The sequence below is a fragment of the Centropristis striata genome, chromosome 14, assembly GCF_030273125.1.
Source record: "Centropristis striata isolate RG_2023a ecotype Rhode Island chromosome 14, C.striata_1.0, whole genome shotgun sequence".
NCBI lineage: Eukaryota > Metazoa > Chordata > Actinopteri > Perciformes > Serranidae > Centropristis > Centropristis striata.
Genome location: NC_081530.1, coordinates 6,921,467 through 7,065,645, shown reverse-complemented (window position 1 = coordinate 7,065,645; position 144,179 = coordinate 6,921,467). Strand labels below are relative to the sequence as shown.

The window sequence follows — 144,179 nt, the reverse complement described above, 5'->3', positions numbered from 1 at the left end:
CACTGCTCATTCTCATTCTCATAAAAGGCCTAAATATAGATAAATATAGATAGATACATTTTTCAACCTGATTATTTACAGTTTGTTAAAGTAGGTTGGTTCCATTTTCCATGGGCAAATATACTCCATCAGAACTGCTTGTTGGAAAGTCAAATAGTTTTGGAAACCCTTTCCCTGACATCTTTTTGGCATAGGATTTTTGTGGGGGTTCTGTTTCACCATTTTTCCCCCGAAACCAACGATCTTCACACCCATGCTGTGCTTGGCTAGCTGTGACTGGCCAGCTGTGTGAAGTTTGAAAAAAGAGCCAGGGTTTGACCTTCTCTCTCTAACTCCTCTTTTTTTTCCACTGACATCTATTTCTGTCACTTGTCATATAAATAACCAAGTGCAACACTGTGAATGTCTTCCAGGAGAGACTCACTCCGCCTTTGTGAAGTGAAGCCTTTCAGAACAACTCTAAACACTTTTGATTTCTGACATGATCAGACAATATCAAAACTTATTTGAGTGTACCCCAGCCCTTACTCTAATGTTTATTCTTGGTGGAGAACATCATACTAATTAGTTAATTAATTCATTCATTCATTCATTAATTAAGTAAATCAATTAAGATTAATCATTAAATCTGAAAATTCCTCGGGGCACTATACTGTCAGAATACAGTTCTAATAGTTAAACTTGACGGATGTTTAACCGACTGAAAAGTTAAAACATTAAAATGTTTGATATTAAAAATTATTGTTTAATTATTAAATTTATGTCTCATAAACTAAAGATTCGTTTGCCCTTTTCTTAACGGTGACCAATTATATCTGCAGGAAAATTGAATCTCGTGATTTTATACATTTATTTATTAAACTAGAATAGAAGAGAGAAAGAAAGAATAAAAGAAATACAAAGACAGAATATTTCTCATCATCACTTGTCACTCAGGAATGAACTGAATCATAGGTTTGATTCTGGAGGAGATGACAATGTGTTTTGCTGTTAATAACACAGTGAATAACAATCCTCTGAGAATATAAACTTACAGATCTTTCTCTCTCCAATTTCATCAATTATTTAGAATTACTTAGTTCTCTCCTGTGATTGATCAAAGGATACATGCTGTTAATCATCTTGCTTCACACATGACAAGGTGAACTTTTCAAAATTTCTCATTAAACTAGATGCATGGGGGTTCATACTGTCTGTATCATTGAACGTTAATCTGATAGAGTGATGTACCAACTTGCTTAATAACCATAATACTATTGAACCTGAAGTGGTAATTTTCCTATATCGTTCTATTCCAAGCGCGCGCACACAGCAACACACACACTCTTAAACACTCACTCATGCACCAAGTCCATTCTCCGGCTGGATGCGGTCCAAACTGACACATTGGGGGAAACAGCAGAAGGCAGGCCTGGCCCAGACAGCTCTGTCTCTGTCTCTCTGAGGCTGCAGGAGGCCACTCGACAGCTGCTCAAGGTGAACATCCAATGAGGCATGTGCGAATATGGAGCCTGAGAGCGTGAGAGAGACCTAAAGACAGACAGAGAGACAGAAAGATGAGTCAGAGAATCACGGGGAATAAAATTGGAAGTGACAGACACACAGAAAGAGAGAAGAGATCATTACACCCAGTAGGGTTTGGAGTGGCAAAGCTTCAAGTTCAGTCCAGTAGGATGAGGTGTTTCAATGTTAACCCTTAATAGAGCACTCATTGAAATACTTGCAAATTCCAAATTTCAACCCTAGAGAATATTGGAGGATATTACATACTGCCAGAATGTATAAATGTGAAAAAAGTTGCTTTTTTCTCGTGAATCTGTGACTTTTTTCCACGCAGATTTGCCACTTTAAATCTCTTAAATCTGCAACTTTTTTTCTTGTAGATCTGCCACTTTAATCTAGTAAATTTGCAACTTTTTTCCCGAAATTTTTTATTTTTTTATTTTGGATATCGGCTGAAGTTACCAAATACGGTTCTTCGCCCGATAAAGGGTTAACAGAGGTGTGAGGGAGTTGTGCAAAAATATGGATACAAAGTTGTCATTTTCATTGCATGCTCCCATAGCATACAGACTGCAGACGCATTGAGGGAAGGCTGGTGGGACGGAGGGGAGGTGAATGGCACAAAACCAAGAATTTGACCCAGCTGACAGATGTTCGTGTCCCGTTGGAACCTATTAACGTATGTTCTATGCCACAGATTTAACTGCATCCAGTGTTTTTGAAAGCCGAACCCTGTTCTTACCCTTAAACAAGTGGTTTTGTTGCCAAGCCTTTTAAAACAGCAACCAATATTTCGGAGGATATATAAGTGTTCATAAGAAATCATACAAACCTGTTTATGAGAATGCATTGTTTGGCTAAACTCAACTTGACTGTGCTCTTTTTCACTATTTCCAGTCTGCACCTCGACAATTACACTGCATAGTTTTGCAGGTTACCCTTAAAAAAAACATTGCAAGTTAATAAGATATTGTGGTTGCTTTTGATGATAGCTTTGATTTAAAAGAAATGTGTGTATGTGCAGGATGTCGCTAGTCAGCAAGTGAAGATTGTAGATATGATTCATTCTGACCAATCAGCTGTCTGGTTTTTAATGCTTCCTTTTATTGGCTCAGCTTACTTGGAGTCTCAACCGAGGTGGTACCAAAAACAAGACCAGATACCAGGCATTATTGACAACTTTTGCAAATGGAAAACTGAAAGAAAAAAAGCCAGTCAAGTTGAGTAGAGCCGTGCCCTACCATGCAGTGATAATGGGGTAAATGTGAGTCCAAATCTGACCATTAGAGTTCATCATTGAAGCAAATATGAAAGGAATATTGAAAACTAATAAATAATTATAACTGGTATAATTGCATATACCAAATGTATCAAATACTATCTCATCAATCTTTACTTTGCACCCACTATGCAAGTTCCGCAGGCAACTTTCCCATCATTTATAAGATTTAGTGAATTTACACCCCTGGATTTTTGGTAATATTTGCCAAAACATTCCCTCCAATGTAATTTTTAATTTTTTTTTCTTTTATATTAAGTTTTTTAGGCCCTCAGTAGTTCTAAAACTGTAAGACTTAAAATAATAATCTTGAAGATTGTAATATAAACAGCTACTAAGTAACTAAATCTGAACAAGGTAACAAAATGATAATTGGTAATGTGGCTCACTGGGGAAAGCCCTTGCAATTGCAGTATTACGGACTGGATGTCTGGCGACATTCCCGGGAAAAATCACAGGCAGCAACGCTGTTTGGATCTCTGGAAAGTGACGAAAACAAAAACACACCTGCAATTACAACATATCAACAAAATGTGCCACAAAAGAGAACCAACCGGAAATCTTTGAGATTGTAACTTTAAGATATGTTAACATAAATAATCCATTAGTGCAATTTAACCTACTACCACACCAAGAACTTCTTATTAACCCCAGCCTTAAACCAAATTCATCTATCCCTAATCGTCATGTGCCAATGGAAGGCTACAAAGATGGTTAAAGTCATCCCATTCACCCTGGTTTGCCTGTACTGTAGATGACTGGATAAGTGACTATTGAGAACCTTGAATTCTCACCCTAAGGTCCTACACATAGTAAAGAATAGGGCCGTTTACTTATGGCATATATTTGTACTTGATGTCGAAGCAAATAACCAAGAAGCATGGATTTACAGCAGAATAATGGAGTCAGTGTTTTATGTACGATCATGATGTCTGTGTTTGAACCATTTTGATGTTCATGGGATAAAACCTGTTCATGAGGGCTAGCATGACTCTGCTATCGTTCACACCCATGGTATATATGCTATTTCTATGAAAATATAAATGTATAATTATGTATTAACACAGGAAAGAAATAAAATATTTTCAATGCACCATTTTTGTGTCTTGGTGTTTATTGTTGATTGGTAGACCTTTTGTTTTGAAATTCCTGAAACAGCATGTAAACCATACTGAGACATTAAGTCCTTACCAAAGTTACACTGACAATCTTATGTTAGATGCGTGTGTCATGCAATTAAGTTTTTTTTATTTTATAAATCTGTTTATTGAAACACATCACATCATGTTACATGACCTTTACAAATAGATGCATGATTTTTTCCCCCCTCAAATAAACAAACAAGTAGAAAACATACAAAACATTATCCCACTCCCGACCCCAGTTGATATTCCCTTTTCAAACAGAATATCTCCTCAACCACCTTACATTTGTACATTCATGTTGATGTAAGAGCACAGCTGGACAAAGAAACAGAAAGTGTTGTTCACTCCTACACCGTAGTTGTAGCTACATTATCGAAATATGACATAAGAGGCTACCATGTAGTATAGAATTTCTCAGTTGACCCTCGGAGTGAAAATTTGATTTTTTTCTAATTTAAGAAATTACATTAGGTCAGTCTGCCAAGATTGTTCTACTGGAGGTTTAGGCAACTTCCAGTGTAGAAGTAGCCTGGCTAACACCAGACTATTCTCAAGTGAGGTCTAGTCTGGCAACGAGCAATGCATTTCTCCGTAGAGGAGGTGTGGTTTACGATCCTCCAGAGCCGTTTATTGGGCGCTTAGAATGTCTATCAAAAGCGTCTGTAGGTAGCTCTTAGCCAATCAGATCAGTTATACCAGATGACGTAGTAGAGCAACAGAAATGGATGTTTGTTGTGTGTGTGTCTGTGAGAGAGTGTTGTTTGCTGCTTTGCTTCTCCAGTTCTCGCTTTCTGCAAGATTATTTATTTTCACGCTTTATTCCCCCTCATGTCATTCAGCCACACACATCCACTGATTTTATGGGCAATAAACAAGCTGCTGCGGGTCTCTCGGCGGCTCCGCTGTCCCCTGGCTCGTAGCCAGATCACCGTCGGTCTCGCCGGCTCGGCGCTACGAGCCAGCGAGACCGACGGTGCGGCGCTACGAGCCGGCGCTACCGGTGATCTCGCTACGAGCCGGCGAGACCGACGGTGCAGCGCTACGAGCCGGCGCTACCGGTGATCTCGCTACGAGCCGGGGGACAGCGGAGCCGCCGAGAGACCTTTCGCCTTTCAACTTTCGCTCTAAACTATTTAAAACACCATCTACAGCTAAAGAGAGTCTCGCGTCTGCAGCAGCCATGTTGGATCCGGAAAACTACAAGCTTCCAAGTGCCGAGTACTATGCGTCATCGTCTTGCCGTCCCTCCCCGCTCTGTGATTGGATCCCTAAAACAGGGCTAAGAATGCTTCCTGGTTTCCAAACTGGATGGAGATTTGAAATTAAACTGAGCGTGCAAGGCAGTCTGGGTATACCCAGGCTAGTGTAGAAGGATACGCCTGCAGACAATCAGAGAGGCAAAAGCTAAAACATTTAATATGTGCTTACTGTGTTACGACCCGGCTCGATTTTGAGAGCTGTAACATGTAAAAGGAATAGAAATGAGGTGGAACGCAACACTGGGCAGTTCTGGTTAAAATCAGGTGTTTATTTTTAACCAGTAAGAGAGTGGCTGAGTGCCACTCGACCTCAGTCAGCCTGAGACAGAGCTACACTTCCTCACCAAGTGTAAAAAATATAAACTAATTACAGAAACATATTTCCAAAAATTTTAATCCGTCAAAAAAGTTTTTTTTTTAAATGGTCAGATGAGGAAAAACTGCCGCTCCTCCTCACGGAAGAGTCACAGAGCTGTAGATTAGATTAGCAGCACTCTATGTTTCTGTCTGTCACACACTGAGAGACAGCAAGTGACACACAGCTGTTGTTTGTTTTGTTTTTATTTTTTATTTTTATTTATTTTTGCTGGGACAGTTAGATTGTATGAATGATAGATTGATTGTAATTCAATGATTGTAAATATTGCTTTATTTTATTAATTTTTCTTTTCTTTTAAAATGAATAATAGAATTATAATAATTTATTGTAAATATTACTTTCCTTACTGTTATCTTTTTTTTTCTGACGCTTGCTTTGGCAATATCTACAGTGTTACGTCATGCCAATAAAGCCAATTGAATTGAATTGAATTTAGTGCTCTTGTACAACAAAATATAACAAAAGGAGACTATATGGGGGCTGACAATTAAGCAATACACTATACAAAGTTGAATAAATGAATTACCATGCTCTTGGCTTAAAAGAAAAGCTCTAAAGTACAAAAAGAGGTCAGCACCCATAAGCTTTCAAAAGCAACAGACAAAACAAACGAAAATTTAAACAAAGAGTGCCCAACTCTTGGTTCTCTTTATCTAACGAATTTACAAACTAACAGAACTTAAAAAGATTCCCAAAAAACACTGTCTGAACCACTCAGACAGGCAAGCAATACTGCTGCAACACTCAATAATACAATACAAAACTTCAAATTACATAAATTGATGTGCAACCAACAGTAAAGGCGGACTGCTCACTGTCTCACAGCCACAAGCCTTTTTATGGTGCAGTCGGTTGATTGGAGACTCCTGATTGGCAGGACAGGGAGTGACAGCTACACCTAGAACCTCTGACATGGTCTTGAAAAAGCTCTTCCAGAACCCTGTTAGCTTCGAGCATGACCAGAAACTATGGTGCTAAGTTAGATGGGACAAAGGCACATCTATTGCAAGCTTCAATACTGCCAGGAAAAATCTTTGCTAGTTTTGCTTTCATGCAATTAAACCTCTGAAGTCCAGGAGATTTTGGTTCAAATCTGTCAACTTCCTATGCATTCATTTCTGTCTCTCCCATCCTTCAGTCTGTCCTTACATCACATGCATGGCTCCTTTTTCTCCACACAAACTTGGCTATCAGTCAGATTTTTATTTTTTATTTTCATTAACAAAGGATAAAGCTGCCAGGAACCCAAAATACAAACAAAAGACACAGGTTTCTATGGAAATGTATCATTTTTAAAAATCATTAATACACACAAAAACAGAAGAAAAAAAAAATAATAATAAAACTACAAAACAGTCTATTTGCATGTAAATTAATGTTTCATTGTAGAAAGAAAATTCACATTTTAAAAATGGTCTAGAAACATAAATGGCACACTGTGAAAGCTCCTATGATTGCACTTTTAACTGGCTTTCTCAGCTTGTCTACATATCATACATCAATTAAGTTATTACTGTAAATAAAACATGTGTATTGTCAATAAATAGATGGACTCCAGAGGGTTTAGTTGCATCAAGTAGGCCTTTCATTCTTGCCTGGATCTAATCTCAATGATGGACAAGTCTAGGCCTAATATATGTTATCACTTGAGTGTTGTGTAGGAGCGGATGTTTTGAATGCTAATGAAGGGTGTGGGTGGCCAAAGTTGGCCTCCAGCATATGGGGCGTGACAAGGTTAGATTGCGATGGATGTGGCCCAGGCCTTCAAACTCAAGACTGGTTTATGAGGCTGGATCAGCAGCCACTGTGCATCAATATAACAACCCCCTAACACACACACACACACACACACACACACACCCTCCCACCCATCCTGGGCATCCTGTGGAACCGAAAACATAAATTAGACAGCGGCTCCAGAGTGTTCAACTGCAGGTGTTCACACACTTAGGCCCACATGCACACGCAAGCTAATGGTGTTGTGTCAAGTAAAATTGTGATATTTACTTTATAATGAATGGGGTAGTGGCAGATGATGACTCAGTAGATTGTCAGAGGAGGCCTAATGATGCAAACACTACTGTTTCTTGGAACCTGGTCTCACAGAAATCCGTGAAATAGCCACGGATTTCGCTTAACTCCAAATCCGTGGAATAGACACGGAATCGCTCAAATTTCCGCGAAACTGACGCGGATTTCGCTACAATGCAAGTTAATGACAGTCATATACCGTGGCTATTGGTTTGTTCCAAGTCACGTGACTTTCAAGGTCCCAGCGGTCAGAACAAAAAACATGGCGGACAGTTCTCTCATTTTTAGTGAAAAATCAATATTTTGACTTAGTTTCTGCATAAAAATGAATTTTGATCACATTTCTAGCGAGAAATATATGTTTTATTTTCTAAATATTCACTCAGTGAATGTACATAATCACTTTGTATGTTGGAATAGCCACGGGATATGACTGTCATTAACTTGCATTGTAGCGAAATCCGTGTCAGTTTCACGGAAATTTGAGCGATTCCGTGGCTATTCCACGGATTTTGAGTTAAACGAAATCCATGGCTATTTCACGGATTTCTGTGAGACCATGTTTGTTTCTGGCCTTGGATGGCAGGGAGTGCTGGTGTCTGTCGGATGTGACATGGACATCAAAAATGAACACAAGGACACATATACAAACCCACAGCACATACAGACACACAAATCCTTCTCAACTCAGCCCTGTTCCCTATCCAAGTTTTTATAGTCCCCTTGATCTTTGCTTCTCTCACCCAGCTGTTATCTGAATATCTACATGGAGGAACAATGCTAAATTAATGTCACCATTTCTCCATCTAACTGCTCCAATACATTACCACTGGCAGACCACATTACGCACAGAATTTATTAGATGTGTGAATTAAGAATGGCATCGATTGCAGCCACTATAGATTAATCTTCTTCGAAGCTAAAGCTATGGATTAGTTTGCTTAAATGTTTACTTGATGCTGAGCCAGTTTTACCGCAGTGCTTGTCTCAGCTAAACAATAACTCTGAGCACACGCCAGTGAAGTTGTTTGTGTGCATGACATAACCACTGTATACCCTCTTTGACCACTCTGTCTGTTTACCCATGAGATTTTTCTGTGGAGTGAAAGCTAGAAACTCCATGGCACTGTCTGCCTGAACACTTTTGCTTGTAGTGAACAGTTTTCTTCATGAGGCCTATATGTGTTGTTGGCTCTGACATCATTTTTGTCCTTTTTATGTTTGCCTTAACCCTCTGGGGTCCGAGCTAATTTTCGCCATTTTTGAATACTCTTGATTTTTCCCTCCGTGTACTACTTAAAAAATGTTTACTATACCCATATTTGGTACCCATTTTTTCTTCACCTATATGATCTGACAATTATTTTTTCACATATTACAGTTTTTTTCAGTCGCTAAGAAGCGCTCACCCATACTTCAGATACTTTTTCTGAACTCTTCACACAATTAGCACAGCATGGTATTTTGTTGCCATACCATTCACACATTTCATGTCGTTTCCACACAATATGCAGTCAAACACATTTCCTTAACAGACAAGCTATACCTCACAACAAAATGATGGATTGTTTTTGTAATATTTAAGAATGTTAACACACAACATCCCACAATAGCAAAAACAATATTCCAAACCTTAGATACAGTATAAAAACCTCTGCTTCTGCAATGATATCAGTTCAAAAACAATATCAGATGCGATGTTGATGAAAACATGTGGCCTAACCCTGAAGATCGCAGAGATTAGATACAGTAATTTTGTGCTTTTTTTTAGTCCCCCCCTTGTTATCTGGGCTCATGTGTGTTTCATGGATATTTTGTTCACTGTAAGCAATAGTGTAAAACTTTTTCTGTTCTATCATATTGTAAACAGTATTTCTAATGTACCTCCTGTAATACAGTTTTTCTCAATTGCTAAAACACATTTTTCGAATCCTCCTGTCCTTTTCTCAGAATTCTTATTGCAAGAGAATTGTGTTTAGAGTTTTGCAAAAGGAATGACTGAGATCTGCAAATACTGTTTTACTAGAAAATAGTTTATGGTTTTGTCAAAAGGATGTTTGATTCGGGGAATGAGTTTAGACAACCCGTTCTCATTCCCAAAGCGTAATATACCGATGATTTGTCACACCCCTAGACGTATCATACTGGCGCAAAGGGTACCCTTCCACGTCTGTGTGAAACGCTCTGGGTTCTCAATTGACTCCAATATAAACCCGCTCGCGGCGCTGAGAAGCGCTTAGAGCAGAGGCTTACAGCCGTCTATTCACTCAAATATGCCCCAGGGCATTTGCCCTAAACCAAATACATCACCGGAAAGGTCTTGGCCTGGAGAGTAACATATATCAATTTCAAGGTTCTATAATATTCTTGCTTTGAGATATTGACCTTTGAACCTTAACCCTGGGGCATATTTAAATGATTATAACTAAGAGACAAAAAGGGTTACAGACATGAGACCTACTGTTATAGAAAGGTGTTGACATGGACTATAATGTGAGCATAGTCACTAAGGGGTGGGAGTGGGGGGGCTTTAGGATATGCTGAAAAAACAACAAATCCCCCATTGAACAAGACAATATTTAAATTCTGATGCCAAAAATGTGATTGACATCCCCTCAAACCCCTGGAAAGCCACTAATTAAGTATTTCCAACTTCCAATTTTAGGTAAAAACCTGTTTTATTAAAAAAACTACAACTCCCTAGACCTCTCGTTTTGTAGTTCTTCCCTATTAGGGCTGTGAAAACCTATTTCTACCCAATATATCGAATATCACACACTGTCTAATAAATAATTACACTGTATGTATATTATCTATGCTAAAAAAAGACAACAATGTTTGTTTAATGAAGATATTTTAACTAAAACAGGAGAGCAGAGTCGGGGCCATTTACAGTGAAGCGCGATTCAATGAGATCGCACAGCACATCCGCGAGGATAGGACCACATCCGCTATGATCACGGTAGATTACAAAATAAAACAGATTTCAAAATTAAACACAGCGGATCGTCTTTTTCTGGCGAGATCTTCGCCACAAAGTGATTATGTACATTCACTGAGTGAATATTAAGAACATAAAACATATATTTCTCGCTAGAAATGTAATCAAAATCCATTTTTATGCAGAAACAAAGTCAAAATATTTTTTTTTTTCACTAAAAATGAGAGAAATGTCCGCCAGTGGAATGCCGTAAAACAAACGAATAAAAGTTTATTTCTCAGAATCGAAGGAGAAAAAAATGATACTGAGAGCCACAACATGAAGCTATTTTATTGTTGAATTATCAGTGAGACTTTGATGTGTTTGTGTTGAGAAATGTTGACGATGTCATTAAAAGAAATCCTTAAAATAGGGAGAAAAATACTTCCGTGCACAGGGTCCTCGGTTCTCCATTCAGATTGTCGCTGGCAGCGTAATGGAGGGCCGTGGTCGGGATATTATTGGAGTGAATAGACGGCTGTAAGCCTCTGCTCTAAGCGCTTCTCAGCGCCGCGAGCGGGTTTATATTGGAGTCAATTGAGAACCCAGAGCGTTTCACACAGACGTGGAAGGGTACCCTTTGCGCCAGTATGATACGTCTAGGGGTGTGACAAATCATCGGTATATTACGCTTTGGGAATGAGAACGGGTTGCTTTAGACAACTGAGCAATCGATTCACACAACAGGAACTATTGTTTTAGCAATTGAGAAAAACTGTAAACAGTGAAGGAAAAACAAACTGATTTGCTTTTTACTGGAATGCTTTTGAATGTGAACATTACACGTGGACATACAGTTCCCAACCAAGAAAGTTGGTGTAAAAACGGTGGATTGCATGTTTTGCATGCAAATACCTGTAAAACTGAAACATAAAAGTCTATGCACTTTTTGTAATGTCAACAAAAGCCAGTATTTTGAAACCTGGTGTACTTTGATTGACTGCATGTACCTTGTGAAGTGAAAACAAGTGTTGACAGAATAATTTCATATTGAGTCTGATTTCCAGTGTTTTGGTAAAGTTAGTTTGGCAGAGAAAGATGTGTTCTATTTTGAAGTGAAGAGTTAGTATATATTTAACAAAATGTGTTTTTGAGAAGAAAATGATCAATTTGGTCAATTGTGTTTTGTAGGTGTGAGTCTGTGTTAGATGTATGGAGTTTAGAAAAAGTATCTGGGTAAGCGCCTGTTAGCGATTGAAAAAAACTGTAAGCCCAAAAATCATGAAATCCAATTTGAAAATGTATACTTTTTACTAGAATAAAAAACACAAATATGCTCAATTAACTGTTCTGGAACTTGAAAATGTACACATAGGATGCAAATATGAACATACAAAAAGGTAAAAATGTATATATAATAAAACTATATACAAAAACGTCCCATGAAAACATTTTTTTTCCTTGATAGCTGCAACTCTTCAAAATAAACAGAGAGCTACTAGCCTGGCTAACACCAGACTAATCACAAATGAGATTAGTCTGGAAACCAGACGTTCATTTCTCTGTAGAGGAGGCGTGGTTTACGATCCTCCGGAGCCGTTTATTGGGCGCTTAGAATATCTATCAAAAGCGTCTGTAGGTAGCTCTTAGCCAATCGTATCAGTTATACCAGATGACGTAGTAGAGCGACAGAAATGGATGTTTGTTGTGTGGGTGTCTGTGAGAGAGTGTTGCTTGCTGCTTTGCTTCTCCAGTTCTCGCTTTCTGCAAGATTATTTATTTTCACGCTTTATTCCCCCTCATGTCATTCAGCCACACACATCCACTGATTTTAAGGGCAATAAACAAGCTGCTGCGGGCCTCTCAGCGGCTCCGCTGTCCCCCGGCTCGTAGCCAGATCACCGGCGTTACGGTAGCGGGGCTAATAACGCCGCTAATAGCCCCGCTACCGTAACGCCGTGATCTCGATACGAGCCAAAAAATCAATTTGGCAAACTGACCAACATGCTGTATTGAAAAGGGTGAATGAAGAAGTTAATTGAAACCATGAACTCTTTATTTATTTATTTATTTTTATTTTTTGGGGGGCATTTTGTAGCTTTATTTAGGAGAGATATTGAGAGTGAAACGGGGAGACAGAGGGGAAGACATGCGGGAAAGGGCTCCGAGCCGGATTCGAACCCGGGCCGCCCGCTTACGAGAACTGGGCCTCTGTGGTATGCGCTCTACCAGGTGTGCCACCGGGGAACGCCCCCTATGTACTCTTTATAAAAATGTTTTCTAAGGTTTCAAAACAAGTGAGAATATAATGCATTCCATGGGAGGCAGCATGGTATAGAAGATTGTTACCATTCCTGTGAAACTTGGGCCAGGAGACAGTTAGCCTCGCTTTGCATTGATTGGAAAGCTTTTTTTTTTTCAGCCTCTTAATGGCTCTGCCCTTCCAGAAATCTCAAGCACTAAAGTTAGCCTAGTTATGATGCACACCAGCGCTAGAAACTAATGTGAGAAGGAAGAGGTATTGATGTTTGTCAGAATTTTCTCAGTTGAATATTTTGACGATCATAACTATGCTTGCTATGTGGTAGACTAAAAAGATTACTTTGAAATGGTTAGCATTAATGACCTTGCAGATGTCAGACTATTAAGCCATTTATGTTTACAACGAGATGGAATTTACTTGAATCTCAGGTACAATTTTTTTTTAAATGTATTGAAAATGTATTGTTGTAATGTATCCATCCATAAATGTTAAGCCTTTTGTATATAATTTTATACCAAAAAAGTATTTGATGTGTTAAGACATGTTATGGGAACATGTATTAATGTTATGTACTGTATGTATGTTAACCCATAAGAACCCAGACCCATTTATCCTTGAAAGAAAATTATGGGGGCTGTACCACAGACCAAGTGGACCACATAGAACACATTTATGATGATTTATTTAAATTCTGCCCCTCAATATCAAAGATCTGTGATGTGATATATGTCATATTGTGTGTTTATGGTATTTATTTTTTATGATATTTCTTATTTTAATATAAATAAACTCAACACCTTTTCTGCTTACAGAAACACAAATTTGCCTTTTTCTCGGCATCTCCACAATATTTATTAAAATTGTGACATTAATTATTTTTCAGATTTGTTTTTAAGTAACAAAATAATAATAAATCAATAATAAATACAAAATAAATAGCAAACCCTAATAGAGTTAAATGCAAAAAAGGACACCTTATTAACGGATTAGAATTGTTAAATGGGTTTAAACTTAGCCTAGTAAGTTAGCCACCTTTTTAGATTTCTGTTTCCAGTCACACCCATAGACTGTATATAAATAAGGTCACACCCACATTTTGGAGAAGTTACTTCTCGTCACAGTCACATGACTGTCACATGACCACCACACCATGGTGTTGAGTATGTGTCGCTTAGGGACTTCAAAAGTTAGGGTTTTACCTTAACCTAAAGTGTTTGTTACACCCGTGTCACCATGGGTTATTATGTAAACATAATGAACTATAGACGTGATGAAATTTTGAAAGATAATATAATTTGTTCAATAAATAGCGACTTTTCTTCTACAGTTGGGCTCCTGCTTATTTGAATTCAAATCCTTAGCAATAGAATTAACACATTATTAACACAGCAATGTGTCTATATAAGGACAACACATATTGTGTTATATTTGACACAGTTACTGTGCTTAAAAATCACTAAAATGACTAAAAAGACACAAAATAACTTACAAAGACATGAAAAACATTTTTAAATTTATTTTTTGACAATTTCTTCTCTCCCTCAACACTCTGGTGATGATGTCACACACTGTGACACGAACATTCCGTGCAATACACACCCATTATAATCTCAGAATTTCTCCAAAAATGATCATGGTCATTGAACAGGTATTGATAAAAAACTATATGACCTATCGAAACGTGGATTAATACACCGATACACAAGACTTGTGTCTACTGTTTAAAGTTCAAATGGAGTCTCTAGGTGAAATTATGCCGGAGAAGTAGACGTTTAAAAATCCAATCCAAATCCAATTATTGTTCTTTTTCGCTAATTTTTTTCTGGCCGTCCCATTCATTTCAATGCAAAATTTTGGGGGGTTCCCAAAGAGAAAAGTAATAGTACACCGATCCCGATACAACAACACCTATTCCCAGCAGCACAAATGTATTGAATTGATAGAGCCATCACAGAGGAAGACAAGACACAAACAAAAAAATCAAGAATCATTTTGATCCTCAGCTCATTTTAAACAGATATCACCCTGAAATCACCTCAAAATTCATTTTTAAGCAAGGGCTCAGATGGACAGTTTAACAGATAAGCTAGAGATAAGAAGATATTTTGCTTGTGCCCACAATGCCCTGGGCCCCTGGGCAATTGCCCAGTTGCCCATATGGTTAATCCCGCCTTGCCCGGGTCACAAGCCCGTTGTTTCAAGGCCCAATAGTAAAAATGACAAAAATGACTCCACTAGGGCTCCACTTTGTTTGAACTTCATCAAAACAAGACCCATCATAGCTTGGATTTCTAACAAACTATGTAAGGAAATGGCATCCAATCACACTGTTGTTTTGTTTCACAAGTCCTGGTGGCGGTCCCGTGAAAAAACGTTCTTTAAAGAGGGTAATGAACATGCTGACAAGTTTTCATACCCCAGTGTAGGGTTGTGAAAAGTATCGATACTCAAAAAAGTATCGATACTAAAACGTTGTATCCGGATACGATACTCATTTTCAAAAAGTATCGATACTTTTTCTCAGACCTGAAGCTTGTTATCATAGTTGCAGTTTCTTTTTGCACATGCACATTTAACATGTTGCATTTTTCTTGTTAATAAAAATATTTCTGTTAAATTTTGGGGTCTTTGTTTTTATCCTTGTGGTATCAAAAATGGTATCGAGTATTTTCCTGAGTATCATTATCGAGTTGAAAATTTTAGTATCGTGACAACCCTATTTCTTTTTTTTTTTTTTTTTTGGGGGGCATTTTACTGCTTTATTAGATAGAGACAGATAGAAAGGGGGAGACCTGGGTCCGCTGCAGCAAGCACACGGCCTTCATGGTAAGTGCTCTAGTGTGTGAGTGTGAGCCACCGGGACGGCCCGACAACCCTATTTCTAAGAAACAATTAAATTTAAAGCAAAAACCTTGTGCCCTTAAAAATAAAAACTGTTTTTTTATTTTAAAAATATACCTTATTAATATTATTTTGTTATTCAGTATTTTTAAATAAATAAATAAATAACAAAATAATTGTTATTTTATTTGTATTTATTTAGGATGAATAAATTCTGCTTCTGCCCCCACAGAACTGCTGCTGCTTACCTGTGTTGTGTGCTTTTTTAAAATTATTTTTTTTATATCAAACAGCAATACAATGCTCAGTTACAAAGAAGAAGAGACGAGTTACAGGAATATAAACAATGCTAAAAATAAAATAGAAGTAAATATTTAAAAAAAAGAAAAGAAAAGAATAATCAAAAAAGAATGAAACAAAAGATTACATGTTAAAGACATTGAACGCAGTGCATATGTTGGCAGTCTTCACAGCTTTTTTGTTTTGTAGACAGCAGAGAGTTGAGATATACTGTTCAAACTCTGACTTAAACAAAATGACATTTGTTTTTTTACTTGAAAAATTACATTTGTGTATGTGGTATTTGGCAAAATGGAAAATTAAATTTATAAGAAAATATGCATCATCATCCTTCTTTTTGTGATCAAAAAAGCCAAATATGACATCTTTATATTGCAAAGTAAAACCAGTGAAAATATTTGTGTTAACAAAGGAGGCAATGGCCTTCCAGAGTTTGTATGTAAATTCACAAGACCTAAATAAATGTGAGATAGTTTCAGGGTGCAAAAAACAAATTCCACCTCAATTTCAACTTTAAACTGTGTTGTGTGTTTTTTCCCTGTAATGTGTGTTAGATGTGTCAAAGGTAAGAGAGCACTAAAATTCTCAAACTAGTTTGACCAGATCTGTTACAACCACAGAGCAAGCACTCCTTACAAGCCTGTCCAACCACAACCACATACAAAATAATGCATGTTGTTTTGGACTAAAGTTTACCAAATTATTTTTCAGATTTGTTTTTAAGTAACAAAATAATAATAAATCAATAATAAATAACAAACCCTAATAGGGTTAAATAAAAAAAAGGACACCTTATTAACGGATTAGAATTGTTAAACGGGTTTAAATTTATTTTTACATTTTTATGCAACAAAAAAATATGCTTTTTGAAATTAGCTACCTTTTTAGATTTCTGTTTCCAGTCACACCCATAGACTGTATATAAATAAGGTCACACCCACATTTTGGAGAAGTTACTTCTTGTCACAGTCACATGACTGTCACATGACCACCACACCATGGTGTTGAGTATGTGTCGCTTAGGGACTTCAAAAGTTAGGGTTTTACCTTAACCTAAAGTGTTAAAGTGTTATATTTGACACAGTTACTGTGTTTACAAATCAAACACAAACCATGTGTTAAAATCTCAACACACGGAATTGTGTTAAAAGTAACACAAAATGTGTGGTCCTTATATAGACACATTAATGTGTTGTAAATTGACACAATTTGTGTTGATATTAACATCCATCCATCCATCCATTTTCTTCCGCTTATCCGGGGCCGGGTCGCGGGGGCAGCAGGCTAAGCAGGGCATTCCAGACGTCCCTCTCCCCAGCCACAACGTCCAGCTCCTCATGGGGGACCCCGAGGCGTTCCCAGGCCAGGAGAGAAATATAATCCCTCCACCGTGTTCTGGGTCTTCCCCGGGGGCTCCTACCAGTTGGACGTGCCCGGAACACCTCTAACGGGAGGCGCCCGGGAGGCATCCTTACCAGATGCCCAAACCACCTCAGCTGACTCCTTTCGACACGAAGGAGCAGCGACTCTACTCCGAGCTCCCTCCAGATGTCTGAGCTCCTCACCCTATCTCTAAGGCTGAGCCCAGCCACCCTACGGAGGAAGCTCATTTCAGCCGCTTGTATCCGCGATCTTGCTCTTTCGGTCACTACCCAAAGTTCATGACCATAGGTGAGGGTTGGAACGTAGATGGACCGGTAAATCGAGAGCTTTGCCTTCCGGCTCAGCTCCTTCTTCACCACGACGGTCCGGTACAACGCCCGCATCACTGCTGACGCTGCACCAAACCGCCTGTCCATCTCACGCTCCGTTCTACCCTCACTCGTGAACAAGACCCCGAGATACTTGAATACTCCTTCGCTTGAGACAGTACCTCTCTCCCCACCCAGAGGGGGCAGTCCACCGTTTTCCGGCAGAAAACCATGGCCTCAGACTTGGAGGTGCTAACTCTCATCCCAACCGCTTCGCACTCGGCTGCAAACCGCCCCAACGAGTGCTGGAGGTCCTTGATGAAGCCAAAAGAACCACATCATCTGCAAAAAGCAGAGATGCAATTCTTAGGTCACCAAACCGAATCCCTTCCTCCCCCCGGCTGCGCCTTGAGATCCTGTCCATGAAAACCACAAACAGAATCGGGGACAAGGGGCAACCCTGGCGGAGGCCAACACCCACTGGGAACGTGTTTGACGTTGTGCCGAGTATGCGGACACAGCTCTCACTTTGGTTATATAGGGACCGGATAGCTCGTAGCAACGAGCCCGGTGCCCCATATTCCCGCAGTACCCCCCACAAGACTCCCCGAGGGACACGGTCGAAGGCCTTCTCCAAGTCCACAAAACACATGTAGACTGGATGGGCAAACTCCCATGCCCCCTCCAGAAGTCTCGCAAGGGTAAAGAGCTGGTCCGTTGTTCCACGGCCAGGACGGAAGCCGCATTGTTCCTCCTGAATCCGAGGTTCGACAATCGTCCGGAGCCTCCTTTCCAGCACCCTGGAGTAGACTTTTCCGGGGAGGCTGAGGAGTGTGATTCCACGGTAATTGGAACACACCCTCCGGTCCCCCTTTTTGAAAATGGGAACCACCACCCCAGTCTGCCACTCCACTGGCACTGGCCCAGACCTCCACGCGACACTGAAGAGGCGTGTCAACCATGACAGCCCAACCGTGTCCAGAGCCTTCAGCATCTCAGGGCGAATCTCATCCAACCCTGGCACCTTGCCGCCGGGTAGCTTTTTGACTACCTCGGCGACCTCTGCCAGGGTTACTGGTGAGTCTTACCCTGAGTCTTCAGACACTGCCTCCTCTTTAGAGGACGTGTTGGCTGGATTAAGGAGTTCCTCAAAGTGTTCTTTCCACCGTCCGACGACATCCACAGGTCGGGTCAGCAGGTCTCCGCAGCCGCTGAACACAGCTTGGGCCAAGCCCTGCTTTCCCTTTCTGAGACGCCCGACGGTTTTCCAGAACCTCTTTGAGGCCGACCGAAAGTCCTCCTCCATGGCCTCCCCGAATTCCTCCCATACCCGAGTTTTTGCTTCAGCGACTGCCGCAGCTGCAGCCCTTCTGGCCGAACTGTCTGCTGATTCCAGAGACCCCTCGGCCAGCCAAGACCGAAAGGCCTCCTTCTTCAGCTTGACGGCCTCCCTCACCGCTGGTGTCCACCAGCGGGTTCTTGGGTTGCCGCCACGACAAGCACCGACGGCCTTCAGGCCACAGCTCCTACCAGCCGCATCAACAATTGAGGCTTTGAGCATGGCCCATTCGGACTCCATGTCCCCAACCTCACCCGGGATGTTGGAGAAATTCTTCCAGAGGTGTGAGTTGAAGACCCTGCGGACAGGGGCCTCCGCTAGACGTTCCCAGTTCACCCTCACTACACGTTTGGGTTTGCCAGGCCTGTCCAGCATCCTCCCCCGCCACCTGATCCAACTCACCACCAGGTGGTGATCAGTTGACAGCTCTGCTCCTCTCTTCACCCGAGTGTCCAGAACACGCGGCCGCAGATCTGACGATACGATAATGAAATCGATCATCGATCTTTGGCCTAGAGTGCTCTGGTACCAGGTACACTTATGAGCAACTCTACGTTCGAACATGGTGTTTGTTATGGACAATCCATGACTAGCACAGAAGTCCAATAACAAAACACCACTCGGGTTCAGATCGGGCAGGCCGTTCCTCCCAATCACCCCCCTCCAGGTACCGTCATCGCTGCACACGTGAGCGTTGAAGTCTCCCAGAAGAACTACAGAGACTCCAGGCGGTACCCCTTCCAGGACACCACCCAGAGACTCCAAGAAGGCCGGGTACTCCGAACTGCTGTTCGGTGCATAGGCACAAACAACAGTCAGAGACCTTCTCCTCGCGACTTGCAGCCGCAAGGAGACGACCCTCTCGTTCCTCGGGGAGAACTCCAACACAGCGGCGCTCAGCCGGGGGCTTGTGAGTATCCCCACACCCGCCCGGCGCCTCTCACCCTGGGCAACTCCGGAAAAGGAGAGAGTCCAGCCTCTCTCCAGGAGTTTGGTTCCAGAGCCCACGCTATGTGTGGAGGTGAGCCCAACTATTTCTAGCTGGTAACGCTCCACCTCCCGCACAAGCTCGGGCTCCTTCCCCGTTAGCGAGGTGATGTTCCACGTCCCCAGAGCTAGCCGCTGGAGCCGGGGGTCAGCACGCCCAGGTACCCGCCTTCGCCTGCTGCCCGACTCCCACTGCACCCGACCCCTATGCCCTACTCTGCGGGGGGTGGGCCCACAGGTCGGCGTATCCACGTCGCTTCTTCGGGCTGAGCACGGCCGGGCCCCATGGACAAAAGCCCGGCCACCAGACGCTCGCCTACGTGCTCCCCTCCCGGGTCTGGCTCCAGGAGGGGGCCCCGGATTACCCGTGCCGGGCGAGGTACACTGGTCTGTCGTGATCCGCTTCATAGAGGTCTTTTGAATCGCTCTTAGTCTGGCCCCTCCCCTGGGACCACTTTGCCATGGGAAACCCTACCAGGAGCTATTGCTCCCGACAACACAGCTCCCAGGATCCCTGGAGCACACAAACCCCTCCACCACGATAAGGTGGCGATTCTTTGGAGGAGATATTAACACATTTGTTTTAAAAGTGTATGATATATATGTCAGACAGTGAGAAAAAAAGCATATGTGTCTTTTTATATAGTGTATGTAAACTTCTGGTTTCAACTGTATATGACCTATCGAAACGTGGATTAATACACCGATACACAAGACTTGTTTTTCGCTCATTTTTTCCTGGCTGTCCCATTTACTTCAATTCAAAATTTTCGGCTTCTTTTTAAAAAAAAATTTTTTTATTAAGATGCTGAATTCGGGAGGAAACCGAAGCACTCGGAGTAAACCAGTATGTTCCTTATCAAGTGATTAGCCTGTGTCTACATTGAGCTTCAAAGGTGTGATGGTGGCATCAGGGAGAGATCAAGAATTATCCAGTGATTGGTCCGCTTTTTTTTTAATTTTTATTTTTTTAATTAAGATGCAAAATTCGGGAGGAAACCGAAGCACTCGGAGTAAACCCGTATGTTCCTTATCAAGTGATTAGCCTGTGTCTACATTGAGCTTCACAGGTATGATGGTGGCATCAGGGAGAGATCAAGAATTAACCAGTGATTGGTCCGCTTTTTTTTTTTTTTTTTTTTAATTAAGATGGTAAATTCGGGAGGAAACCGAAGCACTCGGAGTAAACCCATACATTCCTTATCAAGTGATTAGCCTGTGTCTACATTGAGCTTCACAGGTATGATGGTGGCATCAGGGAGAGATCAAGAATTATCCAGTGATTGGTCCGCTTTTTTTTAATTTATTTTTTTTTAATTAAGATGCAAAATTCGGGAGGAAACCGAAGCACTCGGAGTAAACCCGTACGTTCCTTATCAAGTGATTAGCCTGTGTCTACATTGAGCTTCACAGGTATGATGGTGGCATCAGGGAGAGATCAAGAATTACCCAGTGATTGGTCCGCTTTTTTAAAATTTTTTTAATGAAGATGCAAAATTCGGGAGGAAACCGAAGCACTCGGAGTAAACCCGTACAAACCTTTACTAAACTAGTACTTACCCTAATCAACAATCAACTTCAACCATCGGCGATATATTTAAGCCTGGGGGAACGTAGGGCTTCACATGTATGATATTTGCGTCAGAAAACTGTGGCTGTGGGGATGATGGCATCTCCTCTGTACAGGGAGTGATATCGTCATCTGGTTCGTCTGGTAGGTCTAGTTGGTCTGGTAGCTGGACCTTTGGCGTGGCCTCCCTTCCTCCCAGAAGATTTTTACCCATCCATGACATCGCTTTTTTGTGTAGAGGCTTTTTTAACTTTTCATTCTCCATCTTAAGTTTAACGATTTCTTTATTCTTGTCACACACAGTTTGCCTCAGCGTATTGGCTTCGTAAATAGCCCAACTGGAATCGGCGTCTTTCTGCATTAATGTCTCCTCACATTGTTGCGCTATGCGTTCCTTATCCCTGCGTAAGCTGTTGTTGACTCTTTCAATTTGCTGGAGTCTCTTATCACGAATGACAACCTCATTTGTAAGCCCTGTTTTTGTCGCTTCATCCATCACAAATTCTTCAGAATCCTTTACATGTTGCTGAAAATATTGCGTCACGCCCCTTTTGAATTTTTTGGTGTCGCTGATATTAGACATGACTGCCGTTATTTGCTCCTGGGAACGCCTGTGCTTTAGTTTAAGTCTATTGTGGAATTCCGTCACCTTAACACATTCCTTCTGTCTGAAGGCAGCGTTTCTTGCGTGACGTCTTGACTCTTCAGCCAGCATATCCTTCTCACGTCCCAAAACTATATTGTCACGCATTGCTTGCTGTAGCTGGTCCTGCTGTGTGCTTCTAATTTTTGCTGATCTCTCTAATTCTTCCTTCTGTTCATTAATTATGGCAGCTTGAATAGCAGACTTGTCCTTTTCGTTCACCAATTCTTTTTTTGTCTCAGTTAATTCCTCTTGTGCTTTACGTTTATATTCTCTAAATTTACTCTTCGTTGTTTTAAGTAAATTTTCTAAATTGGCCACTTTTGGGGCGAGATCAGGTATTCCTTTTAAAATGGCATTTTCCTGCTCCAGTTCTGTCTTCTGTTTCTCGTGGAAAAAGTCCTTCTTCATGCTGTTACTTTTTTCAGTTTGAAGGAGGTTTGTTAATTTAACAATTTTTGCCTCCTTAACCTGTAATTCTTTTGACACCTCTGCGTGCAGTTGCTCGAAGGGGTTCTCTTTGTTCTCTACACTGAGCAGTTTAGCTCTAAGTGTGGTTATCTCAGCTTTCAGTGCGTCTTGCTTCTTTTGAGAGTCTTGTCTTTCCCGTTCTCGTTTTAAACATTCCACCTCCAGTCTCTTCTCACTCTCCTTTTCGATGATGGAAAGGTGAGATGCATGCTTCTCTGTGAGGGTTGAAACAATTCTTATATGTTCTTCCTTTGTCTGTGCTAACTCAACTACTGCCTCTCTGGCATAACTAATATAATCAGTAAACTTTTTTTCCCAATATTGAGCTGCACTCGACAGTTTATGATTTTGATCGTCTTTGCTGTTTAATTCCCTTTCCAGTTCCAGCGATCTCTCCTCAGATTTTCGCAAGTTTTGCTCGATAGTACTTTTTTCCTCCTCTAGAGAATCAATTCGGAGGCTGTCTTCACTTGATTTTTTTTCATAATATTCAAATTCATTTTTTTCACGTTCCTTTCTCAGTCTATCAATCATGGCTGTCATTTTGGTAACGCTGCCATTCTCTTCTGGTTTGGATTCCATGGCTAATCTGCACAAATTATTAAATCAATTAATAAAGGTAACAAATTAATGCTGGAACTCAATTTAAACCAGACATTCACAAACTTCTGCTTAAAGGAAATAGAATGAGTTGTGACATCATCATTTACATAATAGAACATCAAAGCAATGAGTTGTGACATCATTTAGATAATAGAACATCAAAGCAATGACTTGTGACATCATGATTCGTGACATCATGAGTTCTGAGGTCCTGTCTCCAAAAAAAAAATTCAAGAAACTTTATTTGTTTACAGTTTTTTACAACGCTATGACCCGTTTGTCAGAACAGATCTACCAAAGCACTGACACACGTTGTCTTCCAACAGAAACATTTAGTTAGTCACAGCACAGTGTCATAAAAAATACTGACAACTGATGGAATAACACAAAATGAATCACTTTGCATGAGTCAAATCTACTTTTTTTACTTTTTCTTTTACAATCAATAGATTATTGCAGTGGTTTTCAAAGTGGGGGCCGCGGCCCCCTGGGGGGCCGCCAGGGGGCGCTAGGGGGGCCTCAGAAAATTGGAGGGAAGATGAGAAAAAAAAAAAAAAAATTTCAAATTTTTTTTTTTTTTTTTTTTTTTTTTTTTTATAACCATTTGTCCTGAACCGTACAATACGTAAACTGCCGTAATCGTCGGATTCTCAAGTTCAGCTGCAAATTCGGCATGACGACGTCATAATCTGTGTAGACGGTTGTTATCAAGCTGCTCTGCTCCTCAAGCTAGCGTGTAGCTAGCAAGCGCAAAATGGACAGGTTTTTGACAACAAAAAGACCAAAGGAGAAGACCAACAGCCCTGCCGTGGAGGACTCTGCTGCAAAAAACCCTAAGAACTCATGGCCAACTAAAAACCGAAAATATGAGGCAGCATACATTAAGTATGGCTTTACAGCCATACAGAAAAATGGCCATGATTGCCCGAAATGCGTCCTCTGTCTGGAGACCCTCTCAAACGAGTGTTTAAAACCATCGAAACTTCAGCGTCACTTGACACAAAAACATCCGGCAGAGGCCGATAAAACAGTAGACTTCTTCAGACGTAAAGAAGAGCATTTGGTCAGGCAATCTGCTGCATTCACACAGCAAGCCACCGTGCCCGAGCGGGCCCTGAAGGCATCATTTTTAGCCTCGTACCACATTGCTCGTGCTAAAAAACCTCACACAATTGGAGAGGATTTGATTCTGCCAGCTACCAAAGACATTGTCCGAGAATTGCTTGGTGAGGATGCTGCCAAAAAAATCGACGCTGTCCCACTCTCTGATAACACCGTGAGCCGACGGATTGGTGACATGGCTCAGGACGTATCTGCTCAGCTTTTGGAGCAGGTGAGAGCCAGCGAATACTTTGCACTTCAGCTTGATGAGAGCACAGATTTATCCAATGAGGCCCAACTGCTTGTGTACATTAGATTTATTTCCCAGGAAAGATTTGTGGAGGAAATACTATTTTGTAAAGCACTTGAAAGAAGAACCACTGGGAAAGACATTTTTCAAGTTTTGGACAATTACATTGAGTCTAACGGATTAGACTGGACCCGTTGTGTGGGGGTGTGTTCGGACGGAGCCGCGGCAATGACCGGGAAGATCAATGGAGTGACCGCTCTCATCAAGCAGAAAGCCCCGCATGTAGTGACCACACACTGCATGCTCCATCGCGAGGCACTTGTTGCAAAAAGGATGGATAACGAGTTGAATCAGGTACTACAGGAGGTCATACAAGTAGTGAATTTTATTAAAGCTCGCCCCATGAAACACAGACTGTTTACAGTGCTATGTAATGAGATGGGCGCCCGTTTTGAGGGGCTGCTGCTTCACTCGAACGTGCGCTGGCTGTCACGGGGCGCAGTTTTAAACCGTGTCTATGAGCTGCGGAGGGAGATTGCAGAGTTCCTCTCATCTGAAAAGCATCAGCTGGCAGATCGGTTCACCGATGCAACCTGGATCCGCAAACTTGCATACATGTCAGACATTTTCCAGCATCTAAATGTACTGAATCAAAGCATGCAAGGGCGTGACACGTACATACTGCAGGTGCAAGACAAAGTGCGTGCTTTTTCCAAAAAGATTATGCTGTGGTCAAACAAGCTCCAGGAGGGAGTTACAGAAATGTTCCCACTACTTCACCAGGAGCTGCTGTCATGTGATGACTTGGGCTCCATCTCTCCATTGATCCAGTCCCACCTGGAGCACCTCCAAGGATATTTCAAAGACTATTTCCCTGACCTTGAAAACACACATTTAAACTGGGTTAGGAACCCCTTTGCCCCCGGTGTTGGTTCTAGTTTGGATTTAAAGTCACAGGAGGAGCTGATTGAGATGACAAACTCAGGGGATTTCAAACTGACCTTTGAGGCTGTTCCCCTGTCTAACTACTGGCTACATGTAAGAAAGGAGTATCCCACCTTGGCTGACAGGGCACTGAAATGCCTTCTCCCTTTTGCAACAACCTACTTGTGTGAGTCTGGCTTTTCCACTTTAAAAGTGCTTAAAACAAAACATAGAGCACGTCTACACATGGACAATGACATGCGTATGGCACTGACAGACATTAAGCCCAGGCTGGACAAACTGTGTAGGAGCCACCAAGCCCATCCCTCCCACTAGTGTAATCTCTGTCTGTCATTCCCAGACACACACACACACACACACACACACACACACACACACGAGAGGTTTGATTTCTTTTGTTCTGTTCTTATCTGTCAACAGTTTGTTGAAAAGTTTATTATTCATTGGGAATATACAGTGTTGAAAAGATGTGTGTTAATAATTTTCTTATGCAAAACAAATGTAATAATTATTGAATGGTAAATAAAAGTAAGAAAATACATTCTAAAAGTTGATGTTTATTTAGATATTTTGTAGCATTGTCGGTGGGTTTGGGGGTCCCCGGCCAGAAGCTAATGCTATTTGGGGGGCCTTGGCATGGAAAAGTTTGGGAACCCCTGGATTATTGTATTGATCATACATTTAAATGAATGTTTGTGATGATGTTTTTCATTTGTTGGCCATGAATTTTGTTCCTTTTTTTGTACAACACTCAGTACAAAAAGGGAACGAGCCATGTCAGAGCAGCTTTGCAGAATGTTTATGAAAGAAGAAGACAGTAAATGACTTTGATGTGCAGTAAACACTTTACTGTATTGCAAATGAAAATGACTTATAGTAGGGTAAAGAGGAAAAAAAATAGCTGTCATTCATTACTATATTGTCAAATTCACAAAAAGGATCAGAAGCTGTGATCAATGTAATCTTCAATCAATTAGTTTTGAACATGAGGTTTTCTGTTTTGACAAACCGTGTGAAAACAATTGAAAATTCATCAGTTAACATCTACTGTTTTGGTCTTGATTGAGCTTGTATGTAAAGGGAGTTCAAACTAATTTTAAATGTGTATTTTGTGCCAAAAGAAGAAGAATTGTGTTAATTGTAAAGCCCACACAAGCTGATGTTGTGGTAACTGTGAGAAGAGTTTTGAAAAAGCGTAACAAAAGCCAAGTAACAAAAAAATAAGCTTTTTGAAATTAGCTACCTTTTTAGATTTCTGTTTCCAGTCACACCCATAGACTGTATATAAATAAGGTCACACCAATTTGTGTTGATATTAACACATTTGTTTTAAAAGTGTATGATATATATGTCAGACAGTGAGAAATGTTCAATGCAAAATTTTGGGCAGTTTCCAAAGAGAAAAGTAATAGCACACCGATCCCGATAAAACAACACCTATTCCCAGCAGCAAAAATGTATTGAATTGATAGAGCTATCACAGAGGAAGACAAGACACAAACAAAAAATCAAGAATCATTTTGATCCTCAGCTCATTTTAAACAGATATCACCCTGAAATCACCTCAAAATTCATTTTTAAGCAAGGGCTCAGATGGACAGTTTAACAGATAAGCTAGAGATAAGAAGATATTTTGCTTGTGCACACAATGCCCTGGGCCCCTGGGCAATTGCCCAGTTGCCCATATGGTTAATCCCGCCTTGCCCGGGTCACAAACCTGTTGTTTCAAGGCCCAATAGTAAAAATGACAAAAATGACTCCACTAGGGCTCCACTTTGTTTGAACTTCATCAAAACAAGACCCATCATAGCTTGGATTTCTAACAAACTATGTAAGGAAATGGGATCTAATCACACTGTTGTTTTGTTTCACAAGTCCTGGTGGTGGTCCCGTGAAAAAACGTTCTTTAAAGAGGGTAATGAACATGCTGACAAGTTTTCATACCCCAGTGTAGGGTTGTCAAAAGTATCGATACTCAAAAAAGTATCGATACTAAAACGTTGTGTCCGGATACGATATTCATTTTCAAAAAGTATCGATATTTTCTCTTCTTTGTCTTTGTTTTTGTTTTTATCCTTGTGGTATCAAAAATGGTATTGAGTATTTTCCTGAGTATCATTATCGAGTTGAAAATTTTAGTATCGTGACAACCCTATTTCTTTTTTTTTTTTTTTGGGGGGGGGCATTTTACTGCTTTATTAGATAGAGACAGATAGAAAGGGGGAGACCTGGGTCCGCTGCAGCAAGCACACGGCCTTCATGGTAAGTGCTCTACCAGTGTGAGCCACCGGGATGGCCCGACAACCCTATTTCTAAGAAACAATTAAATTTAAAGCAAAAACCTTGTGCCCTTAAAAATAAAAACTGTTTTTTTATTTTAAAAATATACCTTATTAATATTATTTTGTTATTCAGTATTTTTAAATAAATAAATAACAAAATAATTGTTATTTTATTTGTATTTATTTAGGATGAATAAATTCTGCTTCTGCCCCCACAGAACTGCTGCTGCTTACCTGTGTTGTGTGCTTTTTTAAAATTATTTTTTTAATATCAAACAGCAATACAATGCTCAGTTACAAAGAAGAAGAGACGAGTTACAAGAATATAAACAATGCTAAAAATAAAATAGAAGTAAATATTAAAAGAAAAGAAAAGAATAATCAAAAAAGAATGAAAAGCATGAAACAAAAGATTACATGTTAAAGACATTGAACGCAGTGCATATGTTGGCAGTCTTCACAGCTTTTTTGTTTTGTAGACAGGAGAGAGTTGAGATATACTGTTCAAACTCTGACTTAAACAAAATGACATTTGTTTTTTTACTTGAAAAATTACATTTGTGTATGTGGTATTTGGCAAAATGGAAAATTAAATTTATAAGAAATTATGCAACATCATCCTTCTTTTTGTGATCAAAAAAGCCAAATATGACATCTTTATAATTCAAAGTAAAACCAGTGAAAATATTTGTGTTAACAAAGGAGGCAATGGCCTTCCAGAGTTTGTATGTAAATTCACAAGACCTAAATAAATGTGAGATAGTTTCAGGGTGCAGATCACAAAAAACAAATTCCACCTCAATTTCAACTTTAAACTGTGTTGTGTGTTTTTTCCCTGTAATGTGTGTTAGATGTGATCTGTGAGATCTGTGATGTGATATATGTCACATTGTGTGTTTATGGTATTTATTTTTATGATATTTCTTATTTTAATATAAATAAACTCAACACCTTTTCTGCTTACAGAAACACAAATTTGCCTTTTTCTCGGCATCTCCACAATATTTATTAAAATTGTGACATTAATTATTTTTCAGATTTGTTTTTAAGTAACAAAATAATAATAGTTCAATAATAAATAAAAAATAAATAGCAAACCCTAATAGAGTTAAATGCAAAAAAGGACACCTTATTAACGGATTAGAATTGTTAAATGGGTTTAAACTTAGCCTAGTAAGTTAGCCACCTTTTTAGATTTCTGTTTCCAGTCACACCCATAGACTGTATATAAATAAGGTCACACCCACATTTTGGAGAAGTTACTTCTCGTCACAGTCACATGACTGTCACATGACCACCACACCATGGTGTTGAGTATGTGTCGCTTAGGGACTTCAAAAGTTAGGGTTTTACCTTAACCTAAAGTGTTTGTTACACCCGTGTCACCATGGGTTCTTATGTAAACATAATGAACTATAGACGTGATGAAATTTTGAAAGATAATATAATTTGTTCTATAAATAGTAACTTTTCTTCTACAGTTGGGCTCCTGCTTATTTGAATTCAAAGCAATATAATTAACACATTATTAACACAGCAATGTGTCTATATAAGGACAACACATATTGTGTTATATTTGACACAGTTACTGTGCTTAAAAATCAAACACAAACCATGTGTTAAAATCTCAACACACGGAATTGTGTTAAAAGTAACACAAAATGTGTGGTCCTTATATAGTGTTAGAGATTAATAAAATTAGCAATGGTCTGCATTATGACATTTAGTAAAATGCTGCTTAGAGGTGTATCTGGCGGGCATGGAACACACATTTTATGTGCCAGGCACAGCACACAGAACTACGGAGTATCAAAAGAAAGGACATACTGATAATGCTTTGCACATCGCCACATAATTTGAGGGCAAGCAGATAAAAAACTGAAGCACCCTTTGTGCTCCAATTCAAGGCCACGGGCCCAGGTGGAGATAGATACCGACGAACACTCGACAAGATACAAAAAAAATTACAAAAAAGACACAAAATGACTAAAAAAAGACACAAATTGACCAAAATGTAAGGTAAAGGTAAAGAGTCTGGGTGTCATCCTTGACAGCACACTCTCATACACCTCACACATCAGTCACATAACCCGCTCAGCCTACCTCCATCTCCGTAACATCAACCGCCTCCGCCCCTCTCTTACACCCCACACAGCTGCCATCCTGTAAAAATAAAAACTGTTTTTTTATTTTAAAAATATACCTTATTAATATTATTTTGTTATTCAGTATTTTTAAATAAATAAATAACAAAATAATTGTTATTTTATTTGTATTTATTTAGGATGAATAAATTCTGCTTCTGCCCCCACAGAACTGCTGCTGCTTACCTGTGTTGTGTGCTTTTTTAAAATTATTTTTTTAATATCAAACAGCAATACAATGCTCAGTTACAAAGAAGAAGAGACGAGTTACAGGAATAAAAACAATGCTAAAAATAAAATAGAAGTAAATATTTAAAAAAAAGAAAAGAAAAGAATAATCAAAAAAGAATGAAACAAAAGATTACATGTTAAAGACATTGAACGCAGTGCATATGTTGGCAGTCTTCACAGCTTTTTTGTTTTGTAGACAGCAGAGAGTTGAGATATACTGTTCAAACTCTGACTTAAACAAAATGACATTTGTTTTTTTACTTGAAAAATTACATTTGTGTATGTGGTATTTGGCAAAATGGAAAATTAAATTTATAAGAAAATATGCATCATCATCCTTCTTTTTGTGATCAAAAAAGCCAAATATGACATCTTTATATTGCAAAGTAAAACCAGTGAAAATATTTGTGTTAACAAAGGAGGCAATGGCCTTCCAGAGTTTGTATGTAAATTCACAAGACCTAAATAAATGTGAGATAGTTTCAGGGTGCAAAAAACAAATTCCACCTCAATTTCAACTTTAAACTGTGTTGTGTGTTTTTTCCCTGTAATGTGTGTTAGATGTGTCAAAGGTAAGAGAGCACTAAAATTCTCAAACTAGTTTGACCAGATCTGTTACAACCACAGAGCAAGCACTCCTTACAAGCCTGTCCAACCACAACCACATACAAAATAATGCATGTTGTTTTGGACTAAAGTTTACCAAATTATTTTTCAGATTTGTTTTTAAGTAACAAAATAATAATAAATCAATAATAAATAACAAACCCTAATAGGGTTAAATAAAAAAAAGGACACCTTATTAACGGATTAGAATTGTTAAACGGGTTTAAATTTATTTTTACATTTTTATGCAACAAAAAAATATGCTTTTTGAAATTAGCTACCTTTTTAGATTTCTGTTTCCAGTCACACCCATAGACTGTATATAAATAAGGTCACACCCACATTTTGGAGAAGTTACTTCTTGTCACAGTCACATGACTGTCACATGACCACCACACCATGGTGTTGAGTATGTGTCGCTTAGGGACTTCAAAAGTTAGGGTTTTACCTTAACCTAAAGTGTTAAAGTGTTATATTTGACACAGTTACTGTGTTTACAAATCAAACACAAACCATGTGTTAAAATCTCAACACACGGAATTGTGTTAAAAGTAACACAAAATGTGTGGTCCTTATATAGACACATTAATGTGTTGTAAATTGACACAATTTGTGTTGATATTAACATCCATCCATCCATCCATTTTCTTCCGCTTATCCGGGGCCGGGTCGCGGGGGCAGCAGGCTAAGCAGGGCATTCCAGACGTCCCTCTCCCCAGCCACAACGTCCAGCTCCTCATGGGGGACCCCGAGGCGTTCCCAGGCCAGGAGAGAAATATAATCCCTCCACCGTGTTCTGGGTCTTCCCCGGGGGCTCCTACCAGTTGGACGTGCCCGGAACACCTCTAACGGGAGGCGCCCGGGAGGCATCCTTACCAGATGCCCAAACCACCTCAGCTGACTCCTTTCGACGCGAAGGAGCAGCGACTCTACTCCGAGCTCCCTCCGGATGTCTGAGCTCCTCACCCTATCTCTAAGGCTGAGCCCAGCCACCCTACGGAGGAAGCTCATTTCAGCCGCTTGTATCCGCGATCTTGCTCTTTCGGTCACTACCCAAAGTTCATGACCATAGGTGAGGGTTGGAACGTAGATGGACCGGTAAATCGAGAGCTTTGCCTTCCGGCTCAGCTCCTTCTTCACCACGACGGTCCGGTACAACGCCCGCATCACTGCTGACGCTGCACCAAACCGCCTGTCCATCTCACGCTCCGTTCTACCCTCACTCGTGAACAAGACCCCGAGATACTTGAATACTCCTTCGCTTGAGGCAGTACCTCTCTCCCCACCAAGAGGGGGCAGTCCACCGTTTTCCGGCAGAAAACCATGGCTTCAGACTTGGAGGTGCTAACTCTCATCCCAACCGCTTCGCACTCGGCTGCAAACCGCCCCAACGAGTGCTGGAGGTCCTTGATGAAGCCAAAAGAACCACATCATCTGCAAAAAGCAGAGATGCAATTCTTAGGTCACCAAACCGAATCCCTTCCTCCCCCCGGCTGCGCCTTGAGATCCTGTCCATGAAAACCACAAACAGAATCGGGGACAAGGGGCAACCCTGGCGGAGGCCAACACCCACTGGGAACGTGTTTGACGTTGTGCCGAGTATGCGGACACAGCTCTCACTTTGGTTATATAGGGACCGGATAGCTCGTAGCAACGAGCCCGGTGCCCCATATTCCCGCAGTACCCCCCACAAGACTCCCCGAGGGACACGGTCGAAGGCCTTCTCCAAGTCCACAAAACACATGTAGACTGGATGGGCAAACTCCCATGCCCCCTCCAGAAGTCTCGCAAGGGTAAAGAGCTGGTCCGTTGTTCCACGGCCAGGACGGAAGCCGCATTGTTCCTCCTGAATCCGAGGTTCGACAATCGTCCGGAGCCTCCTTTCCAGCACCCTGGAGTAGACTTTTCCGGGGAGGCTGAGGAGTGTGATTCCACGGTAATTGGAACACACCCTCCGGTGCCCCTTTTTGAAAATGGGAACCACCACCCCAGTCTGCCACTCCACTGGCACTGGCACTGTCCCAGACCTCCACGCGACACTGAAGAGGCGTGTCAACCATGACAGCCCAACCGTGTCCAGAGCCTTCAGCATCTCAGGGCGAATCTCATCCAACCCTGGCACCTTGCCGCCGGGTAGCTTTTTGACTACCTCGGCGACCTCTGCCAGGGTTACTGGTGAGTCTTACCCTGAGTCTTCAGACACTGCCTCCTCTTTAGAGGACGTGTTGGCTGGATTAAGGAGTTCCTCAAAGTGTTCTTTCCACCGTCCGACGACATCCACAGGTCGGGTCAGCAGGTCTCCGCAGCCGCTGAACACAGCTTGGGCCAAGCCCTGCTTTCCCTTTCTGAGACGCCCGACGGTTTTCCAGAACCTCTTTGAGGCCGACCGAAAGTCCTCCTCCATGGCCTCCCCGAATTCCTCCCATACCCGAGTTTTTGCTTCAGCGACTGCCGCAGCTGCAGCCCTTCTGGCCGAACTGTCTGCTGATTCCAGAGACCCCTCGGCCAGCCAAGACCGAAAGGCCTCCTTCTTCAGCTTGACGGCCTCCCTCACCGCTGGTGTCCACCAGCGGGTTCTTGGGTTGCCGCCACGACAAGCACCGACGGCCTTCAGGCCACAGCTCCTACCAGCCGCATCAACAATTGAGGCTTTGAGCATGGCCCATTCGGACTCCATGTCCCCAACCTCACCCGGGATGTTGGAGAAATTCTTCCAGAGGTGTGAGTTGAAGACCCTGCGGACAGGGGCCTCCGCTAGACGTTCCCAGTTCACCCTCACTACACGTTTGGGTTTGCCAGGTCTGTCCAGCATCCTCCCCCGCCACCTGATCCAACTCACCACCAGGTGGTGATCAGTTGACAGCTCTGCTCCTCTCTTCACCCGAGTGTCCAGAACACGCGGCCGCAGATCTGACGATACGATAATGAAATCGATCATCGATCTTTGGCCTAGAGTGCTCTGGTACCAGGTACACTTATGAGCAACTCTACGTTCGAACATGGTGTTTGTTATGGACAATCCATGACTAGCACAGAAGTCCAATAACAAAACACCACTCGGGTTCAGATCGGGCAGGCCGTTCCTCCCAATCACCCCCCTCCAGGTACCGTCATCGCTGCCCACGCGAGCGTTGAAGTCTCCCAGAAGAACTACAGAGACTCCAGGCGGTACCCTTTCCAGGACACCACCCAGAGACTCCAAGAAGGCCGGGTACTCCGAACTGCTGTTCGGTGCATAGGCACAAACAACAGTCAGAGACCTTCTCCTCGCGACTTGCAGCCGCAAGGAGACGACCCTCTCGTTCCTCGGGGAGAACTCCAACACAGCGGCGCTCAGCCGGGGGCTTGTGAGTATCCCGACACCCGCCCGGCGCCTCTCACCCTGGGCAACTCCGGAAAAGGAGAGAGTCCAGCCTCTCTCCAGGAGTTTGGTTCCAGAGCCCACGCTATGTGTGGAGGTGAGCCCAACTATTTCTAGCTGGTAACGCTCCACCTCCCGCACAAGCTCGGGCTCCTTCCCCGTTAGCGAGGTGATGTTCCACGTCCCCAGAGCTAGCCGCTGGAGCCGGGGGTCAGCACGCCCAGGTACCCGCCTTCGCCTGCTGCCCGACTCCCACTGCACCCGACCCCTATGCCCTACTCTGCGGGGGGTGGGCCCACAGGTCGGCGTATCCACGTCGCTTCTTCGGGCTGAGCACGGCCGGGCCCCATGGACAAAAGCCCGGCCACCAGACGCTCGCCTACGTGCTCCCCTCCCGGGTCTGGCTCCAGGAGGGGGCCCCGGATTACCCGTGCCGGGCGAGGTACACTGGTCTGTCGTGATCCGCTTCATAGAGGTCTTTTGAATCGCTCTTAGTCTGGCCCCTCCCCTGGGACCACTTTGCCATGGGAAACCCTACCAGGAGCTATTGCTCCCGACAACACAGCTCCCAGGATCCCTGGAGCACACAAACCCCTCCACCACGATAAGGTGGCGATTCTTTGGAGGAGATATTAACACATTTGTTTTAAAAGTGTATGATATATATGTCAGACAGTGAGAAAAAAAGCATATGTGTCTTTTTATATAGTGTATGTAAACTTCTGGTTTCAACTGTATATGACCTATCGAAACGTGGATTAATACACCGATACACAAGACTTGTTTTTCGCTCATTTTTTCCTGGCTGTCCCATTTACTTCAATTCAAAATTTTCGGCTTCTTTTTAAAAAAAAAATTTTTTATTAAGATGCTGAATTCGGGAGGAAACCGAAGCACTCGGAGTAAACCAGTATGTTCCTTATCAAGTGATTAGCCTGTGTCTACATTGAGCTTCAAAGGTGTGATGGTGGCATCAGGGAGAGATCAAGAATTATCCAGTGATTGGTCCGCTTTTTTTTTTATTTTTATTTTTTTAATTAAGATGCAAAATTCGGGAGGAAACCGAAGCACTCGGAGTAAACCCGTATGTTCCTTATCAAGTGATTAGCCTGTGTCTACATTGAGCTTCACAGGTATGATGGTGGCATCAGGGAGAGATCAAGAATTAACCAGTGATTGGTCCGCTTTTTTAAAATTTTTTTAATGAAGATGCAAAATTCGGGAGGAAACCGAAGCACTCGGAGTAAACCCGTACAAACCTTTACTAAACTAGTACTTACCCTAATCAACAATCAACTTCAACCATCGGCGATATATTTAAGCCTGGGGGAACGTAGGGCTTCACATGTATGATATTTGCGTCAGAAAACTGTGGCTGTGGGGATGATGGCATCTCCTCTGTACAGGGAGTGATATCGTCATCTGGTTCGTCTGGTAGGTCTAGTTGGTCTGGTAGCTGGACCTTTGGCGTGGCCTCCCTTCCTCCCAGAAGATTTTTACCCATCCATGACATCGCTTTTTTGTGTAGAGGCTTTTTTAACTTTTCATTCTCCATCTTAAGTTTAACGATTTCTTTATTCTTGTCGCACACAGTTTGCCTCAGCGTATTGGCTTCGTAAATAGCCCAACTGGAATCGGCGTCTTTCTGCATTAATGTCTCCTCACATTGTTGCGCTATGCGTTCCTTATCCCTGCGTAAGCTGTTGTTGACTCTTTCAATTTGCTGGAGTCTCTTATCACGAATGACAACCTCATTTGTAAGCCCTGTTTTTGTCGCTTTATCCATCACAAATTCTTCAGAATCCTTTACATGTTGCTGAAAATATTGCGTCACGCCCCTTTTGAATTTTTTGGTGTCGCTGATATTAGACATGACTGCCGTTATTTGCTCCTGGGAACGCCTGTGCTTTAGTTTAAGTCTATTGTGGAATTCCGTCACCTTAACACATTCCTTCTGTCTGAAGGCAGCGTTTCTTGCGTGACGTCTTGACTCTTCAGCCAGCATATCCTTCTCACGTCCCAAAACTATATTGTCACGCATTGCTTGCTGTAGCTGGTCCTGCTGTGTGCTTCTAATTTTTGCTGATCTCTCTAATTCTTCCTTCTGTTCATTAATTATGGCAGCTTGAATAGCAGACTTGTCCTTTTCGTTCACCAATTCTTTTTTTGTCTCAGTTAATTCCTCTTGTGCTTTACGTTTATATTCTCTAAATTTACTCTTCGTTGTTTTAAGTAAATTTTCTAAATTGGCCACTTTTGGGGCGAGATCAGGTATTCCTTTTAAAATGGCATTTTCCTGCTCCAGTTCTGTCTTCTGTTTCTCGTGGAAAAAGTCCTTCTTCATGCTGTTACTTTTTTCAGTTTGAAGGAGGTTTGTTAATTTAACAATTTTTGCCTCCTTAACCTGTAATTCTTTTGACACCTCTGCGTGCAGTTGCTCGAAGGGGTTCTCTTTGTTCTCTACACTGAGCAGTTTAGCTCTAAGTGTGGTTATCTCAGCTTTCAGTGCGTCTTGCTTCTTTTGAGAGTCTTGTCTTTCCCGTTCTCGTTTTAAACATTCCACCTCCAGTCTCTTCTCACTCTCCTTTTCGATGATGGAAAGGTGAGATGCATGCTTCTCTGTGAGGGTTGAAACAATTCTTATATGTTCTTCCTTTGTCTGTGCTAACTCAACTACTGCCTCTCTGGCATAACTAATATAATCAGTATGCTTTTTTTCCCAATATTGAGCTGCACTCGACAGTTTATCTATTTGATCGTCTTTGCTGTTTAATTCCCTTTTCAGTTCCAGCGATCTCTCCTCAGATTTTCGCAAGTTTTGCTCGATAGTACTTTTTTCCTCCTCTAGAGAATCAATTCGGAGGCTGTCTTCACTTGATTTTTTTTCATAATATTCAAATTCATTTTTTTCACGTTCCTTTCTCAGTCTATCAATCATGGCTGTCATTTTGGTAACGCTGCCATTCTCTTCTGGTTTGGATTCCATGGCTAATCTGCACAAATTATTAAATCAATTAATAAAGGTAACAAATTAATGCTGGAACTCAATTTAAACCAGACATTCACAAACTTCTGCTTAAAGGAAATAGAATGAGTTGTGACATCATCATTTACATAATAGAACATCAAAGCAATGAGTTGTGACATCATTTAGATAATAGAACATCAAAGCAATGACTTGTGACATCATGATTCGTGACATCATGAGTTCTGAGGTCCTGTCTCCAAAAAAAAAATTCAAGAAACTTTATTTGTTTACAGTTTTTTACAACGCTATGACCCGTTTGTCAGAACAGATCTACCAAAGCACTGACACACGTTGTCTTCCAACAGAAACATTTAGTTAGTCACAGCACAGTGTCATAAAAAATACTGACAACTGATGGAATAACACAAAATGAATCACTTTGCATGAGTCAAATCTACTTTTTTTACTTTTTCTTTTACAATCAATAGATTATTGTATTGATCATACATTTAAATGAATGTTTGTGATGATGTTTTTCATTTGTTGGCCATGAATTTTGTTCCTTTTTTTGTACAACACTCAGTACAAAAAGGGAACGAGCCATGTCAGAGCAGCTTTGCAGAATGTTTATGAAAGAAGAAGACAGTAAATGACTTTGATGTGCAGTAAACACTTTACTGTATTGCAAATGAAAATGACTTACAGTAGGGTAAAGAGGAAAAAAAATAGCTGTCATTCATTACTATATTGTCAAATTCACAAAAAGGATCAGAAGCTGTGATCAATGTAATCTTCAATCAATTAGTTTTGAACATGAGGTTTTCTGTTTTGACAAACCGTGTGAAAACAATTGAAAATTCATCAGTTAACATCTACTGTTTTGGTCTTGATTGAGCTTGTATGTAAAGGGAGTTCAAACTAATTTTAAATGTGTATTTTGTGCCAAAAGAAGAAGAATTGTGTTAATTGTAAAGCCCACACAAGCTGATGTTGTGGTAACTGTGAGAAGAGTTTTGAAAAAGCGTAACAAAAGCCAAGTAACAAAAAAATAAGCTTTTTGAAATTAGCTACCTTTTTAGATTTCTGTTTCCAGTCACACCCATAGACTGTATATAAATAAGGTCACACCAATTTGTGTTGATATTAACACATTTGTTTTAAAAGTGTATGATATATATGTCAGACAGTGAGAAATGTTCAATGCAAAATTTTGGGGGGTTCCCAAAGAGAAAAGTAATAGCACACCGATCCCGATAAAACAACACCTATTCCCAGCAGCACAAATGTATTGAATTGATAGAGCCATCACAGAGGAAGACAAGACACAAACAAAAAATCAAGAATCATTTTGATCCTCAGCTCATTTTAAACAGATATCACCCTGAAATCACCTCAAAAGTCAATTTTAAGCAAGGGCTCAGATGGACAGTTTAACAGATAAGCTAGAGATAAGAAGATATTTTGCTTGTGCCCACAATGCCCTGGGCCCCTGGGCAATTGCCCAGTTGCCCATATGGTTAATCCCGCCTTGCCCGGGTCACAAACCTGTTGTTTCAAGGCCCAATAGTAAAAATGACAAAAATGACTCCACTAGGGCTCCACTTTGTTTGAACTTCATCAAAACAAGACCCATCATAGCTTGGATTTCTAACAAACTATGTAAGGAAATGGGATCTAATCACACTGTTGTTTTGTTTCACAAGTCCTGGTGGTGGTCCCGTGAAAAAACGTTCTTTAAAGAGGGTAATGAACATGCTGACAAGTTTTCATACCCCAGTGTAGGGTTGTCAAAAGTATCGATACTCAAAAAAGTATCGATACTAAAACGTTGTGTCCGGATACGATATTCATTTTCAAAAAGTATCGATATTTTCTCTTCTTTGTCTTTGTTTTTGTTTTTATCCTTGTGGTATCAAAAATGGTATTGAGTATTTTCCTGAGTATCATTATCGAGTTGAAAATTTTAGTATCGTGACAACCCTATTTCTTTTTTTTTTTTTTTGGGGGGGGGCATTTTACTGCTTTATTAGATAGAGACAGATAGAAAGGGGGAGACCTGGGTCAGCTGCAGCAAGCACACGGCCTTCATGGTAAGTGCTCTACCAGTGTGAGCCACCGGGACGGCCCGACAACCCTATTTCTAAGAAACAATTAAATTTAAAGCAAAAACCTTGTGCCCTTAAAAATAAAAACTGTTTTTTTATTTTAAAAATATACCTTATTAATATTATTTTGTTATTCAGTATTTTTAAATAAATAAATAACAAAATAATTGTTATTTTATTTGTATTTATTTAGGATGAATAAATTCTGCTTCTGCCCCCACAGAACTGCTGCTGCTTACCTGTGTTGTGTGCTTTTTTAAAATTATTTTTTTAATATCAAACAGCAATACAATGCTCAGTTACAAAGAAGAAGAGACGAGTTACAGGAATATAAACAATGCTAAAAATAAAATAGAAGTAAATATTTAAAAAAAAGAAAAGAAAAGAATAATCAAAAAAGAATGAAACAAAAGTTTACATGTTAAAGACATTGAACGCAGTGCATATGTTGGCAGTCTTCACAGCTTTTTTGTTTTGTAGACAGCAGAGAGTTGAGATATACTGTTCAAACTCTGACTTAAACAAAATGACATTTGTTTTTTTACTTGAAAAATTACATTTGTGTATGTGGTATTTGGCAAAATGGAAAATTAAATTTATAAGAAAATATGCATCATCATCCTTCTTTTTGTGATCAAAAAAGCCAAATATGACATCTTTATATTGCAAAGTAAAACCAGTGAAAATATTTGTGTTAACAAAGGAGGCAATGGCCTTCCAGAGTTTGTATGTAAATTCACAAGACCTAAATAAATGTGAGATAGTTTCAGGGTGCAAAAAACAAATTCCACCTCAATTTCAACTTTAAACTGTGTTGTGTGTTTTTTCCCTGTAATGTGTGTTAGATGTGTCAAAGGTAAGAGAGCACTAAAATTCTCAAACTAGTTTGACCAGATCTGTTACAACCACAGAGCAAGCACTCCTTACAAGCCTGTCCAACCACAACCACATACAAAATAATGCATGTTGTTTTGGACTAAAGTTTACCAAATTATTTTTCAGATTTGTTTTTAAGTAACAAAATAATAATAAATCAATAATAAATAACAAACCCTAATAGGGTTAAATAAAAAAAAGGACACCTTATTAACGGATTAGAATTGTTAAACGGGTTTAAATTTATTTTTACATTTTTATGCAACAAAAAAATATGCTTTTTGAAATTAGCTACCTTTTTAGATTTCTGTTTCGTGTGGTCCTTATATAGACACATTAATGTGTTGTAAATTGACACAATTTGTGTTGATATTAACATCCATCCATCCATCCATTTTCTTCCGCTTATCCGGGGCCGGGTCGCGGGGGCAGCAGGCTAAGCAGGGCATTCCAGACGTCCCTCTCCCCAGCCACAACGTCCAGCTCCTCATGGGGGACCCCGAGGCGTTCCCAGGCCAGGAGAGAAATATAATCCCTCCACCGTGTTCTGGGTCTTCCCCGGGGGCTCCTACCAGTTGGACGTGCCCGGAACACCTCTAACGGGAGGCGCCCGGGAGGCATCCTTACCAGATGCCCAAACCACCTCAGCTGACTCCTTTCGACGCGAAGGAGCAGCGACTCTACTCCGAGCTCCCTCCGGATGTCTGAGCTCCTCACCCTATCTCTAAGGCTGAGCCCAGCCACCCTACGGAGGAAGCTCATTTCAGCCGCTTGTATCTGCGATCTTGCTCTTTCGGTCACTACCCAAAGTTCATGACCATAGGTGAGGGTTGGAACGTAGATGGACCGGTAAATCGAGAGCTTTGCCTTCCGGCTCAGCTCCTTCTTCACCACGACGGTCCGGTACAACGCCCGCATCACTGCTGACGCTGCACCAAACCGCCTGTCCATCTCACGCTCCGTTCTACCCTCACTCGTGAACAAGACCCCGAGATACTTGAATACTCCTTCGCTTGAGGCAGTACCTCTCTCCCCACCCAGAGGGGGCAGTCCACCGTTTTCCGGCAGAAAACCATGGCCTCAGACTTGGAGGTGCTAACTCTCATCCCAACCGCTTCGCACTCGGCTGCGAACCGCCCCAACGAGTGCTGGAGGTCCTTGATGAAGCCAAAAGAACCACATCATCTGCAAAAAGCAGAGATGCAATTCTTAGGTCACCAAACCGAATCCCTTCCTCCCCCTGGCTGCGCCTTGAGATCCTGTCCATGAAAACCACAAACAGAATCGGGGACAAGGGGCAACCCTGGCGGAGGCCAACACCCACTGGGAACGTGTTTGACGTAGTGCCGAGTATGCGGACACAGCTCTCACTTTGGTTATATAGGGACCGGATAGCTCGTAGCAACGAGCCCGGTGCCCCATATTCCCGCAGTACCCCCCACAAGACTCCCCGAGGGACACGGTCGAAGGCCTTCTCCAAGTCCACAAAACACATGTAGACTGGATGGGCAAACTCCCATGCCCCCTCCAGAAGTCTCGCAAGGGTAAAGAGCTGGTCCGTTGTTCCACGGCCAGGACGGAAGCCGCATTGTTCCTCCTGAATCCGAGGTTCGACAATCGTCCGGAGCCTCCTTTCCAGCACCCTGGAGTAGACTTTTCCGGGGAGGCTGAGGAGTGTGATTCCACGGTAATTGGAACACACCCTCCGGTGCCCCTTTTTGAAAATGGGAACCACCACCCCAGTCTGCCACTCCACTGGCACTGGCACTGTCCCAGACCTCCACGCGACACTGAAGAGGCGTGTCAACCTTGACAGCCCAACCGTGTCCAGAGCCTTCAGCAGCTCAGGGCGAATCTCATCCAACCCTGGCACCTTGCCGCCGGGTAGCTTTTTGACTACCTCGGCGACCTCTGCCAGGGTTACTGGTGAGTCTTACCCTGAGTCTTCAGACACTGCCTCCTCTTTAGAGGACGTGTTGGCTGGATTAAGGAGTTCCTCAAAGTGTTCTTTCCACCGTCCGACGACATCCACAGGTCGGGTCAGCAGGTCTCCGCAGCCGCTGAACACAGCTTGGGCCAAGCCCTGCTTTCCCTTTCTGAGACGCCCGACGGTTTTCCAGAACCTCTTTGAGGCCGACCGAAAGTCCTCCTCCATGGCCTCCCCGAATTCCTCCCATACCCGAGTTTTTGCTTCAGCGACTGCCGCAGCTGCAGCCCTTCTGGCCGAACTGTCTGCTGATTCCAGAGACCCCTCGGCCAGCCAAGACCGAAAGGCCTCCTTCTTCAGCTTGACGGCCTCCCTCACCGCTGGTGTCCACCAGCGGGTTCTTGGGTTGCCGCCACGACAAGCACCGACGGCCTTCAGGCCACAGGTCCTACCAGCCGCATCAACAATTGAGGCTTTGAGCATGGCCCATTCGGACTCCATGTCCCCAACCTCACCCGAGATGTTGGGGAAATTCTTCCAGAGGTGTGAGTTGAAGACCCTGCGGACAGGGGCCTCCGCTAGACGTTCCCAGTTCACCCTCACTACACGTTTGGGTTTGCCAGGTCTGTCCAGCATCCTCCCCCGCCACCTGATCCAACTCACCACCAGGTGGTGATCAGTTGACAGCTCTGCTCCTCTCTTCACCCGAGTGTCCAGAACACGCGGCCGCAGATCTGACGATACGATAATGAAATCGATCATCGATCTTTGGCCTAGAGTGCTCTGGTACCAGGTACACTTATGAGCAACTCTACGTTCGAACATGGTGTTTGTTATGGACAATCCATGACTAGCACAGAAGTCAAATAACAAAACACCACTCGGGTTCAGATCGGGCAGGCCGTTCCTCCCAATCACCCCCCTCCAGGTACCGTCATCGCTGCCCACGTGAGCGTTGAAGTCTCCCAGAAGAACTACAGAGACTCCAGGCGGTACCCTTTCCAGGACACCACCCAGAGACTCCAAGAAGGCCGGGTACTCCGAACTGCTGTTCGGTGCATAGGCACAAACAACAGTCAGAGACCTTCTCCTCGCGACTTGCAGCCGCAAGGAGACGACCCTCTCGTTCCTCGGGGAGAACTCCAACACAGCGGCGCTCAGCCGGGGGCTTGTGAGTATCCCCACACCCGCCCGGCGCCTCTCACCCTGGGCAACTCCGGAAAAGGAGAGAGTCCAGCCTCTCTCCAGGAGTTTGGTTCCAGAGCCCACGCTATGTGTGGAGGTGAGCCCAACTATTTCTAGCTGGTAACGATCCACCTCCCGCACAAGCTCGGGCTCCTTCCCCGTTAGCGAGGTGATGTTCCACGTCCCCAGAGCTAGCCGCTGGAGCCGGGGGTCAGCACGCCCAGGTACCCGCCTTCGCCTGCTGCCCGACTCCCACTGCACCCGACCCCTATGCCCTACTCTGCGGGGGGTGGGCCCACAGGTCGGCGTATCCACGTCGCTTCTTCGGGCTGAGCACGGCCGGGCCCCATGGACAAAAGCCCGGCCACCAGACGCTCGCCTACGTGCTCCCCTACGTGCTCCCCTCCCGGGTCTGGCTCCAGGAGGGGGCCCCGGATTACCCGTGCCGGGCGAGGTACACTGGTCTGTCGTGATCCGCTTCATAGAGGTCTTTTGAATCGCTCTTAGTCTGGCCCCTCCCCTGGGACCACTTTGCCATGGGAAACCCTACCAGGAGCTATTGCTCCCGACAACACAGCTCCCAGGATCCCTGGAGCACACAAACCCCTCCACCACGATAAGGTGGCGATTCTTTGGAGGAGATATTAACACATTTGTTTTAAAAGTGTATGATATATATGTCAGACAGTGAGAAAAAAAGCATATGTGTCTTTTTATATAGTGTATGTAAACTTCTGGTTTCAACTGTATATGACCTATCGAAATGTGGATTAATACACCGATACACAAGACTTGTTTTTCGCTCATTTTTTCCTGGCTGTCCCATTTACTTCAATTCAAAATTTTCGGCTTCTTTTTAAAAAAAAATTTTTTAATTAAGATGCTGAATTCGGGAGGAAACCGAAGCACTCGGAGTAAACCAGTATGTTCCTTATCAAGTGATTAGCCTGTGTCTACATTGAGCTTCACAGGTGTGATGGTGGCATCAGGGAGAGATCAAGAATTATCCAGTGATTGGTCCGCTTTTTTTTTAATTTTTATTTTTTTAATTAAGATGCAAAATTCGGGAGGAAACCGAAGCACTCGGAGTAAACCCGTATGTTCCTTATCAAGTGATTAGCCTGTGTCTACATTGAGCTTCACAGGTATGATGGTGGCATCAGGGAGAGATCAAGAATTAACCAGTGATTGGTCCGCTTTTCTTTTTTTTTTTTTAAATTAAGATGGTAAATTCGGGAGGAAACCGAAGCACTCGGAGTAAACCCGTACAAACCTTTACTAAACTAGTACTTACCCTAATCAACAATCAACTTCAACCATCGGCGATATATTTAAGCCTGGGGGAACATAGGGCTTAACATGTATGATATTTGCGTCAGAAAACTGTGGCTGTGGGGATGATGGCATCTCCTCTGTACAGGGAGTGATATCGTCACCTGGTTGGTCTGGTAGGTCTAGTTGGTCTGGTAGCTGGACCTCTGGCGTGGCCTCCCTTCCTCCCAGAACTTTTTTACCCACCCATGACATCATTTTTTTGTGTAGAGGCTTTTTTAACTTTTCAATCTGCTTCTTAAGTTCAACGATTTCTTTATCCTTGTCGCACTCAGTTTGCCTCAGCGTATTGGCTTCGTAAATAGCCCAACTGGAATCTGCGTCTTTCTGCTTAATGTCTCCTCACATTGTTGTGCTATGCGTTCCTTATCCCTGCGTAAGCGGTTGTTGACTCTTTCAATTTGCTGGAGTCTCTTATCACGAATGACAACCTCATTTGTAAGCCCTGTTTTTGTCGCTTCATCCATCACAAATTTTTCAGAATCCTTTACATGTTGGTGAAAATATTGCGTCACGCCCCTTTTGAATTTTCTGGTGTCGCTGATATTAGACATGACTGCCGTTATTTGCTCCTGGGAACGCCTGTGCTTTAGTTTAAGTCTATTGTGGAGTTCCGTCACCTTAACACATTCCTTCTGTCTGAAGGCAGCGTTTCTTGCGTGACGTCTTGACTCTTCAGCCAGCATATCCTTCTCACGTCCCAAAACTATATTGTCACGCATTGCTTGCTGTAGCTGGTCCTGCTGTGTGCTTCTAATTTTTGCTGATCTCTCTAATTCTTCCTTCTGTTCATTAATTATGGCAGCTTGAATAGCAGACTTGTCCTTTTCGTTCACCAATTCTTTTTTTGTCTCAGTTAATTCCTCTTGTGCTTTACGTTTATATTCTCTAAATTTACTCTTCGTTGTTTTAAGTAAATTTTCTAAATTGGCCACTTTTGGGGCGAGATCAGGTATTCCTTTTAAAATGGCATTTTCCTGCTCCAGTTCTGTCTTCTGTTTCTCGTGGAAAAAGTCCTTCTTCATGCTGTTACTTTTTTCAGTTTGAAGGAGGTTTGTTAATTTAACAATTTTTGCCTCCTTAACCTGTAATTCTTTTGACACCTCTGCGTGCAGTTGCTCGAAGGGGTTCTCTTTGTTCTCTACACTGAGCAGTTTAGCTCTAAGTGTGGTTATCTCAGCTTTCAGTGCGTCTTGCTTCTTTTGAGAGTCTTGTCTTTCCCGTTCTCGTTTTAAACATTCTAAACTAAACTATAACTCATTTGAAAGCCTTGTTCTCAGTCTTTCACACCCAACCTGGAAAAACCAACAGCCAATCCTATTTGTCATAGTTTACCGGCCTCCCGGTCCATATTCAGAATTTTTATCACAATTCTCTGAGTTTTTATCAAGCCTAGTACTAATTACAGATAAGGTAATTATTGTAGGTGATTTTAATATTCATGTTGACGTTGATAATGATAGCCTTAGTACTGCTTTTATCTCCTTACTAGAATCGATTGGCTTTATTCAGAAAGTTCATGAAGCCACTCACTCTTTTAACCACACCCTCGACCTTGTGTTGACGTATGGGATTGAAATTGAACATCTAATAGTTTTCCCACAAAATCCTGTGTTATCAGACCATTATTTAATAACTTTTGAAGTCCTGCTATTGGACTACTCGCTAATAAGCAAGAGTTTCTACACTAGATGTCTATCTGATAGTACTGTAGCTAAGTTCAAGGAAGTGATTCCACCTGTCTTTAACTCTTTGTCGTGCTCCAACATAATAGAGGACTATGTTAACTTCAGTCCCTCCCTAATTGATAACTTTGTCGACAGTACTGCAGATTCACTGCGAACAACGCTAGATTTTATTGCCCCACTAAAAAAGAAAATAATAAAACAGAAAAAGTGAACTCCATGGTACAATTCTCAAACCCGTGAACTGAAGCAAATTTCACGAAAGCTCGAAAGGAAATGGCGTTCAACTAAGCTGGATGAATTTCTTTTAACCTGGCAGGACAGTCTTAAAACATATAAGAAAATCCTCCGTAAAGCCAGATCAGCCTATTATTCCTCATTAATTGAGAAAAATAAGAACAACCCAAGATTCCTTTTCAGCACTGTAGCCAGGCTGACAGAGAGTCACAGCTCTATTGAACCATGTATTCCTATTGCACTCACTAGTAATGATTTTATGAGCTTTTTCAATGAGAAAATTATAACTATTAGAAATAAAATTCACTACCTCCTGCCATTAACTGGTACTGAGGCATCCTTAAACCCTGGAGCCTTAGAAACGGGTACAAACCCTGATAAATATTTAGATCGCTTCGCTCCCATCACTTTCCAACAACTAACCTCAATGATTTCCTCATCTAAACCGTCAACCTGTCTCCTAGACCCCATACCAACAAGGCTGCTTAAAGAGGTTCTACCTTTAACGGGTACTTCTTTCTTAGATGCAATCAACTTGTCATTATTAACAGGCTACGTGCCACAATCATTTAAAGTAGCTGTAATTAAACCTCTTCTCAAAAAGGTTAATTCAGATCCTGGCGTTTTAGCAAACTATAGACCAATATCTAACCTCCCCTTCATCTCTAAGATCCTGGAGAAAGCAGTCGCAAATCAACTTTGTGATTTTCTTCAACACAATAGTCTATATGAGGACTTCCAGTCAGGATTTAGAACTCATCATAGCACAGAAACAGCATTGGTAAAAATTACAAATGACCTTTTAATTTCTTCTGATAATGGACTTGTCTCAGTCCTTGTCTTACTAGATCTGAGTGCTGCATTTGATACAATTGACCATCGTATCCTATTACAGAGACTGGAACATGTAATTGGCATTAGAGGAACGGCACTGGGCTGGTTTAAATCGTACTTATTAGACCGTTTCCAGTTTGTTCATGTGAATAATGAATCCTCCGTGCGCACTGATGTTAACCACGGTGTTCCACAGGGTTCTGTGCTTGGACCAATTTTATTCACCCTTTATATGCTCCCTCTAGGTAATATAATTAGAAAACATTCAATTAACTTTCATTGTTATGCTGATGACACTCAGTTATATATATCAATCAAGCCAGGTGAAACTGATCAGCTAGCCAAACTAAATGCATGCCTTAAAGACATAAAAACCTGGATGGTCCACAACTTCCTAATGTTAAACTCGGAAAAAACAGAAGTGATTGTACTGGGACCCGAACACCTCCGAAACTCATTATCTAAAGACTTAATTAGCATCGATGGCATTACCCTGGCCTCCAATACCACCATAAGGAATCTCGGAGTTATCTTTGATCAGGATCTGTCATTTAACTCCCATATAAAACAAACTTCAAGGACTGCATTTTTTCACCTACGTAATATTACAAAAATTAGACACATCCTGTCTCAAAAGGATGCAGAAAAATTAGTTCATGCTTTTGTTACTTCAAGGTTAGATTACTGTAATTCCTTACTGTCAGGCTGCTCCAATAAATCCCTTAAAACTCTTCAGTTAGTCCAAAATGCTGCGGCTCGTGTACTAACAAGAACCAAGAAAAGAGATCATATTTCTCCTGTTCTAGCTTCGCTGCACTGGCTCCCTGTAAAATCCAGAATTGAGTTCAAAATCCTTCTTCTTACTTACAAAGCTCTAAATGGTCAGGCACCATCATATCTTAAAGACCTCATAATGCCATATTACCCTTCTAGAGCACTACGCTCCCAAAATTCTATGTTACTTGTGGTTCCTAAAGTCCTTAAAACTAGATTGGGAGCCAGAGCCTTCAGTTATCAAGCTCCTCTCTTGTGGAATCATCTCCCAGTGTCAGTTCGGGAGGCAGACACCCTCTCTTTATTCAAGAGTAAACTTAAAACTTTCCTCTTTGACAAAGCCTATAGTTAGGGCTGGCCGAGGCCTGCCTTGGACCAGCCCCTAGTTATGCCGCTATAGGCCCAATGTGTCGGGGGACACGATACACCGGGGCCCTCTTTCTCTCTGTCCCAATAATACATGACACAAGCTTTTATTTTCCCAGAATACTCGCACTTTTCTCTGCTCTCTCTTCACAGGGTGTGGAGCTGTGGTCCTGCTCCATCACTCCTGCTGGTCTCACTGCTGTGGATCTGGTTCGGCCCCAGATGGGAATGTTCCTCTCCTGGTCCACTCACCATCACTACTGGCCAATGGCGGCGCATCATCACCTGCTGCTGTGCCCCCCCAACCCCCCCCCCCCCCCCCCCCCCCCCGCCCAAGAACTCCTGCTCCTCTCTCTCTCTCTCTCTCTCTCTCTCTCTCTCTCTCTCTCTCTCTCTCTCTATTGCCCCCCCCCCCAACCTCTATCTACTCTACTCTGTTGACCTGCCCTGTACAACGACATCTATTGCACGTCTGTCCGTCCTGGGAGATGGATCCCTCCTCTGTCGCTCTCCCTGAGGTTTCTTATTCTTTTTTCCCCTGCTAAAAGGGTTTTTTAAAGGAGTTTTTCCCTGGCCGATGTGAGGGTCTAAGGACAGAGGGTGTCGTACCATGTACAGTCTGTGAAGCCCTTTGAGGCAAATCTGTGATTTGTGATTTTGGGCTATATAAATAAAATTGATTTGATTTGATTTGATTTACTGTATTGCAGATGAAAATGACTTACAGTAGGGTAAAGAGGAAAAAAAATAGCTGTCATTCATTACTATATTGTCAAATACACAAAAAGGATCAGAAGCTGTGATCAATGTAATCTTCAATCAATTACAGTTTTTCACAACCGCTATGACCCGTTGTTCAATACTTTTACCGCTTTTTCAAAACTCTTCACACAGTTACCACAACATCAGCCTGTGTGGACGATACAATTAACACAATTCTTTTTCTTTTGACACAAAATACACACATTTTACACATTTAAAACTAGTTTTAACTCCTTTTACACACAAGCTCAATCAAGACCAAAACAGTAGATGTTAACTGGTGAATTTTCAATTGCTTTCACACAGTTTGTAAAAACAGAAAACCTCATGTTCAAAACTAATGAATTGAAGATTACATTGATCACAGCTTCTGCTCCTTTTTCTTTTTGTCTATTTGGCAATACAGTAATGAATGACAGCTGATTTTTTTTTACCTCTTTACTGTAAGTCATTTTCATTTGCAATACAGTAAAGTGTTTACTGCAAATCCTGTCATTCACTATCTTCTTCTTTCATACGTAAACATTCTGCAAAGCTGCTCTGACACGGCTCGTTCACTTTCTGCACTGAGTGTTGTACAAAAAAGGACCAAAATTCATGGCCAACAAATGAAAAATGAAGAACATCATCACAAACATTGTCTCTATGGAGGCTATTTTGTCCATTTTTGAATCATTTTCATGTCTTTGTAAGTCATTTTGTGTCTTTTTTAGTCATTCAGTCCAACATAAAATGTGATTTTGAATCTTTTTTTACTTTCAAAACACTATCATGCTCAATAAAGAATTTTACAGTAAATGTTGCAAATGTGAACAAAGGTCGCAAATACAACATATACGTAAGAGGGTTCCATCCAGTACTATCATTTTATACTAAATATATTTGAGCTTATCTCCAGATTTACTTGGTATATCATCATCAAACTGAAACTGGCCTCATGGAGTTTACAGCCAGAACTTTAGAGGTAAATTTACAGTAGGGCTCTACGCTGCTTTGTTTTCTAGTCTGGATGATGAAGAAGTCATGCTTTGGAGCTTTTGGAGACTCCAGAGGGTTAATTTACATGTATGATCAATACAACAATCTGTTGATTGTAAAAGAAAAAGGAAAAAAAGTAGATAAGAAACATGCAATGTGATTCGGTTTGTGTTCTTCCATCAGTTGTCAGTGTTTTTTATGACACGGTGCTGTGACTGACTAAATGTTTCTGTTGGAAGACAACTTGTGTCAGTGTTTTGGTAGATTTGGTGAACTGTGTTAGTGTATTATTGTATTTTGGAAGTGTGTGTCTGTGTTTAGTTACACTGGGTGATTTTGACCATGAAATGAACTGTTTGGGGGATTGTGTGTATCAGGTGTGATGTGCGTTAACATTTTTGAAAAAGTTTTTAAGGTTCTGACAAACGGGTCATAGCGGTTGTGAAAAACTGTAGTTTTGAACATGAGGTTTTCTTTTTTGACAAACCATGTGAAAGCAATTGAAAATTCATCAGTTAACATCTACTGTTTTGGTCTTGATTGAGCTTGTATGTAGGGAGTTAAAACTAATTTTAAATGTGTATTTTGTGCCAAAAGAAGAAGAATTGTGTTGATTGTAAAGCCCACACAAGCTGATGTTGTGGTAACTGTGAGAAGAGTTTTGAAAAAGCTTAACAAAAGCCAAGTAACAAAAAAATAAGCTTTTTGAAATTAGCTACCTTTTTAGATTTCTGTTTCCAGTCACACCCATAGACTGTATATAAATAAGGTCACACCCACATTTTGGAGAAGTTACTTCTTGTCACAATCACATGACTGTCACATGACCACCACACCATGGTGTTGAGTATGTGTCGCTTAGGGACTTCAAAAGTTAGGGTTTTACCTTAACCTAAAGTGTTTGTTACACCCGTGTCACCATGTATTCTTATGGGTTAAATGTAAACATAATGAACTATAGACGTGATGAAATTTTGAAAGATAATATAATCTGTTCAATAAATGGTAACTTTTCTTCTACAGTTGGGCTCCTGCTTATTTGAATTCAAAGCAATATAATTAACACATTATTAACACAGCAATGTGTCTCTATAAGGACAACACATATTGTGTTATATTTGACACAGTTACGGTGTGTTCAGACCGTACGCGTAGCGAATATTTCGCGCGACAAGATTACATACAAAGTCAATGCAAACACGCAAATAGACGCAAATTTTTGCCGGCGGCGCGAATCGCGGGTTTCGCGCGACGCGATTGACGCGAATGTCGCAGCGCGAATGAAACAACGCGAATTCGCGTGAGTTCAATAAATTCAACTTTGGCGAAATATTCGCGTGACGCTGTGTCGGGTCAGCCTATCAGCGTTGAGATTCTGGACGACAGTGTCCGAGATACATACATGAGAGAGAGGAGAAAAGAGGCAGGAAGGAGGAGTGGGTCGGCAGGAGGGACAGGAAAAAGGTGGAAGTACTCTGCGGTCCTCTCTCCGTGCTGAGTGCGCCTCCGGATGATGTCACTCACCCAGACACGACGGCGTGTTTTCCGACGTATCTCGGACTTCCAGAGCAGGTACAGGGACGCTATGCTTGTCATGGTTGATGACAGAATGAAATGGAGGGAATTATTTGGCGCTAAATAGTCTCTTGGGCGAAAATTCGCGAGTTATTTACTCGCGCGAGTGACGCGAGTAAATTCAACTACTCGCGCGAGTAACGCGACGCCAAAATTCGCTACGCGTCCGGTCTGAACACACGGTTACTGTGCTTAAAAATCAAACACAAACCATGTGTTAAAATCTCCACACGGAATTGTGTTAAAAGTAACACAAAATGTGTGGTCCTTATATAGACACATTAATGTGTTGTAAATTGAAACAATTTGTGTTGATATTAACACATTTGTTTTAAAAGTGTAGATATACCCAGGAGAAAAAGAAGCTAGGAAAGCCCAGTGGTCAGCTGACACGACCTGAACAGTTCAGGTTCTGGTACCATGCCTGAGAATGGCCAATCCTAGCGGTGTGTTCAGACCGGACGCGTAGCGAATATTTCGCGCGACAAGATTACATACAAAGTCAATGCAAACACGCGAATAGACGTGAATTTTTGCCGGCGGCGCGAATCACGGGTTTCGCGCGACGCGAATGCCGCGATTGACGCGAATGAAACAACGCGAATTCGCGTGAGTTCAATAAATTCAACTTTGGCGAAATATTCGCGTGACGCTGTGTCGGGACAGCCTATCAGCGTTAAGATTCTGGTCGACAGTGACGTCATGCATCCCGGGAACCCGCCTATTCCGGAAAAATGGAGGAGAAACTTATTGTTGCGGCCTGTGGGCTTCCCGAGCTTTTTGACACATCATCACCCTCCTACCGCAACCGGAACCATAAAGATCTTGCCTGGAGGAGGGTGAGTGAGGTCACCGGTCTGCCTGGTAAGTTGTGACAATGTGATTTCAGCTATCTGTTGTAGCTACTTCTCTACAAAGTTAGCATTAGCATTAGCAGCCTTCGCCGGCCAGCATATTTATCTGTTTATCTGCAAAAATTCGCAAGTTATTTACTCGCGCGAGTGACGCGAGTAAATTCAACTACTCGCGTGATCAACTCGCGCGAGTAACGCAACGCGAAAATTCGCTACGCATCCGGTCTGAACACACCGTAGCATGTGGGTGATATGCTGGGACATGCCAAGAAAAAGAGAGGAATTCCTGCAGACATAGAGCAGCACTACAGACAATTTGTAGTGCCACTTAGCTAGGCTAACATTTACATTAACAGACACCTACAACACCTTAAAGGTTCCAGTCAACCAGAGGCAAGGCATACGCTGCAAAAAAGGGGTGTCTAAAAACAAGATAAAAACACTTAATCTGAGGGAAATAATTTCACTTGACAAGATGTCTTGATTGTTAAATTTAGAAATAAGCATGTTGAATGCTTAAAATAAGAAATTTACTCATAAAACAAGATAAATTATCTAACATTTCTAAATCTAAATTTTTTTTTTTTTCTGGGTAGAAACAAATAATTTGCAGTGCACTCTGCTCGGGCCAGTTCATCACTGCTTGAAGCTTTAATTTATCTTGTTTTAAGAGTTAATATCTTATTTTAAGTGTTAAAACCGCTAATTTAAGAAATCCCGTGAAGTGAAATTATCTGTCCATGCAGTAAGATAATTTCCCTCAGATTTAGTGTTTTTATCTTGTTTTTAGACAAGGATTCACTTGCTGTTCCTGCTAGCTTTGGCTGTCTGTGCCAAATATAAATAATGACAGACCATACATATGGACCATCCAGTGGTCAAATTTACATGAATAACGTGGAGTTAATAATTGCTTTCCAATCTTTTTGCAAAGCTAACTGTCTTGAGCTTCACAATTAATCGACTAATATTAAAATAATCTCAATATTTCCATCTAACTCTCAGCCAGAAAGCAAATACGCGTATTTCCCTTTTACTAATAATTCCTTTGAATCACACAAAGAATCTGCCTTAGACTCTGAAGGAAAACTATTTAAATGTTTTTTTCTGTATATGAAATAGGAAATACATTCAATGCTTTTTATTCACAAAGATTCTTTTTTTCAAGCAGGAGCACAGAAGGAAAAGCAGCTACTTTAAAATGGGACTGTCAAACCTTGAGTTTGTTGCAAATAGACCTCACATTCTGCTGCTTTTATCCATCCTGAATCACTTGACCTTGATGTCAAAAAACTCCCTTTGAGTCTTTAGCCCTTATTGCCATTTCAGTGCCTACAGTATCTGTCCCCTTTGTGACAGAGACGAGGCTTCTGCCTGGCTATATCTCAGTGTGCATGCTTTCATCAAACTTACAAAGAGTGAGACAGAGAGTTTGAGCTCCCTCTGAGGAAAGACTGTTAAATAATGCAGGTGGTTAAGTAAGCTTGTCGGGACGAATTGTAAAAAAAACCCCTGCTTGACTGAGTCAGAGCCTGTTAGAGCGGGAGAAAGGGGGGAAACTGCTTGACTTTCAGCCCTCAGGAGTCCTGTTCACACACACAGGTGGAATACAGAACATGGCAGGCAACATGTGTGTATGTGTGTGAGGGGCAGCTGTGGTGAGGAGGCCAAACAGGCTGAAGACCCCTGCCATCATGTCCTCTAGCTGGTGGTTTATATTAACCCGACACAAAGCATTCTTTGGTTCTTCCTCCTCATGATATCTGTATTGACCTGTAACGTCACTCCTATAAGAGGAGTTAGACATGTTATAGCATTATCATCTGAGAGTACAAATGACTTGGTCCAGAGCTGAAGATGTGACCAGCATCTGATACTGCAGCTTGGCTGTACTGTGTGGGCTCCACTGATTGGACAGTACATGGATGCCTCCTTCTGGTTATAAGAACAAACTGCAGCCTGGAATCCATGAAAGCGCCAGAGCACGACTTCTTCATGACGTCGCAACGTAGAAACGAAGCAGCATGGAGCCCTGCTGTCAGCTTTTCTCTAAAGTTTCCATGCCCAATTTAATGCGTCAACTCTTTTTCAGCAAAAGTGAAAACCACCATGACCAAGTACAACATGATCTTGTCACTGCAACATTTTTATCTGTGTTGAATTACGGAGATCTTTTGTACATTAATGTTGCTGCTCACTGTCTTAGAATAATTGATACTGTTTATCATGCTTCTTTAAGGTTCATTACTAACTTTAAGATGGCCACTCACCATTGTGAATTATACTCTGGGGTAGGATGGCCTGCTCTGGCCACTCGAAGGGCTAGTCATTGGTATACGTTCATTTAAAAGACAATATTGGGACTGCTGCCTTCATACATTTGCACCTTAATTAGTCTGAGAAATGCAGGATCTTATTCTTTTCGTTAACAAGATCAATTGTTGCTTTCTGTCCCTTCTGCTCGTACAGAGTTGGGTAAAAGGGCATTTGTTTACTCTGCACCTTATGCTGGAATATGCTACAGAAAGACTATAAACTAACTGACTTAATTTCCTTGAGCACTTTTAAATCCAAACTGAGAGTTATTGAGGCCAATTCCACAACATGCACTTGTTTCTCATAACGCCTTTAAGGTCTGTGTCTTATGTAAATATCTAACTGTATTTTGTGTTTGCTGCCTCTTGGCCAGGGCTCCCTTAAAAAAGAGCTTCTTAATCTCAATGGGATATTTCCTGGTTAAATAAATGTTAAATAAAAAAAAACAAAAAATTCAGGTTTGTTACTTAAGTGTAAAAGTATTAATGCCACACTGCAAATTTACTCCACTACAAGTATAGGACCTGCATTCAAAACTTACTTCAGTAAGTGCAAAAGTATCAGCATGAAAATGTACTTAAAGTATCAAAAGTGAAAGTACCTGTCATGCAGAATATGCAAATATATTATTGTATTATTACTGAAGCATTTATGTAAGCAGCATTTTACTGTAGTTAAGGTATGGCTTATTTAAACTACTTAATATGCTGTTATGAGATTTAACTAGTAACTCATAACTCATGATTCCTGCCTGTGGACATCAAACTTTTCAATGCCTCCCTCAGAGTGTCAGTCAATAGAGTAAATAGACTTATTTCTTTCATCAGCAACCACGACCCCATGATTCATTACTTACTATAACTTTATTTATAATAATTATCTGTGCAATTCGGAATTTCTATAGAAAGTATGTGCAATAATTCAATTTGTCACACTGTTGTTACCTACATACATATTTGTTATATGTTTATATCTATATTTATATTTTACTGTATTTAGTGTAGCCTGTTTTTTTTTTACCTTTATTTACAGAATTACTTTGTATTCTATTCGTATATAGCACCAACTGAAACAAATTGCGTCGCGCCGAAAATGTATTTGTTGTGTCGACATGCAGTTTTTAGTTTTCTGGTAGCATGAGGCGGCACCTGCAGCCCAATCATGTTGCACAGGTAGACCAGTTCTTCCAGGATGGCACATCCATTCAGTTGCAAGAAGGTTTGCTGTGTTTCACAGCACAGTCTCAAGGACATGAAGGAGATACCAGGAGGCCGGCCATTACACAAGGAGAGCTGGACAGGGCCATAGAAGGGCATTAACCCTCTGGAGTCCATTTATTTATTGAAAATACACGTTTTATGTACAGTAATAACTTAATTTATATATGATATGTAGACAAGCTGATAAAGCCAGTTGAAATTGTTTCTAGACCATTTTTAAAATGTGAATTTTCTTTCTACAATGAAAACTATTACTGTTTTTCATTTACATGCAAATAGACTATATAATAGTTTTATTATTTATATTTTTTCTGCAGTTTTTTGTATGTATAAATGGTAAAAAAAAATATATATATATATATATATATATATATATATATATGGTACATTTCCATGGTTTGTTAATTAAAATAAAATGAAAAATCGGACTGATAGCCAAGTTTGTGTCGAGAGAAAGGAGCCATGCATGTGATGTAAGGACAGACTGAAAGATGCTTAACAGAGACAGAAATGAATGCATAGGAAGTTGACAAATTTGAACCAAAATCTCCTGGACTTCAGAGGTTTAACCCAGCAGCAGGAGCAATACCTCCTCCTTTGTGTTGGGAGGAACAGGAGGAGCACTGCCAAAGTCCCACAGAATGACCTCCAGCAGGCTACTGGTGTGCATGTTTCTGACCAAACTGTCAGATGAGAGCAGGTTCTCACTGAGCATGTGACAGACGTGAAAGAGTCTGGAGACATCATGCCATACTGCCTGTAACATAATCCAGCATGACCCGTTTGGTGGTATTTGAACTTCCAAAGTGTTAGGACTCTTCTTTGATTGGGAACATTTCATGCTCTGCCTCTGTAATGGTTCTACTTGGTTATTTATTATTATTACTACTATTATGTAGTAGTGAATGTATGTATGTATTAGTCAACTATTATTATTATATTATTACTACTACAATGTTCTTTCTTTAACTTCTTAAGTGTCCTTGTTCTATTCTGTGTTTTTTTCTATTGTTGTTTTTATTTATGCTACCTCAGTATTTTATTCTATTGTATTTTATTGTACTTGAATACCGGACTGCTGTGACAACCGAATTTCCCTTCGGGGATGAATAAAGTAATCAATCAATCAATCAATCAATCAATCAATCAATCAATCTATCTATCTATCTATCTATCTATCTATCTATCTATCTATCTATCTATCTATCTATCTATCTATCTATCTATCTATCTATCTATCTATCTATCTATCTATCTATCTATCTATCTATCTATCTATCTATCTATCTATCAACATATAGAACAAAAACAAGCAGACAATCTAAGAAAAGAGAATATTTATTTAGCCGGTGAAAGCATTAAACCTCAGTGGAGTGTTGGGTTCAAAGTGGCTATCAATTACATGTACAGTTATAGTTCACAGCAGATAACTTCCTTCCTGTTTTACTTCCAAGTTAAAATTACACATTGGGTATCAGGGAGCTCTTTCCTCGTGTTGGGAGGCAGAACAGGTTCTTCAGCTACAGTGATCCAGCACTTGTTGGGTGTGTTGGCTGCTCATATAAAAATAGCTTTCCTTACTAGGGATTATCAGTGTCAATATTACTGCAATAAAAGCAAACGCTGAGTAAAAGGCAACCAAGAGTTGTAGGCGTCACTTCCTTAGGACTCAAACTATCACCAGACATTTGGTTAAATTTCATTTTCCACTTGTGTGTACACATTAAAACATTTCAATTACAATTTAAAAATCCAATTTTATTGTTTTAAATAGATTGTGGCTTAATATATGTAAATGTAAAAACCATGGCGCTCTGCACTCATTACCATAATACGGCAATAATAATGAAAGTGAAATGCCCCCCCATGGATAGTCAATGAGTTAAAAACTTTAAAGTAAAACAACTGTTTAAATATTCGATTTTTGCTTGTTTCTAATGACATTTAAGACGGTCATAACTGCAAGCAGGCCTCTTTTATTAAAGTCAATTACTATTGACGATGAAAAAGATCATTTACATTTTATTTTCATTAGTTACAATATAAATCAAAATATTATTCATATTAATAAAGACATGGAACTTACTTAATCTGCCAATTCTTTTCTTGATGGTTTTGGTCATAAAATGTCACAAAATACAAAAACATAGATTTTTGTATGTTTTTAGGACATTATGATTACTTATTTTAATGGAACTGATAAGTGAGAAGGCTGACACTTGGAAATATCTGGCATTGTGGCTTGAAAAGGGAAAAAAAGATTTAAACAATTGATTATCGCAATAGTTGAGTACATTTTCTGTCAATTGAATAATCCATTGCATCAGCTCTAAATACAAAAGTTTGCATTTCTTTCAATTTACACATTAAAATGAAACAATCCTTTGACATAACATTTCACGCCATTTTGGCACTGATAATTACTTATCAAGTTTTTCCTCATTTGGGCAGTAGTTCTGTATTTTCATGAAAATAGGATTTTAAAAAACATTTTCATTCTATATACAATGTAATACACTACGTGCACGCCAAAAGACTATTCGATTTTAATAATAAATGATTTGAATTCAATATTGTCTGCCACAGGCTCATCTTATAGTTATCCATGTTTGTATAAATGTAGTGGCACACACTTTAGAGAGAATGTCTGATGCATTGTGGTTAAATACAACACAAGTGTTGAGTGCAAAACATGCTTTTGTGCACTAAAACCAAATCAGATGTTTGGTCTTTTATTTTTATTTTTTTATCTTTAAACCTAAAGCATGGCACAGAAGTAAAAGCCCATAAAGACACATACTTATAGAGAAAAGTCAAGTTTGAAACAAGCAGTATAGAAGACAAAATGACATAAGGCAATAAACTGGTGTGTAGAGGGAACACATCAAAATGGGCTGCTGGTATTACATGTCACTTAAAACCTCAAAGCAGATACCTAGTACACCAATATGCAACAATGTTACTGCCATGTTGTGGACTTCAGTGTTACATAATGCACTGCATGCGGTACAGCCACGCCCTCCTTTATCACTTTAATATGTGAACATAGTGTATATGAGGTGCAAAACAGATTTACCAGCAGACATTAATGTTACATTACTTTATAGTTGAGAAGTAACAGCAAACATCACAGCTGAGTGCTGGAACCACTTCCTCGACAGGTATTATTATATGCTTGCTCTTAGATAACACATTGCATTCCATTCAATTAGTCTTTGGTCTAAAAAATAAACATTCTATTTTGAAAAAACAAAATTGGGGTCAATGCAAAGTTAAGGAGATCTATGGCTGAATGCAGTGTATTTAAATAGCGTTTGTGTGTCAGCTGTGTGAACTGGTAACTCAGTCAGCAGTAGTGGTTAGTACTTGCTCATCCATCCCCTCTTGCTTCCCACAATTAACCCATTTTATATTTTCACAGCTTTCTCATTAGCTTTCTGTTCGACGAATTTCCCTGCACCCCCCGGAGAGGGAAGTGAGGTCTGACATACATAAATATTAAGCGATAGGATCACAGACTGTGAATAAAGCTAAATTGTAGTTTTGTAGTACAGGGGTGTAATATTTAGGAAAACATGTAATGTGACTTTTCCAAAATAGTTAAAGACAAACTCAAATTCAAGCTTCAGAACAGACACTACCATCTACGGTTCAAACGGCACTCCAATTGGATAGAACCCTATGATGCCAAAAGATTCACTTCATATGGACTCCAGTATTAAACTACTTTAAAGTTCACCTTCAGTGAGGATCTCTGACCCTTCTGACCTGGCCTTCAGGGGCCCTGGGATATTTATGTAGCACTAAGCAAACCACCTGGTCCCATACGGGGTGATTATGGTGAATCATGGGAAAAGTAGTCCCACAGGACAAGAAATAAAATGTTAACAGACTAGAAATGCAACAAAATATTCCCCAAATACTGTCTTTTCTTTTTTGAAAGGCATTTCTTTAACACACAAGGCCCCGTATTATAAACACACCACTATTTAGTAGTAGTACGCTATTTGAAACTAAACTTTGTACTGCTATCTGGTGATAACATTAAGATCAGGTGAGGACTTCTGACATCTATGAAATGCAGATGTTGATGCTGAACATAAAGTGACATGAGTAAAACTTCTGAGTTTGTAATAAATGTGCAATACAATTCTGAAGTCACACTGCAGAACACATTGGTGCAGTGAAAGTCTCTGTGTAGTCCTGCTGAAGGAGGTCTGAGACAGCTGATTGGTTGGTGGTCCTCTGAATAGGCAGCAACTGTGGAACACCGTCTGTGGAAAACACACACATCTCTGAATAACACAGTACATGTTGTAGCTTTAGAGGCTGCTGCTGGCCTTTGATTCATGCAGTGACAACTGTACACACTGCACTGTGATGCAAATAGGTCAAATATGAAGTCATTAATACTCAACTAAACTGCAGGAGACTGTCCCATGGTAGTTATTGTTTTTGGAATAATTCATCTTCATTTTACAGTATTGGCCATAATATTAAAATATCTGAGAACACAGGCAGTCAAAACACTTTATTTGTATATATGCATATTTTATTGTGTGCGGATAGTACATTTTACATTATTTATTTTTACCCTATTTATTTCATCTTATTGCATTTTACTGTTCTATTGTTTACTACATCTCTTTGTATTGTGTTATCTATTTATTGTTTGTGCAGCACTTTGGAAACCTTGTGTTTGCAAAAATTGTGCTATATAAAAGTGGATTGGATTGGAAGATGATCTGCCACATTGGAAATAAACCCTCAAGTTAGTCAACCTGAAAAAAGGAAAGATATATGAATTATTTCCCACACTGACTTGTAACTTCTTGCTTCACCTGTTGAATGGCGGATTATTGGGAACATTTCAAGTGCGCTCACCGAGATTATCAAAATAAACGTTTGGTTTGTTACCAACCTGTCTGATCCTCGGTTGTTGCATATCACTATTTGTTGAGCTCAGCAAATCATTTTGTGAGTACAATGTTAGAACTTACAAATAACAAAAATAGCAGTTTGGTTTTCATGGTGAGCTCTGTTTTGGTCATGATGTCCTCTACACATTGAAATGTAAGGATTGAACTGGCAATGGGTATTACAGTATTTTAGTTTTTACTTCAAAATCTATTCTGTCCTGTCTGATGATTTTTTTCAACATAATAAAAACACTGCCAGGGTGATCCAGGGCCTAAGGCTAATAAACTGAATTATCTGTGTCTCTCTTAAGAATACTTTAATTCTCTGTTATTGGGCCCAGTTGGTTTCACACCACTTAGAGAATGTCACACTTATTTTTCTATGGTAACAGCACCATGATGGATGCAAGTTAGCCTTACTGTGTGTGTGAGTATGTGCATGCTGTTTGCCAGCTGAGAGAGCAGCTGGCAGCTCATAAAGTATCTGAATTAGAAAAACCTATACACCCATGCATTTACGGGGTTCCACATTAACTTTATCCACCAGGAGCACTGGTGGGTGCATACTGCATACTTTAGAAGCTCCAGCACAAAAATTAAGACCACCACTTACAGAAAGTAAGAAATAACAATGTTAAAAGTCAACAAGTGAAGTAGTGCTTTAAAAAGTCAAATCTCCTGCCAGTTATTTTTCATTACATTTAATTTATTTTTATTTAATTATGATTCTTAAAAGAAAGAATACATTCAGAACAAGATCAGAAAATTGATCTGCATTTTAAATATAACAGTGTATTGTTTAGAGAGCAGCAACAGTAAAGTCATTATATAGACTCTTTTAAATGGATGCAGCCAATTTAAACGTTATTTCAAGAACAGCATTATGGTCCGACACTGTCCCATATTAGATGTGAAAAATACTAAGTATTTATAATATTAAGCATCTTCAAAAGGTAAAGACTTTTACTCATTTAATATTACCTGTGCTAAATACCAATACATTTTCTAATCAGTATTATATTAGCTGTAATACCAGCAGTGTAACAGTCCAACACAATCCAGCCGATCAGAACATAATCCAAAGTGGTAGTGTTCTGGTTTAATGGATTTGTACTACACTTTATATATCAGTAAATGACAGCCTACAGGTTAATAATATAGTGAACTATAATCATCATAGGAGGCTCATTTCAGATAAGCATAATTGACAAAATGTCTGCAGTGACAATGCTACAGCTTCAGCTGTGTCTTTTCTCCTACTCCTGTTGTTGGGCTGTGTTCCATGGTGATGTAATGCTCTTAGGTTTTTGGTTTGGGAGTTTTTGTCACCTAAGCAGTGATAAATCCCTAACACTAATGCCGACTGTCAGAGAGAGGAATAAAACCTTTTCCCGTGTAGTAAAATGTAACATACACATCACAGAAATATCAAGGGGCTTACCTTAAATTTAACTTGTCTTCACCTTGTCCTTGACGGACAAAAGCTTTTCTTTATGTTCCCTACTGTCTTTCATATCTTCAGCCTCCTTGTCCTTCTCATCATTTTCTTGGTCTTCATCTACGCCGAGGATCACACTCTGTCGGACACTGACAGAGATCACCAATGCCTGGATGATGCCATAGATCAAAGCAAACTGAGGGAGATACTCCTGGATCAACCAGAGTAATCCTGCCATTCCAACCGTGGAGACAAAAAACATGGCCATACCGTGGAACCACAGCCTCAGTGCTCCCTGGACACCCAGCACCTCCAGGATCAGCTTGGTAGGAGGGGACACAGTCCACAGGAAGCCGACGACAAACAGATCAAACAAGTGGCGGAGGAAGTTGAAAGAGATCTCGTAGTGCTCTGGAACGATTTCTACCTTCCAGCCTTGCGCGAAGAGTCGAAAAGGAGATGTCAGCTGAGAGGAAGGAGGTGTAGGAGACGGAGGAGGTGTCCCGTAGTCTGAAAAGTCCCCATCAACATCACCGTCCCATGCATCTCCACTCCTACCATCACGTTTCCTTCGTCTTAGGCCACTTGGTTCGGTTTTGCTTGTCCATGTAAGATAAGAAGTTGGGAGACATTTATTCCACCATCTAGAAACTTGCCCTGAGGTCGCGTCCTTCTCCTGTTTCCCTGCACCGAGGCCTTCAATTTCCATGGGCTGAAGCTTCTCCTGCGCTTCCCAGTACTCCTCTACTGCACTACTTTGGTCACTTTGACTTCTCCACCCTCCCCAGATCCAAGAGCCCCACCCTCTTAGGCCCTGTCCACTTGAGCCCTGTTTCAGGCCCTTGGCTGTTGTGGTATTCTCTGAGACAGCACTGCTGCCCCATGAGCGCACCCACCCCCATGCTCTGCCTACCACAGCTGTCATGCTTCCTCACTGAGTTTGTTGGAATTTAATTAAAACCGCAGACACAGTTCTCAACTCCTCTCACTGAAGTTGCCAGGCTCTGTGAGATCACTGGAAGAGCATGGAGTTTGATTGTGAAGTTGTTATACTTGTTCAGAATGATTCAGGCCTGGGCAAACTGACGTCCTCAGGCCATAGACACACCTGTGGGTGTGATTGAGCAGTTCAACAGAAACTGGGGGTGAACCCTCCTGACATTACTTAAAATGCTTGTAATGAAATTACAGCATTTAAAAGTCAGGCTTCTTGTCTACATGTCTTTGGTTGAACCTGGCAACTTTTGGAGCTGCCAATGTAACTTTATACAATCCAACATTGCTTTCAAATATAATCAATATGCAGGTTGGTAGCAGCTAGTAACAAGTGCTGAGAAAAACAGACCTGGGCTCCAGCTCTATAACGTCAACCTACTAAAGTTAACGTCACTGCTTGACAAACTTGTTTTACTTTCCACAGTCTCCTGAAACACACTGCTTCATTCTTCACACCTGCAGAGAAAAGAAAATACATTTAGAGTTGGTTCAAACATTAGCTAAATCTTACTGGTAAATCCACGTCAACAACGTTGGTTAGCTTATAAGGTATTTCAACCTGCAGCTTTCCTGAAAAGGGAGGTTGGGTAGCAACTAACATTCACACATTTGGGGATTTTTTTTGTTGAGTTTTCGATGTTTTTTAAGTACAGCAGCTGATGATAATGATGATTAAATGCTCACCTTCGTCGTTAGCTTGAGTTGGTCCGTCAGACCGTAAGCTAAGCTAACCTCCTTGTTAGTCGACACTCGACCAACTCCCTCAACTTCTGCTTAGCGTCTTTTCACACAACAATGTGCGTATCTTTTAGGTTTGGTTAAAGTCAGCTTCCAGCCACAGCTAACCGATGACAGCTACTATTAACGGCACTGCTAACCAGCAAACGCCAAGGGGAAGCTTCGCTCCGCCTGCCAGGTCGACTGAAACATTTACCTACTAGCTAATTACCAGAACAAAGGAGACGGACTACCGGTTCAGTTTACTCCTTCAAAATAAAACCACCATGTGTAGTTCACGCCTATGCTGTTGTACTCGTGTCATTTCCACATCGTCACGCTGTTAAAATAACCGCCTAAGTCATTTTTTGTCAAAATTGATTTTTTTTTGTTGCCTAAATCATTTCCTCATGACGCCGGCCATCTGTGGTAAAATCGCCTTCATCCTCAGTTGATCAGATCATGTGATTTTACCCCTTTAACCCTATGAAGCCAAGTGTATCATATTTGATACACAAGTGTTTGAGACCTATACATCATCAGTGTGATATTTTTTTCCTGAAAAACCTGATGTATACATGTGTTGAAGAAAAAAAACTGAGCAACAAATTGCACAAAAATACAAGATATAGCAACATTTATATGCAGGTTCCACTGGTGGATCAGTCATTGCTGCGTGAAAACTTCATATCAGCAGATGTATGATGTTGTGTTATATGGAAAAAAATATTTTGCATGTTTGAGGAAAATGTTAAAAGAAAGTAAAGCCTTAAAAGGTTAAAAATGTTGAGTTTTATATGTTTTTGTTAGTTCAAGAAAAAAAAAACTGTGAGCAACAAATTGCACAAAAAGAACTGATGTATCAAATATGATACAAATTAGAATCATATATCCCTATTGTTTTTGGATTTTTTTTAAATTATCTGTCAGCAGGTTCAATAAACACTCCAGTTTGAAAAAAAGAAGAATTTTCTGGCAATTATTTAATGGTTCAGGCTTTATAGGGTTAAGAACATCACTTCTTTGACAATTTGCCACATTCAAAAGCATCAGATACGAACCCAGCAAAAAAGAGCTAGAGGGAGATTGTTTAGTTATCGGTTTAGTTTATCAGTGTTTTATTGTTGACACTAATATTGGTAACACTTTACTCTAAGGTGTCTACATAAGAGTGACATGAGTGTGTCATAAACATGACATGTGATGTGTCATGAACATTAATGACACTTTGAAGTAACATTAATGCTCATGATACTTGTCATGTCATGTTTCTGACAGGCTTGTGTGACTCTTATGTAGAAACCTTCAAAATAAAGTGTTACCATATCTTGCTTAAGTCACAAAGGCATGTTCAAAAAATTGTATAAATAAAGTCACATTATATTTATCTTAAGTTACATAATTTACACAGTGTTATTACTATGCCAATCGCCATCCTTTGTTACATGTTTTTTTTTGTGAAATGATCAATAAATGTCATATGTTACACTTTGGGTGATGTTTTTTGTTTCCTGCAAAACTTGAAAAACTCACTTAGGCGATTATTTTAACAATGTGACGACATAAAGGATATTGTATACGTATGGCGATGGTAGAAATTTGAGCGAAATATAGGACAGTGTATGGATCTATTTATGACACGAGTACGGTCTAACCACTAACCGTAGCGTTTCATGCATAGTTTAGCTATTGAAACATGCAATCAGGCGGTTATACTGCTGCTGCCTACATAGAAAGATTGTATAGTTTTATGAAAACAGCTCTCCCAATCCCAAATAACTCGATTCTGCAATCGGCCCAGTTAACATGAAATGTAACACGTATGCACCCTTGCACCGATCATCAGGTCAGTAAGGTGGAAAGGTACATTGTGACGACTTCTCGTTTGTTAAAGTAGAGCAAAACAACTTTTCCCCACCAAATTGCAGATATTGCTTGTAATTAAGAAATATTAGTTTGTCCAGGTGGACAAGTAACATTCCTTTAACACCTACAGTGGTGGAACGAGTATTTAGTTGAGTAAAAGACCACACAAATTACTCAAGTAAAAGTCCTGCATTCAAAACTTGAAATACAGCAAAATAAAATTATACAGGATCGCCCTGTTTGAGACATGTAAGCATTTTATTTTCTCAATGTAGGGCTAATGTCAGTTAAAATTTAAGTCTACTTTAAGTTGATGTTTTGGTAAAGCTTGACCTGAAAAACTAAAGCTGACCGCTAAAATTATAAAGTTACTCAATTGTATTTGAATAAATGTACTTTCAGTCCACCACTGCATCTAGATAGCCCAAGAAAAAAAAAAAAAAAAAAAAAAAAAAAAAGCATACAGGAGTTTGTGTGGATCTTTGTGATGCAGTTGACAGCATAATCCACCATCTGTGAAGTGTATTCATGCAATTTACGTTTTAAAGATGGCAGCATCTTCAGAAAAGGTCTAGTACAGCCTCCCTTAAACAGATTGTATGGGTCAGCCCTTCAATGCATAACATTACATAGCCCAAAGCAACTTGGGGTTCATTTAATTTGAAGCAGCGTGCATCATTGGCAAAGAAACAACCACAAGTCCTTGTGATGTCAACCATTTATTTTAAATCTTTAAATACATCTGCATGTCAATGGTTAAATAATTCAACACTGTTGAGGACAGGTTCATACAAACAAGTCAGGAAACAGGAGCCTGTTTTCAGAGGCTGATTAGCAATGCAAATGACAGTTGAGGCTTCATTTCCTGATGCTTCATTTCCTGATGCTCGGGTTAAGCTTGTAGCAGTCCCAGCTCACAAGCTCCAGCACCTGTGAAGGGACATTAGAACTTTGAGTCATTTCTTCACACTTTGGAAGTCAATGTCATGAAAAACAAGTTATTCTTAAACTTTGCAAAACATTTTACCGTCCCATCATCAGTACCAACCTGATTCATTTGTTGAGTCAGAATGTCATCCAGCTTGGGCTGCCGCAGTCATACCTGACAAGATAGAAACATCAGTGACCATATCCAGTGTCTGGCTTCCCACAAATACTCAACAGAAGTTCCAGTCTGAGTGTCTCAGTGCGCTGCGAGTAGACTTCAGTTTAGATCAGTTGAACCAATAACTGAATCATCATTGACCAGACTCAGACTAAAGCCCCATTTGGACATTATGATTAATCAAGCATTATAGAGAATTCCAACATTCCATGTGCCCATCTATCACCCTGTACAGTCTCAAACACTTGGTCTCTACAGGGCATCATTATGGGATACTTTTGAAAATACATTTTGCAAAAGCCCCTCTCCAAGACCAATAGTGACAGATTGTCCAATTTAAGGCCAGACCTCATTGCCCAATGCTGCAGTTTTACTAGTCTCACCTTGAAGAATGAATCCCATCCTTATGGGGGAGTTGGTGCCTACAGCTGTGGAGCCGTCGCTGAAGGCTTTCTTCCAGTGTGGGTGACCTACAAGGTAAATTTACATTAATATCATAGGGAAAAAGCAGGACAAGTTCAGAGATTGCAACCGTTTGGATGTTTTAGCCCTTTACTGCAATCATGCTTCAAGGTTTGTTATAAAGAAATCAGACCTGTAATCATCAATAAAGTGTCTGCAAATCAATTTTCATAGTGGTGGGGAACACAAACAGGTTGTGTGAGAAAGGAAAAAACTCAATTACATTTTGAAAATGTCTAGTAATATACAGTCCACATGATTTGCAGTAACTGGGTTGAAACATACCATATGTGGTCAGTGCACTGTGAAAGAGCTTCATGGTAAATCAGAGACTCTAGTCTAGTAAATCATCATCCCACATAAGAGCACAGGACAGACAGACTTTAGACTGCAGACTTACCTAGAGAGTAGTCTCCATCTAGGCCAGCTAGTTGAACACCTGTGAGAACAGAGAAAACTTAGTACCAGTTCAAATGTACGTGGGTTTTGAGAATCAGTAGTATGCATGTTCAGTGCACTGTGAAAGAGCTTCATGGTTTATCAGAGACTCTAGTCTAGTGAATCATCATTGTAGCACATTTGTTTTCATAACATACAATTCTGTGGCATTTCATTCAGACACTTACCCCACACTCAAGGTTGGATGACCAACGATTGTAGTATCCAGTATTCAGGAGGACTGAATGTCTTCCTTCAGTGATAAGAGGCTGCGGTGGCAGCTGCATCCATCTTTAGTCAATGTGATCCTGAAACAGAGCAATTATGAGTTCCTTTCCTATGCAACATTTTTAAAATTAGACCATTAAAGATCACCTCTCCTGTACTCAATACTTATCAGAATTAGAAATTTTAAAATGACACATTTCACAAGCTTTGAGTCCATCATGCTGTATTGAGAGTTCAGAAAAATGTTTAAAACTTAGTTATATGGGGGAGTCATGTAACTGATATATTCATAGCCTACATTTCTAAAACCTTGCCTGCAGAGGGTGCTGCAACCCTTGCAAACACCAGTGTCTTTGAATGCCAGGAGGAAATCAGTTCAAGTAGCCCACCTCCCTACAATAGCATGTCTTCACTAGGATAACGTGCTGCATGAATCATTACATAGAGGCCACATATTGTTTAGTTCTGATAAATGCTCTGCAGCCTTTAATACCTTATGCAGCCAATGAATAAACTTCTATTTAACCCCGTACGCATAAAAAGCTACAAAAATGTTATAAAACGTCAATTTTTTTAACGGCCTTCCGTTCCTATCATACATGTAAAAAAAAAAAAAATACGTTTTTAACCCTTAAATTACCATGTTTTAATTAGTTTTATGGTCTAAACTAGTTATTTTCGTTATACTTCGTGTAAAATAGGCTACTTTTTATTTGTTTGATTATTGGATTCGATCATATGTGAAATACTCAGAAAATGTATTTTATATGCAGTATTCTTTTACAAATACTCATGTTAAATTTACAGCTATCTGAAGCCCCATGATCCAACAACCACTTACTTTATTCAGCCACCTCCAGGCTTGTTTCTCCAGGAATTCCCTGGATGCTCAGTCTTCAGCGTAAAATCAACGTGGAGACTAAACATATTCAGGTCACATGTTGCAGCCAGGTCATTTCCCTCCATTGCAGACTTGTCTTCTTGTCCGACCATGTGCTCAACACAGAAGAACCAAAGAAAACGATCGTTCCGTTTGGCCGAGTGACTACCAAAATGAGACTAAAGATTACCACATAAACATAAAGCACTTAAAGGAGAAAACTAAAAACACGTGGTTCCCTTGTTAGTGTTGTAGATCATGAAACGCCTGAGGACTAGGCGTTCACAACCAACTGCGTAGAGAGCGACCAGAGAGAGACTGAAGATATGTCCGGCCAGGGTTTATATACGCTGGTCCTGCCCATGCTATTGGCGTCCTGAGTAATGCCTGATTGAAACTCTGAAAATTGATAGCGCTTCAAGTTCTTCAAATACAATTTTAAAAAAATACATGTACAGTGTTTAAAGAAAACATAATGCAAAAAAGCATGTTTTTAAGATAATATGTCACTTAAGTTCTTAAGATGTTCATCAAAGTGAATGTCTTTTTTATTTCAACGACGATTTCATAACAGAATGAAAGGGTAAAAAGAGAAAACATATCCCAAGTGTGTAAGCCAATTTAAAAAAGCTATCTTTATTAGCGAATAGTTAGCCGGTAATAACATACTCCATAGAATAAGAAGTGTGAGTAGGAAGTTGTAGTTTTTCTGTTGTTTGTATACAACCTCAACTCTGAATATTGATTAAACTATTATGGGAAAGACTGTCACATTTCAAATGCAAACGAAACAGAACAGAGCCACCTTGCAAAATGTAATTCTATTGTTCGACATGCAAACACTGGGTACCTAGATGCAGTAACTGGACTACAAGTACCAACCATCTTCTCGTCTGTCATGGTTGCCAGGTTCTCTTGTGTCGGTTGGAAGTGGTTGGGAGGGAAAGCCTATTCCCTGTGTGGGTTTTACAACTTGTATATGGCAACCTGGCAACACACACAGACCCCACTCTCACTGCTGCTGTCGTCACCGAGGTCAGGTAGACGGAGCGAAGATGGCGACCGCCTACGAGAGATACAATTTGTAAGTAATAATATCGTTTATAAATCCGTCTCCTTATTTCTGAGTATGTCGCGGGTAAACAGGAGACAAAGCTTATTTGTGAGCCGATGCAGGAACATAAGTTCAGAAGGAGCGTTAGGTTAGATGACACAGCGCCTGAAGTTCGCTGGTAACGTTAGAACAGGAACCAGTCAAGTTTCATTCCACACTCATTCATTATGGAGAAAATATCTAAACATTATGGTGTCAAAGGCTTCAGGCTCTTTAATCTCCAAACGCTCCGGTGAGGGGCTAACGTTGTGTTAGTGCGAACAGGGCGGCAAAAAGTTAGGAAACCTAGCTAGCAGCACATGATTATTTAACATTATGGGTTGGTCGCCAATAGCTCAGGTTTTATTGTCAATTCCTTTTATTAACGCTCTAGAGTCCATGAAACCACCTGCACATTACTTCTACATGACGCGAAGACGTAAAAATGAAGCAACATTGAGTCTTGCTATCAGCTTCCCTCTAAAGTTCTGGCTTGAAACTCCATGCTTTTGTTTTTATAATATTCGGTTAAGTAAAACCGGAGATAATGTCAAATATATTTAGTATAAAACTACAGAACTAGATATTATCCTCATTTTACCTGTTATATGTTATGATTGCAACCTGTGTTCATATTCATATATATGCAACATGTACATTTATGTGTGTGAAACAGCATTTTCAAGATCAGATTTTATGTTTTTCTTTGTTTCTTTTTGGTTAAAAATTTTGATCAAGTAAGTCGAAGTTAAAAATTAATTATCAGGACATATAGGTGAAGTTGCAGTTGTTTTTAACGAACATAATAGCCCAAGGTTACAGAGGGTTAACTGGCAATGTGGCAGTTATTTTATGACACACATTTCTTTGAAAAGGTTCAGTTCATTAAGTCTCATGACTAACGGACCTCAGTCAGCAGTCTGTGGAGCAAATGTGGCATTAAACGTTTTGTCATCTCCAGTGGTGGAACGTTACTAAGTACATTTACTCAATTACTGTACTTTAGTACAGTTTTGAGGTACTTGCACTCTTCTTGAGTAGGTCCATTTTATGTAACTTTACATTTCTACTCCACTACATTTAGCTGATAGCTTAAGTTACTAGTTACTTTTTGGGTCAAGATTTAACATGAAAAACATTTGCTTTTAAATGATACCTCACAACAGTATATTAGGTAGTCAACATGAGCCATGTCTTTACTAAATTATAATGCTGCGTACATAAATGCATCCATGCAAATCATTTAATAATATATTTAGAATATATAAATTAATCTGAGTGGAGCCATTCTGCATAACGAGTACTTTTACTTTTGATACTTTTTGATGCTGATACTTTTGTACTTTAACTTAAGTAAGTTTTGAATGCAGGACTTTTTCTTGTAGTGGAGTACTTTCACAGTGTAATGTTAGTACCTTTACTTAAGAAATGGATCTGAATACTTTTTCCACCACTGGTCATCTGTAACTTTGATGAAAGTTGACAGAGCTGTTTGTACTTTTCCAGACACACCCTTTGCTCAAACACGTCAAGTCAGAGTGTGAGCTACCTGGTCCTACCAGTCTCCCAACCAACTGTAGTGCTATTGACAGTTTTAGCTGCTTAGGACAAAGTGTTCCTCAGCCAAAGAATGTGTAACTACTCACGACCCCATGTCACAATTATTACACGATTTTGCATTGCATATATATTTATTAATAAATCCTCACTGCTACAATAACATCAGGGTTCTGAAATGAAGGAAAATCAGTAGGGGTGTGAATCAGCAGAGGCTCCACGATATTATTTTATCCCGATACTTGAGTCACTAATACAATATAATTGCAATTTTAAGCATTTTGCGATATGGTGAGTATTGAGATACAATATATTGTGATTTAACTGTTTAACTGCATTTTGTCTCCACAAAATTAAATTCAATCAAGAATTGTTTTGTCAAATAAGAGAAAATTCTCAGTCCATAATCTCACTTTAGTCTTTTTATTTCTCCACAATGAGAGTCAAACCAACTTCTGACCAACAAAGTATTCAGTCAAACTGAACTGAACTGATATCAAACATGTATGGACGACAACAATTTGAAACGACAACTTTAAGCTTCACTGCTCTGAATTTTTTTTGAGTTAAACAAAAAGAACCCCTAACTTTTCAGCGTTATTTCGACAACTCCCTACACAACATCCTGACACACATGGTGCACATATAGATTCCTTAGATCTCCTGGTTTCATATGATACCAGTATCTCCAGTATATTCTATAAAAGTAAGCCCGCTATGTCCTCCAGGAAAAAAAACGGCCCGCAGGCCACCGGAGCACTAAAAATTGATACTTATCAGCCACGAATCAATATAATATTGCCACGCAAAACATAGTAATACTATGCTGTATTGAAAATCAGTGGTTTCTTGGAACTCTGGAGTCAATCTAAAAATGTGAAACACTTCAGCTTCATTTGGAAAATAGTCTGCACAGCAGTAATGTTAAGTCCTTATGGTTTATAGTAAATGTGCAAAACTGTACAACAGTGATGCTAAAATATTCCCAATAAGGCCGTGTCACGCTGGTGACATCATTTGGAGCCAGAGTCTGTGTAGGAGAGACAAACTGTGGAGCCCATGGTGTTGAGTTCTCACCCAAACACCGCTCCTACCAATCACAGGTCAATTACAGCTATTAGTCATGATATTACAGCCATGCTTTATAGAATCATATAACTAATCTTATCAGCAAGATAAACACTTGAACAAACAGTAGCAGGAGGAACTAACTAGAATGACAGAAACTATCTGTGTGAAAACTTTATTTGATCTCTATTTGGAGTTTTTAGTTTGACTCATGCACCAACCAGTAACATGGAGGGGCGGGGTCTATAGCCTATACTGCAGCCTGCCACCAGGGTCCATCCAGATGTTTTGGCATCTAGTGTTGGCTTGTGGTAAGCTGTCATGTAGTCCATCTTTATTTACAGTCTATGATTTTTCCCCTGTACTACAGTGGAGAAGTCTGTAATAGGGCCCCATATGCCACATTGAGTCAAAAGTCCTTCTTGAAGTCAATAAAACAAGCAAGGCTCTTACCTTTTTTTGTTTGTTGCACATGCTTGTGAATTAATGTGTGAATGATACATACACAGTGTGTTTGTCAAGTCTTTTTTCTGAAGGAAAATGAGTCAGTGTGAGACTCAAACCAGATAAGACATGCAAACAGCAGTTAAGTGCCTCAGTGTGTACTTTGTGTTGGTGTAGTGCAGGCATGTTTAGTGATGCAAGACCAACAATAGGGTGTTTGTGTGGTTGTGCCACAGCACCGCAGGTCACATTCTTCTGCTGCAGGGATTTAAAGCTGTGTGTTACTCAAGCTGCTCAATTTCTAATCCATTCAAAGCTCTCACCAGTGCATTTTGGCATTTTTATGATATTTCATATTTTACTGAGTCATTTCCTGACCATGTTGATGAGCCACACTGTTTGCCAAATATTTTTCTAACAAATCATTTTATTTTGTTCCCAAAGTTGCAAAAAGATGGCGGTTGCTAAAACGGGGAATATGACATATTACTACACAAGTCTTATAACTAGGGATGCACGTTATTATCGGCACGTTATCGGCATCGGCCGATATTTGCTTGAAAATGAACATGCCGATATCCGCCGATATAATAAAGTTTAAATAATAATAATAATAGATTAAATAATGGGGTGCACATCACCTCTCTGTTGCACCTTGTTTGTAGCTCATAGAATTGTGCAGCATAGTCTGAGCACAGCTATTTATTTATGTTCTGATTAGGGACTGAAGCTGCTTATATTTTTTGTACTTTTTGTGATTTTGTTTGCACAGTGCAGATTGAGTCGTCACATATCAGGCTGCTGTTTTAAGTTGAATTTGAATTTAAGCAGCAGTCTGTAAGGTACATGTAGTTTTATTCAATTTGGGTTTAATTGCTGTACAGTTGCACTTTTCACATGTTCCCAGTGAACACAGGTTCTGTTTACTTATTATGTTAATTGGGAAATTGGCCAAATTTGCCCTGATTGTGGGTATTAGTTGTGTGGGGAAAAAATATCGGTATTGGTAATTGGCCAAATGAGTTGTAAAAAATCGGCATATCGGATATCAGCAAAAAATCCAATATCGTGCATCCCTACTTACAACATCATCCAAGCTTTCGAAAAACACTATCATATACAGTGTATGAGTTAGCTTAGTGTTAGCTCCCATTACTTATTGCATTAGCTTACACAGGGTCTTTATTTTATTTTGTATTGTTTACTCCACCTGAGTTTGGTGTGTTGTTTTTACAGTGGCATTTGTGTGTACAGTGAATGGGTGAAATCAACACAGTGGATTACCAGGACAGATAGATAGATAGTAGTTGGTGTCTGCCGTCTGAAATGCAGTTCAGGATGTTTTGGAGGCCAGACATGACGCACATATCCAGGGTCAAGAAAATAGTCCTGTTAGAGAAGTAAGAAACTAAAAAGAATGACGGTGCAGCCTGGTGGGGTGTCTGTGCTGGGAGCTGATGGCATGTGGTAGACAGTGCAAACCTCCAAAACATTTGAAATTGCATTTGAAGCAGCAGACCTCAGCAACATGTGTATCCTTCCTGATGGGCACTGCAGAGGAGGCGGCAGCAATCAGATTCTCTGCCATATTGCTGTTTTCCAAACTACTGTAAATTCTGCTAATCCAGTTTCCATAGTAATGGATTGCGTATGACCTTTCACCACAAACCCATTTTCTTTTTGAGAAAGAATGTTAACCGTTAAATGAGAAGAAATACTGAGAGCTTTAACATATTGAATCAGATGGCTTTATAGCAAAGCTGCTGCAATACCACATTTATGTTTGATAATCAACAATTTCCTTTAATTTATTATTTCATTTGTTTTTAATTTGGCTCATTCCTGGTGTTTTGCTTTGATACAATAGTTTGGCAGCAGAGACAAACAGGAAACATGGAGAGAGAGTTAGGGCGCTTTCACAACCCCAGTCCATGTGTTTCGTCCGAATCAGAGTGAAATTGATACATTTGGTTGGTTTTGTATTTAGTCTGGTTTGCTTTCACATGGCAAAAATGTAAGCGGACCAAGTAAAAAAAAGATTTGAAGAGGGGTGTGTACCAGGGTGGTGGGCTGGAAATCTACTTGCACTATTATTTCTTATTGGTTAGGTAAAAAATGTAAGTGTCTGTAAATGAGTCTGTTTGATTCTACTGGCCGTAATCTGCTCTGGTGTTCACCAAACTAATGTGGATAGAAACGTTCTGAACGAGCTCCTGTTGAGGCTCAGGGGCGTTAATAATATGTTGATCCATTATTTCCGACGTGCTGCGATCAGACACCTGTAGAATCAGAGAGGGCGAGCCTTGATGCTTCTACCACAAAGGTACAAATACTAAAGTTATTTTGAGCAATATGATGATAATTCTGCAAAGACAAATTAGCTCTAGCTCAGTGGTAGCCTACAGAGTGAAACTGAAGGGCATGAATTTCATCTTTATTTTATTATCTGTGTACATCTCACAAAATGCCCGCGCAGGTCGCGCACAATCCACTTTGTTTTGGTTAATTTCTTTTAATTGGGTTGGATTCTGGTCGGATTACGTTCACAGTGCAATCTAGGGTCGATTTGGAAAAAATGAACTGAGACCTGCTCTCTGGAAGTGTTTTGGTTCCCACTGTAACAACTGTAACAAGGATTTAACTGTGCCAGAGTTCGATTAAAACAGACTAAACTAATATAAGGTCCTGAGCTGGATTTGTTCTGGGACTGAACATGGCATGCAGACCACTTGCCAACAATGATGCCTCATTTTACTACTTGCTTGAAGTGAACTGTGTTTCAAAAGAATGATCATGGGTTTAGTGTAGAGGTCAACCAATAGAATATTTTCTCTTTTTTTTTCGGACCATTCTCTGTAAACCCGAGTGACAGGTTTGCATGAAAATCAATCAGCAGTTTCTGAAATACTCTTAAATACAGACCAACCCGTCTGTCACCAACAAACATGCCATGAACACCCTGGACAGGTCTCCAGACTAACGCATGACTGACACATACAGACATAGACAACCATTCACGCTCTCATTTACTCCTACGGGCACTTTAGAATCACCTAGTCTTGAGACCCGACACGAGAGAAGGCATGCAAACGTACAAGTGTCAGATCTTTGCACTGCAGAACATTTACTCTGTTCTCCCACTGTACAACAGTGACGCCAAAATATCCCCAATAAGGCCGTGTCACGCTGGTGACATCATTTGGAGCCAGAGTCTGTGTAGGAGAGACAAACTGTGGAGCCCATGGTGTTGAGTTCTCACCCAAACACCGCTCCTACCAATCACAGGTCAATTACAGCTATTCGTCATGATATTACAGCCATGTTTTATAGAATCATATAACTAATCTTATCAGTAAGATAAACACTTGAACAAACAGTAGCAGGAGGAACTAACTAGAATGACAGAAACTATCTGTGTGAAAACTTTATTTGATCTCTAATTGGAGTTTTTAGTTTGACTCATGCACCAACCAGTAACATGGAGGGGCGGGGTCTATAGCCTATACTGCAGCCTGCCACCAGGGTCCATCCAGATGTTTTGGCATCTAGTGTTGGCTTGTGGTAAGCTGTCATGTTGTCCATTTTTATTTACAGTCTATGATTTTTTCCCCTGTACTACAGTGGAGAAGTCTGTAATAGGGCCCCATATGCCACATTGAGTCAAAAGTCCTTCTTGAAGGCAATAAAACAAGCAAGGATCTAACGTTTATTTTGTTTGTTGCACATGCTTGTGAATTAATGTGTGAATGATACATACACAGTGTGTTTGTCAAGTCTTTTTTCTGAAGGAAAATGAGTCAGTGTGAAATCCAAACCAGATAAGGGTGAGCGATTTAAACAAGCTACGGAAATATTAGGAATAGCCTGACTACAAAATGAACTTAATTCTGCTTTTGTTCTTTAACACATTTGACAGTCAGCACAGAGAAAGTGGCCACCTCAAAAAATTCTAGGGAAAACACATTGAGCTACTCTCAATAAAAAGCAACCCTAAAGATGTTTGACATTCAAAGGATACCAGAAAATAAAGAAATTATGCTATTATATCACTGAAATGATTTTTATTGTGAAACACTGTGGAGCACTTTCTGCATAGATTCCAGTGTTATTGACTCAAAAGCAATTAAGACAATAAATAATTTATGGATGAAAACCATAAACAGTATTTCTTTAAAAGTAGAAAGTATTTTAGCAGAGTGGCAAATATGACATAACATTTGTACTGGTGGAATTATTGCCTTGGAAATATTCCAAATATATCAACACAAATTAAATTTGGAACAGAGAAGAAAATAGGAAAAACAAACTATTAAATATACTAAAATGGAACATAAAGTGCGGGTTCACTCTGCATATATAAATAATAATAATTTAATCAATAACTGAGAATATTCTGCTATATTCACAGTGGAATCCTCTTCTGTCATACATTTCTTTGGACATTCTTGCCTCTATTTATAATATACTTTGTATTTCGAATGTATTGCTCCTTGCATCGTTGACTGCTACCTGCCGAGCAGTTAACCGTTAGTGTTGGAGCAGGAGAACATTGGCATCTCAAATATATCATAAATTTATTGCAAACAATCTGAAGCTGCAATTTTACTTTTTGATGAAAAACTCAACTTGAGCATCTCCTTTGTTTCCTCCAGGCACACAACCCCAGAGAAGTTCTTCATTGAGGCCTGCGATGAGGGAGCTGATGCTGTGCTGGCAATCGACAGGGTCTCAAATGAGATGACACTTACAGGTAATAGTCTTTAGCCCCTTCCATAGTGCTGTTTTATGCCACGACATTTACAGCTCTGTAATGTCTCGCCTGCACTATGAACGCGCCACCAGCGGGATGCTGGGATCAAGTGATCCACCAATTTTACGCCTCCAGAGGAAGTCACAGAGGAGGGAAATTGGTGGGACTGTTGGAAGCGGGACCACTATGAATAAGCCATCGTGGCAAGGCGAAATATTTGACCGTACGCATGACGTCTAACACACGCCTCCCACTTTGTCCGACAGTTATAGAATCACAACAAATCAACACATCCTGCTGCAGCACATCCTCCTGCTCCAGAGCTAACTGTGTAGCCTATTAGCACTGTACTACTGTGTAGCGGTGCTGCTGCTCTGTCGCATGTCACTATCATCTCCTCCCACCTGGTTCCGCGTAGGGCTGTCAAAATTGCTCAAAAATGACGTTCTCTTGGGTGGTCCGTAGCGTAGTGGGTTACACAGGCGCCCCATGTGCAGAGGTTACAGTCCTCGCTGCGGCGGAGCCGGGTTCGAATCCGGCCTGAGCTCCCTTTGCCGCATGTCCTCCCCTCTGTCACCCCCTTTCTATCTGTCTCACTATCAATAAAGCCTTGAAAAATGGCCAAAAAAATATCTTTAAAAAAAAAAAAAAAAAAAAAATGACGTTCTCTAAAAAAAAATCGCGACGGCCGCCGCGGCTCGTCACCCGCGAAAAACTTCCGGCTTTGAACGGCGAAAAAATTATCCTTTGTGTTGTTTAATCTTTACTTCTACAATCCGGCAATATGGCTCCATTAACGCAGCAAATGTGGAGAATGCGCCGGCGTCGTCAGCAACGTTACCTACCACTCCGCTGTTGTTTCGGCCGCCATTACAAACATTTTTTCCGAGCTGAGCGCCTCTGCCTGGCTCGCCTCTTCCGCTACGTAGACAAGATGGCGGCCGTTGAGTGCGTATAGTGTACATCGTTCCACACTCAACGTTTTGACCGTTATGGGGGCAACATCCGGGTCCTTAAGGTACACTTCTTTTCGCCGCGATCGGAATCGGAACACCCTGCGTACTCAAACTAAGTATAGTAAGTACGGGAAGTATGGGGATTGGAACACAGCATAAGAAATCTCTCGGCTGCTGGCGAATCCGGTAATAACGGCTCTCTGTGGGGAGACTCTGATGTGAGTTTAGGGGGCAAGTCAGTCAGAGCTGTAGTGGGTCTGACTTTCAGCAGTGAGTGAAGCTGTGACCTGTTCCTGACTCGTCATGCAGGGCGCCCACTCGCAAAACAGCCGCTGATGTGTTTTTTTTCCACAGTCAAATATTCATTTTCACGATCGAATCTCCATTTAAAAAAATATTCGAATATATATTTGAATTTTCGAATATTTGTCGAGAGCCCTAGTTCCGCGACACAGGACTGCACTATGAATGGGCACTAATATCACGCCTTCACGGGATTACTATGAACCCCCTAAAGCGAAAAGCCAGCACAGATCTTTACGGCAATATAGCGGAACATTTGCAGGAGCGCACTATGACCGTAATCTCTGTACGTCAACACGTTTAAGCTGTTGGTCTCAACCTATTGGTCTGAAGCCTTCGAAGCCTGAGTTGAGCATTTTGGCCCTCGTCATCTTGTTATTTGGAACTAGAAATGACCCTGTTTAGATTACATGGTCACACCCTTAGCACCACCCTGTTAGCAATGTGCAAAAATGAACATAAATGAAATTCATGAACCGAAAACACACAAAATGACCAAAATGTAGTGATTTGTCAATCACAAGGCCATGCCTTAAAGCATACCTGCTTAGTTCTTATAGAATGTTAAATTATTAGTTATTTTATGAAGCATTTTACTTTTATCTAACATTTTAAACCATTTACCCTGTGCAGGTAAAAAAGATGTTCCCCCCTCAGCAGTCACCAGGCCTATATGTGGCATCATGGGAACCATTCGCCTAGTAGCAGGTAGGTACTATGGTAATACAGCGTCGTCTTGAGCTTGTCTTTAAGGCTTGTACAGTAATACAACTGTGACAGACCACTTCACTTACACCACACAGGGATGTACCTGATTGTCATCACCAGGAAGAGGAATGTGGGCAGCCTCTTGGGCCACGCTGTGTGGAAGGCTGTGGACTTTGACGTGATCTCTTACAAGAAGACAGTGCTGCATCTCTCAGAGATCCAGGTCAGCAAGACTTTTCACTCAAAATCTTCAATGGACAATGATTCTCTAGAAAATACACTGCGTACACATCAGATTTCAGACGCAGCCTACAACAGAAATAATTTAAGGTTACCTTTCCGATAGAACAGGTCTATACCTCGTCCTTTTATTAAACAGACTAAGTAGCCTTATGTTATTTATCTTATTTAAACGACGGCATGTCCTTTCTGTCCCTACATCTGGTCCTGCATTTACAACAACACACACAGAAAACATGCACACATGCACACACACGAGCGAACAGAGTGTTGGAAAATATGTTGTGTCAACCACCTGAAAAGCAGACAAAAATATCTGGGGTTTTTTAAACGCTCCCAGTGTGGTGTAGATGGCAACACTCTGGAGTCCCTCTCCTGCCCCGGTTCCAAGTACAGAAATATATTGACTGCCGTCTTTAAACACCATGATTCCTTTAAGGGATTCCCCCCAAAGCTGTAAACTTAGAGGAAACACTGTTACAACCTAATCGCTTGGACAACATTCAGAGGTTGTCTTGAGCCGCATGTAGGTTCCATATTGACTGTATATGGAATCTCAATATGGGACTTGGGTTCGATATGGTAAATGGATGGTAAACCTGCACTTGTATAACGCTTTTCTAGTTGCTTTGAGACCACTCAAAGCGCTTTACACTACGGACTGCCCTCATTCACCCATTCACACGCACATTCATACTGGTGGCAGAGGCTACCCTAAACGGTGCCACCTGCCACCATTGGGAATTCATTCACACACAGATGAACGCAGCATCGTGAGCAATTTGTGGTTCAATATCTTGCTCAAGGATACTTCGACATGTAGGCTGCCATTGTCGGGGATCGAACCACCGACCTTCCGATCAGTGGTGACCGATATACCACTGAGCCACAGCCGCCCAATGAAACCTAAATCGTCACATTATGCACTCAATCCATTTCCTCACCATTTGTGATTCTGGCTGCTAAATGAGGTTTATGTGATGGTGGGGGCCTGTATACTGCTATTACTGGTATTTGATAGTCCAGTAGACTATTGCACGCTTATTGTTCTGTTTTGAGTGGTTTGGAAACTCGGACAACTTGTGTGGCTGTCTGACAGCTCTCCATTCCCTCTGAGTCAGCCTCGTGTTTCAGGGTCAGTTATTCTTTGCAGTCTGGAATCACACTGTGCTATCTCATTTCAGTGTAGCAGGCAGTGCATTATTAATGTGCTTCTACTCTTGGTATACTCATTGAAAGAGAGCCCTACCTGGAAACTATGTGATTCATAAAACACTGTATGCAGTATATAACTAATGACGGTTGTAGTAGATTAGAACAGCAAGTACGAACTTGTCTATAAGTATAATCACTAGTAAAAACAGGACGGCAAAGAGCTGGACCAGAGAGAGGAATGAAACAAAGCAGAGGGAGTGAGTAACAGTTGAAGGGTGGAGGTGTGACATCAAGCTTCACTGCCTGCTTAACTGGCTTAACACCCTGATCCTATTAGTACAGCAGAGATGCTCAGAGCTCAAAAAGCATGAAACAGCCTTGTTGGTTTTCTCTTAAAAAGACTGAATGGAACGGTGGAAAGGTATGCTAAGCCTCCCCAACACCACAAGCCATCACCAGTTCTCTCAGCCCTTTACTTACTGTTGCTACACTTGCTACTGATGTCCATTCTAGCACGGCACATAAACAGTTCACAGTGATAAGGGCCCCTTTCAGGCCGCCGTTTCAAGCTGCAATATTTACGCATCTGTAATGTTTTGTCTTCAATCTGAACGTCCCAGAGGCCTCTGTACGGCCTTCGGAGGCGTTATCATTGGGGAGACTGTTCAAGGCGAGATCAATGTGAACCAGAAAAACTGAAAATATTTGATTTACGTTATCTGTGCGACCAACTCCCAGGTTACCACTATCGCCATCTTGCTTTATGCCCGTCGCCATCTTTGTTTTTTTCAACCATATTTCGACTGGGGAGGCGTAAGGACAGGTCTATCTAAAAAGAAACTCTTAAAGTGGGTAAAAAAAGAGTACGATGTCGTATTAGGGCCTAGTATGAAAAGAAAATACTGACCCAGGGGAGGGGGTTCATATTTCGAGTTTAAAGTCGCAAATCTATGAGAAAAAAAGTCGCCAATTTATTAGATTAAAGTGGCATAGATGTAAACAGCGATATCCTTGCATCTGTCCATTGCGTTGTTGTTCCTGATGCAGAAAGCAGTCACTTCATCCAAATTAGTACGGTGTTTTCTTCTGAATAGGCCCAATCCACAGCAATGTCTCTTCAAAGTCCAGATACTTATGATAACTTAGTGATTCTGGGCTAAAACCACAAGTATTTCCTTATTGCTAAATCCGATTGCCAAGTATAATTTGATTAAGTCACTCCCTGCAGACACAGTACACGGCATGCAGCAGCTTCTGTGGTGATGCGCCTATATTTCTGACTTTTTTTCTCAAAATATTACCCCCCCTCCCCTGGGTCCGTATTCATTTATTGATACTTGGCCCTAATATGCCGTTGTATGAAAGAGAGAGCTGGTATCACATTGTGAGATGATTCTTTTTGTCTGTAAAGTCGAGGTATCAGGAAAGGTGAAAGTTGGATGGGTGCATCCCTAACAGACACTGAACCAGTAAAACAAATGAGTATGCAGTTCCCTGCACTCTGCAAAGAGCATTGTCATGAAAAACTAAAAGTGTGTTTTCCTTGTTCCTCTAGTCTCAGGAGAATAAGACTTTCCTGTCCATGATTAACAATGTGCTGACTACAGACGGCTTCTACTTCTGCACTGACTACGACCTGACACACACTCTGCAGCGGCTGGCCAACACCAGCCCTGACTTCCAGGAGATGAGTCTGCTGGAGAGGGTGAGACATCCACCGCACTATTTCATGTACTTATTGTAAATATAAGTTATACTCTTACACTGGAATGTTGGGGTCAGAAATGGCAAAATAGACCATTAAACACGAGAGGTTTTCTGGTTGTGCTCAGTCATCACATATATCACATCTGTGTTTGTGGCATGTACCTATGTACTTTTGCACATTCTGATAGAGCATGAGAACTTTTAACAACATCTTCATTATCATCACATACACCCACGCTGGCTGTAGTTTGGCTCAATCATGCACACACCTACCTGCTGCCCTAAATACTCACTTGAGCACCAAAGGTGGTTTAATCCACCGCTAAAAATAGTCCCCAACAAATGTCCTTCTGTTTGAGTAATATAATGAAATCTACTGCAGCTAGCTCAGAGGAACTCACTGAACCCTTAAAATAGACATTTCATTGATGACAAAGCATGTATAAGACAGTCAATGTACAGGAAGAAAAAAATGTTTTTTGTACAACATCCACCCATGATACAACACAAACAACTGCCCAAACATCCGAACTTGGACATACATATACAGCCACTGACAAAAAATTGTAAATTGGCAAAGTAAAAAAAATAAAATAAATAAATTAAAAAAATATATACATATACATACACACACATATACACACACACACACACACACACACATATATATATATATATATATATATATATATATAGATATAAAAATAAAAATACATAAAAAAAGGATGAAATACATGGAAGAAAGAAAAAGATGGAAGAAAATAAATAAGTAAATAATAGAAAATAATAATACTAATAAAAAATAAAATAAAATAAAAATAAATTATTAAAATGTTAAATTTAAAAAAGGAGGAGGGGGGCTACTAAGAAATTATTGTTGAGGGTTTCTCATAAAATACCAAGAAGGGGCGCCATGTTTTGTAGAATTTGTTCTCCGATCCCCGAATAGTGTATGTAATCTTCTCTAGATTCATGCAGGATATCACGTCTCTGAGCCAATGTGAATAGGAGGGAGGAGCTGGTTCCTTAAAATTCAGTGAAATAGCTCTTTGACAGGATTCAGTGGATGTAGGGCCGGAGCCACAGATATGATAAAGAGAGACGGAACTGTTGACATTAAGATAAAATGTACCAGTAGTTCTTTGTAGTTCTCTTACATTTCTAAAAATGTTTGTGAAGGATCATAATGTAGCGGAGTTTTCTATGTAGATTTTTACATGAATATTTGGCAGTGTATTAAGTTGCCGAAATTGCTGTTAAATGTCATATAAAAGTAATTTAACCTTTTAATCATTGAGGTATACTATAGGTGTGTTTTAATCACAGTTACTTAATCGTGAGTAAATGATGATATTGAAAATAATTTTGATAAAGAGGGATGCTTTTGCCTCCGTGACTGATGACTAATGTGTTGATGTCAAGTTGCTTGTGGTTTTCAGGCAGATCAGAGGTTTGTGTGGAATGGGAACCTCTTGAGAGAGCTGGCTGCGCAGCCCGAGGTAATACACATGACTGTTGACCCGTGGCCCATTTGTTTTTAACTCAGTTTTTTCTACTGTTTTATTTAATTACTTTTTACTATTTCACCCATAGCTTCATAAGTTTGCACTTCCTGTTGTCCATGGATGTATCCTTTTCATTGAACGTCTCATATTTTCTAATAGAGAATGGGATCTTATGTTATCTACAAAACACTGAAAGAATAACAATGAATGTTTAACAGATCAATAAGATAAGATGTATTCCTGAGCAAAGGCTTTCCTTGACCCTCCCGGTTCAGTCATTGTCATGAAGCCCTGCCGTATAAACGGAAAGATCTTTGAGTGGATCCTGATATCCAGGAGGAGCTGCTTCCGGGCCGGAGTCAGATACTATGTTCGAGGTAAAAAGCCCTGACGCTTATCTTCAGTGAACTGCAACAACTAAAAGAAACTTTGTCTATCTCACAGCTGACACTACTGACTGTCCATGAACTCTCTCCTGCTGTCTCCACAGGCATCGATTCTGAAGGCCACGCTGCCAACTTTGTGGAGACTGAGCAGATAGTTTTGTATGAAGGGGCAAAGGCTTCGTTTATACAGGCAAGCATGAGGGCTGTGATGCTGTTAAAGACTGTTCCAGTTCCAGTTTACTTTTCAAGACAAATGTCGTCACACTGTTAAAATAATCGCCTAACTCATTTTTTTCAAGTTTTGCAGGAAACACAAAAAACTTCACCAAAAGTGTAACATATGACATTTATTGATCATTTCACTCAAAAAGGATGTACCAAATGATGGCAATTGGCATAGTAATAACACTGTGTGTAACTTATGTAACTTAAGAGAAATAAATGACTTAGGCAATTTTTTGAACATGCCTTTGTGACTTAAGCAAGATATGGTAACACTTTATTTTGAAGTTGTCTACATAAGAGTCACACAAGCCTGTCATAAACATGACATGACAGTTATCATGAGCATTAATGTTACTTCAAAGTGTCATTAATGTTCATGACACATCCCATGTCATGTTTATGACACGCTCATGTCACTCTTATGTAGACACCTTCAAAATAAAGTCTTACCATATCTTGCTTAAGTCACAAAGGCATGTTCAAAAAATTGCCTAAGTCACATTTTATTTTGGCTTAAGTCACACACTTGACATAGGCCAATATCTTAAAGGGGTAAAATCACATGATCTGGTCAACTGAGGATGTAGGTGATTTTACCATAGGTGGCCGGCGTCATGAGGAGATGATTTAGGCAAAAGACAACAACAATTTTGACAAATATTGACTTAGACGATTATTTTAACAGTGTGACAATATGTATTTTTATCCCCAGACACGAGGCTCCATGCCCTTCTACTGGAGTCAGAGGCCCAACCTCAAATACAAGCCTAAACCTATAATCAGCAAAACCACCAATCACGTAAGAACAGGCATTTTTTAATGCTTATGTGTTGTTGTTTTTTTAAAGTGGTGCAATGTGAAAATCTAATACTGACCATTTGAAAACTTTGTATAGCTGGATGGTTTCCAGAGGCATTTCGATGGTCAGCTCCTCATCTATGGGAAGCAAACTATTCTGAACCTGGTGAAGACCTTCAAGCTCTTTGCATCATTTTTTTTTTTTTGAAGGAAATATGCAAATACTTACAAGGCCAATTTGTGTATTCATGTTTTTCCAGGTGAATCAGAAGGGCTCAGAGAAGCCACTAGAGCAGGCCTTTGCAAAGATGGTGTCTGGCATGAACAACGGTATGCTCAGGTAAGAGTCACTCTACAGCTTCTACAAGTCTGTTCACAAAGGCCTAAATGGTAAATGGTGTCACATGATGTCATTCAGTGAATTATTGTGTGTTATGTCTGCACTGCTGACTGACATTGAGAGAAAGACAGACACAGCAGATATTTTCCTCTTAGCAGGAATGTGTGTACATTTAACTAATGCAAAAATGTTAGATTAACCTACTTTGTGTTAGATTTAAGTTTCAGTTGCATTTTGGATCCTGCTCCATGCACAGTTTAATCAAGCTATGCTTAAAAATCGATTTTGGGGTCTAATCGGACTTCTGTCCTTGTCCCAGTTTACATGCAACTGAGAAAATTCATTCAGAGCATGAGCACATGCGTTGTGATGTCATACATGCCGGCGAAAATCCTATTCCAATCGCATTATCTGGGTGTCCTAATCGGAGTTGGGGAACAAAAACATAAGTCGGACTAACATGTTTACATGCACTTCAGTTGTCCAGTTATAGTCAGATTAAGGAAATAATTTGTTTTTTTGAAGTGTCATGTAAACGTACTGACTACTTACTTTATCAGATAAGAAACCAAGTTACCTGTATACATAGCAGAGAAGTCTAAAGGTTTCTCTAATCCCTCTAGTCGGATTACTATAATTATTATGTTATCAGACATTTTTTTATTTTCCTTTTAGCTCCATTTTATTTATTTATTTCACTTCATGTAATTGTTGTGTGTTCTGCATGAATTTTTATAGCCGTGTTGAAAGACAAATTTCTGCTCTGTTGAACAGACAATAAAGATATATTCTATATTCATTCTATTCTCTCCTTGGGAACTGTAATAGCTACATATGTTTCTCCACCTCCATCACATTGAATTGTTGCCTGATAAAAAAAAATAAAATAAAATAAAAAAAATAAGACATTTCCTTCTCACTTGTGGACTTTGACAGTGACATTGTCTCCTCTGTCCTCAGTTACATTGCCTTTGACTTCCACAAAGAGTGTAGCCACATGAGATGGGACCGTCTCCAGATATTGGTGGATTCTGTTGCTGAGACACAAGAGGAATACAGGTTACTTTACCAGCAGTCGTTCAGGGCTCATCTCTGCCGTTGTGCAACATGTAGGAATATTCAGACTTTTCTCTGTGTCCAGTTACTTCATGGTGAACTCCGACGGGAAGACGGTGGCTCAGCAGAGGGGGGTCTTCCGCAGTAACTGCATGGACTGTCTGGACAGGACCAACGTGATCCAGAGCCTGCTGGCCCGACGCTCCCTACAGTCTCAGCTTCAGGTATTTCTAACCCCACTGCTTCTAAGCCTCATACTCATTCAATACTTTCACAATGTAAGGTTTAACCCTTGTGCACCCCTTCAGAAAATGTTAATGTATTACCCTTGGTGCAAAAAAATTTCACCTCTTAAAAAGTGCTATAAAAATATCATATGTGAATATTTTTTCACTTTCAATGCAATAAATATTTTGACCAACTTCAGTCCTGATCATAACTTTAACATTTACTGTCTGTCTGTGGGCATAAGGAAGAGAGGGAGATAGACGGGGATGTGCAAAATGGGATGAGCACACACACACACACACACACACACACACACATTCATACATACCACAGTTCTATACAACAATTCCAATGCACCCAGACCATTTTAGTTGTAATCATGTATTCTGTTTCCAAGCCATAGTCAGAAATGCAACAGAAGAAAACCTCATTGAAACAGCATATAATGGAGCCCTCAGCCATATAGTGGAAAATTATGTCATATGATGGATAATTAAAAAAAACAAACATTTTCAAGCCAAAAGCTTAGATAGAAAAGGTATTCATTTGTAAAGCATACTTTTATGCTCAAATTAGACATCCAAAATGTATGTTTGAATGGGAGTCAATGGTAAAAATGTCCTAAGGGTATTACGTGGAACTATTTTTTTTACACAGTGAAATATCACCCTATCAATTGATCCAAGGTCGAATTTTTAAGTTGATAGAAAACTGATATCCTTGCAAAATTTTGTCCCACTAGCATTAACACAGGCAAAATTATTGAGTATTAAAAATGGAAATGTGCAAAAAATGTACCTAGGGGTGCACAAGGGTTAACGGTAATACAATAGTAATATGGACCTACGTAGTGCAGCGCTTAATATGGCAGATCAAATCTTCGCAAAAAAGATACTGAGCTAAATATTTACATTCTGAGTTATATATTTGTAAACGCATGCTTTCAGTCAAATGGGCAATAAATCCAACTTTTGTATTGTATAAACTCATGCTATGTTATTTTGGAAAGATTTAGGAAATTCACATGTTCACAGCCGTACATGTATTGTGTGTGTGTGTGTGAACAGAGGATGGGGGTTCTGAACGTGGGTCAGCGCATTGAAGAGCAGGCTGAATTTGAAAAGATCTACAAGAACGGTAATGCCTTCTGTATGCTCAGCTGTTAGCATGTGTTGTGTGAGCAGTAGAAAACTGAAGCTTCTTTTAGTGAGCGTGCCCTCACTGCTCTCTGTGTGCTCTTTAACCAGCATGGGCTGACAATGCCAATGCATGTGCAGTGCAGTACGCAGGAACTGGAGCCTTGAAAACAGACTTCACAAGGTACAGTACTGTAACATTAGATACCACTCACAGGCGACTCATGTGTGCTGTTTTCTGGAGTCCCCCTGCAGTAATGTCGTGGCTGCTGTCTAATAAAACGTTCTTTTATTCCACCAGGACAGGGAAGAGGACCAGGTGGGGGCTGCTGATGGATGGCTGGAACTCAATGATCCGCTACTACAAAAACAACTTCTCTGATGGCTTCAGACAAGTATGAAGATGTCTCAGACAATAGTTGGTGCAGATGCATCATCATTAATGAAAGTAAAGGGCCAGAAAATCCCACTTTTAGTCATAATGTCCAATCACAAACTGCTGAGAGAATTTTGCAGTAGACTAAACTAATGCAAAGCTTCTTCGAATTGGGCACTGAAGAGGATTTTGATATCAAAGATTAAATAAATACATACACTGTAAATGCACATTATAATTAAATAATTACATACCTTCACTTTAGAGATACAAGATACATGTCTTCAAGTACAGTGTTTCCTCTGCATTCATTCAGCAGCGGCGCCAATGCTGAATTACGTGTACCATTGCTGAAATTTCACATGATCATTAATATCAATGCACCACTAATGATTTCTACTCGCACTGTGTGAGCACAACAACACACAACGTTATTTTCGACTTGTTTTGAGTCATCAACGAGCTCATCAAATCCTGTCGGACCCTCTAAGGACATCAACGTAAAGTGTAGTGAGCGACAGTGTTGCCAACTTAGCGACTTTTTCGTTAGATTTAGCGACTTTTCAGACCTCCCTGGGGACTTTTTTTTCAAAAAAGCTACTAGCAACAAACCTAGCGACTTTTTCTGGTGTTATTGGAGACTTTCGGAGACTCGCGTTTTCTCCTCTTAACGAGCCGCGGGGGGCGGCCTAAAAATGAGAAAAAAAAACTTTCAAAAAACTAGTCGAAGCAGCACAGTCCTCCTGCAGGAGTCTCTTCCAGCTGACTATGTTAACATGATGTTAACCCCTTAGCGTCCAGTCTGCAAATTGCACATGCGCGATGTTGCTGGTTTACAGTCAGTGTCTCTTTTGGATCACTTTAGCCGGTCCCGAGGCCGGATTAAGGAGGAGGGTTGGGATTGTGACAGAAGACAGTGCACTTGCAGCTCTAAACATATTTAGGGTATTTTTTACTCACTTTTAGTCTTTCCCACAACGTTATTCCTGTCTCCTACAGCATCCATTACATGCACATAGTAAATTAGGCGATGACATCACGGACACAGCAGCAGTGCTGCTGAAAAAAATTCTAGGGGAAACACTGAAGTAGCAATTAATCTTGCAGAAATTAATCTAATCATGGAATTCTACATAATGCTTCTGTGCACCTCTTTTTCCTGCTCATACCATGCTGAAACCTCCAACCCACATATTGAACGCTTTACCTCTTACCCTTTTAATGTTTACCATTTCAATGGTTGTGAAATAATCCCCCATAAGAAAAGCAATATGATATATGGTATAATGTGCATGATCAGTCCACTCAGGTTGTGGTTTTATTGGTTTCAGGATTCCATTGACCTGTTTCTGGGAAACTTTGCCGTCGATGAGACTGACGGACCAACTCCCCTTCGTGTGCAGAAGGACTGGAAGTTCCTTACGGTCAGTTGATCAATATTTTCTTTCTTATCAGCAGTAGCAGTCAATTGGTCTCTTCCTAATCATTCCAATTATTATTTTTGCAGCTGCCCATCGTTATGCTGGTTGCATTTTCCATGTGCATCGTCTGTCTTCTAATGGCTGGTAAGTTCTGCTCCTCAATCTACTCTCATGTTATCTATTACCCCCCTTTGACCAACACAAACCTAGTTTTAGGGCTGAGCTGGTACTGGTGCTGGTTCGCAGTTTGTTCAACTTGTTAACCATCACAGAACCTGTTTGCTTTTCCACAGGCTGGAGAGCCACGTCATTACGTCACTGTATACATCTCCACTTTCCCAGAAACACTAGCGCCAACTTCAAGTATAATAACAAATTTGAACTAGAGGTGGGAATCAGCAGAGGCCCCATGATAGTTTTTTATCCCAATACTTGAGTCACGATAAGATATTGCGATTTTTACCCGTTACAATTCAGAGGTCCCGCGGGCGGGCCTGCAGAATGATATGCCTTTTTTTCCCCCGGAGGCCATAGCGGGCTCAATTTTAGGAGTATACTAAATATAATGATATCATATGAAACTAGAAGATCTAAGGAATCTATAGAACCCAAGTTAGGATACCATGTCGGGAAGTTGTTGGAAAAACGCTGCAAAGTTAGGCTATTTCGGCGATTTTCAAAGCGGTCATGTGACCTCTGACGTCATGCTATGTGAATTAAAATAGGCTCTCTGTGTTCCCACTAATCTCCTCTTTACATACCTGTGTACTTTATGCTGATAACATACAGTTTAAGGCAAAAAATGTGAGGTCCCCCAGGGGCAATTTGCTTTCAAGACAGGAGTCGAACAGGAGATCCTTAAACTGTCACTGTGAATCATGGCAAATAAAGATGGCATTTGGAGTTATACAAAGGACAAGCTGTATCTGTCACTGCTGAACGTCCAGCCTTTGTCCAGAGCAAGGCATTTTCTCTTAACAGTAGACTCGCCCCCTGCTGGTCAATAGGAAGAATGCATCTATATGGTACTTCCCCATTAGCTTCCACATTTTTATACAGTCTATGTTGGCAGGGCTTTGCCTGAGGAGCTTCACGTGACAGATTCTTGTGGTTCCAAAACAAGCAGCCTGTTCTCCCCTCAAAAATGTCAGTATAGGTCGTGTGTACAGCCAGTGAAAAACAAGTTGTATTTACGTATTTCACCGTCCGATGTAATGCGTCCACTGCCATCTTGCTAACATAGTAGTGATTGACAGCCAAGCAAAGTTAAAAAGGGCAGACTTTCACCCAGGAGAGGGGGGTCCGCGTCCCGTTTGAAAATAAAAATACATTTTTAACTTAAGTCATGTTGTTTACGTAAAACGTGAATCACGTTTTTGCACGTAACTTACGTCTTTTTACGTAACTTATGGTAGTCACATGACCCTTGTAAGTACTTCACTTCACGTACATTTAATTCCTGTTTAACCCATTAAGGCCTAAAACGCCTGGAAAAACATGCCTGGAAAACCTATTTTTGAAATTTTGAAAGAACCCCCTAAAACCTGAAGTTTTTCTGGAAATTCAACAGAAGATTCTTCAGCCTCTGTAGCAGTTACAAATGAAATTCAAAAAGTATTTAAGAGCTTATACCCGTGGCTTTCATGAGAAGTTGAGTTTATTTGTCCAAACCTTCAATAAAGTTTTTTTAAAAATCAACAGACTCAGCAAATGTTACATTTGTCTGAATAAAAAATCCTATGCATAATACTAATACATGCCCATTAGCAAGATGCAAACATGATATGACCATTGGAAGAAATAGACATAGTTCTCATTACCCTACTGTAATAATTAAAAAAATTATCATAATAATAATAATAATAATAAATAATAATAATCCATTTTATATATTGCACTTTTCAGGGTACTCAACGACGCATAAAGTAATATAAGACATAAACAGTCATGATTTCTTATATCATCATCACAATCAATTATTATTATTATTATCAATATTAATATATTATTAATAATATTATTATTATCTCCAGATGGCCACAAATCTGTCTGTTCTTCGGTGAAAATATGTCATCTAAAAACATATTCCTCATCCATAAATGCCGGTCGATTGGTTCAGAGGGTTCAAAGTCCGGATCAGCAATTAAATCATCGCCGCTGTTTTCATCTAGATCTCTTCCGTCACTTACTGCTGAGCTCCTCCGCTATAGTCGTCTTCCTCCATGATTTATAAGTTCTGGAAAAGTCCAATGTTGCATTGCGACACTCCCGCATGTATTCTGATCATGTTCTGATGCATTTCATTGGCCAAGAGACCGAAAATAGGTGGAAAAAAATACAAATACTACAAAATGACATATCCGCTGTCCCGGCCTTAATGGTAGAGTGACGCAACAGCGCTCCCGGTTTCAATGGTAGAAATGCGATAATGCTTTCCCGGCGTCAATGGGTTAAACTGTCTCTCATAATGCCTTACCAGGAAGTTTGTTGCCCTAAACCTAGGTCAGTGGTTTTATAACATTAATCCACAGAAACTGCAGCCTTTTTACAACCGCCAGTGGTAATATGTACATGTACGTGTGGTAATTTATGGTGCTGAATTTGTTGGGGAAAAAAAGGGTTTAATGAGCACAATTTGTCTTCTAGGTGACACATGGACAGAGACCTTGGCTTACGTGATGTTCTGGGGGGCTGCGAGTGCGATCACAGCTACTATCATCCTGTTTAATGGCCAAGACTTTGTGGACGCCCCCAAACTGGTTCACAAGGAGAAGCTGGACTGAATGAGTGAAAATACATGTGCGTGTGCGTGTATGTGAGGAGTATCTGGGCCCAGCAGGTTCATGTACCTTATAACCTTCACCATCTTCTTCCCAGGGTCTGGTCTCCAGACTAATCTACGCTCCAGACGTTCTCATCCAAAATTCTTTTTCTACCATTTGTCTACTACATATTTTACTTTGTTCAGTTGTACTGCACATCACATAAAACGGTATACATGATCATATCTATGCTGCACAACCTCCTTCACCTTGTTTACATCAATTTCCTACATTCCTCCAAGTGTTTCTTTAGGTTGGTTTTGTTCGTGGTTGTCACTTTTACACAGGGTCTTTGATGGCACTTTAGTTAACTGTTTCAGTGTTCAAAAAATCTCACTGTACTGCTGATTTTCTTATTTCCTTATCTGTAAAATGTTTTAATTTTTTTTTATTGTGCTTCATTACACCTTTTGGTTAAAGCCCCTGCACACGCACATATTTTCAGATTTTCTTAAACCTCCAATCAGGTTAAAGTTTGGTGGAGCTAAATTGGAAATTACATGTCAATGAACTCATCATACTTATAAAAAATGATAAAGGTTGTAAGATGTCCCAGGTACAACAAACACAACAGAAGAGTGAAGGAGATGTCGAGTACAGTTTGTAAATGTACACAGTCTTGAGAAGTCTTTTAACACACAAAGATGAAAACACTGTATAAAGTTAACATTGTAAACATTTTAGCATGTCTCCAAACATGCTAAAATGTTAAACATGTCACGAACTATGTTTATTTGGAGTTGGGCAGGTAGTGTACAAGGGTTGATCAGAGTTTTTCCACTGCAAACAGCTGCCTGCTGCTGGAAGAGAGGCTGATGGGCAGGATTTTGGACCGTAAAAACCAAACTGTGAGCTAAAAACTGCTCGTCATTGCCTCGTATTGGTTGGAATTGTCTGTACTTATCACCACAAACAACCCCTTTTACATTATGCAGTCAGTTTATGCATTATTGATATAAAAAAAACGAATTAATGCAGCTTAAAAAATACTTTAAAGTCATTATGTTCATCCCAAAAAGATGATTTATTACTGTAACCCACTCTTAAAGACGTGGTACATGCAATTTTTGTTAACATATGTGATGCATCTTACTGATTACTATAGCAGTCCTTACAGTATATACATGTAACAAGCCTTACAAACTTGCATATGAAATATAAATATTTGGAGTGAACAGTATGTGTTTCTATGAAGCTGACTTGGGAGAGTAGCTATGATGATTTTGCACTGTGGATAAACGTGCTGCCTGCATACATTTGTTAATGATTTATCCAGTTGTATGGAGCGTTGGTAGTTTTGCTAACCTGGTTCCAGAACAATGCATCCCAACCCACATCTTCAATTTGTTTAGTGATTGGAATTACTGTGGCGTTGAGCTTATTTACCCCCCTCAAGACACATGATGATTAAAACATGTTTTTTCCCACAAATTAAGTAATAAAAATAACTTTGACCCCACCACTGCTGCTTGCACTAACTCAGGGGTCGGCAACCTCTTCAGGCCGTCTGCAGTAGCTCCCTGTGGCTGTGACAAAATAATTATACAAAATGAATTACTGATTCCTTTACATTTTTTTTTTAATTTATCATTGCCATCAGCCCATTGGTATTTGTATTCTTCAGTTGTAAAAGTGTGCAGCTAATACATGGCTTTAAAAAGTCAACTAAAATGTGTATCATAACTTACAAAACTTACAAAAGTCTAAGGCCCGGCACCTTAACCTCGAAATTTTGTCAACTTCAAGACGAGTTTTGAGTTTTTCTAGCTCGGCGAGCTTTCGATTCCAAATCTCCTGAGATATATCTTAAAAAATCATATTATTAAATGCTCATGGCCTGTTTGTAATGTACACAGGCTAATTTAGACTGAGCAGATTTATTTTCATTGTTAAGCTCAACATAAGGTTTGCAGCTCCATCCCATCAACAATGGCTCTTTTGTCAGTAAAGTTTACCAAGCCCTGCACTAGGGTGATGGGCAGTGCAGACTACAGACAGCCTGCAGTAGTCATTTTGGCATCTGGTCTTTTTTTTTCATTAGAGGAAAATATCAGAGATATCAGCCTTATGTTTAGGCCCCCAGACTCAAATTAGGAGGCTGTCATTTACAAAATCGGTTGGTGTATCAGTAACTTTAGTTAGCATCTTTATGTTGTTTGTCAGCTTGTAATATCTGCTGCAATGTTACAGTCTGGTCTGCTCAGATTATAGAAAAGTGCACAGAAAATCTGAGATTCAAACTGACTCCAGGTAAGTTAGGTGAGGTAGGTTAGGTTATGTGCTCAAAAACACCGTTAATACACTGCAGAAAAAAGAAAAGTTGGGTGAACTCAAAATTTCAAGGCAACAAACTTCGATAAAATTTCAAGTTGGACATTAAACTAGATATTTTAAGTTTAAGTTTAACTGTAACAAGCAGCGCCGCTAGCATCAGTTAGCCGCCAGCATCAGTTAGCCGCTAGCTTTCGCTAATGACCGAATTTCACAACAAAGAAATAAGAGTTAGTTTTATGTAGACATAAAAAGAATGTAAAACATGATCAGAACAAAGAGCGAAAAACACTATAACATCATAGCAGATATTAGTGTTTCACAACCACTAGTAACTGCCAGTTACAAGCCGACAAACAATAGAAAGTTGAAAACTAAACTGCTCTTTCTGATTGTAGTGCACAACAGACTCTGAGTCTAGCTGAATCTTCAGAGTCTCACCGCTCAGTGTAGCTGTGGTGCTAATCCATGATGTTGTGTGGGTTAAATTATATATTGACATTATTTCATTAGTTTAACCCTTTGATGCACAACATATTGACGCCCCTTCTAATGCACAACATGGGTCAACAATGACCCGCATTAATTTCCCATATTAAATGTTATTTAATGCTTGCTGTGCTCTATCTTTTGATATCAACTTATTTTATGATTGGATATTCCAAGTATTCTTTAAATATCTTCTTTTTGATAACAACAGATCTTTATTTCCATTTTGCCTCTCATACTTTATGAAGAAAAGAAGTTTTTGTATTATTACATAGCTAACTACTATGCTAAGTAGCTTGCTAAGCTAACTACTTAGCCAAGAAGTTAGATAAGTATTTAGCTTAGCAAGCTACTTAGCTAAATACTTAGCCAAGAAGTTAGCTTAGTAGTTAGCTTAGAAAGCTACTTAGCTAAATACTTAGCCAAGAAGTTAGCTAAGTAGTTAGCTTAGCAAGCTACTTAGCTAAAAAATGGATATGGGTCATTTTTGACCCATGTTGTGCATTAGAAGGGTAGTGACACAAAAAGGGATTTTATTAAAAAATGAATAAAAGAAAACATAAAAATTAGGATGTATGATGATCAAAAACAAACTAATTGATGAAACCTGGAATACTGAATGATGAAATTAATTTATTGCAAAGATATAGAACATAAAAACTCTATCGGGTCACTTTAGACCCATGTTGTGCATCAAAGGGTTAAGAACAACTATAACAAATGAGTCACTTATTAAAGTTGTGGCGTCTGAAAGCAGGTTCATTTAAAATGACTGGAATAGTATATGTGCAGCTATAAGTCTGTTTATCTCAGTGTCCCTGGGTTGATCTATGGCAGCATGCATTGCTGTCTGCCATAGTGTCTGGTAAGCCAGAGTTGGAGCATTTCACACTCTTCACAATATAGCTTTAATAGATTGCAAAGATTGTGGTGAAAGGAAAAAGGCCTACACGTAATATTACTATGACCATCGATTGACCTTTGTATTACAATTTCTTGTTATAGCATCAAAATACCAGAAAAAGAGTGTGTAACTGTATCTTGAAAATACTAGATAATCATGTTGTGGTGAAGTCAAATCACTTTATCTCACGATTATTAACCGTAATTAAATTGGGATCTCAGACCTAAAATCATGAAGGCTCTTGGCTTGTTCATTGAGGCTCAGTATCTTGTTTCCTGGCGGAGGTCTGAGGGTTGAGGTTTGTCCAGTCGAGAGGACAATGAGTCCAAAATTCAGAGGACAAAGACATTCCAACCCTTCATCTAATATTTATAGTCGATATGGTTTTGAAACCTTCCTCTGATGCTAATTTGAGATGCATATACACTACTGGTCAAAAGTTTTAGAACACACCAAGTTTTCCAGAATTTAATTGAAAATTATGCAGTTGCATGTCTCAGTCTACTCTGAAATGAATGCACATTTGCAACATTTAAAATTCTTTATTGAGCATGATAGTGTTTTGAAAGTAAAAAAAAGATTCAAAATCACATTTTATGTTGGACTAAAGGACTAAAAAAAAGACACAAAATGACAAAAAAAAAAAGACACAAAATGACTTACAAAGACATGAAAAGAATTAAAAAATGGACAAAATAGCCCAAGACTCCATAGAGTTAAGTTGTTAACCCATTTCTTGTTCCCTGAAAAAGGCCTACTTGTATAGTTCTGAAATGTACATTATTTTTCAGTTTTGGTTAAGCTTACCTTTTTTATTTACCTCTGGCAGTTCACCACTTACCTCTGTACCCTTTCAAGCTGTTCATTTGACTTGAACTGCTTGAATTTCAATAAAAAACTGGAAAAATTGGGGTGTTCTAAAACTTTTGACCGGTAGTGTAGTTTTAGGGAATTGGTCCCCTTGCCTTCTTATTTTGTGTATGATTTCACATGCAAGCTTTGTGGTGTTAGTTTCTATTACTGTATGTGTTGCAAACATTATCTCACTTATCAGACTTACCAACAAGTAGTACATGCCATTGGGAAAGTGATGGATTGATTTTCAAACTATTGTTAATTTAGTAAAATGGTTATGTAACTTGACTCTGATCTTGCTAGCTTGTAGAAGAGCTTGTCTAACTGTGATCTGAACTATGTAACTCTGTGTGACAGTATTGGTCAAGATCCTTACTTACCAATTCCCAAAGTACCGAAAAATGTTTTTATTTTTATTTTTTATTGTGCACACAGGAAAAAAAACAACAAGTAAATAAGATGGAAACTTGTGCAAATAAGATATCTTATGTGAACAAGAAGATATTTTTTGTCAACAGTATAACATGCATTTACAAAAAAGATAAATTGTGCAAACTAAACCTGCACAAATACACCAATGTCTTATTTTCACAAGATAACTTGTGGATATTAATGTGTGATTAAAAAAAGATATCATTCGGGAGTCAAGTACTTACTAGACTTCCAGCTACATCTTATGGTCTTCATCAGCAGATGCAGATCTAGGCTCAGTTGATGTGGAGTTGCAAGTTAGACAAAGTTTTTTTCTCTTATTTGTGAAACTATTTTTCACTAACTCACAAGAATGAACATTCACCCTTGTATGTAATGTGTGCAGTGTTGGTGAAATCTGTCTCTTGACATGTCTTTACAATGCCTGTACTTTTTAAAATGAGCCTTCTATTTACAGATGTAATACAGTATCATTTGTGGATGGAGGTGATGGTTTTGTCTGGACACGCAGTGATGGTCAGCAGCACCTTATTTTAGTTGTGTTTGGACATTATGTCCTAATATTATTATGTTAAAAAACAGTAGAAGCTCAGAGAGTTTCTGTCCCCCATGTACTGCTACAGGTTTAACCCATAAGAACCTATGGTGACACCCGTGTAACAAACACTTTAAATCTTCTAGAACAGGGGTGTCAAACTCAAATATACAATGGGCCAAAATTTTAAACTTGGACAAAGTTGCGGGCCAACATTGATATTTATTAAAAACATTGACCTAAACAAGTTAAAATGAAATGGAACAAGCATAGCTTGATATAAATTAATATTGCAAACATGTAAAATCGAATATCAAATAAAACAAACAAACACACCAATGGCATTCATTTCTTAAATAAAATTCAAATAAAAATCGTATGTCCCTTTATTTTATATGCGGCCTTCTTTAAATTTAAATTTTACAGTAATCTTTTTCCACAGGCTAAAAATAAATGTAAGAATAAAATAACAATAATAAACCAAATGACTAATAATAATATCCTTCAATGAATGTGCAACCATTCAAGCCTTGGACTAGCAAGAACAAGTACATAAAGACAACTTTAATTGTTGCTCAGTTTGCTAGACACTGATCTACTGTGTTCAAGCCAAAACACGAGCAGAGCATTCTGGGATTTGTAGTATTATTTGCGCTGTATAATACCGGCGGGCCAGCTCTGGTTGTCATTTGGTATTTCCTCGCGGGCCAAATATAATTATACTGCGGGCCAAATTTGGCCCACGGGCCAGAGTTTGACACCTCTGTTCTAGAATCTCCCATATTCAGCTTTATGCTTCACCATAACTCATTAAATCCCTAAGCGACGTATACTCAACACCCTGGTGTGGTGGTCATGTGACTGTGACAAGAAGTGACTTTTCCAAAATGTGGCTGTGACTGGAAACAGAAATGTGAAAAAGTAGCTAATTTCAAAAAGCTTATTTTTTGTGACGAGGCTAAGTTTAAACCCATTTAACAATTCTAATCCGTTAATAGGGTGTCCTGTATTGCATTTAACTTGTTCTGACCATATTTCCTGAACAAATGAGTCACATTTTTTATATATGTTATGGAGATGCAAACAAAAAGGCAAATAGCTATTTGTTTTTATTTATTATTGATTTATTCTTATTTTGTTACTTAAAAACACATATGACAAATAATGTATTGTTAAACAGCACTATTAATGTCACAGTTTTTATATATGTTGTGGAGATGCAAACAAAAAGGCAATTTTGTGTCTCTGTAAGCAGAAAATTGGTCTATTTTTTTTATTTTAGATAAGAAATATCATAAACATAAATAACAAACACCCAATGTGTCGTATATGTCACATTACAGATCTTTGACATTTAACATATTATTATTCAAATCGAAATCAAAATTACTTTATTCATCCCTGAGGGTAAATTCAGTTAGTCTGGTAGAATCTCTGTTAGAATGAGACAGCCTGATGGCTGTAGGAGAGGAGGATCTTTTGTATCTCTTCATCCTGCAACAGAGATACCTCTCTCTCTGTTGCAGGACTGCTGTTTTTTTGGTCCATAAAGGTTTTGTGTAGCGGATGATCCGGGTATTTCAGGATGACCTCCAACATCTTGACAGGTCATCTCTCCACCACCTCCTCCAGTGTGTCCAACCTGGCTCCAAGGATGTGTTAGTGTGACATAAAAACCTGCTCAACTAAGGTGAATTATGGGATGTGTGATAAGATATGAGGGGCTGTAATGGCCATAATTCATTTTTCTCTCTCACATACACCAAAAGTTTGGACACACACCTTCTCATTCAATGCGTTTTCTTTATTTTCATGACTATTTACATTGTAGATTCTCACCGAAGGCATCAAAACTATGAATGAACACATATGGAATTATGTACTTGACAAAAAAGTGTGAAATAACTGAAAACATGTCTTGTATTTTAGATTCCTCAAAGTAACCACCCTTTGCTTACTAGAACATAAGACATGTTTTCAGTTATTTCACACTTTTTTGTTAAGTACATAATTCCACATGTGTTCATTAATAGTTTTGATGAATCTACAATGTCAATAGTCATGAAAATAAAGGAAAAGCATTGAATGAGAAGGTGTGTCCAAACTTTTGGCCTGTACTGTACACAAAAAAACCCTCTCACATTCACGATTTTACCTCTCACATTCACAAAAAGTACCGATTTTTTTGAGAATGTGGGTGGTATTTTCTGTAATAGTGAGGGGGAAGAATGAATTATGGCCTATATGGCCCCTCATAGTAAGACTTGACTTGCAGACTCCAACACATTGTATTCATTTGGAACCAATGCATCACTGCATAAATCTTAAATGGGTCCCTAAACTGAGGCTCTCATTCAGGAGCATTGCATACAGTGTTCAGACAGCACATGCACACTTCACTTAGCATGGTTACTCTTTACTTACAATATCCTTTATAGTAACTTAATAGCATTATTGTCGGTGTTGGCCAGCTTTTTCAAAATTGACAACAAATAGAAAACAAAAAGAAAAAGCCAACCTGGACAGAAGATAAATGTTGTTCTCCTCAATGAAAATGGAAAGTGCCAGCACATAATTCAAAGTAAATGTAACCCAGCCAAAACAAATGTGTACTGAAGAAATGTTACTCCATAAGGCAAAGATCCTAAAAGTGGAGGTGGCAATCAAGGTAATTACAGTTAAGGAAATAAGGAAAACAAGAATTGAAAAAACCTTTTCGTTAACTGAAATAAAAATAAAAAGTTAAAAAAAAAACAATGACTAACTGAAACTGTATTGTGTGGTTACAAAACTAACTAAAATCATCATGAAAATGTCCTTAGTTTTCATCTTTGTCAACTTTTTTAATACGTACTATTTTTTGGTTGATATGAAATCTATTTAATCTTTATGCTTTTATGAGTTTGTAAACTTATTGCAGCCGAGATGGATAAGACAAAGGAAATAAAGGAAGATTTATTCGACTTTCTTCAATCTGGCACCCAACAAATACCTCATTGCAGAAAAACTAAAACTAATCAAAACTAAACTAAAACTTGGCATTTTCCAAAAAATTTAAAATAATTCAAATGAGCAAACTCACTTTTGAAACAAATTAAAACTAACTGAATTTGAAAACAAAAATTCACAACAAAATTAAAAAATAAAACTAATGAAAAATCCAAAGCTATTATAACCTTGGTGGCAAGCAGGTATCTACTTGCCACCAAGCCATCATGTTGTTGCCAAACTGAGAGGCACCACAGTGATCAGTAGCTGAGAGACCTCCTTAATTTGACATCATAGTTAGGACAGATAAGCTCCTATAAGTCGAGGGGGTCAGCTAATTGTACTTTTATTTACAAATGTTTTTTTCACCTTTTTCATGGTATCTAAGCAGCAGCAGTCACAGCTGACACTGATATTACTCTTTATCGTTCTGCCTCCCTTTTTTTAATAAAGACTTGGAGGTGAGATACATGTGGTATTCACATAGGGTATTCATCATCTGAAAGCTGGGAACCTGAAGATTAATTTGCAGCTCAGCAATGTGTGTGATGTTCTTATCATATATCTGTAAAATTAATTAAAAAGTGTATAAGGGTTTAGAATAATACAATATGAATATATATGTCCATTTACATGATCAGTGATGTCTCAACGGCTTGCCATAATATGTGTATGAGTTCATTCCAGTCCACACTACGCGGTAATGAGCCGCAAAGCTTTTTCCCAACCGCCATTAAACCGAGGTAGACGAAGAAGAAACGCAGCAGCAGACGAAGAAGAAGAACGCCTTTCGATATCTGTTGAGTGACGTCAGAGCGTGACGTTGGTGTACATGTTTCTTCCTGTGCTCTGCTAGGCTAGTTAGCATGTGCTGCCTTGAAGGTCCAGCTTAATTTACAAGTTACATTCTCGTCAAATTCACATTGTAGTATTCACATCTTCGGCAGCAACATGAGCACGCTATGGATGGGGAACGTGAGTTGTTTACATTTTTCCTACAGGAAAGCATTGAGTGTACTGCACTGTGTTAACATATGCTGCTCATGCCTCCGATGAATTGAATGTATTTAAAAACTCCTTCAAGAAACCATGACTTTAATATTACCATGCTTGTCGGACAACGCTGTGTATCGGGTAGTTAAAGACTAGTGTTTCGTTTTGTTTTCGGCACACCAATGCAACACGTAGCGGTCCATTCAGGTTTGTGATTGGATAACACTCTCGCCATAGGCTGCTATCACCAACACGAGGATCAACTCGTGATGAAGGGAATGTTTAAGGAAACTAATAAAAGCGTTAATTTGTTTATGATAAGAGGGGAATTTGTTTGTTTTTTTCTCCAACCACACCACATCAGATAACCTAGTGTAGAGTCGTCACATCTGGAACATATTAGCATGGAGACTGTTTATAACCAATTCAATATTTAATGTGTAAACTGTTTTTGCTTTAATTAGATGACCTGATATTTTTTTTGGATGTTGAAAAAATCTTAATCTAATCTTAAAAACAACTCCTAATACAACAATATTTTATTAATTGAATGAAATGAACCCGAACAACCATTTGTTTGTTGTCTCCTGGCCTCCCATACCAAACACAGAGCAGCCCAGAGCTAGATTGACTCAAATGGGTGCAAATACCGTTACTGAATAATTCTCAAACTCTTTTTTTTTTCACTTTGTTTTTGCCACTGCTTGTAGCTGGAGGCCTACATGGATGAGAAGTTTATCACCAGAGCCTTTTCCACCATGGGAGAGCAGGTGATTAATGTACGGATCATACGCAACAAGATGACAGGGTGAGAAGTAAATCCACAAGCAGTTTTCTATTTTGGAATGGTGCTATTCTGACGTTAAACAGTGTGTCATCACCCAGGGGTGCTCTGGGTTACTGTTTCGTGGAGATGACAGATGAAGCAACAGCTGAGAGATGTCTCCGCAAAATCAATGGAAAAGCCTTACCAGGAGCCAACCCGGTATGAAAATTGTACATGCAGTAGTCATGTTTTCATATCTGATCTCTATCGATGGAGACTCCTAAGAAATGGCATGGTGGACTTAAATGTTTCTTTCTTACAGCCCACAAGATTCAAGTTAAACCGAGCCACCTTTGGGAAACAAGACAGTGGGTAAGGCCAGGTGGAAAACCAGAAGATGAAAAATGACTTTTTAACATTAACCCTCTATGGTACACATTATGATGCCAGTTAGGAAAAAAGTCTGGAGTGTTTTTATGTCTTAAAATAGACTAAATAAACTGATAATCTGAAAAATAAAAAAAACGGGGGTGGGGTTTGTCACCAACATAGTCCCATAACGGTGCACAAGTGAAAAGGAGAGTTTTTAAATAAATTTTAACACAATTCATTTAATAAACATGTGTAATAGACTCTGTAGTTTCAACAGGGTACAATACAGACCATTTTAAATTAAAAAACATTATAAAAATAACTTTTTTAACCAGTTTTCTTGTTTTTTTGTTTCTTGTCCATTGAACCAACAACCCATTGAAATGTATTCCTTGAACAGTCTAAGTGTATGAAACAAAAATTATCAAAAATTACGGTTAACTCACCTATCAGTAGGAATATATTTTTTCCAAATGGAAAAGGGCCAGGAAATTACTTTTTGAGTGATTTTTTTTGTGGCGCAAAATGGCAAAGCTGGGTTTCAATATGGCCTCCTGAAGGTCATGTGACAAATTAAAACATTGTTAGTGGTTCCCTATACTCTTCCCCCTTTTTTAAGTATTGCATCACTCAAAAGATGCATTGTATACATTTCACAGGCCAAAAATGGGTATGTTGCCCGAGGGCAACACTGTACCATAGAGGGTTAAGTGTCCACTTATTGCCAAAACTATCATTGATTCCTCCTTCTATTGAAACATCATTGATGTCTTTGTGGCTTTGTGTTTTTCCCCTCTTGTTACAGTCAGATGTATTCTCTGTTTGTGGGAGATCTAACTCCTGAGGTGGACGATGGGATGCTTTATGAGTTCTTTTACAACCGCTACCCTTCCTGTCGTGGTGGAAAAGTGGTGCTGGATAGCATGGGCAACTCCAAGTAAGTATTAACATGTCATCATGCAATGTGGAGAACAATATATTGTTACCTAAATGTTCTTGGTCTGCAATGGTATTTTTTTCTATGTTCCTCAAAAAAATGAAGTGGGTTAGTTTCCAAGAGGAAGTCTCAAATTCCATGCTTCTCTTTACCTTCTTCACGTCACGCATTGTGGTAACTTAGCCTTTCTGCAGGTTATATCTGACTGAAGCAGTCTTTGGCCTGGAGTTTAGGCCGAAGTGCCCTTGACCAGTCAGTTGCACCGTTGTTGAACTAATAAGGGGATATTCTAAACTTAAGAGTCTGTGAGGCAAGATTTCATTTATAAGTACTGAATTATAACGTAACCTTCAAATTTTACTGTAATTTTTAAATTGTATCTTGGGTTGTTTCCATTCAAATTAAATCAAATCAAATCAACTTTATTTATAGAGCCCTTTAAAACAGCCACAGCTGATACAAAGTGCTGTACATGTCAGGACAGACCAACAATAAAAACCGAGAACAAGTAAAAACCACTAAAACAGAGCGAGTCTCATGCTGGGTAAAAACCAGAAAATGGACATACACTGTTAACAGAGTGTGTACGTACAGCAATTATCAACTTTAGTTTTCAACAAAAACTTAATTTAGACCCACAAAAAAAACTGAGATTCTGCATGAAAGAAAGTGCTGTAATGCCCTGGAGTCTTTATCTCTATCCATGAAAAGTTTACTCACTCTACGGTAATATGCACTTTGCAAGAGTTTCATAAACGCAGGATCTTCGTTCTGCTGTAGGTTTTAATTTTGGGTTTGCGAAGTTTGCTATACATTTTTGAGGACACTGTGAGGCTCTTGCATGCTTGACTGTACACAATCTTATGTTAACACTGCATTTAGTCAGTCATGTATTACTTGTAGGGCTGGGCGATATATCGATATAAAAGATATATCGATATATTTTTAAATGTGATATGGAATTAGACCATATCGATATAATATATATATATATATATATATATATATATATATATATACATATATCAACTTGTGACATGTCATATTTGACTTTGACTGAACATTTGCTCTCACTTTACGATAAAAATATCAGGATATATACATATCGATATTCAGCCTAAATATATCTGGTTTTGACTTTTGGTCCATATCGCCCAGCCCTAATTACTCGCACTCCTAATTGCTGTTCTTCAGACATTCAGATGTATAAGGCTGCATTCACATCAAATCACGGTTGTGTGTTGGTTGAATGGCCCATCTGTGTGATGTCGTGTTGTGAACGTTTCACAACACGATCAATTTGTTCATGTGGGTTCGACCATAAATGTTGTAATATTTTTGATTGAGTCCAAATTGTGGGTCATGAAGAGCCCCACGGCTTTGGTGTAATTCTATTTCACCTCACCACTTGGTTAAGTGGTTTCAGCCCGGCTGTATCCAAGTTAAGTTCAGCTGTAACGACCTGTTTCACCCTAACACCGCTCCTGTGTGTCGCTTTAGGGGCTGTGGCTTTGTTCAGTTCCCAGACGAACGGCTCCAAAAGCGAGCGTTAGAGGAGTGTCAGGGTGCTGTGGGACTGGGTGGGAAACCTCTGAGACTGAGCCTGGCTGCCAACAAGTGAGTTCTCCCTTAAAGTCTTGGCTCTTTCTCAGCATCTGATTTATTTGTAGCAGGAGCACAGGCCAAATTATTGGTGGAGTTCAACAGGGTCTCTCTTCCTCCCTATTGAGTTTAAGGAACAGGCAGCAACAGCAGTCAGAGCACAGATCGTGGCAGTCCAACTCGACATACAGACCAAACTATGACCAGTACAACCAGTACCAGCAGCAGGCCTACCCAGGGTATTACTCCCAATGGGGCTACGACCAGACGGGAGCAGGCTATGGCTACAGCTACCCACAGTACGACTACACACAGTATCCCCCACCACAGGTGAGCTCTCTCTGTCTCGGTCTCTCTGTCGTTCTACGCACGACACTTTGCTATGCTATTAATATTATTACTGTTATTATTATTATATATACTGTTGCTGCCATTACTATATACTATAATATACTACTATTATTATACCGGCCTTATTTATTTATTTATTATTATTATTATATATCAAATTATTTTACTTAAAAATTACTTTATTTATATTTTTCATTTTATTTTTATATTGTTATCTATTATTACATATTATATTATATACTGTACTATTATTATTATTAAATACCGTCTCGTCACTATAGCATTGTTGCCATCATATCACCAGTTTAATTATTACCATCATCTTGCCAACCATCCTACCAACTGATGTTCTTCTTTTTAACTTCTTAAGTGTCCTTGTCCTTGTTCTATTCTGTGTTTTTTTCTATCGTTGTTTTTATTCATGCTACCTCAGTATTTTATTCTATTGTATTTTATTGTACTTGAATACCGGACTGCTGTGACAACTGAATTTCCCTTCGGGGATGAATAAAGTCATCCATCCATCCATCCATCCATCCATCCATCCATCCATCCATCCATCCATCCATCCATCCATCCATCCATCCATCCATCCATCCATCCATCCATCCATCCATCCATCCATCCATCCATCCATCCATCCATCCATCCATCCATCCATCCATCCATCCATCCATCCATAGCCAGTTTTGACACGTGCTACTTGGTCACTGTTAACAGACATAAATCATTATAACATATTTTCTCTTTTTAGGAGAGTGAACCTGTTCAGGACGACGGACTTGAAGGTTTGTATTCAATTTTATTTACAGTAGTGCTGCTATTTTTTTTTTTTTTTTGAACACACCCCTTTCAACTAATTGCCCAATTAAACAGCCTTAAGAGCTGCATTTCACGAATGCTGGGTCTTGTTGGTTTTCTGAGAATCTACTGCACCTACTGGTACCTTGTTTGCTATGTAGCAATAAAAAATATACTAAAAACCTGGATTAACCTGGTTAGTCACATTGGACTGCTATTAACACTAGTGTATATAGCTCAGAATTACAAATTAGCCTCACAGGGCTCAACAGACTCTAAAGGGTATTGGGATTAGGGACTGCATATTCCTATTATTTTCATTATTGACTTTAGTATCAATAAAAAGTGATATTGGGACTGGTACACACGTGGCTTCTGTAACAACTTTTTATGGAGACCCCCTGAATCGGTTCAAATTTTTGAGTATTTAGATGATTTAAAACATTGTTCACTTAACGTTCAATCACTAAGCAGCACTTCTATGCAACGCTACATCCATTATTCATATACAGTCTATGCTAGCAACAGAAGGTTTACAGAATCGATGCACATGCTGCTTTTGCTTTTTTTGTGACAGTGAATACAATTTTGGATTTTACTTGAAACAGCAGATATATCACGCTCACCAAATACACCAGACTCCATTGAGAAAAAATGATTTTACTGTGTCATAAAACAGCACACCAGAAAGGCAACAGGAACAAAATAAAACTCACAAGAGGGAGAATAAAGATTTATTTTGATTAAACCAGAGTGGGTGATTGTCGGAGGAGTAAAACGATTAGCCACCACAGTTTTATGAGTTTTATTTTTGTCATTGCAGTCTGGTGTATTTGGGGAAAGCGATATAGGAACCGTTTTTAGGTGGTTATGAACTGAAAGTCTGCACTTTAAAAACTTCAACAAAGATGTAGAGGTGCATCTCAATACATTAGAATATCATGTAAAAGTCAATTTCCAGTAGTTCAAGTCAAATAGCTTTTCAGAGGCCAACATTTCCATATTAAACATACTTTTTAAAATTGGTATTTTGTAATATTCAAATTTTTTGGGACACTGAATTTTAGGTCTTCATGAAGTGTAAGCCATAATCAATCAACATAGTTAGGAAAAAAAAATGAATTAAGACATGAAATGTTTCATTCTGTGTGTAATGGATCTATATAACGTGTTATTTCCACTTTTTGAACTGAATTACTGACATAAATAAACTTTCTATGATCTTCTAATTTATTGAGATGCACCTGTAAATGTCACACAAAATTACTTCTATGTAGTTTTAAGCTGACATTTTAGTCATATTTATTTTAGTCAAAATTATAACACCTTGGCCATTTTCTAGCTTTTTAAAAAAAAAAAATTTTTAGCTCTTTTTATTTTGAAAGTTTTGCCTAATTTTTTATATTCAATGCTTTGCTTGCATTCATTTTGTGAATGGCATATTTTCTCTTGTTAATGTGTTTTATGTGCTATTGTAAGACTTCATTTTATAAGTTATTTTTTTCCATTTTGTGTCCCTGTGTTGCAGATCCCAGTCCAGAGCTGGATGTGATGGAGGCCAACAGGAAGTTCATGGAGCTGAGTGAGGAACTGTACGACGCTCTGATCGATTGTCACTGGCAGCCGGCAGACTTCACTACAGAACAGGACGACATGGCATCCAGCCTGCCAGAGCCAATTTACTGCTGAGACACAACTCATTGTTTTCTCTGGACTTTACCTCCCTGGAGGACTTTATTTACATTTAATAAAGGGCATAAGCCTCGGTAATGGACAAAACATGTAATGTAAAATGAAATCAAATCTTAGAAACTAAAATGACGTCACCATATGTTACAAAAAGAAAATATCAGACATTTAGTGACACCTTGATTGTGTCAGTGTCAGACATTACAAAATCTGTGTAATATACTGTCATATGTGATTATAGCATCTTTTAAGCTATTCTGGTGACAAATGTTTTTGTTTTTGCTAGAAAAATTAAATGGCCAGTGGTGAAAATCAGAGAAGTTGTGGTGCTTCCATATCTCTTTTGGCACCGGGATGTATCAGAATATTTTGCACAACTTGAGCAGTGGTTATACCATAAGTCATTTGCTAGTGAAAAATCTATTTGCCCCAGCATTGTGTTTCCAATGCCGTCTTCTCCAGAACAGGGTTTACACACATTTTCATGGCACAATTTCAAAACCTTTCCATGACTTTTCAAGGACCGATAAATGTTTTATACCATTCACAATGTATCATATAAATTTGAGGCACTGAAAGGCATATTTATATTTCTGTTTGATTATATAACTTCTGTGTGCCCAGTTAAACTAATTTGCCTTGTAAGTGTCCATACTGTGATATTTACAAGGTTAAAATATTACTTGGATGCCTAATTGGGAAGAAAGGAATATTGTTTTGCTTACCCTTTAGGAAAAAAACAACTATCCCTTCAAGAGCAGAAAAAACTGCTTTTATCAAAGTTGGTCAATGAAGTTGAAAAAAGGAAGATGTGTTTTGGGGCAGTTCATTATGAGGGTGCAACATGAACATACCATTATTGTATACTTTGACAAAATTTTAATCGAATCAAATTAAACAGCAACTTTTTTCACCATCTGATAGCTAGGCATAGTCCGTGTAGGTGAGGGGGTGATGGCTGGAAGTTTGGTTGGCCCTTTGCTCAATTAAGACTCCAACTCTATTTGAACATAATTTCAACTACCCGGCCCACAAGGAGGGAGCAACATATGTCATAGTAAAAATAAAAGCATCATCGTCCTCATTGAAATACTAAAATTAAGTAATTCATCTTTAAAATTCAGTCTGTTCTATGGGAGATTTGGTATGGTTTCAAAATAAGGTGGTACCTCAACCATATCTAACACCATAGTGGCAGCATATCACAATCAGCATTCAGCCAATCAGAGTGCAAAGTTTTATTTTCCATGTCATCATTTCCCCTTGCTTATGAAATACAGTGCAGTTTTTTTAAAAGATTAATTTAATCCTCGAAGAAGAAATCGACACTGTCTAGAATGAGCGTGTGTGTGTGTGTGTGTATGTTGTCTTTTTTTTAATTTTTTATTATTTGCACTTAAAAAAACATACAATCATAAAGAAATAACAGTACAAGAAACAGTTAAAGAAAATGCAGGAAAGATCAGAAAGCCCAAAGGGCTTATACTCAACCCTCCCTCTTAAACCTATAAGTAACTATACTTTACTTAAATTACATAGCTAGATGAAAATAAAAAATACAAACAAAATATATTTTCATTTCAATACTTTTTTTTTAAATTTCAAGCAAATTCATTTTGTCTACTTCTGAATATTATCCTTAGGTTTTTTTCTCCACAAAAGACACGTCACAGCGATCAGCTGACACCTCTGAAGAAGACTGAAGTTAAAAGGTAAAAATCTCCTACTTTCCCTTGTCTGAACAAAAGAAACTAAGGATAATATTAATTTCAATACGTTTTTGTGCATGTGCATTTGGTCTCATTTACATGCATATGGATATGATTCAGACCTGGTGTGCCTGGAATAGAAACGGCCCTGCTGCAGGTGCTTCAAAGCTGGAGAAGCTGCTAGACACGATGCAGCTGTCATGGGGAGAGGCACAGCATGATGCCAAGGGCAAAATGTGATGGAGAGATTGTAGCCTTGTTCAGTTCCAGAGAGAATGAAGAGGAGGAAGTAAATGCCCAACGTTGTGAGCTCAGAGTTAATTTCTTCTTGTTAATGCAACATTAACATGATCATCAGCTCACTCACTGTAGGCAGGCTACTTGATTTTCAGTGCCGTTCACTGTAAAATTAGCAGCTGTCAACTCTCAAAATATTTTTTTCTTTTTTATGTTAGCGTGGTGGGGGGTTCCCTCAGGCCCAGCAGTGCCTTGCAATATCTGAACGAAGAATGTTCCACCAGTTTTACTGGAAAATCAAGATTATTACAGTTCTGAAGGTGGGAGAATGGCAATTTATAAACAATATCACCAATCTACAGAATTCAGATCCACTTGTTTGCAAAGACGGCAAATGCTTAATTCTCAGAAATTTTACGTAGACAATGGTCTGACAAGCTTTGATTCGACAAGGAATCAAGAGAACTATGTTCCACTAACAAGTTTATTTATAACAGTGCAAATGTGATGAGGAGATATGATATGATATGAAGAGTGGCGCATCACGTCAGACTCTTTCAGTTTCAGAGATCGATAAGAGAAGAGTTGTTCTCTTTACCTTAGCCTCCAATCCAATCCAATCCAATCCAATCCCCCTTTATTTGTATAGCACATTTAAACAACACAAACGTCTCCAAAGTGCTGTACATAAAATCAACAATAAAAACAAACAATTCCGTCAACCAATCAGCAATAAATAATAAGTGTATCAATCTAAAATGATGCCATAAATAAAACAATACAATCAAACAGATAAACATAGTAAAATAAAATAAAAGCCGTAGTTAAAAGTAGTAAAAGAAATAAAAGAAATAAAAGACACAGAGGACCACAAAACTCATGCAGTGTTAAAAAGCCAAGGAATAAAAATGGGTCTTGAGACAAGACTTAAAACATTCCACTGTGGGGGCTGTTCGGACATGGAGGGGGAGGGCGTTCCAGAGTCTGGGGCCCACCACAGAGAAAGCCCTGTCCCCCCTGGTTTTAAGTCTCGCTCTAGGGACCACGAGCTGGAGCTGGCCCTCGGACCTCAATTCACGCACTGGAGTATAAATTTGGATGAGGTCCTTGATGTACTGTGGGGCCAGTCCATTCAAAGCTTTAAAAACAAACAATAAAATCTTAAAATCAATCCGAAAATTAACAGGAAGCCAGTGCAAAGACGCAAGGATCGGGGTAATGTGTTCCTGTGTATGATCCCCTGGGGTTCATGGCAATCTTTGCAATAATGCAAAGAGAAGACTGCTGGGATGAGGAGCCCCGGGACACCTAACACCTTAGTGGGAATCCTGGAGCAGAGACCGACCCAATCTGGCTGAAATGCAAACCAGAAGACACTCCCTAACTTTGAGTTTTGGCAATGTCAAAACATATGAGCTAGTGTCTCCAGATGCAGAAACTTCAATAAAGATGTAGAGGTGCATCTCAATACCTTAGAATATCATGTAAAAGTCAATATCCAGTAGTTCAAGTCAAATAGCTTTTCAGAGGCCAACATTTCCATATTAAACATACTTTTTAAAATTGGTATTTTGTAATATTCAAATTTTTTGGGACACTGAATTTTAGGTCTTCATGAAGTGTAAGCCACAATCAATCAACATAGTTAGAAAAAAAAATGAATTAAGACATGAAATGTTTCATTCTGTGTGTAATGGATCTATATAACGTGTTATTTCCACTTTTTGAATTGAATTACTGACATAAATAAACTTTCTATGATATTCTAATTCATTGAGATGCACCTGTAAATGTCATACAAAATTACTTCTATGTCGTTTTAGGCTGACATTTTAGTCATATTTATTTTAGTCAAAATTATAACACCTTGGCCATTTTCTAGCTTTTTTTTTTTTTTTTTTTTAGCTCTTTTTATTTTGAAAGTCTTGCCTTATTTTGATATTCAATGCTTTGTTTGCATTCATTTTGTGAATGACATATTTTCTCTTGTTAATGTGTTTTATGTGCTGGTGTAAGACTTCATTTTATAAGTTATTTTTTCCATTCCAGCGAATTTACCTGCGAGCCATTAACGAATCTGCTGCAGCTCATTGCAGTCTGGAAATGTGAAAATCAAGAGTTTCATTAACCAAGGTAACAACTACTGTATACTGAGACTTGAACTTGCAGCAGTTGTTGCAGTTCGAACCAGTGACTTGAAATCCAAGATCAGCAAGAGTTATGGAGAGATTCCACGGTCATTTTCTGCTACATATCGACGAGGTTTCAAGTGTTGTAGCCAACCACATACAGAGAATAAAGTCAAGTACACTGTAAATAATGTTTGTAGAAATAACAGTAAAACACTGTCAAATACATCAGAAATAGGGCGTAAAATTAAAAATTGTATATCACCGTATTAGACACTTTTAATTACCGTAAATCAAAGAATAGCACAAAACTTTTACTTTTACTGTCATAAACTGGAAGAAACACACAGTTTTGCTGTTTAAATATAACATTTTTTATGCCAAATTTATGGACAAATACCATGATGTGTGAATGAATGACACAATAACCCTAAAAATAACAGGAATATTCAGTCTTAATGACTTGATTTTTGCATACATTTAAATTTAGAATAGAAAACCCACTCACTGTATTTTTTACGGTGAGGTTCTGGCACCCACAGCTGCCGGTATTTTACCGTTTTTTACAGTGTACAAAGCCTGAACAATGGGTTTTGTTGCATCAGAGGACAGGCAGGTCATGCCTCTCGAGGTTTGACTGCAGAACAATTTAAGACCTCAAATTGGTTCTCAGGACCTAGGTTTCTTTGGCAGTAAGAATTATCTGATAAAGAAGGAAAGTGGGTGAGATCAAGGAGGAAGATCCTGAACTTCACAAGGCTCTTGTGTGTAACACTTAGTGGTGGAAAAAGTATTCAGATCTCTTACTTAAGTAAAAGTACTACTACCATACTGTAAAATGAATCCACTACAAGTAAAAGTCCTGCATTCAAAACTTACTGAAGTAAAAGTACAAAAGTATCAGCATCAAAATGTACTTTAAGTATCAAAAGTAAAAGTACTCGTTATGCAGAATGGCCTCATTGTTTTATACATTCTAAATATATTATTGGATTATTATTATTATTGATGCATTTATGTTAGCAATGTTCTTATTTTCTCAAGGTAGGGCTCATTTTAACTACTTAATATACTGTTATGAGCTCTAATATTTTGTCTAACTTTAATTTTATCATGTTTTTTATGTTAAATCTCGACCTGTAAAGTAACTAAAACTGTCAGCTAACTGTGGTGGAGTAAAAAGTACAATATTTGCCTCAAAATGTAGTGGAGTAAAAATATAAAGTTACATAAAATGGAAGTACTTAAGTAAAGTACAAGTTACATTACACCACTGGTAACACTTTAGCAAAGAAAGACAGATCATCATTGGATTGCTTGCAGATATTCTCTGATAGGTCAAGGGCAGCAAAAGCAGCTGCCAGATTGTAACTAAAAGGCAAAGAATATAAATATGTAATGCAAAGAACCAATGAAAGCACAAGCTTTAAAGAAATAAAAGGAGCAGAACTTGCTAGTTCAAGAAGAAGCATTGTAAGATGAAGAACTTGAAACCATAAAAAGTCCTTGCCAAGACCAAAGACAATTAGCTGTGCAAGCTGACTGGGCCTTGTGTCTCAATGTTTTCTTATCTTTCTAAAAAATCCCCAGTGGCATTCATGAAAAGGGTTCAACAGCTAAGTCAGTTCTTACCCACCAGAGAATGTTGATGAATTGTGTTACTTTGAAATTGGATGTGCTAACAGGCAATTTGCAGTGAGGATAAAAAAGCGCCCCAATAAACTCATATAGGGACAGCAGACAGGAGTACAGTGTGCAAACCACAATTTGACAGGTGACATTACACTCAGACAAAAAAAGAAAGCAAAAGGAGAATGTCAAATAACAGCAAAAGAGAAAAAAACATATATCATCCATGTTGTTACAAATGAATGACACTGAGTAAATTAAAACTCTTTCTCAAATAAATGCCATTACAGCTTTCTGCCTATGGAGTACACAAAACCTAACTGCAGTAACTACATTTTTGGTCGAAATTGAGTTAAAACTAAAAATATAACTCCTTTATGTCTGTTTTATGTTGTGACAAAGTTTCATATTTAAATTTTTCTTTATGTCAGAGAAATAATACTGTGATACAGTTTAGCCTTATATTTCTTCATTGTGTTGAATAGTGAAGACAAGAATAATATAAATTATAAGTTAAGTAAGTAAAAAGGTGAGATAAAATTATATTTAGACTAAAATATAACATTACTTTATAATATTAAGTCTAAAATACACTCATCTTTGAATAGAATTGTTAAACACTTTTTAAAAAACATTGTAGGGTAACGCTTTATATTAAGGTCCTTGTAATAACCATTAATTAACAAGTAATAAGGCATTGTTCTCGCTTTAGATCCCTTTAGCTGCAAAAAGCATAGTTAACTGTTAACAAGTGCATAGTTAACTTGTAATAGATGAGCAATAAAGTATATTTTAATATCAATAAGCAAACAAAAGATTAATAAAGGCATGGCAAAGACATAATGGGTGGGTTATGGGTGTTTGTAATGCTATTATGAAGAATTATAAGATACTCATGAGGCTTTTATTAATGTTCTTATTATACATCTCTTATAGCCTGCTATTAGCTGTATTATAATGCCATTATCAACACTTAAATAGGCTTATAAACACACAGTAATGTTGATAAGCATCTTGTAAGGACTTACAAGGGCCTTATTACTTGTTAATTATAGCAATGCAAAACCAGAGTGCAATGACTACATTTTTGGGGGTCAAAGATCAAATAAATCATGATGATTTCTGAGCATAAAAATTACATCATCAATACATGTAGAAATAAGTGTCATATCACTTACCTACCTACACTGTAATAAATGATTCTGTAGTCATTTCATTTTACTATTTGATAAAATGTAATAAATATAAATGCGTCCTTGATTTTGAGGCAGTTGTTAAAGTAACTTTAATATAAAATGTTTGAGATAGAATCTACTTATTTTGATCACATTAGATAGAATCTTTATGTGTATGTAATTCTAAATCAAGAGAATTTCGAATGAATCCAACACAATAGAATAAGTCCGTTTTTAATTGACAGGCACTTCCTGTTAAGTTGTTATTAACTCAGTTTATTACTTTCTAATGAAATTTTAGGTGGAGGTTTTAAATAAGCCCATCTCTCCCTGCACTTTACATTATATGTTATCTTTGTCATTTGATGTAATTCTAACTGTGCAAATAAAATAAAACCTAAACCTAAACTCAACTTGTAACCTAGTTAGATTTAATTAATAATATTGCGTGCAATCTGTTGCCTCAATTTTATTGAGTAGCTATTGTTTATCTTTTTTACAGTGTACAACCCATTTGGCTGGCCAGTTAAAAAAACCTCAAGACTATCAAGACTGCAATCAATAGATTTTCACAGTGCCAAATGAGTTTCCAGCCACTAGGTGGAGACAAATAGCCATGTTTGTTTCCTGACTCTTTTGTATTTGTTGTATCCAAATATTTGTGTCCTTTAGAATCAAGAGATAAGTGACCTCAGTGAGCAGCTTGGATCACTGGCTGTGTTCAGAGCAGGCTACATACTACACATTACATATTACATACTCAAATTATGATTAAGTGTAATATTCTCAGTGGACATTTCACTGAAGTATGACAAGCTAACTTTGACTGGAAAAAAAGGAAACAAAAGCTTTGTTGTGTTTCTATATTAACTAAATAAAAAAAAATACAACTACTTAATAAAAATACAAAAAATGAAATTTGTCTTTCGAATTTTGTGCTGATCAGCATTTAATCTTTTTTATGTTCAATCTAACTGTGATTGATTTCGTCTTACAGTAATGTTACCCCTTCCCCTCAGTCAAGATATGTAATACAATGGAGATGTTTAATAACTATAGAAACTTGAAATTATTTAGAACATTTTGGAATACTATGGAGAAATAGTTAGTTGGCTACAATCTTATTTATATACAGTCTATGGCTACAATACTGATACACTATTTACATCATTTATGTTTAACTTTATACTTCTACTCCACTACATTTTAAAGACAAATATTTTGACGACAGCTAACGTTACTTTTCAGTTCCAGATTTAACATGACAAACGTGCGGTTAGAATGATTACTAATTTTTACAAATGAAAATATATAAAAGTATATTAAGTAGTTGTAACTTCCTCCATACTGACATCCACAACTCAGACTCACTGCACATATTTAACATTAACTAAAAACCTTTTTACCTTTCTACAATACCTTACTCCCACTGCCTCTTCAAATCTGAGCTGCCTACCTGTTGTTATTATTATTTTATTATGAATGTTAATTAATTAAATAACAAAAAAATGTTGTTATCCAAAATCCAATAATATAGGCCTATATATGGAATATATAAATGTTATTTTACTTGAATAACCTTTAGAAAGCAGGACTTTTATTTGTAGTGGAGTATTTTAATAGTATGGTATTAACAATATTAACAACATTAACAATATTAATATTGACAATATTAGTACTATTACTGAAGTAAAGGATCCGTTCTTCCGCCACTGCTTACAAAATACTCCTTCGGGGCTTTGTTGGAGTGTTGGTGACAACCAGCAATGCATTAATGCATTTTGTTCTACTGTTAAGATTTAATAAGGGAAAGTTCAATACAAACCAGCCGGCATGTTTCAGACTGGGTGAATGGTGGCAATGCATTATGGGACATCTTGAGTGTGTGAAGTCTTTTTTCGGTAGCATATTGCGAAATTCATCATTAGTGAGTATACATCCGAGCATTTCTTGCATACAGAAATTATCATACTAAGCAGTGTAAACGCACTACATACTCATTTCATGTCCCATGTAATGTGTTTAGTGTGAGTAGTTCACAATTCCGGACACAACCACTCACTCACTCACTCACTCACTCACTCACTCACTCACTCACTCACTCAGAAAGCCAGTCACATACACACCCGTGTGTAGGGCTGACTGCCAAAACATTTGAAAATTAAGTCAAGAATGCCCAAACAAAAGTCTAAACAGGATGGAGCACTAGACTTCAAAACTGTCTTGAAATACAGCTACTGCTGAAGGAAGTGAATGTCAAGTGAGCTGTCATATTTGGTCTCATCATGATTATATGAAAACAAACACATGCAAACACAAAACAAGAAGCCAAAGTGGTGTTCAATGATAAAATAAAAATAACTCTGCAAAGTTAGGTTTTTTTTTAATGTTTCATTCAAAATGTATTTATTAAATTTATGCTGAAGGTGTCTACATAAGGGTGACATGAGTGTGTCATAAACATGACATGGGATGTGTAATGAACATTAATGACACTTTGAAGTAACATTAATGCTCATGATACCTGTCATGTCATGTTTCTGACAGGCTTGTGTGACTCTTATGTAGACACCTTCAAAATAAAGTGTTACCATATCTTGCTTAAGTCACAAAGGCATGTTCAAAAAATTGCCTAAGTCATTTATTTCTCTTAAGTTACATCATTTAAACACAGTGTTATTACTATGCCAATAGCCACCCTTTGTTACATCCTTTTTGAGTGAAATGGTCAAAAAATGTCATATGTTACACTTTTGGTGAAGTTGTTCGTGTTTCTGCAAAACTTGAAAAAACGAGTTAGGCGGTTATTTTAACGGGGTGACGATATGGCAAAATGCGATAATGCAATAATACCGTATCGTGACGCAAGTATCGGGATAAAATCGTATCGTGGGGCCTCTGCTGTATCACACCTCTACTAGATAACTGTACCCCGGTAATACTTTTATTTTGAAAAACGCAGCGGATAGTTGCTGCTCGCTTGATTGTGCAGCTCTCTGAAGCGGCTGCAGACCAGAGAGCGGCGGGGCTGGACTCTGCTTCATTTATTTGTCTTCATGATTCATGAAAAAGCTGCTTTCTGTCAGACAGCCCGGAGGAGCTGGTGAAGACAGAGCCCATGCTGGAATAGAAACAGTTATGTCGAGGAGAATATCCATCCATAATGATCAGGATGTTATGTGTCCAACTATGAACAAGCTGCAACAGGATCCGGGAAATAAAGGCAAGTTTCCAAAAGTCACCGGCTGCTGTATTGTTGAATATGGATCAGAGAGAACTTGGAGTGGGGGAGTCTGTCTCCTCTGATTTATTAATCAGCAAGTACAGGCTGGCTGCTGCTGCAGTGAGAGAGCTCAATGAGATGAACTGACTTTATTAATGTCAGTGTGTACGGGGAGAAATGCAGCAGCAGCACGGTCATTCAGACACATTGCTGTGTGTTTGTAGCCTCCATACAGCAGACACAGTTAAGGGGAGGTAGTCCGGCACGGCACGGCACGGCTCGGCACGGCAGACTATCGTCAAGGTAAAGATCAAACGCCTTATACTGTCGAATGGAGAAGGGAAATGCTCATTTTTCATAACTGGAGACTTGAAAATAAGAAGCGGGGTTCAGTGTGCCTCTGTTAGGGTTTCTGAAAAAGAATCGCGGGTTGTTTTGTGTATATTTGCATGAGTAAAAAATAGATATTTTTATAGGTTGCATGTGGTTCCACCCTTCCACACCCTGCTGCAAGCTTATCGCACGGCTTTATCTCCAAACACTTTAGTCTATTCCCATCGTGAAGCACAACTTGTGGCTTCCCGGGGAGTGAATTGGCTCCAGTTCAGCTCGCACTGCTGCTTGGAAAACGGGAGATGAACAGTATGATAATGGGCCAATGCAGTCAGTGGCGTTTTTGGTGGAAAAATGGCGGGGCAACAGTTACTTTGGACAGATGCAAAACCAGATGATTACACAATTTGATACAACACACTATTTAATGTATCCAGCTGTTTAACAAAGGTCATCCAGATGGGGAAATATGTGTCTTGTGTCCTGTTGTGCTCAGATCCCCATGTGGGTGTGCTGTTCATGTTTCTCACAGCCAAATATGACCTTGCTGTCCCGCTGCCTTCATGTTTAGAAATCCTGATGCTGATCCTGAAAGCTTGTTCTTGACCAGGTCGGCTTCTATTCCCCGCTGAATAACACACATGAAAAAAGTGTCTTCTCTGACAAATTAGTAGTTTGCCATTTTTCCCCCCTGGAAACCATTCACTGCAAAAAGGTGTGTCTAAAAACAAGATAAAAACACTAAATCTGAGGGAAATGATCTTGCTGCATGGACAGATAATTTCACTTGACAAGATTTCTTTAATTAGGATTGTTAAATCTAGAAATAAGCATGTTGAACACTTAAAATATTAAATTAACTCTTAAAACAAGATAAATTAAAGCTGCAAGCAGCGATGAACTGGCCCGAGCAGAGTGCACTGTGAATTATTGGTTTCTTACCAAGATAAAAAAAACTTTAGATTTAGAAGTGTTAGATAATTTATCTTGTTTTAAGAATTAATTTCTTATTTTAAGTGTTTAACAGGCTTATTTCTAGATTTAACAATCTTAATTTAAGAAATCTTATCAAGTGGAATTATCTGTCAATGCAGCAAGATCATTTCCCTCAGATTTAGTGTTTTTAACTTGTTTTTAGACACCCCTTTTTTTTTTTTTTTTTGCAGTGTTCTGGTTTAAAGAACTATAATCTGTGATTATCTTTTACCAGTGGTTCGGGTTTAACAAAATGCCAGGGCTGGTGTTTAAATGTGTAGAAGATAATAGTTCATGGTAGAGCCTAGAGGTGGGGAAAAATCCATACAGCATAGAATCGCGATATTTTGCGTGTCAATATTCTATCGATTCATGGCTGCAAAGTATCGATATTTAGCGTTCCGACATCCGGCAGTATTTTTGCCGTTTTTATTTCTCCGTAGCGGGCTCACTTTAAGGAATATACCGGAGATACTGGTATCATATGGAACTAGAAGGAAAGAGTCTATAGGCACCATGTGTCAGGATATCGTGTCGGGAAGTTGTTGAAGTAACGGTGCAAAGTTAGGCTTTTTTATGTTTCATTAAAAAAAAAAACAAAGCAGTGAAGCTTAAAGTTGAAGAAATTTTGATTAAATGCTGCAGTTGTTGTCGTCGATACATGTTTGATATCAGTTCAGTTTGACTGAATACTCTGTTGGTCAGTCTGTGGAATTGACTCATTCTGGAGAAATAAAAAGACTGAAGTGAGATGAATAGACTGAGAATTTTCTCTTATTTGACAAAACAATTCTTAATCGAATTTAATTTTGTGTGACAAAATTCAGTTAAACAGTTAAATCGCAATATATTGTATCAATACTCACCATATCGCAAAATGCTTAAAATGCAATAATATTGTATCGTGCCTGACCAATATGTGATTTTTGAGACCAATGCAGATTTAAGAGGGAGCAAGATTGAAAAGCGGCATGTACGATGAATTTTTTAGCTGAAATTAAAAATACATTTTTATTAGCGGTGTGTCGTTCGTGAAGATTTTGTTCACTTTGAACTAATCTTTTGTGTGACTGTGGAGTAATGAGTAGTCTCAGTGAGTGAGTCGTTCGTTTTCACACAGTACGTTCCCTCGTCACATGGCAGCTGCATCAGCTCAGTCAGGACAGGAAACAGAAATGATTAGTTTGGGACTCAACTCCTCAAGGCTGTGGGCTGAGCAGCATAAATGAGTCGACTCGTTCGCGTCTCATAGATTGTTGGCTTTGTGTCTTTGGACCTGGTAAATGGACCTGCACTTATATAACGCTTTTCTTTGCGACCACTCAAAGCGCTTTTACACTACAGAATGCGCTCATTCACCCTTTCACACACACATTCATACTGGTGGCAGAGGCTACCCTAAACGGTCCCACCTGCCACCATTGGGAATTCATTCACACACCGATGAACACAGCACATCGGGAGCAATTTGGGGTTCAGTGTCTTGCTCAAGGATACTTCGACATGTAGGCTGCGACGGTCAGGGATCGAACCACCGACCCTTCAGTTGGGGGCCAACCAACTCTACCAACTGAGCCACAGCCACCCCTTTCATTTCACGTGCAGGCAGCTCAGACACAGGTTGTTCATTGCCGAATGATAGCTTTACTGGGCTGATTTCATTTACGATTCAAACATCATAAAGTGGTTTTCATTTGTGAACATTGTCTTGCCAAACAAACATGTAAAAGAAACATCTCATTGGCTTTTTATCACAGGTACCATGGCGATGCTAACTTGGAGGTAATGTCATTCCTGCAATACTCTATTGATATTTTCCCAAACTTGACATTGTGATTGTAAGGCCTCTTGAGCCAAGGTCAATTAAAACACCATTTGCAGACTATTAGATCCAGTCATTGACTTTAATTAGTTTACGATGATAAATAATAGCAGCAATCATTGCTCTTTTTTCTGATTAAATGAGATCACATTAACTTCAAATTCTGAGCATCTTCTGGATCAGATGTGTATTAACACTCAGGTGCAGCCTTTCTGGAGAATGCAGTCCACTGTTAATTATTTTTTTCTCCAGTGGACACGTTTGTGTTACTGCAGTCATAATCCAAAAGCAAAGGGGCATACAAATGACTTCCTGTTGTATGAATAATGCAGTGTTGCTCATTAGCTTCTGCACTACTCTTACTTTTCACAATTCTTTACTTTTAAGAAGTTGGTACTACTGATTTTCTTTCCTTTTTGGTTAAAAAAACCTCTGTTGATCAACGCATAACTAATTATTGCATATTTTGGAATGATACCGAGCCCTGTACATAGTGTTAAACTGTGAAAGTCAAAGTTCCATCACTTCAGAGTTGCCTTCCCTCAATTGAGAAGTACTTATTAGGTGATAGGTTGAATAAGAATATTCTGTTGTCTTTTTATGATCTGTTATCATGTAGCCATTAGTCACTTCTTTTTTCCTTTGTAAATATATACTCAATTCTAAATTTGATGCATTCTATTTTAATTGCATTTTGCATTTATTTGTTAGTTGATGACACTTTTATGTTATGTCACGTCAGCCTCTAAAAGTAAATATGTCCAGTAGTTGATTGGAAAGTATTTGTTCTTGACCCCAACCCTGTTCTATGTCCTTACCTTAATCCATTGCTTTTGTTGCCCTCACTTAGGCCTGTCACGATAATACATTTTTTAGGGCGATATAATTTCCCAGAAACTATCACGACAAACAATAGTATTGTGGAGTATAACCTTTTCCACAGCAATGGATTTTTAAAAAGAATATTAAACATTGAAATGTGGAAAATAAATATTAAAACATCCTATATGAATAAAACATAAATAAATAAACTACAATCATAACAAATGAAATAGAGTCTCGGGCTCTGTTAACAGAAACTGCACTGAGATAAATATTATATTATTATAAATAATATATAAACAGCTGTTTCTGGGATTTTTTTTGGCAATTCCTACTGCCTGTAAAACATTTGCAGCATTATTGAAATAGCACAAGACACAAAAAGTCAGTTTTATAACGCGTCCACTATAAGAGTGGCGTGGCTCCTTTAAGAGACAGGACAGTCAGTGCTAACAGGCTAACAGTTAGCTGTGTAGCAGTACAGTGTGTATGTGCTGCAGCAGAATGTGTTCAGTTCTTGACCTCCGTTTGTTTACAACAAGCACCAGACACTCTGTGCACAGTTAGTGATGCCGTTTAATTTACGATCGGCGGCAGACACCACATGTACAGTTAGCATGCTGGTTTGTTTACAATAAGCTGTGCAGTTAGCGACGGCGGCCGCAGTTGTTGTACAGCTGCTGAGCTGAACAGCGAAATCCAAAATGTTCCCACACTGGTTTTGGCACGAGTTATATTTATTCCACCAAACTTTCTGGAGTTGTGTAGCCTTCAGGAAACTTGACTTCGAGTACCACACGCACTATGCTTCAGCTGGCTAGCGTCCGCACTGTGTGTGTGTGTGTGTGTGTGTGTGTGTGTGTGTGAGCCGTGCCTCCCACAGACAGCAGGTTGAGCAACAGGAGAGGGACAGAAGCAGCGCAACTAGCGAAAATGTTGATGGCTTATGTAAACAAACATGCATGTAAACAACAATTATTTAGCCCACAAAAAATATTGCGTCCATTTTTATATTTCGAATGATAAGTCGATTTATTGACTATCGTGACAGGCCTACCCTCACTGAAGCGTTTTCTGTGAATTCGGTTTATTTTAAAAAGCCACTTTGCACGGAATGAGCGGAAACTGAAGTTGGGAGTGAGAATGTGGTGTTAAATCATATTGTTTTCTCTGTTTTTGTATACATGAATGAAAAGAAGCAGATAGCTGTTTGTTCAACTTGCTTATTGATGTCAACAACATTATCTACCAGTAGGGGTGCACCGATCGATTTCCTTAATTTTGCGGGATCGGCGATCGGCCAATTCCTTTACGTCAAACCGATCTTATCTACCGATCTTATCTACCTAGATAATAGGCCAGAGGCTGGCTCGTTAAGAAGAGCCACTGTTAGCGGCAGTTAGCTACAGTTAGCTCTGTCGCAGTACAGTGTGTATGTGCTGCTGCGCAGGTGTTCACTTAGCGATCTCTGTTTGTCCCGCCCATAGACTGCCGTGGAAAACCCTCTCCCCTGTTTGTTTCTTCTTCTATGGTTTGTTTCTTCTTCTACAGCTTGGCATCGAGCCCACCACACTGTATCATCAAATGTTACGCTGCCCCCGTGTGGAAGGCACCAGTAATACAACTTTTTTTTCTTCCAGATATGATGAACTATTCGATTTTTTATGATTTAATGAATTTGAATATTCGAAAATCGATGCCCTCCCTAGTTGTCTGTATGTTGTACAGAACAAAAACCACTTTATTTATGGTTGCAGTTTTTTTGTTAGTTTGTCCTGTAAATTGTTGCTATTTATTTTAAGTTAAATATTTTATTAACTACCTCAGGCATTGTGATTTCTTTTATTTGTTAAAGAAAAATACTGCTGTGTTATTATTTTTTCAATATAATGAGATTCAAACATTGAAGGTGAATGCTGCGAGTTATAAAAAAATCGGTATCGGCCAAAATCGGAATCGGCAGGTCAGGCTTTTTAAAAATCGGTGATCGGTGATCGGCCAGAAAATTGCAATCGGTGCACCCCTATCTACCAGCCATAGTCCTTGTAGTCTTCATGCTGTATCTTGGTAGCCTCTGCAACACCGTATGCTAATTTATTTATACTTTACTTAATAATTTCAGTTTGTTTATTTCATTTTGCATTACATTTTCTACCTAAATGAGAATATACATATTACTTTTTTAATGTAGAGTATTTAATTCAAACCCATGCACAAAAAATAAGGCTTTACCATGTGCTTATTTCACATTTATTAAACTACCAGTAGACAACAGGTGGTGTAACCCCAGGCATGTCATCGTTACAGAAAGCATCTGTAACCCAGGCATCGCCCTGAGGTCCATTTTATCTACCGATGAAGTTTACATGTGCTGTCTTTTATTGTTTATATACCCATCAGTTGTCAAAGACATATCGAGCGACCACGCCCACTCTGTCATCTCTAAACTGCAGACTTTCCCCGGGGACTGATGATGTCTGTCTGCCTTTCTGTTTATTCTACAGAGACGAAAGAATGTACAAGTACAGTGCTGGTCAGGGACGTTTTTTTTCTTCAGTTATTTATTTATTTAAGTTCATTTATAAAGTTAATCTACCTGAGTGTCCTTTAAGTGGTCTTGTAGTTTGGTCTTTTAGCATTTTTCCTCGTTCTGAATGGGGGTATGACAGAAAAATTCTGAGAACCATTGATCTGAAACTTAACGGAAACAAAAAAAAGAAAAGGAGCATATCGGCAGAGCTCGGATGAAGGGTGATGAGGCCCAGCTGTACATGAATATTTACACAAGGAAGAAGGAGAAATGACTTTGCTGTGAGGTGTCTGACAGCATGGTGAGAACATAGTACACTCATTGCAACATGCTGAAGACCTCGCTGTGATTGCAGTCGGAGTGTTTGAAGCTGTTTTTCCATTTCACTCTGCTGTGTTTATGATGATGTGAGAACTATAGAAGAACAGCACACGTGCTTTATTTTTTGTTTACACCTCATTGAGTTTAATATATCCCCTCAGACATGGAAGGTCTGGAACAGTTTGAGGAGTTTTACCCTAATTATTTTTAGTGGTGATTAACATTGGACAAGGACTGTGTATGGTAAACAACCACTGACTAAAAGATGACCAAAGTGAATTTGGGCGGGCTAAATTCTCCCGGATTCCAGGCATCTGTGAAATGTAATGTCATGGTGACATAACATTCATTACAGAAGGAAAGGCTTCGGCTGCACCTACAGCAAAGTCAGATGTATGCTTTCCTGTCACAGTGTGTTGCAGAGGCTATGCTTAGAGGCTCTCAAGCTCTGTGGGGGAACCCGCCAGCTGCATACTGGGGCTCAGGCTGCTGCTGAGATACCGTATGGAGGCCACAACCACTGTGGCTGCAAGATAATGTTTTCATTTAAAGAAGAAAACAGCAACCCTTAAGCCAGCAAGTGATGCTTGGGGCTGGATTTCCTCTGAAGTGGAAGATGATGTCATGCTATAAAATATGAGAAGGTTAGAATTTCTAACTGTTGGAAATAGGGGTGCACCGATTTTTTTTAAAAGCCTGTGCTGCCGATTTCGTTTATAACTCACAGCATACACCTTCAATGTTTGAATCTTATTTTATTGAAAAAAAATAAATAACACAGCGGTATTTTTCTTTAACATGGCCTTACATGAATTACAAATGGCTTTCCTTTGCTCTCCTTCTTTAACAGTGTAAAAGTTCCACACTGACGACATGATTGGTTGAGCGTGCTCTGTTTGACAACAGTCACCCAGAGCACGCTCAGTCATGCAGAAGTACGAGTACGTGCAGATGCACTTTCAGACCTTTGCGGAGGTAGATAAGATCGCTAGATAAGATCGGTTTGACGTGGAATCGGCCGATCGACGATCCCGCAAAATTAAGGAAATCGGTGCCAATCGATCGGTACACCCCTAGTTGGAACTCCAAATTAGGGCTGGGCGATATATCTATATTAAAGATATATCGATATATTTTTAAATGTGAAATGGAATGAGACCATATCGCATATATCAATATAGTTCAAATTCTTACCAGGGTTTGTCGTATTTAGTTCTTTTGTAATGTTCGTTATTCTCTTCTCATAGAAATATATTTATTTCAGAAAAAGTTTAGCCTATTTTATTTCATAGAGATATTTTTATTTAAGAAATGTTTTATTTAAATGTGCACTTTATGGAGCTTTGATTTTTTTTTTTTTAAAGTTACTCCTGTTGTTATACAGTATTTATGTTCACTAACATAAACTTAAATAAACTACTTGTGACATGTCATATTTGACTTTGACTGAACATTTGCTCTCACTGCGATAAAAATATTGTTAATGTTAATTATATCGTATATCGATATTCAGCCTAATCATATGGGGGATATGACTTTTGGTCCATATCGCCCAACCCTATTCCAAATATCATAATAAAGAGACAGTTCTCAGTGTTTCCTCTATGATTTTTTTCAGCAGCGAGGCTCAAGGGTTATTTGTCCCCTGGATGGTGTGCACGTGTAAATATCAATTACCAATTTAGAAAGTTTGAAAAATGACACTCGACTGCAAAAGAAGCTTTAGAACCAGTGTTTGCCACAGGATTTTCTAAGACTACGATGGGGGGACCCGAACAAAGTAGAGGGGTCCAAGGGCATGGGATAGGGTGAGGGTTATTTTGAAGGCGGGTCCAACACTTTTTTACCTTAACGCATAGTAAATACATGCACCGGGAAAACAATTGGAGGCTGACTGGCTGGAGTGTGCTTTGTTCTCTTCCAGTAACATTAACTAGCCATTTGCTCTAACAGGAAGTCTAACCTCACTCAGGAACTCCAGTAATGCTAACAGAGTGCTTGCGGTTGTTATGACATCTCCATTCTCTCATCCCAGCGGCGAGAGAGTGCTGTGGTCACTGCTTCAGAATGGAAAAAAAAAAAAAATCCCATATTCTGAAGTAGCGGCGGGTAGGGCTGGGCGATATGGCCCTAAAAGATTATCACGATATTTCAGAGTATTTTTACGATAACGGTATACTTGACGATATTAAAAAATGTATGAATAAATAAAAATCGTACAACAAAATAAAAATCAATCCTAAATCTAAATGTAGTGTAAATTGCAAATATCAACAGTTGCCAAATACAAAAAAATGAAAATTTGGGAAGAATAATAATAAATAAACATTCGAAATACAATTACTCCTGACTCTTGAGTATTACCAATTTAAAAAAAAACTATCTAGGGAATCAGTTATATTAGTTGAATTTAATGGGAAACCCTTACGCCACTACATCAAGAAGTAGGAATGTTGCCAATGCCAATGTTATACCGGTATAATCAGTAATATGGCACACCCCTAGCGGCGGGCATAATTTACTAAATAATTACATACAGAATTATTACTAAATGAATATATTTGAAAGCCTGCGTTCTTAATTTATTCCTAAATATTTTGGTCATATCTCAAATAGTCATGTCAAAAATTGTATAACATTGAGCACAAATAAAACGGTTGAATAAATTGCAAGAAGAAGCATGATTATTGTCATGATTATGTCAGACTGCGACCCCATTTGTGGCACAAAATTGCAAAATGCAAAAGCATTGCTGTTTTCAGCTTCTCAGCCATGACTCCAATCACAGTTTCAAAGTAACACATTAAATATGATGAAAATTGTTGAAGACCCCTGACTTCGTACAAACGGCAAGTGTGTGATCTCTTGACTGAATCGTCTGTCGTGTGCGTTCTTATGATTAAATTATTTAAAGTCAATTAAATCTGTTGTAATGTCTGTGGTTATTTTTTTTTACTTCTTTGAAAGATTCCCATTAACATGCAGACTGTTATCCCTTTATAGAAACACACATTTTGATATCAGAGCAGGTTTTCTTTTTTTATTTCTTTATTTGAATGGGTATGCATAAGACTGACATGACATTATTTGAGATGTCTCTATTCCCCTTTGTCAAACTGGCTTTATAACATTTAATGACATGTTAACAACAAGTCGATACTAGGACTTTACTTGGTCTTGAGCAAACCATCCATGACACTAATATAAAACATTTGGCAGTGTATAAAACTTTATGACACCATTATACTCAATCCAAATAGCTCCACTTTACTATGACCAAATTATGTCTGTGCTGCGCTGGTTTCTACGTTTGACTGATAAAATCCTTGAAAATGCTTAAATTTTAATGTTGTATTTTCAAGGTTTGAAAAGTGCTTGGATTTTGGATAAAGTGCTTGAAAATGCTTGAAATTCTTACTGTATTTCTCTTTCAACCTGACTATAGATAATCACATGTTCAATGAAAAAAATACTACATTGAATATTGAGATTGAAATGACCCCTTTTAGCATGTAAGTACTCATCTAAAACATAAAACTTACAACCGTTATAAGGTCCTGGAAAAGCTTGAAAATGGACCTTGAGAGTCCTTGAAAAGTGCTTGAATTTGACCACTCAAAAAGTGTACGAACCTTGCTTTAAACTGTTTCACAATTAAATCTTAAATATTGAACAATAGTTAAAACAAATGGAAAATGCATAATCATGTACCTGTAATCAAAAGAAATAATTATTTACATATCACATTTTTGTAATCTATCAGCCGACTGATGTATTGATATAAACTCATGTGTAGTTGAATTAATGAATGCTACATGTACATGCTCTGCTTTACCTAAATTAACTCTTTAAATGTCCTCCCAAAGTGCTCTGACAGGGTGCACCAGGAGCCACAGCTCTGGACGGACCGATGCCATGAAGACCCAGAAGGCCCCGGGTGATGCAACAACTTCACCTCCTTGCCGACGGAAGTCTCGCTTCAGCTTACGAGGCAGAAAGAAGAAGGACGGGGTGATCCAAGGCAAGCTTCGTATTCGCTCCATACCTGGAGCCTTCTTGGTGCTGGGGGTCATCGTGGTGGTGGTTGGCACCGCTCTGGCTGTGGCAGGATACTGGCCGTACCGCATGTCCAGATCGTCCATCCTGGAAGCTGCGGAGGGGGAAAGCATGTCTGAGTCGCATACGTCTGGCTGGAGCTTGGGCGCCAAGGGCCTGCTATCCTCAGCCAGCCTCATCCACAGTGAACGGATGAAGCTGCTGGGACCTGTCATCATGGGGGTAGGACTCTTCATTCTCATCTGTGCCAACACAGTCCTTTACGAGAACAGGGACAGAGAGACTCAGATGCTGCTGGCTCAGATGCGCAGTGTAATCTGCTCTGTGTCTGCGGCCGTTCCCTCAGCAGACCTTAAAGAAATAGCCACAGCCAACTCCATGGCCAAACACTACCAGTGGGTGAGCAGTTTACCAGCTGCCCATCTTAACATCCTCTGTCTGCAGCAGCTGACCAGCTCAGAGCCCCTGCTCCAGACAAGACACCACCCAGACCAGGAGGAAAGAGCGGAGGGCATCTTCCAGCAAGCTGTCCTCCAGACGGAGGCCCTCCACCACCAGGAGTCAGAGCCTCCGCCCTCCCTGCACTCCTCCCACTCCAACTCATGTAATTCCAGTCAGACAGACTTTAACACACAGTCTAGTGCCGAGCACAGTGCCGGCTTCTATCCAGAGCGCACCCCACTCTTCAAGCTGGTGTCTGCCAGCTCCATGTCCACTCTGGATGAGGTGGATACCCCAGCTATTGAGCCGAGGCGCTGCCACAGTATGAGCTACAGGACTAAGCCTTATATAGCTCGGACTGGTGTGTGTCTGGAGGATGGACTCCACAGGCCCAGGAAGGAGGGGGAAATAAATCAGCTGGGAGTCATGAGGAGAGAGGCTGGATCGCAGGTTTGCGTTAACATCCCTTTGCAAGTGGATGTTGCAGAGGATCAAACTCGCCGAAGCTGGCCTCGGCTAGACCTGGGCAGCGGGAGACGCTACCTGAAACTGGAGAACAAAGAGGACTCAGTGGATAAACTGTTGGACCAGCTAGAGCAGCAGTGTTATCAGTGGGATAAGAGTTTTGGCTCTGGGCCTTTCCAGTGATTGGCCGCTTTTCACATTCCTGAGAGTAGTTCTGGGTAAAAACACTCTGACGACCAAGGATCATAATGAGATTTCCCCTGGATTCTAAAACTGCACTATATTTTTGTTTTTCCTGTGTGGGACAGGCAGAAACTGAGCCCTGGATCATTGGAGTACAATGTTCTCATTCTCACAAGGATCTTCCAAAACTTGAGCCTGTCCTCAGTCTTCAGTGGAATATTGATACACAGAGTTTATGGTCTTTGCTTGGCTTCCAATTCATGTGTTAGATGTTTTATATAATTGAAAGAAACAATATACAGACCCTACACTGTCACAGATGAGCAATGCAATTTAATGGACGGTTTAGGTCTGTTGTATGGGTTGGCAGTAATGCAAGAAATTGCAAAGCCTACATGGGTTTGCTTGTTTCCAGGACACAGTGTGCACAATTTAGTGAAGGAGGGATATGTTTTCACTGTGGAATCAATTTTGAACCAAACTACCTGGACCTCTGAGTCCATAAAGTGCTGACAGCTCTTGACAAATGCAACTAGTATATAAAAAATGGGATTTTTTTTCCTCAGCTGAGGTCCCATACTCCAAATGCAATGCATGGCAGTGATGTACAGTATGTTACATCTCAATACTTATGCAGAGTAACGTCAGTGTTGGTTTTATGTGTATAAGTTATAATGATAATTCTGGTTTATTACAACTCCGACTGTACTCAACATGTTGATTGCTGAGATCTGGGAGCACATTACTGCAACTGTCTCTAAACTGTGGTCGACGTTTGTAATGGAAACTTTGGGTAATAATTGTACGCTTGCCTTTGTTTTGTTATGGACAGATGATCAGGACCATGGATCCTGGGGCCTCATGTATCAACACACACAAAGATTGCTTAAGCAGTTTGTTATGCACAAGCAACATGCATGAAAAGTGACAAAGTGCAGACTGCGGTATAAAATCTTGTCTGGCAGAAACGACTTTCTTGATGTTTTCACAACATATTGCAAGTAAACTAAGCTAAAACTACCTGGCACAGTTATTTTTATTGGCAACAGTTTTTCCTATTAATGTGACACGGAGATGTTAACACACCTCAGGCGCTCAGAGATCCATGACGCATAGGAGGCACACATCTCCTCAGGGAAGAAAACACAGTGCGTGTGGGCAGAATAAGTCAGGTGTGAGGCAAAACTCATCTGGTAGGTGATGATTAATTATGGCAACAAGCTGTTGGGAAATTACAACTGCGACCCAAACACTCCTGTTACCCTTTCATCCTGTGGCGTCCTTCACCCGCGGGAGCTACACTCTTCATGTGCGCAGCAATGCATTTCTTAATATTGCAGGGGTTAAAACCCAAAATGTCGTCCCGGAGGGAATGTGTAGAATGTAATGAATTATGTATTAGATGAATTTCACCTTGATGTCAGACAACTTTTTTTTGACTTGCACAGCAAGCTGACAAGCCTGTATATTTGTAATCATTTGCATGTCATTTGCGGGAACAGCCAGGGTGGATAGGAGGCCGGTGCATGTGCATTCATATTCATATTGGGACGTATTGAGACAGAATGTGACGTCAGGACAGTTTGAAACATGAGGGTGTCTTTGCGTACATTCTTTTGCACACTGCAAAAAAAGCCAACTTGTATTTTTTGGCCTGAAACAGTGATTTAAGTTGGTAAAACTTGGAAATATAAATTATTGACATTTAGGGCAATAATGTAAGTTAGCACAACAAAGGAAGCCAGTTGTCTGCTCAAAAACAAGTTTGTGAGTTGTTGTTACTTATATCTTTAAGTTGGGGTTCACAACAAGGGACAATAGTTCTGCTAACTCTTATTTCTTTGTTGTGAAATTCGGTCTTGAGCGAAAGCTAGCAGCTAACTGATGCTAGCGGCTAACTGATGCTAGCGGCGCTGCTTGTTACAGCTACAAGAGTAGCCATTAGCATATCAATGCTAACTCAAAATTGTGATCGCAACATTAGCTGACATTTCATAGCAGCGTTACAATCGTGCCACTTCAGCACATTGCAGAAGTTAGCAGAAGTAAGGATTAAAAGTTATTACAATGTAAAATTATAAATTAGTACAACTTACAGTTGAGTTGACAAAAATCTGAATTCAGAGTTGAGCAAACATAAAAAACAAAACTTAAAATATTTAGTTTAATTCTCCAACTTAAAATTTTATCGAAGTTTGTTGGGTGAAGCCAAATTTTGACTTCACCCAACTTGTCTTTTTTTGCAGTGCAGTTTTATGAGTAAGCCGTCTTTAGTATGAAAGTTTTTGATACGTGAGGCTGCTGGGCACTGTTTTCACTGAAGGTCCTAAGGCTTCGTTCAGACTGCCAGCCAAAATACGCCCGGTTTCTCCCCTGGTGCGTCTGAGATGTTCTGCACCTCTACTGGACAGTGATAAGGCCAATATACTGAGGTGACCTGCCTCCATCATGTTTGTTGTTGTTTTTCTTGTCGCCGTCGCAATTATATGACGTCAGACGCCGTTACTACAGCAACCTGTCAGATCAGTCGATAATGTGGCCCAGTCTGAACAGAGCCATATCCCATTTGGACACTTGCTAAGAACAGTGTGGACAGTCAGCCCTAAAAATCGGATTTGAGAAGGAATCTGATTTGAATCAGATTCGCCTGCAGTCTGAACTCAGCCTTAGTAACAGCAGAGCAAAACGGAACAAGGCCAAGTAACCTTTACACGCGCCAATATAACAGCTATCTTTATTATTTTGGTATATAACAGGAAACACTTTAGTTCTGCTTTTCTTTATGTCCAACATCTGACTTTACTTATCTATCAAAACAAAAACCATATGTGAATAATGAGTGAATAAAACATAACCCCTATTGCAAGCTGTAAATATACAGGTACATCTCAAAAAATTAGAATATCATGAAAAAGTCCAATATTTTTTGTCAATCATTTCAGAAAGTGAAACCCATACATTATATAGATTGATTACACATTGTTGTTTTTCTTGTAATTTTAATAACCCAAAACTCTGTCAGAAAATTAGAATATTGTGAAAAAGTTGAATATGTGAGTCTACAGTCAGTGGTGGTTTGGGGCCATGTCCTCTGCTGCTGTTGCTCCACTGTGTTTTCTGAAGTCCACAGTCAACATAGCAGCCATCTAGCAGGACATTTTAGAGTCTTCATGCTTCCACAAGCTCTATGGAGATGCTGCTTTCATTTTCCAGCAGGACTTGGCACCTGCCCACACTGGCAAAGGGACCAAAAGCTGCTTCAGTGACCATGGTGTAACTGGGCTGGACTGGCCAGCAAACTGGGCTGACCTGAACTCCATAGGAGTCTATGGGCTGTTGTCAAGAAGAAGGTGAGAGACACCAGACGCAGATGCCACGCCGTATTAATGCAGTAATTAATGCAAAAGGAGCCCAACCAAGTATTGAGTGTATAGACATGAAGATACTTTTCAGAAGACTGACATTTGTGTTTAAAATATCCTTTTTCTTTATTGATCTTATGTAATATTCTAATTTTCTGAGATACTGAGTTTTGTGTTTTCATTATCTCTAAGGCAGGGATGGGCAGCTTAAATGCTGGAGGGGGCCACAATTTTTCATCGACACGACCACAGGGCCACATATAAGGCCGCGCGCTTAACCAGATATGATGAAACTGCAATTTTAAATATGTTTACAGTGCAGTAACTTCACATATTTCAGTGATTTCTTTTTTTTTTTCAGTGCAAGAACAGCAGACCAACATTAATTGCAAGAAGTAATTTGGTGCATTTTTCGATGCACTTTTAAGATTTCATGCTCAAATGCATGTAGTTGTACTGAGGGCCACTTCAAGTGAGGGTGCGGGCCGTCTGCAGCCCCCGGGTCTCCAGTTGCCCATCCCTGATCTAAGCCATAATCATCAAAATCACAAGAAATACAGGCTTGAGATATTTCACTCTGTGTAATGAATCTATATAATATACGAGTTTCACTTTTGAAATGATTGACAAAAAACTTTTTCATGATATTCAAATTTTTTGATATGTACCTGTACAGAAAGGAGAATTATGTACTGTGGAGAGAAAGCTATGACTGAAAACAAATCTAGGTCTGAGTCAGTGACACCATGTACGGTGTCTCTGTGTCCTCCCTGTGATGACCATAGTTAGGTAGTTTTTTATAACAGTGGTTATCCTTGACATTTTGTGAAAAGGAATATTTCCCAATAATAAAGAAAAAGTACATTGAAGGAAATGTAGACCGTAACCCACAATTTAGAATTGTTCGTGGTGTCTCTGATGGAAGGAGTGGAGTCCCATTCTGTCTCTAGCTTGCATCAGGATGTTTTTAAGCTCAGCCTGTGCTCAGCCATTGAGAATGTGTTTTTACATGTTAAATTGATCGGCTATACATAATTAAGTATAGTGGGAAACCTTAATTTTAAGTTCCCTTATTTAGTATTTAAAGACAAATGTCAAACAATCAATAAATGATTTGACTTAATAATTAATTCATAAACAACTCTAACTTGTCCTGTAGGCACCCATAAGTGGAAGCTGCTGTATAAAAATAATTAATGGCAATATAGTTGTGCATGATTGTAGCAATGTAAAATTTGAAGATCACAAATCTGTTTCTCGACTTGTCTGACTTATTTTGTGTGGTTACTGTGTTCCCAGATCTCAGCTATTAACTTGCTTATTATTGGAGAGCCAAAACATGAAAATAAGATCCAATATGTAAAGAGATTGATTATTAACAATGAAGGAGAATGTCTTTTGTTTTCTTCCTCCGGTTGACACAGTATTGGCTTGAAATGAAAGCAGGAACACCTTCTTCTCCTACTGGTCTCCTGTTGATTGTTTCCTCTCAGAACACAAGAAAGCACCCACCCACCCCCAACCTTCTTAGATAAAATGCATAGAATGTGCAGACGGGGCGAGCCTATAACTCCAGTTAGATTTAGAGGGTCTACTGGTGTTACTGCATACAGCTTGGTGTGTGTCAAAGGGGGAAGAGAATATGAATCACAGTCTCATGGGTCCCGTTTCCTCGTCCTCCCCCCTCTCCCTTAACAGCACGTGCAGATGTGCAGCGGCGACCCCTCAATGTTTGAAAAAACAGTCTTACTCTGGTTTTCTCTGTCTGTGCTGCCTGTTCTGTATGCCATGTGTGACACTTTGTGTTCTAAATGTATAACAAGCAATATGAGTGGCCTGACAGAACAATCAACGGCTGTGTCTTGCCCTGTGTCGACCACAGAATTAAACCATGCCATGCCTGTGTTGCAAGTATAAGGCAAAGCAAAAGCAGCTCCTGTTTGGTGTCGTCTCATTTATTCAAGCTGTCAAAGTAATAGTACCTGGTTGTATATATATGCAGCATATAATCATCTCTCCACGCTAGCTGCTGAAGACCTCATTCCTCACCACAAAGGAGGCTTTGCATTTCATCCATATTTCTCAGGCTGAAAACATCCAGCTGGGATGTGGATGTGAGGTCCCCATTCACTTTATCACCCAATGAATGATTTTTTCCCTCCACTGTAGCAGCTTGATATTTTGAAAGAGTCCTGAGCGGGGGCTAGGGATGGTGAGGAGTGGCAGGGGGAATTCCCGAGCTGCAATTACCCTCAGCAGAGCCTCCTGCACGCTCCAAATTTTCCCTTCTTATTAGATTTTATGGTTCCTTCTGGGCAGGTATGCAGTCCCTAGCGATCTCTTTTCATTTAATTGGTCATTTATAAGATGGCTTCTGGGTTTCTAACAGCTCATAAAGCAAGCCGGCAGGGCCTCCTGCCCTCTGCAGCAGAAGCACAGTAAGGTAGAATATCACATGGCTGCAGGAGGGCAAGAAGGTGCAGAAGTAAGAAATCTGGCATCATCTCAAAGCCTCTTCTTCAAGCTTTTACCACACTGCACAACAAAACAGAGCACAGTTCTGAAAGAGAGGTTTCTGTAATGAATGGCTTTATTTCAAAATGCAGTCAACAGTCATCACTGTTTCTGTCTGTCAGCTCATATATATATATATATACCCAACGCTTTAGTACCTGGCAAGCAGGATAGTTGTTACCACTTAATCTGAAGGTTGTGTTTTCACCATCAAATACCAAAATTAATTTAAACAAACTGGATCACATCAGTGCTTGGTCTGTTTTAGTTCATTTTCTACAAATCATGTAGAAATTACACTGTTCAATACCATGATACATAATGTGTTTTTATGGATGCAACCAGGGCTGGACTAGGACAAAAATATTGGCCGAACACAAAAGCTGTCCAATTAGAAAACTAGTCCAGTGCCCTTAGGAAGTATGTATTCGTACATTACATGCCACACTACAACGTCTGCAACTCCATAAAACACTTACTTTTCATAAGGTAAGCACACCATCCAGCACATACACATTGAACATTGATATTCGCTGGAAACTATTAGAATATTATTGGAAAATCGAATCTTGTAGCCACTTTAAAACTCTGAAAGATAGGTAGGCTAAATAGACTTACAGATGAGATGAGTCAGGGTGGAAATCCAGAGTGAATTGTGTTACTGACCAGGTGTAGACCTATCACACAATGGGGCGGAGCTCCCCTAAAAGGGGGCGGAGCTCCCCTAAAAGGCGTCCGATCAGAAACAGTGCAATGCTGTAACACGTCCTACGTAAATAATCATATTATGAAAAATGTATTAAAAAATCTTCAAAATCGAGGATGCACACCTTTGTGCAATGCACAAGCCACATACGAAATCTGAGGTCAGTCTGACTAACGGTCAGCAAGATATGACCTAGACACACACACACACACACACACACACAGAAGCTTCTTGCTTTTATAGATAGATAGCTTTAAGCAGCGTGTACTATGATTGGTCTCTTATTTCTGTAGCATTAGCTGGGTTTAAAAATGTGATGTGATATGAAACCAAGGGGCTGATCTACTTGTTTCTTGGGTCCATGATGGTCAGACAAAAAAGAAAAAAGAGGAGACAGTTGTGTTGGCCCACCGGCACAGTGTGCCAGATGGCACGTCCAGCCCTGCCTGCAAGTGATGCATGAGCGTCATCCGCTGCTACCTCTATTTTAGTTTCTCTGCTTCCGACTGCTGAATTTTGAAGCCATGGTGTGTCACTAACTCTTATGCCAGGCTTGAGTTTGTAAGGCGCAATCGCACCAACCACATGAAGGAGGAGGGGATGGGAGGATATATGAATATCTTTGTATTACTAATGATGATCTTATGATACCAATTATAATTGTTGCTTCATTTTAAAGATAATAATTAATCATTAAGAAAATTATAAATAAATGAACAAAATATGGTTATTTTTATTTCACTTAAGGAAATCAACTTTTCAGAGTGGGCAATGCTTGGATCAGCATGAATTTAATTAATAATTCATTGCACCACTATGAGAACCATAAAAGCTGCAGACATGATGTTAACCATGAAGAAATACCAGCTGTTACTCCAGAAAATGTCATATCTCTCTCCTGCACATTTCACACAGCGATGGAACCAGTGGATGGAAAAGAAAAGATAAAAAGAAAATATGATTGGGTTATTTACACAGGACCTCACCAAATCAGTGCTTACTGGTTCCGTTCAATTTGGTCGGACGATTGTGGTGCTAGAGCACTAAAATTAAAGACTGTTAATTCTCTGATTGACTTGTTGATCTTAGATCTTGGAAGTTGTCTTGAATAACAGTGCAGAACAAAGATACCATGATTGGCTGAGAGGAGATCATACTGTATGATTGTAAGCATGGTTGGCTGGCATGGCTGTGATTGAACATAGCATATTATATCCTTGTTTCAGGTGGACAATAGTACATTTAACCCCTTAACGCCTGCTGTCGCAAATATGCGACAAACCGTTTGACTCAGTCAACCAGCCGAGATAGCGTCTGCATTCCCCCAATGCCGGTTGAATACCTGCTGTTGCAGGTTTATATAAATAAACGAGGGTGAATAAATAAAACATTGTTTTTTCACTGTTATATTACTGTGTTATTGTTATCCTATTATTGACCATTATGCCTGCTGTAGCAAATTTGCAACATACCAAAATTTCTATTTATTTTTTGTGCAAAAGTGAAATTAATAATCTCAACATTATTTACCATCTACTTAAAGGCAAAAACACACATAAAACATTTTTTTATATACAGCTATATAAATTCAGGCGTTAAGGGGTTAAAGTGGATGAACAACCTTAACCATTATGCAAGGAAACTTTGTAGAACTCCTAAGGCAGATTTAAGATATGGACACATGTTCCAAAAACATGCACCTTGTGCAAGAATTACATAATGTATTAATTGGAGTGATGACACTGCTTGAGATTGCGTGAGATTTTGCCTTAAAGAGACTGTTGCAATGGACGGGTCCCTGGAGAGCCTAGCTCCATTCCTGCAAAGATTACTGGCTCAGCAGAGTCACAGAGAGCAATGGCCCAGAGCAACGGAGGAAACAGGAGGACGAGATTGAGAGCAGGACATGGGGTCTGCACGGTGACTGATGCAGCCATAACACAGCAGCTGCTGTGGTTGTTATCCACAGTCCCATTCTGCCCAGCTTGTAGACGAGAGTGCTGTGTAGAGAAGGTTTATAAAAGCCACTATTGCAATTGCCTCTTCAAAACAGAATCTCAATTTGGATGTAGTCTTAATTTTTTTTTTCTAGGTGTAGATCTTAAAAAAAAAGCTGAAAGTGTAGTTACGTCTTCTTTATCGTCCTCTCTGAGGCAGCCTGGACACTACAGTAACTCACTACCACCTCTCAAGGCACAAATTGGATTACAAAACAGGATGGACTGGGGCTAGCTGGTTAGCATGCTAATTTCAGTAGATATATCTGCAACACAATACACAGACATCTTTGACATAACATTGTCACTTCTTCACATTCTGTTGATAATGTTAGTTGATTATTAGAATGTTTAAACCAAAATTCTGTCCAAATCTTACAAAGTACACTTTAAAGGGTCTTATTTCAGATTTATTGCAGTCAATTTTGTTTTAAAATGACAACTCCCTATCAAAAATGTTGTAATTGTGTCACTTGATTTAATGAATCCTTAACTCTGACTTGAATTAATCTTAATCTAAACTCTGTAGCTAATTTACCTTTTTTTTTTCATCATGCTTACAATTATACCTATGGTTCTTGATGATTTCTCAATAAGAAATCTGGCAACTGTGAACACTTCTGAACTGTGTATAATCTTTAGTTTTGCTGCTGTTTAGCTTAATGTCTTGTTGCTTTATCAGCAACTCCAGATCAGTGTTAACCTTTGAAGACCCAACAGATTAGTGTTACCATGTTTAGATGTCAAGGTGACATTTACCCTGTTATAACGCAAAACTTTTAAACTGACAATAATTCAGCTTGAAACAGGATTATCTAGAAGGCTGTAGGTTATTGTAGGTGCAAATATTCATTCATTCATTATCCTTATCTGCTTATCTGCACCTGGATCGCGGGGGGCTGGAGTCGATCCAGGTGAGGTACACCTTTGGACTGGTCTCCAGATTATCATAGGGCTGACACATAGAGACAGATAATCACACTCTTATTCACACCTACGGGCAATTTAGAGTCACCACTTATACCTAAGTGCATGTTTTTTGGACTGTGGGAGGAAGCCGGAGTACCCGGTAAGAACCCACGCTAACACAGGGAGAACATTAAAACTCCACACAGAAGAGCCGCAGGATGGAGTTGAACCGACGACCACTACTAACCACTACACCACCATGTAGACCTAGGTGCAAATAGTACACACCAAATAGCTCTTTCCATTTGCCCTTTTAGATCGTAAAACATTTCAAGCTGGTAAAAAAACAAAACAAGCTCCCTTAAAAATTTGAATTTCAGAAAACAAGTTCAGTGAACCTAAGATATGAATTAAGTCGACAGCAATCAGCCAGTCATGCTGACAAACTGTCATGACTCAGTTCATGGCAGTCCTCCCTTCTTCCTTATATCTGGTGTTTGTTCAGTCCCTGTTTCTCTCCTCTGTCCGTTCTGTGTGACTGTGGTGGGCGTAGCTTTCTCTGCACACACAGCCACAGGTGATTCTCATCTAATAATCATGGCCAGGGGCCCTACCTCATTGACTGAGGCCCCAATGATCAAGTGCAAGTAAACATAAATATTCATAAATACGTTAACCTCTCCAGTTTGAACTCATAGCTCTTGAGTTAGGACGTTTAATAAACAATTTTTTAGTAATGATTCAAATGTTGCCTAACTTCCTTTTTTTTTACGGAATAAGAAACAATTCCCCCACTTTCATTCAATATTCTTCTTTGTTCTTGAAAAATTATAGAGGTAAAATGTTTGCTGTGTAATTATGCTACTTTTGCTCAATGGCGTTGCCCGTTGTTTATTGTGACAGCACGACAATATCACATTTTCCATAACCAGTTAGCAAGCAAGTGTAACGATGCAGTTACACTAACTGTACAATTGTGAGCTATCTAAGTTAGAAGCATGTTCAGATGTTACCAGATGCCTGAACCACCTCAGCTGGCTCCTTTCGACGCAAAGGAGCAGCGGCTCTACTCCGGATGTCTGAGCTCCTCCCCCTATCTCTAAGGCTGAGCCCAGCCACCCTACGGAGGAAACTAATTTCTCTTGTATCCACAATCTCGTTCATTTTGGTCACTACCCAAAGCTCATGACCATAGGTGAGGGTTGGAACATATATGGAGCGGTAAATCGAGAGCTTTGCCTTCTGGCTCAGCTCCTTCTTCACCACAACGGTCCGGTACAACGATCACCGCGTGAGTACATGTCTCTTAATTATTGTATTTATGCAAAATATAATTTTATAAGTTTGTATACGTTTTTTTATGCATGTTTTTGAAAATCAGGCTAAAAGTCTTTTATTGAGTAGATTGAGAGTAAAAAAAAAATCAGTGTTGCAGTTTGCTGCTATTAGTTCAGTGAAGGTGCTTTATCTTAAAACTTACCTGAGACTCAATATGCAGTTTTGGGTGGAAAGGGGTAAAAGTTTAATTCAATGTGCATTCAAAGATCTAAAACACTGATTGTAAATCAGAGTACACATTCTATTTTGAAAGGTTAATCTTATCTCTGTCCAGCAGCTGCACACTGTAAAGAAACTGGCAGCAAATGAAAAGTGACTTACTGTAATAAAAAAATCACAGTTATTAACTTATCTACTGTAAAAACCCAGTGTTATATCAATAACATAAAACACACTTATTTCCAAGTACTGAACTTTTTTTTTTAATCAGAGTAGTAGTATTTTAACTTTATAATATTACACAATAATTTTCAAGAACAGTATTTTTAGTTCTTGTACTTTTGGTTTTAACTGTAAAATAAAACACAGTAATTGCCAAGTACTTGTGGTACTTAATTTGTGGTTAAGGTAATAGTAATTCAATTGTGAAATATATACTTATTAATAATGAAGGCCTACATTAGTTCAGGCAGGATATGATCGTCCACAAGTCAAGATTAGGAGACTACTTTATTACTGTCTTAAACTTCCTGGAGGTGGTCACAGTGCACTTCTCCTTACAGGCTGTGAAATTCACTCCATACCACCAATCACATTCTTGCTTATGCAGTTTCTTCACAAGCTGTCACAGTACAAAGATATGTGTTCATCAGGTTAAAACCAATTACAATTGGGCACTACTACAGAGTGTTCTTCTGTCTTTCAACAAGGAGAGCATGTTCAGCCTCTCGGACAGGGCTTTTACCATTTGTTCATTACAAATGACATGGAAAGACAAAATGTTTACAGTGCTACGCATATGCTCTGCACATGTGCTGAAAGCTGTTGGCCATTCCATTGGGAAAAAAACTGATGACTAAGGTTTAAAGGCCTCTGCTACCTTTGCATTTGCAAGGTTGCAAAAACACAACCTCAGTGACCACTGCCCTCAAAATCTTCTGGTTACTTTGCACTGTTTTGTGTGTAAAACACAACAGCAATGCTGTCCTGCTTAATCTAAAGGACATACAGGACTTGACAAAGAATGTCAAGACATCTGGCTTGGACGGGACTGAAAAGTTAGAGGACAGCCCCCTGGCTCAGTAAGAAGGTGATGATGATAGCATAAAAGCTGACACAACTGTTGGCAGATCTCCATTCACAAATACATTGAAGAAGGTCCTGGAGGAGGTACAGAGCGACTTTGAAAAAGAGGATGTTGGGACCCAACAGGACACCAACAATACATATTACTTCCCGGGCATTCTTGACGTTCTTTTTGAGAGAAACCTGGGCATTTTCCCCCTCTGGAGTGGTCTCTTGTTGGGGTATGCATGAGACAAGGATGACAACAACTGTGGCCGAAAAAAATCAAGAGACACTAACTGTCATGTGGAGAGAGGGTTTGGCATTGTCAAGCATTCAATCCTGAAAAAGCAGAGGCGACCACCGACCTTTGTTAGAAAAATGTAAGGCTCTCCACAGGGAAGATACTCCGAACACATGATATGTTTTAGCTTCTCATTGGAGCTGCTCCCTAAAACAGAGGCTCCCTAAAGACATCTCTCAATCCCAGGAAGAGAGGAAGAGATTAAGTCCAGTTCTCTTCCAGAGTGGTAGAATTGTCTGCAACAACTTAGGTTGCATCCATTCTAAGTGCCACTTTTTTGGCAACCGCTCCTTTTGTGGCCAGACAAGTGTGCCCTTACAATCCCACAA

General features: G+C 39.5%; 5 protein-coding genes, 1 long non-coding RNA gene and 1 other non-coding gene across 11 annotated transcripts; 4 read left to right on the top strand and 3 right to left on the bottom strand.

The window, feature by feature from the left end:
- Window positions 1-23,978: 23,978 nt before the first annotated feature.
- Window positions 23,979-25,835, top strand: LOC131985244 (zinc finger BED domain-containing protein 5-like). Its single transcript, XM_059350284.1, has one exon. The coding sequence runs from the start codon at window positions 23,979-23,981 to the stop codon at window positions 25,833-25,835; it is 1,857 nt and encodes a 618-aa protein (XP_059206267.1).
- Window positions 25,836-57,460: 31,625 nt separating this feature from the next.
- On the bottom strand, window positions 57,461-64,466 carry c14h6orf47 (chromosome 14 C6orf47 homolog). The gene is made up of 3 exons (XM_059350217.1): window positions 64,176-64,466; window positions 62,499-63,947; window positions 57,461-60,412 (listed from the first exon to the last, which is right to left on the bottom strand). The coding sequence occupies exon 2, from the start codon at window positions 63,418-63,420 to the stop codon at window positions 62,506-62,508; it is 915 nt and encodes a 304-aa protein (XP_059206200.1). The 5' UTR covers window positions 63,421-63,947; window positions 64,176-64,466; the 3' UTR covers window positions 57,461-60,412; window positions 62,499-62,505.
- A 2,308-nt stretch (window positions 64,467-66,774) lies between these two features.
- LOC131985003 (uncharacterized) lies at window positions 66,775-69,513 on the bottom strand. Its single transcript, XR_009395601.1, has 6 exons — window positions 69,149-69,513; window positions 68,268-68,387; window positions 68,042-68,080; window positions 67,563-67,649; window positions 67,123-67,176; window positions 66,775-67,004 (listed from the first exon to the last, which is right to left on the bottom strand). It is a non-coding gene; the product is annotated as an uncharacterized LOC131985003 (long non-coding RNA).
- LOC131985677 (small nucleolar RNA SNORD52) lies at window positions 67,933-67,999 on the bottom strand. The gene has a single exon (XR_009395659.1). It is a non-coding gene; the product is annotated as a small nucleolar RNA SNORD52 (small nucleolar RNA).
- Window positions 69,514-70,218: 705 nt separating the features above from the next.
- On the top strand, window positions 70,219-95,853 carry LOC131984978 (phosphatidylinositol-3-phosphatase SAC1-A). Its single transcript, XM_059349968.1, has 20 exons — window positions 70,219-70,271; window positions 78,002-78,099; window positions 79,992-80,066; window positions 80,162-80,289; window positions 83,017-83,166; window positions 84,608-84,667; window positions 84,762-84,795; window positions 84,949-85,050; window positions 85,164-85,249; window positions 85,997-86,083; window positions 86,180-86,248; window positions 86,343-86,422; window positions 87,383-87,481; window positions 87,564-87,702; window positions 88,774-88,843; window positions 88,954-89,026; window positions 89,144-89,237; window positions 90,550-90,642; window positions 90,726-90,783; window positions 93,286-95,853. The coding sequence occupies exons 1-20, from the start codon at window positions 70,243-70,245 to the stop codon at window positions 93,420-93,422; spliced, it is 1,761 nt and encodes a 586-aa protein (XP_059205951.1). The 5' UTR covers window positions 70,219-70,242; the 3' UTR covers window positions 93,423-95,853.
- Window positions 95,854-102,715: 6,862 nt separating this feature from the next.
- Window positions 102,716-109,766, top strand: LOC131984941 (tRNA selenocysteine 1-associated protein 1-like). Of its 4 annotated transcripts, none has more exons than XM_059349910.1 (9): window positions 102,716-102,910; window positions 103,639-103,736; window positions 103,814-103,913; window positions 104,017-104,066; window positions 104,872-105,003; window positions 106,504-106,620; window positions 106,740-106,935; window positions 107,711-107,744; window positions 109,286-109,766. In XM_059349910.1, the coding sequence occupies exons 1-9, from the start codon at window positions 102,887-102,889 to the stop codon at window positions 109,444-109,446; spliced, it is 912 nt and encodes a 303-aa protein (XP_059205893.1). In that variant the 5' UTR covers window positions 102,716-102,886; the 3' UTR covers window positions 109,447-109,766. The 4 variants fall into 4 exon arrangements, with proteins under 4 accessions (XP_059205893.1, XP_059205892.1, XP_059205890.1 ...); XM_059349909.1 differs by having other exon boundaries at window positions 106,734-106,935; XM_059349907.1 differs by having other exon boundaries at window positions 103,799-103,913.
- Window positions 109,767-119,291: 9,525 nt separating this feature from the next.
- tmem200b (transmembrane protein 200B) lies at window positions 119,292-133,718 on the top strand. Of its 2 annotated transcripts, none has more exons than XM_059349904.1 (2): window positions 119,292-119,548; window positions 130,218-133,718. In XM_059349904.1, the coding sequence occupies exon 2, from the start codon at window positions 130,267-130,269 to the stop codon at window positions 131,494-131,496; it is 1,230 nt and encodes a 409-aa protein (XP_059205887.1). In that variant the 5' UTR covers window positions 119,292-119,548; window positions 130,218-130,266; the 3' UTR covers window positions 131,497-133,718. The 2 variants fall into 2 exon arrangements, with proteins under 2 accessions (XP_059205887.1, XP_059205888.1); XM_059349905.1 differs by lacking the exon at window positions 119,292-119,548 and adding an exon at window positions 119,741-119,851.
- Window positions 133,719-144,179: the final 10,461 nt, after the last annotated feature.

Coding starts and splice junctions, on each gene's coding strand:
- LOC131985244 (XM_059350284.1), top strand. CDS start 23,979: ATGGACAGGTTTTTGACAACAAAAAGACCAAAGGAGAAGACCAACAGC.
- c14h6orf47 (XM_059350217.1), bottom strand. CDS start 63,420: ATGACAGCTGTGGTAGGCAGAGCATGGGGGTGGGTGCGCTCATGGGGC.
- LOC131984978 (XM_059349968.1), top strand. CDS start 70,243: ATGGCGACCGCCTACGAGAGATACAATTT. Junction 84,796..84,948: donor ACTTCCTGTTGTCCATGGAT/GTATCCTTTTCA, acceptor CTCCCGGTTCAG/TCATTGTCATGAAGCCCTGC. Junction 90,643..90,725: donor AGGACTGGAAGTTCCTTACG/GTCAGTTGATCA, acceptor TTATTTTTGCAG/CTGCCCATCGTTATGCTGGT.
- LOC131984941 (XM_059349906.1), top strand. CDS start 102,887: ATGAGCACGCTATGGATGGGGAAC. Junction 103,737..103,798: donor ATACGCAACAAGATGACAGG/GTGAGAAGTAAA, acceptor GACGTTAAACAG/TGTGTCATCACCCAGGGGTG. Junction 107,745..109,285: donor TCAGGACGACGGACTTGAAG/GTTTGTATTCAA, acceptor CCTGTGTTGCAG/ATCCCAGTCCAGAGCTGGAT.
- tmem200b (XM_059349904.1), top strand. CDS start 130,267: ATGAAGACCCAGAAGGCCCCGGGTGATGCAACAACTTCACCTCCTTGC.